The sequence below is a fragment of the Scyliorhinus torazame genome, chromosome 6, assembly GCF_047496885.1.
Source record: "Scyliorhinus torazame isolate Kashiwa2021f chromosome 6, sScyTor2.1, whole genome shotgun sequence".
Classification (NCBI taxonomy): Eukaryota; Metazoa; Chordata; class Chondrichthyes; order Carcharhiniformes; family Scyliorhinidae; genus Scyliorhinus; species Scyliorhinus torazame.
In genome coordinates, this window is record NC_092712.1 from 190602476 (window position 1) to 190746654 (window position 144179).

At 47.3% G+C, this 144179-nt stretch overlaps 1 protein-coding gene across 5 annotated transcripts; it reads right to left on the reverse strand.

Annotated features, from left to right (window-relative positions):
* Positions 1-11033: 11033 nt before the first annotated feature.
* Positions 11034-91576, reverse strand: macc1 (MET transcriptional regulator MACC1). 5 transcript variants are annotated; one of them, XM_072509198.1, is made up of 7 exons: positions 91420-91576; positions 74691-74792; positions 73774-73830; positions 52176-52290; positions 49550-51612; positions 13839-14027; positions 11034-13731 (listed from the first exon to the last, which is right to left on the reverse strand). In XM_072509198.1, the coding sequence occupies exons 4-7, from the start codon at positions 52276-52278 to the stop codon at positions 13519-13521; spliced, it is 2568 nt and encodes an 855-aa protein (XP_072365299.1). In that variant the 5' UTR covers positions 52279-52290; positions 73774-73830; positions 74691-74792; positions 91420-91576; the 3' UTR covers positions 11034-13518. The 5 variants fall into 5 exon arrangements, with proteins under 5 accessions (XP_072365299.1, XP_072365298.1, XP_072365301.1 ...); XM_072509197.1 differs by lacking the exon at positions 73774-73830; XM_072509200.1 differs by lacking the exons at positions 73774-73830; positions 74691-74792 and adding an exon at positions 82649-82752 and having other exon boundaries at positions 91420-91569.
* Positions 91577-144179: the final 52603 nt, after the last annotated feature.

Sequence of the window (144179 nt, forward strand, 5' to 3'; positions counted from 1 at the left end):
CTCATAATTTTGAAAACTTCGATCAAATCTGCTCTCAATCTTCCCTTCTCTAAAGTTATGATCCTGTTCGACTCCGGTGAAGTCTGAAGAAATCCAAACATCCAGCAATTAACCAAGAGAACTATGCTACAAGGTTTCACTTTTTGTTTTAACTAAAACAAAAATCATTAAAGAGAAATTAAACAAAGCGAGTGCTATTAACTTAACACAATAGCTTATAAAGACCTATGCTACAACTTGACTTCATTTTACTCACCCGCAAGAATTCTCTTACCATATAAAATCTTGAAGGTTCATGCATTCTAACGGGGACCAGCTGAAAGGTATGCCACCGTCCTTTAGAATTCATTTTAATTCTCCTCAGTGTTCGAGGTATCCTCTGAAGTAAGATTCTATGGGGGGCCGCTCAGTGGCTTTTTGATTACAATATCTTTTCTTTACATACCTCAAGGCTGTGGTGCCTCCGCTCCTCGATTGCGTTGCCAGCAAGTCTCCTGAGGCACGTACCCAGTGAGCAGAACCTACCAGAGGAGTTCAGATGAGTGCATTGTTCAGGGGACTGAGGGTTATGCACAGTGACTACCCCAGCAGTTGGATGGAGGGGTTCCATCAGAGCGTGTTCCGTGGGGAGGAGAGTATTCCAAATTGGGCGGATGATTATTTGGTGGGCGTGTAAAAATGGCGCCCCAATCTTTGAAAACCAAAGTTGTTGGCGGGCAGGCTCAATCAGAGCCCACTCTGCAAGCGTGACCTTGAAGGACCTGTCCATTCATTCTTTTCAGCTATGAGCCAAACAATATGGTGGGGAAGCCGCCTTTGGAGCAGACGGCTATTTGCCATTTTTCCTGCCCGCTATGCCACGCTGCCTATTGTTGGGAAAATCCCACCCCATGTCTCTATTTATAAAATCCAGCATCCCATATGACTTATTAACCACTTTCTCAATAATTAGTGCACATTTACCTCCAAAGGTCTGTGCTCCTGCACCCACTTTACAATTGTGTCCTTTATTTTGTATTGCATTTCCTCATTCTTCCAACATACAAAATGTAGGAAAATGTTCATGTCTCTGCGCTAAATTTCATCTTGCATGTATCCACCCATTCTACCAGCCTGAAAATGTCCTCTTCAAATCTATCACTATCCTCCTCACTGTTCACAATACTTCCAATTATGGTGAGCAGTGGCAACGTTTGAACAGCATTTACAGTTTTAATCTAGGAAATGTGAGAAACAATTTTGCGCAGCAGCATCTCACAAACAATACCATGATTATGGCCGGAGTATCTGTTTCAGTGAAGTTTATTATCAGCCAGAGCACTGATGAGAATTTGTTGCTTTCCAAAGAGCAGCATGGTATCGGTTACAACAATCCTGGTTTAACACCTCATCAGAATCAGCATTCTGGCTCCGCAACACTTCCTGAGCACTTCAATGAAGCTTACTTTTCTTTGTTCTTTTCTTTAGATTCTCTGTTCAATGCGATGGTTTTGGGATTGAGCTCAGCATCTTTGAGCTCAGAAGTGAGTTCTATCTCTGAGCCACAGCTGGCCAGTGTTAATGGGACATGCATACTTTCTCGAGAATTTCAGTTTGGAGGGTGGAAGGTGATTTCATACTGTTGATGTCTGTGAAATCTGTACTAAAATCTGTATTAAAAAGGTAATTATCCCGATTATCACTTTAAATTGTACAATAATTCAAGCATTTTATCTTCTGCCAGCTTCTTGCAGTTTTCAATTGAAAATCGTATCCAATTATTCAGGGGCTGGTTTAGCATAGGGCTAAATCGCTGGCTTTGAAAGCAGACCAAGGCAGGCCAGCAGCACGGTTTAATTCCCGTGCCAGCCTCCCCAAACAGGTGGCGGAATGTGGCTTTTCACAGTAACTCCATTTGAAGCCGACTTGTGACAATAAGCGATTTTCATGTTCATTTCATTTCATTTGACAGGTTTTAAACATTCAGGAAGTCTGGAATGTTAATTGTACACCTTACAGGTGACGTGCATCTTCTAACATGATGTTAAAATTTGATACAAAGAAATTTCATCAGATCCAATAATATTAATAGGGCAGCATGGTGGCAGAGTGGTTAGCACTGCTACCTCACAGCGCCATGGACCCAGGTTCAATTCTGGCCTTGGGTTGACTGTGTGGAGTTTGCACTTTCTCCCATGTCTGTGTGGGTTTCCTCAGTTTGCTCCGGTTTCCTCCCACAGTCCCAAAATGCGCAGGTTAGGTGTATTTGCTGTGCTCAATTGTCCCGTCGTGCCCAAAATGTTAGGTGGGGTTACAGGGGTAGGATGGGTGCTCTGACCCTAGGTAGGGTGCCCTTTCAGGGGGTCAGTGCAGACTCGATGCGCCAAATGGCCTCCTTCTGCAATGTAGTGATTGTATTCTAATGTATTTGCTGGTTAATTGAAGGGTTATTGAATAGGAACAATGATCAGTGTTCTAATTTTGGAATTCTTTGCTGCAGGAAAGTAAAAAAGCTTTATCTATAAGTAAGAATTAAGCTTCATATTGTAAAGGCATTTATACCCATGATCCTTGATTGAGGATCAGTTTCAACTTGTAGATTTTATACTTTAATAGACATGTTAATCTTGTTGGTTATGGCTCAGACTTAGTGTGGTGAATGTATTGCTGTAACAATTCACCATGTACATATCTGTATTACGCTGTTGCCCATGTGAGCTTCACCTATGGACCATTGTAAGGTATTACCTATGATGTAGCATGTTGGGGCCTGTGTAGGCTCTGCCCCTGGCCCCTCCCCTTGAGGGGAGGTATAAGAGCAGTCGCCCTGTCGGCGGGTCCCACTAACATCCAGTTGCAGGCAGGCACTGTTCTAGTTGATTAAAGCCACAGTTTACTTCTACTCCTGGTTTTGTGTGAATTAATGGTCGCATCAATTTAATCAACTACAACGCCACTATGGAATCAGCCCTCAAACCTGACCGACTGGAACTCGATCCGCAGGCCGCAGTGGCGAAAGAGATTTTTTTCGCACTGGCTCCGCTGTTTCAAGGTCTACCTCGCCGCCTCCTCCTCGCCTTACGTCACCGACGAACAGAAGCTGAGCCTCCTCCACGCACGGGTGAGCCATCGAATTTATGGTCAACTCGAGGAAGCCTCCACCTACGCAGATGTCCTCGCGATACTAGAGCGCCTCCACGTAAGGCCCATGAACGAGGTATACGCATGGCATCTCCTCACCACTCGCTGCCAGCGTCCCAGGGAAAACGCTGGAAGAGTACCTACGCAACCGCGAAGTCCTTGCATGAAGCTGCAATTACCAAGCCGTTACGGTCACTCAACATATAGACCGCGCCATCCTGGACACCTATGTGGCTGGAGTCAGGTCCAACTACGTGAGACAGCGCCTAATCTAAGAAGGTGCTCTAGACCTGGAAGAAACGGTAAAATTAGCCTCCTCTCTTGAAGTAGCGTTCCAAAGCCTTAACACATTCCCGTCCGATCACGCAATCCCCTCGTGAACACCCGACCAAAGAATACCCCAGGCCTGTGTCGCGCGGCTGCCCACCCACCATGGGGGGCTACCCTGTTATTTCTGCCTCAACACCCCCGGCAGCGCTGCCTGGCCCGGAACGCGAACTGCAGCGACTGCGGGAGAAAAGGACATTTCGCTAATGTTTGCCTGGCCAGGTCCAAAAACTCTAAATCGCAGGCCCGACCCTCAGACTCACAGGCCCGCAGTGTGGCAGCGTGTCTGCTGGCTCCGCCCCGCAGACTTGTCATCGGCCTCGTGTTGTCCGTGGGGGCAGCCATCTTCCAGCCCGCACAGCGCGTGCAACTCATGGGGCCCGCTATTTTGGCCAACCTCGCCCACGCGGCCCACCACGTGCGATTCATGGGGGCCGCCGTCTTCCTCACCGCCCGACACTTGCGACCGAAGGGGGCTGCCATCTTGGCCGCCATCTGCAACGCCGACCGACACGTGCGTCCAACAGTCATCTTGGGACCGCCACAGAACCTCCGACCACGCCGGCTACCCGCAACTGAGCACGGTCACCCTTGACCAGTTGCGACACAAACACCTCCGGAGCTCTATGATGACCGTCTGGGTAAACGGACACAAAACGCCCTGCCTCTTCGACTCCGGGAGCACGGAGAGCTTCATTCACACAGACATGGTAAGACGCTGCACACTCCCAATCTTCCCGGCGCATCAAACCATCTCCCTCGCTTCTGGGTCGCACTCGGTGCAGGTCCAGGGGTGCACTACTGCAACCCTCACAATACAGGGCGCCGGGTACGCCAACTTTAAATTATATGTGCTCCCCGACCTTTGCGCTCCTCTCCTTTTGGGACTGGATTTCCAATGTAACCTCAAGAGCCTAACCCTGAAGTTCGGCGGGCCCCTACCCCCACTCATCGCATGTAGCCTCACCACACTAAAGGGCGACCCTCCCCCGCTCTTCGCAAATCTCACGCTGACTGCAAACCAGTCGCCACCAGAAGCAGGCGGTACAGCATCCAGGATAGGACTTTTATCAGGTCCGAGGTCCAGCGATTCTTGCGGGAGCGAATCGTCGAGGCCAGCAATAGCCCCTCGACTGCCCAGGTGGTGGTCGTCAGGACCGGGGAAAAGAACCAGATGGTTGTAGATTACAGCCAAACCATAAACTGGCACACATGTACCTCGATGCGTATCCCCTTCCCCAGATCGCAGACACGATTAATCAGATCGCGCACTACCGGGTGTTCTCCACGGTGGATCTGAAGTCTGCGTACCACCAGCTCCCAATCCGCCCGGGGGACCGCCCTTACACGGCTTTTGAGGCAGACGGCCGCCTGTTCCACTTCCTCCGGGTCCCCTTTGGCATCACGAACGGGGTCTCGGTCTACCAAAGAACGATGGACCGAATGGTGGACCAGTACGGGCTGCGGGCCACATTTCCATACTTGGACAACATCACAATCTGCGGCCATGATCAGCAGGACCACGATGCCAATCTCCAGAGATTTCCCCAAACCGCCTGAACCCTTAACCTCACTTGCAACAAGGAGAAATGCGTTTTCCGCACAACCAGACAAGCCATCCTCGGCTACGTCGTGGAGAACGGGGTTACCCTCGTCACCGACCAACGATCGGTAGCCTTCATGTTCGATAATACGCTGCGGGGCAAGATCGAACTCTCCACCTATAATTACGATATAGTATATCGTCCTGAGAAGCTCAACGACCCCCCCCCCACCCCCGATGCCCTGTCCCGCGGCACATGCGCCAGCGCACAAGGTGACCGACTACGTACTATCCACGATGAGCTCTGCCACCCAGGGGTCACCCGGCTTCTCCACTACATCAAGGCCTGCAACCTGCCCTACTCCAGCGAGGAGGTCAGAGCTATAACCAGAGACTGCCAAACCTGTGCGGATTGTAAGCCGCACTTCTATCGACCGGATAAGGCCCACCTGGTAAAGCCATCCCCGCCCTTTGAGCGCCTCAGAATCGATTTCAAAGGGCCTCTCCCCTACAACAACCGCAACACATATTTCCTCAACATCATCGACGAGTTCTCCCGCTTCCCCTTTGCAATCCCTTGCCCCGACATGACCGCGTCCACTGTCATTAAAGCCCTACATAGTGTCTTCACCCTGTTTGGTTTCCCCACGTATGTTCAGTGACCGGGGCTCGTCGTTCATGAGCGACAAACTGCGTCAGTACCTGCTCAGTAAGGGCATTGCCTCGAGCAGGACTACCAGTTATAACCCATGGGGAAACGGACAGGTGGAGAGGGAGAACGCGACGGTCTGGAAGACCATCCACCTAGCCCTACGGTCTAGGAATCTCCCAGTTCCCCACTGGCAGGAGGTCCTCCCCGACGCACTCCACTCCATTAGGTCACTTCTTTGCACGGCCACAAACAAGACCCCTCATGACCGCCTATTTGTTTTCCACAGGAAACCCACCTCAGCGGCCTCGCTTCCATCCTGGCTGAAGACACCGGGGCCTGTCCTGCTCCGCAAACACGTCAGGAGCCATAAGTCCGACCCCCTGGTCGAGAGGGTCCGGCTCCTACACTCCAACGCCCAGTACGCATACATCGAACACCCCGACGGCCAACAGGATACGGTCTCCCTCCGGGAGCTGGCACCCGCAGGTTCCACTACCACCGCCACCCCATCTTACCCCGCCCAACCTATGCTGACCAGTGCCCCCGCCCCTAATGGCACCCGCACCCCCTCCCGCCCGCTAATCCCCCATCACTGACCCACAGGAATGAAGCCCCAGAAGACATGCTCCCGGAGTCCATGTCTGTGCCCGCACCGGCGATTTCACTACCAATGCCAGCACGGCTGAGTTCGACGCACGGGCCAACTGCGATACCAGAGCTTCGGCGATCACAGCCACAATCCGTGCGCCGGACAGGCTGAACTTATGAACCATTCACCCCTGCCAGACTTCATTTTTTTTTAAAACAGGGGGTGAATGTGGTGAATATATTGCTGTAACAATTCACCATGTACATATCTCTATTACGCTGTTGCCCATGTGGGCTCCACCTATGGACCATTGTAAGGTATTACCTATGATGTAGCATGTTGGGGCCTGTCTGGGCTCCGCCCCTGGCTCCTCCCCTTGAGGGGAGGTACAAGAGCAGTCGCCCTGTAGGCGGCTTCCACTAACAGATCAGTCGCAGGCAGGCACTGTTCTAGTTGATTAAAGCCAGTTTACTTCTACTCCTGGTTTCATGTGAATTGATGGTCGCATCACTTAGCAACCTAAAGATTGTGAAATAAGGAAATTGACCGACAATCTCATCCAATCCTTTACTAAAAATACATTTTTTCTTCCTTTCAGGTGTCAAGTTTCTGCAAATCATAGATCCGAATATGCTTCTTCCCCTTCAATTTCTTCTGACCCCATTCCTCCCTCAAATCTCACCCTTCTGCCTTTTAAAAAAAAATTATTCCGTTTGGCCTTCAGCTCTCGAAGCTCTAAATGACTCGTTCTCAGCAAAGGACAGAGCTTCATCCCTTATATTCCCACTTCAATGAATTTAGGGCTGGTCACAAAGCTGAGCTCTTGTCCTGGCACCCATATCTTTGATCAGAAGTCAGTGTTAAGGGCATCAATTTATTTCTTAGAGGCCTAACCAGTTCCCATCCACCAACACCCTCCTTCACCTTCTTGAACTTGTTCTGACATTTAACTACCTTTCTTTCCTTTGACTGCACTCACTTCCCACATATAAAATAGAGTTATATGGATTCTTCATTCCAGTACTACTTGGGCTTCTCCACCATCTCTTTCTCGTGTATTTAATGCTTGTAGTGGTCTCATTCCAAAATGTAGTGGAAAATTTCAGCAACTTTGCTCCCAATTTCTAAACATCCCTCACCTTCAAAGCATGTGTCTCTGGCACTTCTTTGACTACTGTCTGTTTTGGGGATAGGGAACAGGCTATCAACTAATATTGTTATGATCCCAGTTGATGTTATAACTGGACAAGAAGATCCCAGATAGAACCCTAGCTCAAAAGACCTGAAAACCTTTACTTATTTTTAATAAAACATGGAGGAACAGACTCACAGGACTGCTAATTAATTTTATCAAGAAAACAAACATTTATTAAACACAAAGTTGGATTATTACACAATACTCTTTTACTACCCCCCTCCCCACTCCGCAGCTTAACAAATACACAGATGTTAAGATTAACATGGATTACAAAGTTCATGTTAGGCCAAAATGGTCCCATTTACACAAAAAATGCCTTTTAAGCACACCAGATGGCTGTGGTCAAATTCACATTCCGCTCTGAACCTGAACTCAAGTTAGTGTCTGTAGATTTATCCTCAAGAACCCCCACGATTGTCACCCAATGATTGTTTCCAAACTCCACTCCCAAAAACATGCTTTAAAATGTTCTCTCATAATGCATTCCCTTAGTGGTTTGCATTCCAAAATCCACATCAGGTTTTCCAAATGATACTTTTAAACAAAGCTCCTGTTCCACTTTAACCAGCTATTCCAGTCCAGGATGTTACATCAACCCTTTCAGGATTTCTTTGCCTCGGCAGCTGTAATAACTGTTAACAATTGCTTTAACACTTGATTTCCCAGACTCTAGTAAAATGGCATCACATATTTTATTCACCTCCGAAGTCTGCAGTCCCACTTAAATCTAGTTCCTGCAATTGTCTCTTTAACTCAGAACACTTTGTTTACTCTTCCTGGAATTCTTCGGAACAATGCCTTGGTCTCTGTTCACTTAACTCCAGTTGTCTTAGATTTTCTTTCTGTCCCAATTCCCTGGTGCTGTAATTTATACTTTAGGAAGCCTACCTCATCTCCCGTCCTGTCTAGTTTTTCTTCTGGCAGAGTTGAGAGATGTTCACTTCCAGAGGTGCCGTGTCCAACTACAATATATCCAGCTAAAATAAACTTAAAAGCTTTTGTATCCTTACAAGGGCCTCCAGTTAACAAACAACCCCTGCTGGTTCTATTTATCCTTCACGCCGTAACCCTCTCTTAGCATAATCGGAGTAGTTGGAACTTATCCATTCTCCAAACATACGAACACCTTACCTAAATGAATTTAAATATAGGCTCACGTTCAGTGATGAGAATGTGCTGAGCAGTCGCAAATCAGGTGGCTGTTCTTCGAAGGACAAGGAAATAAGCACTTAGCCCAAATAAACGGGACTCAAACATCCCCTCACCCTCAACAGTGCAAGAATCAATAGAGATGCCAGCAAGCAGCAGATCCAGAGGCCGCAGAGACACCAGAAACGGTGGCAAAGGAGAGGAGCGGTGAGCGAGCGGGTCAGCAGACCCACGAGGCGGAGCGTTTCCGGCCACTCGTGACAGAGGGAGACCAGTGGCCTGTAAAACAACCCCCCCCCTCCCACCAGCAGAGGATGGGTGGAAATATTTCCTGGTGGAGGAACTTGAGAGAGATGAAGGAGGAGATAAAAGACAAGGCGGCAGTGATGAAAGCACTGGCCACAGTGTAGAAGGCATTCGACAAAGGAAATTAGATGTTTAAGGGAACACGATACGGGAACTGCAGAAAGCCTTGATGGACCAGAATGGCCAAATCATCGCCCAGGAGGCAGAAATAAAGAGTTTGGTGAAAACACAGGGATACCTATAGGGGAAATTGGAGAACCAGGAAAACTGGTCGAGTCGACAGAACATCAGGAGAGTGCACCTACCAGAGGGGACCCAGGGCAGGGACCTAACCGACTACATGGCCCAGATGCTGGGGAACCTAATGGGGACAGACAGCTTCCCTAAGCTGCCGGCGATCAACAGGGCGTATAGGTCGCTCTGACCAAAACCTAAGGTGGGGGAGCAGCCAAGAGCGATCATCGCCAAGTTACACTGGTACCAGAGAAAAAAATCCTTCGCTGGGCCAGGCAAATGAAAGCCTGCAGCTGGGAGAGACACAGGATCAGAGTATATCAGGACATTGGGACAGACCCAGCAAGGCACTGGGCAGAATTTAACAGGGCAAAGTCAGCCTTGTACAAGAAAAATATCAACTTTAGGGTGCTGTGTCCAGCCAGGTTCTGGGTAACGTACCAGAACAGAGAACATTACTTCATTGCCCCTGCAGATGCAGACGTTTTCATCTAAAGAACGGACTGGACAAGCAACAAGGGAGACAGCGATGAGGCAGACACAGAGGAGGCAGAGAAAACTAACAAAATTTGTGTGGCACTGTACCATCTCGTTCTGAATGGGGAACTACTTTGCAGAAAGGAGGAGGGTGAGGAGGAGAAAGAGGGGAAACTGAAACAGCGGGCGTAGGAGGGGGTCAGGCCGACCCCAGGGTGGGGCCATCACGCTAGTGGGGAAGTAAGTGCCCGGAGGTATGAGGGGTGGGGGGGGGGGGGGCCTTGGTGCATCGCCTATCAGGGTGAGAGTGCCTGGCTAGAGGGGTGGGCACACCATGGGGGGGGGAGGGGGGAGTTTGTTCCCGTTGGGTAGTTATAATTTCTGTCAGTTCCTCTAAGGTGGCTAGCCTGTCCCCTGTATAGAAGTCCCTAACTGTCAGTGTTCCCCATCCTGTCTCCACCTCCTAAAGGTGGTGTCAAACATGGCTGGCACGAACCTGTGGCTGCCACAGGTGGGAACCATCATGGACATTTTGGATAGGTCGATGTACTGTCTCCTTTGATTGCAGGTTCGGAGTGTGGCTACCACCACTGGGCTTGTTGAGTGTTTTGTTGGCAGAGATGGGAGTGCTGCTGTGGCGAGGGCTCAGAGGAGCTCTCCTTCATCCTCACCCATTCCATTTCTGGTTCTTTCACCCATCCCCTCACTCTTTCTGTTGTGGCTGTCCAGTGGTAGTACTGAGGTGGCTGCCAGAAGACAAGATGGATAGAAAAAGATAAAAGGGAGGTATAGGAAAGCTGCAAGAACTTAAAAGGAAATACGTCACCCAGTCTGGCTGGGATACATTCTAGGTTGCTGAGAGAAATACGAGAACAAGTATGAGCAAGATGAGGAAAAACAATTTTTAAATGAGTGGTTAGGATTTGGAATGCACTATTTTTACTACCCTAGAGTGATGGTTATATAGATTCAATCATCTCAAAGGAGAAAATGCTGGAAAATCTCAACAGGTCTGACAGCATCTGTAGGGAGAGAAAAGAGCTAATGTTTCAAGTCCAGATGGCCCTTTGTCAAAGATTCAATAATAACCTTCCAAAGGGAATTGGAAACTTCTTGAAGGAGAGATAGTTGCAGGGATATTAGGAAAGAGTAGGGGTGTGAAACAACTTGGATTTGTGCAGACCCCATGAACTGAATTATCTCCGTCTGTGCAGCGCTTTTCGATGGTCCTGTGTGTGGACACTGGAGTTGCTGTTACAGGAACTGCAACATAACAGTGAGTAGCCGTAATCTGAAGCAAGAGCTATCTACTGCACCAGGTTTACCACACATCAAATGTTTCTTACTGCCATATGAGCATTTGAATTCTTCAATATGCTTAGCCTCATCATTAGCTTGAATGCAAAATCTGGGCCATTGAAATAAACTTCAGATTAAATCCAATTTTAAATTTTTTATTGACAAACAGTACAAGTAAATAATGTTGTGAATGTCTGTATAAAATCCAGTGTTGCACAATACTTGCATGATAAACGTTACATCCAGATATACCATATGAGCCTTCCACAGTATATAAACAATTTGTAGTATTTTATGGCCCCAAAACAACTGAGATACATGAAATAAAATTGATTAGAAAAATAAGAGGAATACGTCAAATGGCTATTAGGGGTGCATTGTATTTATTAAACACAACCTACACTTAAAATGGTTAAACTGTCTTTCAATCCTATCCCAAAGTATCACCAAAGACTAAGTAAAAAAAGACTTACATTAATAATTATACAAATGGTAAAAGAAAACAAAGCAGCCAGTTAACTGCAAAACATCTCAACTGCAAGATATGTAGTGGACATAGATGTCAACGTTCAATTTGTTTGAAACATATGTGGCACATTACTGTAAAAAAACAAGCCATTCTCTAACACCTCATAATTACAAAAGACAAGAGGTCATGTAGCTGATTTCCTGGCAGCCCTAGGAATAGCGCAGGACGCAGTTAAGTCAAGAGGAAAGAAAAACATATATAATAGCCGTAACCTAAAACAAAAGAGCCACATACTTCACCAGGTTTACCACATCTCAAATGTTTCTTCCTGCCATATTAGTATTTATTTTCTACCCCCATACACACTATATTGAGACCATGGCAGTAGAGGTCAGAGCACAGAAACAACCCAAACCCAGAGAAAAATTGTTTTTGCATTATCATTGTAATCAGCATTGAACCCTCCATTTTAAGAGTTTTGGCAGTTTTCAACAAGGGGTGCAATAGTATTATCGATAATTGCCAACCTTTATGTTTGGTGGCAACATACCAACTTTTGGCAGCACATAATTGAGGATATATGGAATATAGCTACTTAACTATGAATCAGGATTAAACATTTTTACCCTCGTACCTAGACAACACATCACCCACAGAAAAGTCCTATTTTCATCATATTTAATCCTTATTATTGTATTATTGCTTTATCATCCTTCACACAATTTTGAAAACTTGCACTCCCAGAACAGAACTTTGCATACATGGCTCACTTATTGGAATACAGGCCCAAAGGATCAGTTCATTCATTTTTATGGATAGAAAATCTTGCAAAACCTCCTAATACGAGGGTGTTACTTCCTGAGAAGTACTTTAGACGTGTAAAAATTCCATGGTGGGAACATGCATTTAAAAAACTGATCCTCATTCTCAGGATGGAACACTGTCATATACAGAGCGCTGCTCAAATCGGATTATAAACCTACTTAAAATACTGAACAGCAACTTTGAAGGGCTGAGCCTCAATAAAAGGAGATTAATTGCTTAAAGAGGAGAGAAATGGAAAGTTTCTCATCAAGTTTGGAAGTTCCAAATTGCGAACCTGAACTGTCTCTTACCTCATGGGATTTATAGATGCATATCAAATCAAAAATCACAGATTAAGGTGACATTGGTCTAATGAAGATTGTAAATATAGTTCCAGCAAAGCAGAAACCTTTTTTCAAAAATTATAAATACAATGCATTTTACCAGTGGCTCATTTTGAAAATAAAGCCAATAGATTATCATTAGGTGCTTATCAAACAAGTGCTTAATGTGGTCATATTACATTACTTTACCATTATTTTAATAGCAGTAGCAAGACAATGTCTTAATGCCTGCACTGAAATAACAGACAAGAATAACCATTAGTCAAGTTTAGGCTCAAAAAACTCATGTTAATCAAAAAGAATCAGTGCACTCTCTTATGAAATACATGGCCCTGACGATTAATTATAAGTTTTGATTTGAGCTTGGTGAGGTATAGTTCTTTTATATAAAGCTACATGTAACAAAGCATTTACGTACATATATACTCAATCAAGAGCCAAAATCAAGAGGTGGGTGAGGCATTCCCCAGCTCTCAGAATAAATTCTGTATATGATGCATATTATACCCAATTCTACAATTCTCATTAAATTCCTGCTAAACATGAAGGTTAACAGGATCTTGTGTTTTCATTATTTAAAACAATCTGGGACAGGGATAGAATTTAATCTGAATGATATTATCATTTTCTGAAGTGAAATATAGATGGCAAGCAGCACATTTGAAAATGAGTAAAGTATTAAAAAATGAAAGTTTGTCACCTTCCCCAATATATTCCAAAATACACCAATCACTTCCTTAATCAGGGTTAGCTTAATAAATGCTTAGAGTGTTAAGTTGGAAACATTTGAGAAAAGTATAATCTTTAAAAGGTTGCTGACAATTTTACAGATCAGCACAACCCATTTTCAAGTCACCCGAGGCATACAAGAATCCGATAGCTCACCTGGTTTTGTTTCATAGTGTTTATCGCAAATGTAATTTTGTTCTTGGGGATTCTCCCCTTTCCCTTTACCAATGTAATTGTTTTGGTTTTTGGGTTTCCTGGTAAGTTTTTAATAAAAGAATTTACTCTTCATCATGCTTGGAGAATGCAGCAGCTCTTAGTATTTCCATACAAGTCACCAAAATAAGAATCCCTGTTAGATGTCTCCAATGTCTTGTAATTGGGTTTTTCATTTTATCCAGTGCACTTTGCAGTTCTTGCAGTACATCCCGGTACCCATCTCCAAACTTGATGCTCCATGTATAAAGAAAATCATATGCTGGCTTCCACATGGTCTGTAAAAGGACAATTAAAATAGGAATAAAAAGAATTCAAGAAACGCAAAGAAAATGTTGAAGAGCTTCAGAATATACACTGTTACACGATCAAAGCAATATCTCACCTCGTGATTGATTTCACCACTTTTAGTTCTGTGAGGTGCTTCATATGCTTCTACTTGCTGTTTTGAAAGTTTATATAGTTTTTCCCCCAACTCTTTCCAACGGGCACCAAGCTCCACAGCTGTTGAGAGCATAATAACATCTTGAACAAGACGAGCCACTGTTCCTTGGCAATCAAGCTTCAAAAGACCCTACAAAAAAATTAAAAGAGTATATGATTAAGAAAATGGTTTTACACGTTAGCGTGGCAAAGATTCAACCTACCATACGGAGGTCTCGTTAAGAGTTGATGAATATTGATGAGTACCACAACTAGCCATATTTGATTCACTATCTAGGAGTATCCAGAAAAAGAAAGCCTTTCGTGAGTTTCAAAAGTCATACAGCAATTAAGACTAGATTTTCACCAAAAACCATATCAGTTTACTGAACTATACAGTGGCACTGAAAGCATTTGAAGAAACAAAGGGGCACAGTCACTGGCACTTCTGCCTTACAACACCAGGGTCCCAGGTTCAATTCCAGCCTTGGGTGACTGTCTGTGTGGAGTTTGCACACTCGCCCAGTGACTGCATGGGTTTCCTCCGGGTGCTCCGGTTTCCTCCCACAGTCCAAAGATGTGCAGGTTAGGTTTATTGGCCATGTTAAATTGCCCTTTAGTGTCCAGGGACGTGCAGGTTACTGGGATAGGATGGGGTGGGCTGGGGAGTTGGCCTACGTAAAGTGTTATTTCGGAGAGTCTGTGTAGACCAGATGGGCCAAATGGCCTTCTTCTGCACTGTAGTGATTCACTGATTAATATTGTACTAGATACTACTCAGTTATGCGCACATGAATCTTACCCACTTGTAATTATGCAGTATGTTGGGAAAGGGCATGCTGTTGGAAGCTTTTTGCCTTCCACTCAAGAAAAATGCAAGAGACAGAGCAGCATGGTGGTGCAATGGTTGGCACTGCAGCCTCACAGCGCCAAGGTCCCCGGCTCTGGGTCACTGTCTGTGTGGAGTTTTCACATTCTCCCCGTGGCTGCATGGGTTTTGCCCCCACAACCCAAAGATGTGCAGGGTAGGTGGACTGGCCACGCTAAATTGCCCCTTAATTGGAATAAATGAATTGGGTACTCTTAAATTTATTTTTAAAAAAGAAAGATGCAAGAATGCCAAATTTCAAAGTGAACAGCAATTATACTGAATGAGAAAAGGGTTGCTGATTGATTAGCAGGCAATTGCACGGTGATTGGTCAAGGTTTTGCCATGGAGAACGTACCACGGAACTCTGTTCCCTATACTTTTGTTTCATTCAATAAAAGCAAAATGCCTGGTCAGAGTCCTATTCTGCGGAAGACCAGTCTCCACATATAAATATATGTTGCTTCTAGCTCATGTAGGTGAGCCACATTGATAAATTAGTTCATTAATTCTTAGCACACTAGGATTTATTCAACAAGTGCTGTCCAATTATGGAATCATATCTGACATTCAACATTCTTTTTATGCTTTATAAGCATGGGCTGGTTAACTATGGTCAGTATCTGCCTATTGTGAACAGCTGAAGGGATGTGCATTTGCTATGATCTACTAGTTGTTGGGACGTACAGCTTATGCCCCGCAGTAATCATAAATTAAATTTGAGTACCCAATTATTTTTTTCCCAATTAAGGGCCAATTTATCATGGCCATTCCACCTAAAATGCACATCTGTGGGTTGTGGGGGTGAAACGGCAAGAATGTGCAAACTCCACACAGACACTGACCCAGGGCCGGGATTCGAACCGGGTCCTCAGCGCCGTAATTCCAGTGTTAACCACTGCGCCACCGTGCTGCCCTCTCGGTCTTCATACCTGTACTGAAATTAACAGGAGATAGGCCGAACGTCATTTTGGCTTGATCACAGAATCCCTACACTGCAGAAGGAGGCTATTTGGCCCATCGAGCCTGCACTGACCCTCTGAAAGAGCACCCTACCTAGGCCCACTCCCCTTCCCTGTCCAAGTAACCCCACCAACCTAAGGGCAATTTAGCATGGCCAATCCACCTAACTTGTACATGTTTGGACTGTGGGAGGAAACCGGAGCACCCGGAGGACACCCACACAGACACGGGGAGAAAATGCAAACTCCACACAGACAGTCAAAGGGCAGAATTGACCTCGGGTCCCTGACGCTGTGAGGCAGCAGTGCTAATCATTGTGCACCGAACCGAATGGCAGCATCGTATTGGTAAGAAGCACCACTCATGTTACGATTGCATCGTAAAAACGTGAAAGGACTTGCTTTGTGTTGCTCAAATTTGAGATACTTTCCCATTCCAGGGTAACTTGAGGAAGGCTGAGTATTTATCATATCCAAAAGGACAGCAGTTGCTGAACAATCCCAAATGTGTTAAGAATTACAATATCAATTTAAGATTATCAGTTGGGCTTGCAATCCGGTCCCATGAGCCAGGTTGCTCAGTCAAATATTTTGAAAAGGATGTTTCTAAATTTTCTCTCTCTCCAGATTTAATGCCAATGAACCTGGTTTTCAGGGCCTCGTGGACCTGGTAGCGAAGAGAGGTGACAATGATTGCTTGGAAGAGCCAAGCTCCTTTATAGCATTGCTTGAGCGCGAAGTGGACCGGGACTGCTTCCCTCAGGCTTCGCAAACAACCAGGAGCATCCAGAATAAGGTGGGTGAACTTTCAGCATGGGTTGGTACCTGGGACTTCGGTGTTGTGGCCATTTCGGAGACATGGATAGAGCAGGGACAGGAATGGTTTTCGCAGGTGCCGGGGTTTAGATATTTCAGTAAGCTCAGGGAAGGTGGTAAAAGAGGGGGAGGGGTGGCATTGTTAGTCAAGGACAGTATTACGGTGGCAGAAAGGACGTTTGATGAGGACTCGTCGACTGAGGTAATATGGGCTGAGGTTAGAAACAGGAAAGGAGAGGTCACCCTGTTTGGGGTTTTCCATAGGTCTTCAAAAAGTTCCAGAGATGTAGAGGAAAGGATTGCAATGATTCTGGATAGGAGCGAAAGCAACAGGGTAGTTGTTATGGGGGACTTTAACTTTCCAAATATTGACTGGAAACGCTATAGTTAAGAGTACTTCAGATGGGTCCGTTTTTGTCCAGTGTGTGCAGGAGGGTTTCCTGACACAGTATGTAGATAGGCTAACGAGAGGCGAGACCGTATTGGATTTGGTACTGGGTAATGAACCAGGACAGGTGTTAGATTTGGAGGTAGGTGAGCATGTTGGTGATAGTGACCACAATTCGATTAAGTTTACTTTAGTGATGGAAAGGGATAGGTATATACCGCAGGGCAAGAGTTATATCTGGGGGAAAGGCAATTATGATGCGATGAGGCAAGACTTAGGATGTATCGGATGGAGAGGAAAACTGCAGGGGATGGGCACAATGGAAATGTGGAGCTTGTTCAAGGAACAGCTACTGCGTGTCCTTGATAACTATGTACCCGTCAGGCAGGGAGGAAGTGGTCGAGCAAGGGAACCGTGGTTTATTAAGGCAGTCGAAACACTGGTCAAGAGGAAGAAGGAGGCTTATGTAAAGATGAGACATGAAGGTTCAGTTAGGGCGCTCGAGAGTTACAAGTTAGCTAGGAAGGACCTAAAGAGAGAGCTAAGAAGAGCCAGGAGGGGACATGAGAAGTCTTTGGCAGGTAGGATCAAGGATAACCTTAAAGCTTTCTATAGATATGTCAGGAATAAAAGAATGACTAGGGTAAGAGTAGGGCCAGTCAAGGACAGTAGTGGGAAGTTGTGCTTGGAGTCCGAGGAGATAGGAGAGGTGCTAAATGAATAATTTTCGTCAGTATTCACACAGGAAAAAGACAACGTTGTCGAGGAGAATACTGAGATTCAGGCTACTAGACTAGAAGGGCTTGAGGTTCATAAAGAGGTGGTGTTAACAATTCTGGAAAGTGTGAAAATAGATAAGTCCCCTGGGCTGGATGGGATTTATCCTAGGATTCTCTGGGAAGCTAGGGAGGAGATTGCTGAGCCTTTGGCTTTGATCTTTAAGTCATCTTTGTCTACAGGAATAGTGCCAGAAGACTGGAGGATAGCAAATGTTGTCCCCTTGTACAAAAAGGGAAGTAGAGACAACCCCGGTAACTATAGACCAGTGAGCCTTACTTCTGTTGTGCGCAAAATCTTGGAAAGGTTTATAAGAGATAGGATGTATAATCATCTGGAAAGGAATAATCTGATTAGACATAGTCAACACGGTTTTGTGACGGGTAGGTCGTGCCTCACAAACCTTATTGAGTTCTTTGAGAAGGTGACCAAACAGGTGGATGAGGGTAAAGCAGTAGATGTGGTGTATATGGATTTCAGTAAAGCGTTTGATAATGTTCTCCACTGTAGGCTACTGCAGAAAATACGGAAGCATGGGATTCAGGGAGATTTAGCAGTTTGGATCAGAAATTGGCTAGCTGGAAGAAGACAAAGGGTGGTGGTTGATGGGAAGTGTTCAGACTGGAGTCCAGTTACTAGTGGTATACCACAAGGATCTGTTTTGGGGCCACTGCTGTTTGTCATTTTTATAAATGACCTGGAGGAGGGCGTAGAAGGATGGGTGAGTAAATTTGCAGATGACACTAAAGTCATAGAAAAAAACATAGTAACATAGAATTTACAGTGCAGAAGGAGGCCATTCGGCCCATCGAGACTGCACCGGCTCTTGGAAAGAGCACCCTACCCAGGTTCAACACCTCCATCCTATCCCCATAACCCAGTAACCCCACCCAACACTAAGGGCAATTTTGGACACCAAGGGCAATTTATCATGGCCAATCCACCTAACCTGCACATCTTTGGACTGTGGGAGGAAACCGGAGCACCCGGAGGAAACGCACGCACACACAGGGAGGATGTGCAGACTCCGCACAGCCAGTGATCCAAGCCAGAATCGAACTTGGGATCCTGGAGCTGTGAAGCAATTGTACTATCCACAATGCTACCGTGCTGTTGCACGATATACAAAGTCGGTGGAGTTGTGGGCAGTGCGGAAGGATGTTACAAGTTACAGAGGGACATAGATAAGCTGCAGCGCTGGGCTGAGAGGTGGCAAATGGAGTTTAATGCAGAAAAGTGTGAGGTGATTCATTTTGGAAGGAATAACAGGAAGACAAAGTACTGGGCTAATGGTAAGATTCTTGGCAGTGTGGATGAGCAGAGAGATCTCGGTGTCCATGTACATAGATCCCAGAAAGGTGCCACTCAGGTCGAGAGGGTTGTTAAGAAGGCGTATGGTGTGTTAGCTTTTATTGGTAGAGGGATTGAGTTTCAGAGCCATGAGGTCATATTGCAGCTGTACAAAACTCTGGTGCGGTCGCATTGGATTGGATTGGTTTATTGTCACGTGTACCGAGGTACAGTGAAAAGTATTTTTCTGCGAGCAGCTCAACAGATCATTAAGTACATGAGAAGAAAAGGGAATAAAAGAAAATACATAATAGGGCAACACAACACAAAAATACATTTGGAATATTGCGTGCAATTCTGGTCGCCACATTATAGGAAGGATGTGGAAGCATTGGAAAGGGCGCAGAGGAGATTTACCAGAATGTTGCCTGGTATGGAGGGAAGATCTTATGAGGAAAGGCTGAGGGGCTTGAGGCTGTTTTCGTTAGAGAGAAGAAGGTTAAGAGGTGACTTAATTGAGGCATACAAGATGATCAGAGGATTGGATAGGGTGGACAGTGAGAGCCTTTTCCCTCAGATAGTGATGTCTAGCACGAGGGGACATAGCTTTAAATTGAGGGGAGATAGATATAAGACCGATGTCAGAGGTAGGTTCTTTACTCAGAGAGTAGTAAGGGCGTGGAAAGCTCAAACCTATCTGGCTCAACAGCAAGCTGTAACGGTCAGCACTGAACAGCATCCTATGGAACATATTCTGTTTGTCCTCTACGAGTTAGAATTTCTGATACAGCTAGAGGGCAATGAAACACTGAGTGAAATGATGGAAAGAGAAGGCAGGCTGCTTACTCCATTATAAATGAATTCCTTTGGTCAATCACAAATATTCCAGAGCTTCCAAATTGACTACTTGGTTGTTAATTAAACAGCTTCAGTCAATAAAGACAAGAGAAAAAGTTGTTGAGAAAAAAGACAATAAAGAGTGTAATGATTCATTGATGCAAATAAGGGCAACGCTTTTCCTGTTCTCAAAATTTCAGGTGTTGGGAATTTTTAAAAATTGCAATTATAGACAACTAAAGGTATATTTCAAACACGCTCCTGAAAGAGTTTGGTGCCTTCTCGGGCTACAAACTCAACATGAGCAAAAGTGAGATTTTCCTGGTGAACCCACAAAGAAGCAGCACTGATGGGACTGCCGTTTAAACAAGCCCGACACAAATTCCGCTACCTCGGGTTCCAAATCGCTCATGACTGGAAGGGGATCCACAAATGGAACCTGACAGAGGAAGTCAAAAAGGACCTGCAGAGATGTAACACATTACCACTCTCCCTGGCGGGGGGAGTATAGACAATCAAACTGAACATACTGCCCAGATACCTCTTCCTACTAAGATCCCTCCCCATCTATATCCCCAAGCCCTATGTTTTTGAAACCCACTGGACAAGTTAATCATGTTGTTTGTATGGGTGTGGAAAGAATGCTAGAATCACAAAGAAGGTCCTACAGAAAGCAAAATCCAGGGGATGGCCAGCCCTCACAAATCTACAATTCTACCACTGGGCAGCGACAGCAGAATGATGGGATGGATAAAGGAGTCAAAAGCCGAGTGGGTACGCGCAGAAGAGGCCTCCTGCAAGGGGACCTCACTTCGGGCCCTCAACACGGTGGCAGTCCCATCACTACCCAAGAAATACTCCATCAATCCAGTGGTGATAGCCACTCTCCTGACTTGGAATCAACTAAGGCAGCAATTTGGGCTGACCAAAATGTCCGACAAAGCCCCCATCTGCAATAACCACAGGTTCACACTAGCACTCACCGATGCCACCTTCAAAAGGTGGAGACAGGACGGGGGGTGGGTGGGTGGGTGGGGGGATTGACAGTCACGGACCTATACACTGACTGTAGGGTCACAAACTGGACGAACTGACGCAGAGATTCCAACTAGCTAAAGGCATCAAACTCAGATACCTGCAGCTTAAAAACTTCCTACAGAAGGAGACAAGGACATACCCGCGACCACCACAACAGACACTATTAGAAGAGCTACTGGAGGCAGACATCCTAGGCAGAAGAAACTTAGTGACATGTACGAACGACTGCTAGAGAGGGCCAACACCGAACTGGACACGACAAGGAGGAAATCGGATGAAAACCTGGGGTTCGAAAGAGGGTGGGGATTCTGGAAGCGAAACACTGTACAGGGTCAATTCCACCTCTACATGTGGGAAAATAAGGGGAAGTAGATTTAGGACTGAGTTTAGGAGGAACTTCTTCACCCAAAGGGTTGTGAATCTATGGAATTCCTTGCCCAGTGAAGCAGTAGAGGCTCCTTCATTAAATGTTTTTAAGATAAAGATAGATAGTTTTTTGAAGAATAAAGGGATTAAGGGTTATGGTATTCGGGCCGGAAAGTGGAGCTGAGTCCACAAAAGATCAGCCATGATCTCAATGAATGGTGGAGCAGGCTCGAGGGGCCTGATGGCCTACTCCTGCTCCTAGTTCTTATGTGCGAGGCTCAACCTAACGTAGCTAAAAGTGGTACATAGAGCCCACTTGACCAGAACCCGAATGAGCAGGTTCTTCCCGGAGGTGGAGGAGAGATGTGAACTGTCCGAAGGAGGCCCGGCCAAACATGCCCACATGTTCTGGTCTTGCCCCAGACTTGCAGGGTACTGGACAGCTTTCCTCGAGTCAATGTCCAAAGTGATGGGGATGAGGGTGGGGCCATGCCCGAAAGTGGTGGTTTGCGGGGTATCAGACCAGCCAGATCTCTTCATGGGGAGGAGGGCGGACGCCCTTGCCTTTGCCTCCCTGATCGCCCGCCGTAGAATCCTGTTCGGCTGGCTGTCAGCAGCACCACCCAAAGCTGCAGACTGGCTGTCCAACCTCTCGGAGTCTCTCCAAATGGAGAAAATCAAATTCACCATCCGTGAACCGGAAGAGGGCTTCCACAAAACATGGGAGCCATTCACCTGACTGTTCAGAGACCTGTTTGTGGCCAAACACATAAATAAATAAATAGCCAGTAGCCAGGGAAATATGTGTTGGTAACATCAAAGGGAAGAAAATGATATATCCATAGCACAGTAACTGGGGAAAGGGACTTAGTAGAAGCAGTCACCATCACGGCCACCCCCAGCTAGAGAAAACAGTCTTCCCTGAAAAAGGTTCCCAAACGTGAATAAATAATCTGTGCGTGGCAATCATCCGCCGGATTTAGCTCAGAGTTATATAATATTGGATGCGGTTTGGGAATAAGGGGCATCCTCAGAGTTCAGGAAACATAGCTAATTGGGAATGAAGGGGTAACTTCATGTAATACTGCGTGTAGCAATTAGTGTAGTTAAGTGCACTGTTGTAACATATCATAGTCCTTCTTGTCATGTGTTCTTCCTCATGTCCCCTCTACACCCTCTGCATCTTATCTTGAAACTGTGTCCCCTGGTTCTAGAATTCTCCACCAAGGGAAACAATTTTATTCTGTCCACGCTATCTCTTCCACTCATAATTTTGTACACCTCAGCCTCCTTTGTTCCAAGGAAAATAACCCCAACCTATCCAATCTCTCATCATTGACACTTTTCTAGCCCTGGCAACATATTTTAACATTCTTGTAAACCTCCTCTGCACGCTCTCCAGAGCAATAACATCCATCCTGTAATGTGGCGACCAGAACTGCACGCAATATTCCAGTTGTGGCCTCACCAGTGTTTTATACAATTCCAACATTATATCCTTACTTTTAGATTCCATGCCTCTGCCAATGAAAGAGAGCATCCCATATGCTTTTTTAAGAACCTGGGGTACTTGAACTGCTGTATTTAGGGACCTGTGTACTTGTATGCCAAGATCTCTCATTTCATCTACCCCTCTTAATATATACTCACTTGTACTCCCTTGAACTCCCTAAATGCATGACCTCGCACTTCCCAATGTTAAATTCCATCGGCCATTTTATCACCTACACCACCAATCCATCTACATCATTCTGGAGATTGTAGCTGTCCTCTACACTGTCCACCGCTCTGCCAATCTGTGTCATCTGCAAATTTCCCAGTCATGCTCCCCACATGCACGTCCAAATCGTTAATACATAACACAAACAGTAAGGGTCCCAACACCAAGCCCGTGGAACACCACTTGAAACAACTTTCCAATTGCAAGGGCAGCCATCGACTGTTATCCTTTGTTTCCTGTTACGACCACCAACTTTTTAATCCAGTTTGCCACATTGCCCTGTATCCCATGGGCTTTCACATTCTTGACCAACCTGCCATGTGGAACTTTGTCAAATGCCTTACTAAAATCCATGTACAGAACATCCAGTGCACTACCTTCATTAACCCTTCTTGTCACTTCCTCAAATAATTGAATCAAATTTGTGAGACAAGACCTTCCTTTAACAAATCCATATTGACTATCCCTGACTAGTCCATGCCTTTCTATGTGACAGCTAATCCCATCTCTCAGCATTGGTTCTAATCATTTTCCCACTACTGACGCAAAACTAACTGGCCTATAATTGTTTGGCATTTCCTTTGATCCCTTTTTAAACAATGGGGCCACGTTTGCATTTCTCCAGTCCTCTGGTACCTCCCCCATATCTAGTGAGGATTGCAAAATCATCCTCAGAGCATCTGCTATCTCCTCCCTGACCTCCTTCAGTAGCCTCAGAATCAATCCATCGGACTTGGCGACTTATCAACTTTCAAGGATTCCAATCCTCTGAGTACTTCGTCTCCCATCCAATATCTCAGCGTTCCTCCTGGACTACTATATCTGCATCATCTATTTCCTTTGTAAATGCGGAGACAAAATATTCATTTAAAATCCTTCTCACAGCTTCTACACCTGCATACAAGTTCTTTTCTTCATCTCAGATCGTTTCCACTTTTTCCTTAACTAACCGTTTACTATTAATATAATGGTAAAACATCTCTAGATTTTGCTTTAACTTTACTTGCTAATATTTTTCATGCCCTCTCTTTGATTTCCTTACTGACTTACTACTTGCACTTTCTATACTCCTCTGCAGTGCTTAGTTCTTTATGCCTATCGTGCACTTTCCTTTTCTGTATTCCTCTAGAGCACCAGCGGGTCGCGATTTTGCAGTACCACTCTAATTTATAGAGGGGACATGTCGACTTTGTACATTTAGGATCTCTCCTTTTAGTGCTTCCACTGGTTTTCCACAGATTTGCCCTCTAGCAATGTCCCTTCTCATTTCTGCAAAATTTGCCTTCCCCCAGTTCAAACATTTCACCCTGCCTAAGACTAGGTCTAGAATTGAATCTGTGGTTTACTTTTGGGTGCATATATGTGCGTATCTGTGGTTCACCTTTCTCCGAATCAAAACTTAATTTTATCATGCTTACTTCCTGCACACATCAACATTTATTTTTTAAATCAGCTACATATGTTTCAGAGTCAACAAACTTGATTTAAAAAAAGAATGGATTGTGTCACTGAATTTCACAAATGAGTCATCCTTTCTGAAGAACAACATTTCTAAACTTTAGTGATAACCCTAAATTTATGTCCATCAACTGAAGTTGCTGTAGTCCCAGATGACCATTGGCTGTTTTTCCCATTTGAGGGAGAGTTGACTGGTGGTGATTTAATCCAAGGATCACCACACCTCAGGCGAGGGCCACGGTTGAGAAGGCGGGACCTTCATGAATAACATCAGCCGATACGGGAATTGAACCCACGATGTTCACCTTGTTCTGCATCACAAATTAGCTGACCAACCAATCAGCCTCCGGTATCAAAACCATTTTGCTGACCACTGAAAATAATCTGCTATTTTATCTCAATCTTGAAGACCAGAAAGATTCTCAACTCTAGTAAAGAAAATAGTTTAACTTCTCAAATCCCTCTTCACAGCAAATCATTCTCTGAATTCCAGATAACATCCTAGTGGATATATGCTGCACCAATTCCACTGCTTTGATGTTCTTCTTGGAACAGAGCACCCAAAACAATGTAATATCCAACTGCATCTCGTGGTCCTATTCAAGGTACTTCCTGACATTTATCGTCACTTGATCTACATTCAAATTCAGGGATGGTTTGCTTTTTGAAAGGGCATGGAATGAAGGTATGGGAGGAGGTGCAGAGGTTGTCAGGTTTTACAAGTCGACTGTTGGGCCAAAAGGGGCTTACTGTTTGGGGGGGGGGGGGGGGGGTACAGGGTGGGGCTACCTCCAATGCACAGAGAACCTGCAAAGGATGTACCACCCCATTACTCCCAATAAAAGCAGCTGAGCTGCCTATCTTGCCTTCATCTTCCTCTGACACAAAATAATAGCAGAGACTGAATAAGGCCCTTAAGCAGTCGTTCATTGCGGCAATTGAAGGGCCTCAAGAGGCCCATGAATGGGAAGGGCTGCATGACATCTTCCCTGCCTGTCATAATATTGGCAACAGATAAGGGTGAGCAGAAAGGCAGTGTGAAGGTCACCAGTTTTATTTTACTCAGCAAGGGTGTGGGTGGTGGTGTTAAATTCAGCTGTCGGGTTCCAAATATAAACAAAGCAAATGGTGTATCTGCAAGAGATGAGTTGGATAAGGTAGATGAGGAAATTACATGAAAACATTTGGTGACAGATGAGTAATGGCTAGCATTTCACAAATTACATAACTTGCAACAAGTACACATTCCTTTAAGTCGCAAAAACGGGACAAAAAAGTGGCCTGACCATGGCTAACAGGGACCAATACTGAAGCTGCAGGATGTGGGCGGCACTGGCGAGGCCAGCATTTACTGCCCTTCCCTAATTGACCTCAAGGTGTCTGAGAGCTTACGTCTTGAACCACTACAGTCCCTGAGGTGTAAGCCCACAATGCTTTTTGAGAGGAGTTCCAGGGTTTTGACCCAATGACAATGAAGGAACAGCAATATATTTCCAAATCAGGATGATGAATGACTTGGTTGGGAACCTCCAGGTGATGGTGTTCCCATGTATCTGCTGCCCTTGCCCTTCTAGATGGTAGTGGTCATGGCTTTGGAAGGTGCTGAGTAAGGAGCCTTGGTGAGTCACTGCAGTGCACCTCATAGATGGTACACACCGCTGCCACAGTTCGTTGGTGATGGAGGGAGGAAATGTATGTGGAAGGGTACCAATCAAGTGGGTTTGCACAACGTAATGTTTATGTTGAGGGGCAGGTAGTGTTGCAGAAGGAGGGAGCTGCCGAAGGACTTGGACAGGCTAGGAGAGTAGGCAAAGAAGTGGCAGATGGAATACAATGTGGAAAAGTGTGAGGTTATGCACTTGGTAACAAGAATAGAGGCAGAGACAATTTTTTAAATGGGGAAAGGCCTCAGAAATCTGAAGCACAAAGACTTAGGAGTCCTACTTCAGGATTCTCAAATTCAACATGCAGGTTCAGTTGGTGGCTATGGTGGCAAATGCAATGTTAGCATTCCTTTAGAGAGGGCTAGAATATAAGAGCAGTGATGTGCTGCTCAGGATGTATAAGGCTCTGCTCAGCCCCATTTGGAATATTGTGAGCAGTTTTGGGCCCCATATCTAAAGAAGCATGTGCTGGCCTTGGGAGGGTGTCCAGAGGACATTCACTAGAATAATTCTGGCAATGAAGGGCTTGTCATAGGAGGAGCGGTTGAGGACTTTGGGTCTGTACTCGATGGAGTTTAGAAGGAGGGGGTATCTCATTGAAACTTACAAGATACGGAGAGGCCTAGATAGAATGGACGTGGAGAGGATGTTTCCACTGGTAGTAGAGACTAGAACCTGAGGGCACAGCCTCAGACTGAAGGGACAATCCTTTAATACTGAGATAAGGAAGAATTTCTTCAGCCAGAGGGTGGTGAATCTGTGGAACTCTTTGCCACACAAGGCTATGGAGGCCAAGTCACTGAGTCTTTAAGACAGGGATAGATAGGTTCTTGATTATTAAAGGGATCGTGGCTTTCGGGGAGAAGGCAGGAGAATGGGGATGAGTAACATATCAGCCATGACTGAATGGCGGAGCAGACCCGATGGGCCGAATGGCCTAATTCAGCAGCTATGTCTTATGGTCTACGGGTTCCTTTGTCCAGGATGGTGTCAAGCTTGTGTTGTTGGAGCTGTATCCATCCAAGCAATTGAAGAGGATTCCATCACAGTCCTGACTCCTTTTTGTAGATTGTGGAAAGGCTTTGGGAGTCAGGTCAGTTACTCGATTCACAATTCCTAGCCTCTGACCCGTCTTTGTAGCCACAGTAATTGTATGGCTAGTCAAGTTGAGTGCCTGCCCAATGGCAACCCCCAGGATGTTGATGGAAGGGGTTTCAGGGATGGTAAAGTCATTGAATGTCAAGTTCTCTCTTGTTGGAGATGGTGCAAATTTTACTTGACACTTGTCAACCTAAGCCTGGATATTGTTTCGATCTTTCTGCATTTAGACGTGGACTGCTTCAGTATCTGACGATCATGAATGGTGCTGAACATTTGTGCAATGAACATCCCCACTTCTGACCTTAGGATGGAAGGAAGGTAATTGATGAAGCAGCAATGGTTAGGCCGAGGATACTACCCTGTGGACTTCCTGCAGAGACATCCTGTAACTGAGATGATTAACTTCCAACCACCATAACTATCTTCCGTTGTGCCAAGTATGGTTCCAACCAGTGAAGGGTTTTCCCTGATTCCCATTGACTCCAGTTTTGCCAGGGCTCCTTGACACCACACTCGGTCAAATGCTGCCTTGATGCCGCTCTTACTTCACCTCCAGAATTCAGCTATTTTGTTCATGTTTGAACCAAGGCTGTAATGATGTCAGGAGCCGAGTGACCCTGACGGAATCCAAACTGAGCATCAGTGAGCAGGTTATTGCTACTCAAGTTCCATTTAAATAAATAATCTTTTATTGTCACAAGTAGCCTTATATTAACACTGCAATGAAGTTACTGTCAAAAGCCCCTAATCGCCACATTCCGGCACCTGTTTGGGTACACAGAGGGAGAATTCAGAATTCTCAGCTGGTACGGGAATTGAACCTATGCTGCTGGCCTTGTTCTGCATCACAAACCAGATGCCTAGCCCACTGAGTTAAACCAGCCCTGCAGGACATAATTTGATCGCACTGTTGATGACCCCTTTACTGATCATGAAGTCAGCCTTGCGTCAGTGGTAGGGAAATTACTGGAGAGAATTCTTTGAGATAGGATCTACTCCCATTTGGAAGCAAATGGATGTATTAGCGAGATGCAGCACAGTTTTGTGAAGGGGCGGTTGTGTCTCACGAAGTTGAAAAGAGTTTTTTTGAGGAGGTCAAAGAGATGATTGATGCAGGTAGAGCAGTGGATGCTGTCTATATGGACTTCAGTAAGGCCTTTCACACGGTCCCTCATGGCAGACTGGTACAAAAGATGAAGTCACACGGGATCAGGGGTGAGCTGGCAAAATGGATACAGAACTGGCTAGGTCATAGAAGGCAGAGAGTAGCAATGGAAGGTGTTGTGTTGGGTGCTCTGCTACACAGACGAACCAACAGGGTTGCGGATGATACAACTCAGTTTTATTACTAACTATATTTACAATGTTAAACTGGTTACTGTGGTTCGTTCATTACCCTTGAATCTGTGGACCTATCCCTAACACTATCTTGTAGTGGCACTCAGCACATGGTGGATGTCTGAGTGGCTTGCTGTGAACTCTGTGCCCTGAGCTGTCTCCTGCTAGAATGAGCAGGAAGTGTCATGTTCCCCATTTTATAGTGTGTATGCTCTTGTCTGTGGTTGGCTGTGGTGTTGTGCATGTGTTGATTGGTCCATTGATCTGTCCATCAGTATGTATGTATGTTTGCACCATGATGTTTACCTGAATATCATGACATCCCCCTTTTTTACAAGAACATGTGCCTATGTGGTTATAAATAGATGTGTACTGAGTGCAGCTGAATGGGTGTGTGTGCAATATCTACAGCATGTACATGAGGCTAAACTATGTACATGGGGCGATGTCAGGTGCGACATAGCAACGAGGTTGTACCATAAACAAAACACATGGAAATGTTAAACGTCAAAACGAACTCCTGTAACGACAAGGAAAAAAGAGAAACATTAAACACAGTGGTATGATACATCAGTGAGTTCAAACAGGCTCATAAGTCCAGCCTAGTAGGTGGGCGACGAATTCGGGTTGACCGCTTCAAGGGTGGGTCAGGATTCACCGGCTGAGGAATGGGCCTGGCCACGGGCGACGACGGAATGGGCATGGTGGCAGGAAGCTCCACGAAGTCAACATCAGGAACAACAGGAGGGCGTGGCACCGGTGTAAGTTCCCGTAGCGAGCGTGGAAGCAGGCGAAGAGCCCAGCGATTGCGCCTGCGAATGGAGCCATCAGACATGCGAACCAGGAACAAGCGGGGAGCCACGCATCGGAGAACTTTGGCAGGTGCTGACCAGCCACCTTCTGGTAGGTGGATGCGGATGTCGTCCCCATGCGCCAGGGCTGGAAGATCAGTTGCCCGTGTGTCATGTGCCATCTTCTGGCAAACGCGCTGCTGTCGCATCCTGTGCAGTACTGGAGCATGGTTGGTTGTGGGGACCAGAATGGATGGCACAGTGGTCCTGAGGGCACGACCCATCAACAGCTGGGCTGGCGAGAGGCCAGTGGCTAGTGGGGCCAAGCAATAGGCTAGCAGGGCTAAGCAAAAATCCGATCCGACAGCAGCAGCCTTGCAGAGGAGTCGCTTGACGATGTGAACACCCTTCTCCGCCTTTCCATTGGACTGAGGATGCAGAAGGCTGGACGTCATGTGTGTGAAGCCATACGAAGCAGCAAAGGAAGACCATTCTTGGCTGGCAAAACAGGGCCCATTGTCTGACATGACAGTAATCGGAATGCCGTGGCGAGCGAAGGTGTCTTTGCAGGCCCTTATGACAGCGGACGATGTCAAATCGTGCAGGCGTATGACCTCTGGATAGTTTGAAAAGTAATCTATGACGATTATATAGTCCCTGTTGAGCGCGTGAAAAAGGTCCACAGCCACTTTCGCCCAGGGGGACGTCACCAGCTCATGGGGCTGAAGCGTCTCAGGAGGTTGCGCCGGCTGAAACCTTTGACAGGTGGGGCAGTAGAGCACCATATTGGCAATGTCATCACTGATGCCCGGCCAGTATACCGACTCTCGGGCCCTCCTTCTGCACTTCTCGACCCCCAGATGGCCTTCGTGTAGTTGGTCGAGGACTAGCTTGTGCATGCGGTGTGGAATCACAATCCGGTCCAGCTTTAGGAGGACACCATCAATGACGGCCAAGTCGTCCAGGACATTGTAGAACTGCGGGCACTGCCCTTTGAGCCACCCTCCAGTCATGCGGCGCATCACACGTTGTAGAAGGGGGTCAGCCGCAGTCTCCCGGCAAATAAGGGCCAGACTGGAGTCATCGGCTGGCAGATTTGCCGATGTGAAGGCCACCTGCGCTTCGACCTGACAGACGAATCCCTCCGAGTCGGGCGGTGTGCTCACGGTTCTAGATAGGGCATCCGCAATGATTGGTCCTTTCCCAGGGTGTAGACCAGTTGGAAGTCGTACCTCCTGAGTTTGAGTAGGATGCGCTGTAGGTGAGGGGTCATCTCGTTCAGGTCCTTGTGTATGATGCTGACCAGTGGGCGATGGTCAGTCTCAACGGTAAACTGGGGGAGACCATACACGTAGTCATGGAACTTGTCTATTCTGGTTAGCAAACCCAGGCACTCCTTTTCGATCTGCGCGTAGCGCTGTTCTGTGGGGGTCATGGCTCGCGAGGCACAGGCGACCGGGGCCCATGATGCAGTGTCATCCCGCTGTAGGAGTACCGCCCCAATGCCGGACTGGCTGGCATCAGTCGAAATTTTGGTGTCACGAGGTGTGTCGAAAAACGCCAATACAGGGGCTGTGGTGAGTTTAATTTTGAGCTCCTCCCATTCCTTCTGGTGTGCAGGCAGCCACTGGAACTCCATGGACTTCTTGACTAGGTGCCGAAGGGCCGTTGTGTGGGAGGCAAGGTTGGGAATGAACTTCCCCAGGAAGTTGACCATGCCTAGGAAGCGTAGCACTGCTTTCTTGTCTGCCGGCTGCGGCATGGCTGTAATGGCGCTCACCTTGTCTGCATCCGGACGGACCCCTGACCGGCGGGAAATGTGGTCCCCCAGAAACTTGGCTCGGTTGAGGCTCAGGACGTTTTCCCGTATCCGCGCAAAGACGTGCTGGAGACGATTGATGTGCTCCTGTGGTGTGGTGGACCAGATGAGGACGTTGTCCACGTAGACGCGCACACCTTCAATGCCCTCCATCATCTGTTCCATGATCCTGTGAAAGACCTCGGACGCCGAGATGATGCCAAACGGCATTCTGTTATAGCAGAACCTACCAAAAGGAGTGTTGAAGGTGCACAGCTTCCTGCTGGACTGGTCCAGTTGGATCTGCCAAAAACCCTTTGAGGCATCCAGCTTTGTAAAGATTTTAGCCCGGGCCATTTCGCTTGTGATCTCTTCCCGTTTGGGAATGGGGTAGTGTTCCCTCATTATGTTGTTGTTCAGGTCTTTCGGTTCAATGCAGATCCGGAGCTCGCCATCTTAACACACACCATGGAGCTGACCCATGGCGTGGGCTCCGTGACCCGGGATAGCACCCCTTGGTCCTGGAGATCCTGCAGCTGCTGCTTGAGGCGGTCTTTGAGTGGCGGTGGGACCCTGCGCGGTGCTTGAATGACTGGGGTGGCGTCTGGTTGGAGTCGTATTCTGTAGGTATAGGGCAGTGTGCCTATGCCCTCAAATGCCTCCTGTTGTGGGCGAGGAGCGATTGAAGCTGTGCCCTAAATTCTGCATCCGGGAAATCGGACGTGCCTTCTGGAGACAGAGCGTGGACCCGCTGCACGAGGTGGAGAACCTTGCAAGCCTGTGCGCCTAGCAGGGAGTCCTTTGATGATCCGACTATTTCGAAGGATCCGTGGCCATGTATGTGTTGTGCGTCACCTGGAGCTGGTAGGATCCCATGGCCGGGATAACGTTTCCATTGTAGTCGACCATCTTGCAACGGGATGGCCAAATTGGTGGTCTGACCTTCAAGGCGTGGAAGGCTGACCATGCTCTTAGGTTGGCGGAGGCACCAGTGTCCAGACGGAATGTTATCGGTGATCTGTTGACCGTTAGGGTGGCACACCATTCATCACCTGAATTGACGCTGTTCTCTGGCATCGGCTGGTGGGTCCTGCCTGGAGACATCCGGTTCCTTTCAATGACCACAACATGGAAGATGTCCCGGTCGTCTGTGTCACTGGTTTGGATGTCGTCTGGGCACGACTCGTAGTACGGAGGCTGAATGGTCCACACGTCCCTGCGAGGTTGTCGGAATTGGGGAGCATTGGCAGGTTGAGCTGCTCGACAGCAGGCAGCGTAGTGTCCCATCTTGCCACAGCGGAGGCAGTCGGTTTTTTGCCGGGCATTGCCGCTTTAAATGTACGGCTCCGCAGTTGAGCGCGCCTGAGCATCACGTCCCTCTGCGGTCTTGCGTTGAGCGCGCCCAAGCATCACGTCCCTCTGCGTCGACATCTATTTTGGCGCGCACAAATGCGGGAGGCCGCAGAAAGCGCGCGAAATGGCCGCCCTCGTCCGGGCCGCAGGCTGGGAGGAACACTATCGTCTGGACCCGTTCGACCTCGTAGGACGCCCGCCTTGCCGATTCGGGCGCGTAGGACCCCTGCCGCGTCAATTCGGCCGCTTGAAACTGGGAGTAGCGGCTGGTCGCGTTTTCATGAAGGACACAGGCTTCGATTGCAGAGGCTAGGGTGAGGCCTTTAATTTTGAGGAGCTGCTGGCGTAGGGCGCCAGAGGTGACCCCAAAAACAATCTGGTCCTGAATCATTGAATCGGAGGTGGTTTTGTAACCGCAGGACTGCGCGAGGATACAGAGGTGTGTAAGGAAAGATTGAAAGGGCTCATTCTTACACTGCAGGTGCTGCTGGAAGAGATACCTCTCAAAACTCTCATTTACCTCGACGCTGAAGTGTTGCTCGAGTTTGAGAAGAACCGTCTTGTACTTGGTCTTGTCCTCACCTTCCGCAAACACCAGGGAGTTGTAGACATGGATGGCGTGTTGCCCTGCCGTGGAGAAGAGGGCGGCGATTTTTCAGGTGTGCGAAGCGCTCTCACTTTCGGTGGCTTCCAGGAAGAACTGGAAGCGCTGTTTGAACAGCTTCCAATTGACGCCGAGGTTTCCAGCGATTTCTAATGGCTGCGGCGTGCTGACGGTGTCCATGGTGAAGGATGGCGGATTCGTAGGTAGGTCTCAGTTACCGGGTTCTAATCCTGGTACTATGTCGTGTTGGGTGCTCTGCTACACAGGCGAACCAACAGGGTTGCGGATGGTACAACTCAGTTTTATTACTAACTATATTTACAATGTTAAACTGGTTACTGTGGTTCGTTCATTACCCTTGAATCTGTGGACCTATCCCTAACACTATCTTGTAGTGGCACTCAGCACATGGTGGATGTCTGAGTGGCTTGCTGTGAACTCTGTGCCCTGAGCTGTCTCCTGCTAGAATGAGCAGGAAGTGTCATGTTCCCCATTTTATAGTGTGTATGCTCTTGTCTGTGGTTGGCTGTGGTGTTGTGCATGTGTTGATTGGTCCATTGATCTGTCCATCAGTATGTATGTATGTTTGCACCATGATGTTTACCTGAATATCATGACATCCCCCTTTTTTACAAGAACATGTGCCTATGTGGTTATAAATAGATGTGTACTGAGTGCAGCTGAATGGGTGTGTGTGCAATATCTACAGCATGTACATGAGGCTAAACTATGTACATGGGGCGATGTCAGGTGCGACATAGCAACGAGGTTGTACCATAAACAAAACACATGGAAATGTTAAACGTCAAAACGAACTCCTGTAACGACAAGGAAAAAAGAGAAACATTAAACACAGTGGTATGATACATCAGTGAGTTCAAACAGGCTCATAAGTCCAGCCTAGTAGGTGGGCGACGAATTCGGGTTGACCGCTTCAAGGGTGGGTCAGGATTCACCGGCTGAGGAATGGGCCTGGCCACGGGCGACGACGGAATGGGCATGGTGGCAGGAAGCTCCACGAAGTCAACATCAGGAACAACAGGAGGGCGTGGCACCGGTGTAAGTTCCCGTAGCGAGCGTGGAAGCAGGCGAAGAGCCCAGCGATTGCGCCTGCGAATGGAGCCATCAGACATGCGAACCAGGAACAAGCGGGGAGCCACGCATCGGAGAACTTTGGCAGGTGCTGACCAGCCACCTTCTGGTAGGTGGATGCGGATGTCGTCCCCATGCGCCAGGGCTGGAAGATCAGTTGCCCGTGTGTCATGTGCCATCTTCTGGCAAACGCGCTGCTGTCGCATCCTGTGCAGTACTGGAGCATGGTTGGTTGTGGGGACCAGAATGGATGGCACAGTGGTCCTGAGGGCACGACCCATCAACAGCTGGGCTGGCGAGAGGCCAGTGGCTAGTGGGGCCAAGCAATAGGCTAGCAGGGCTAAGCAAAAATCCGATCCGACAGCAGCAGCCTTGCAGAGGAGTCGCTTGACGATGTGAACACCCTTCTCCGCCTTTCCATTGGACTGAGGATGCAGAAGGCTGGACGTCATGTGTGTGAAGCCATACGAAGCAGCAAAGGAAGACCATTCTTGGCTGGCAAAACAGGGCCCATTGTCTGACATGACAGTAATCGGAATGCCGTGGCGAGCGAAGGTGTCTTTGCAGGCCCTTATGACAGCGGACGATGTCAAATCGTGCAGGCGTATGACCTCTGGATAGTTTGAAAAGTAATCTATGACGATTATATAGTCCCTGTTGAGCGCGTGAAAAAGGTCCACAGCCACTTTCGCCCAGGGGGACGTCACCAGCTCATGGGGCTGAAGCGTCTCAGGAGGTTGCGCCGGCTGAAACCTTTGACAGGTGGGGCAGTAGAGCACCATATTGGCAATGTCATCACTGATGCCCGGCCAGTATACCGACTCTCGGGCCCTCCTTCTGCACTTCTCGACCCCCAGATGGCCTTCGTGTAGTTGGTCGAGGACTAGCTTGTGCATGCGGTGTGGAATCACAATCCGGTCCAGCTTTAGGAGGACACCATCAATGACGGCCAAGTCGTCCAGGACATTGTAGAACTGCGGGCACTGCCCTTTGAGCCACCCTCCAGTCATGCGGCGCATCACACGTTGTAGAAGGGGGTCAGCCGCAGTCTCCCGGCAAATAAGGGCCAGACTGGAGTCATCGGCTGGCAGATTTGCCGATGTGAAGGCCACCTGCGCTTCGACCTGACAGACGAATCCCTCCGAGTCGGGCGGTGTGCTCACGGTTCTAGATAGGGCATCCGCAATGATTGGTCCTTTCCCAGGGTGTAGACCAGTTGGAAGTCGTACCTCCTGAGTTTGAGTAGGATGCGCTGTAGGTGAGGGGTCATCTCGTTCAGGTCCTTGTGTATGATGCTGACCAGTGGGCGATGGTCAGTCTCAACGGTAAACTGGGGGAGACCATACACGTAGTCATGGAACTTGTCTATTCTGGTTAGCAAACCCAGGCACTCCTTTTCGATCTGCGCGTAGCGCTGTTCTGTGGGGGTCATGGCTCGCGAGGCACAGGCGACCGGGGCCCATGATGCAGTGTCATCCCGCTGTAGGAGTACCGCCCCAATGCCGGACTGGCTGGCATCAGTCGAAATTTTGGTGTCACGAGGTGTGTCGAAAAACGCCAATACAGGGGCTGTGGTGAGTTTAATTTTGAGCTCCTCCCATTCCTTCTGGTGTGCAGGCAGCCACTGGAACTCCATGGACTTCTTGACTAGGTGCCGAAGGGCCGTTGTGTGGGAGGCAAGGTTGGGAATGAACTTCCCCAGGAAGTTGACCATGCCTAGGAAGCGTAGCACTGCTTTCTTGTCTGCCGGCTGCGGCATGGCTGTAATGGCGCTCACCTTGTCTGCATCCGGACGGACCCCTGACCGGCGGGAAATGTGGTCCCCCAGAAACTTGGCTCGGTTGAGGCTCAGGACGTTTTCCCGTATCCGCGCAAAGACGTGCTGGAGACGATTGATGTGCTCCTGTGGTGTGGTGGACCAGATGAGGACGTTGTCCACGTAGACGCGCACACCTTCAATGCCCTCCATCATCTGTTCCATGATCCTGTGAAAGACCTCGGACGCCGAGATGATGCCAAACGGCATTCTGTTATAGCAGAACCTACCAAAAGGAGTGTTGAAGGTGCACAGCTTCCTGCTGGACTGGTCCAGTTGGATCTGCCAAAAACCCTTTGAGGCATCCAGCTTTGTAAAGATTTTAGCCCGGGCCATTTCGCTTGTGATCTCTTCCCGTTTGGGAATGGGGTAGTGTTCCCTCATTATGTTGTTGTTCAGGTCTTTCGGTTCAATGCAGATCCGGAGCTCGCCATCTTAACACACACCATGGAGCTGACCCATGGCGTGGGCTCCGTGACCCGGGATAGCACCCCTTGGTCCTGGAGATCCTGCAGCTGCTGCTTGAGGCGGTCTTTGAGTGGCGGTGGGACCCTGCGCGGTGCTTGAATGACTGGGGTGGCGTCTGGTTGGAGTCGTATTCTGTAGGTATAGGGCAGTGTGCCTATGCCCTCAAATGCCTCCTGTTGTGGGCGAGGAGCGATTGAAGCTGTGCCCTAAATTCTGCATCCGGGAAATCGGACGTGCCTTCTGGAGACAGAGCGTGGACCCGCTGCACGAGGTGGAGAACCTTGCAAGCCTGTGCGCCTAGCAGGGAGTCCTTTGATGATCCGACTATTTCGAAGGATCCGTGGCCATGTATGTGTTGTGCGTCACCTGGAGCTGGTAGGATCCCATGGCCGGGATAACGTTTCCATTGTAGTCGACCATCTTGCAACGGGATGGCCAAATTGGTGGTCTGACCTTCAAGGCGTGGAAGGCTGACCATGCTCTTAGGTTGGCGGAGGCACCAGTGTCCAGACGGAATGTTATCGGTGATCTGTTGACCGTTAGGGTGGCACACCATTCATCACCTGAATTGACGCTGTTCTCTGGCATCGGCTGGTGGGTCCTGCCTGGAGACATCCGGTTCCTTTCAATGACCACAACATGGAAGATGTCCCGGTCGTCTGTGTCACTGGTTTGGATGTCGTCTGGGCACGACTCGTAGTATGGAGGCTGAATGGTCCACACGTCCCTGCGAGGTTGTCGGAATTGGGGAGCATTGGCAGGTTGAGCTGCTCGACAGCAGGCAGCGTAGTGTCCCATCTTGCCACAGCGGAGGCAGTCGGTTTTTTGCCGGGCATTGCCGCTTTAAATGTACGGCTCCGCAGTTGAGCGCGCCTGAGCATCACGTCCCTCTGCGGTCTTGCGTTGAGCGCGCCCAAGCATCACGTCCCTCTGCGTCGACATCTATTTTGGCGCGCACAAATGCGGGAGGCCGCAGAAAGCGCGCGAAATGGCCGCCCTCGTCCGGGCCGCAGGCTGGGAGGAACACTATCGTCTGGACCCGTTCGACCTCGTAGGACGCCCGCCTTGCCGATTCGGGCGCGTAGGACCCCTGCCGCGTCAATTCGGCCGCTTGAAACTGGGAGTAGCGGCTGGTCGCGTTTTCATGAAGGACACAGGCTTCGATTGCAGAGGCTAGGGTGAGGCCTTTAATTTTGAGGAGCTGCTGGCGTAGGGCGCCAGAGGTGACCCCAAAAACAATCTGGTCCTGAATCATTGAATCGGAGGTGGTTTTGTAACCGCAGGACTGCGCGAGGATACAGAGGTGTGTAAGGAAAGATTGAAAGGGCTCATTCTTACACTGCAGGTGCTGCTGGAAGAGATACCTCTCAAAACTCTCATTTACCTCGACGCTGAAGTGTTGCTCGAGTTTGAGAAGAACCGTCTTGTACTTGGTCTTGTCCTCACCTTCCGCAAACACCAGGGAGTTGTAGACATGGATGGCGTGTTGCCCTGCCGTGGAGAAGAGGGCGGCGATTTTTCAGGTGTGCGAAGCGCTCTCACTTTCGGTGGCTTCCAGGAAGAACTGGAAGCGCTGTTTGAACAGCTTCCAATTGACGCCGAGGTTTCCAGCGATTTCTAATGGCTGCGGCGTGCTGACGGTGTCCATGGTGAAGGATGGCGGATTCGTAGGTAGGTCTCAGTTACCGGGTTCTAATCCTGGTACTATGTCGTGTTGGGTGCTCTGCTACACAGGCGAACCAACAGGGTTGCGGATGGTACAACTCAGTTTTATTACTAACTATATTTACAATGTTAAACTGGTTACTGTGGTTCATTCATTACCCTTGAATCTGTGGACCTATCCCTAACACTATCTTGTAGTGGCACTCAGCACATGGTGGATGTCTGAGTGGCTTGCTGTGAGCTCTGTGCCCTGAGCTGTCTCCTGCTGGAATGAGCAGGAAGTGTCATGTTCCCCATTTTATAATGTGTATGCTCTTGCCTGTGGTGTTGTGCGTGTATTGATTGGTCCGTTGATCTGTCCATCAGTATGTATGTATGTTTGCACCATGATGTTTACTTGAATATCATGACAGAAGGGTGCTTTTCTGATTGGAGGGCTGTGACTAGTGGTGTTCCACAGGGATCATTGCCGGGACCTTTGTTGTTCGCAGTATATATAAAATGATTTGGAGGAAAATGTAACTGGTCTGATTAGTAAGTTTGCAGATGACACAAAGGTCGGTGGAATTGCTGATAGCGATGAGGACTGTCAGAGGATACAGCAGGATTTGTATGGTTTGGAGGCTTGGGTGGAGAGATGGCAGATGGAGTTTAATCTGGACAATTGTGAGGTCATGATTTTGGAAGGTCCAATGCAGGTAGGGAATATACAGTGAATGGTAGAACCCTCAAGAGTATTGACAGTCAGAGAGATCAAGGTGTACAGGTCCACAGGTCACTGAAAGGGGCAACACAGGTGGAGAAGGTAGTCAAGAAGGCATACAGCAGTCCGTGTGGAGTTTGCACATTCTCCCATGTTTGCGTGGGTTCCACCCCCACAACCCAAAGATGTGCAGGCTAGGTGGATTGGCCAAGCTAAATTACCCCTCAATTGGAAAAAATTAATTGGATACTCTAAATTTTTTTTTTTTTTTTTTTTTTAAAAAGGAGGCATACGGCATGCTTGCCTTCATTGGCCGGGGCATTGAGTATAAAAATTGGCAAGTCACGTTGCAGCTGTATAGAACTAAAGTTAGGCCACACTTGGAGTATACTGTTCAATTCTGGTCGCCACACTACCAGAAGGATGTGGAGGCTTTAGAGAGGGTGCAGAAGAGATTTACCAGGATGTTGCGTGATATGGAGGGCATTAGCCATGAGGAGAGGTTGAATAAACTCGGTTTGTTCTCACTGGAACGACGGAGGTTGAGGGGCGACCTGATAGAGGTATACAAAATTATGAGGGGCATAGACAGAGTGGATAGTCAGAGGCTTTTCCCCAGGGTAGAGGGGTCAATTACTAGGGGACACAGATTTAAAGGTGCAAGGGGCAAGGTTTAGAGGAGATGTACGAGGCAAGTTTTTTTTTTTTTTTTTTTTTTTTTTTTTACACAGAGGGTAGTGGGTGCCTGGAACTCACTGGCGGAGGTGGTGGTGGAAGCAGGGACGATAGTGACATTTAAGGGGCATCTTGACAAATACATGAATAGGATGGGAATTGAGGGATACGGACCCTGGAAGTGTAGAAGATTTTAGTTTAGACGGGCAGCATGGTCAGCGCAGGGTCTGTTCCTGTGCTGTACTTTTCTTTGTAGACTGATAGGGCAGTAATTTCAGGTTGAATTGGTCCTTTTTGTTTACAGGACACACCGGAGCAATTTTCCACATTGTCAGGTAGATGTCATTGTTGTAGTTGTACTAGAATGGCTTGGCTAGGGGTGTGGCAAGTTCCAGAACACAGGTCTTCAGTACAATTGCCAGAATATTGTCAGGCCCCATAACCTTTGCAGTATCCAGCTGTTTCTTGATATCATGTGAATTAAATTGGCTGAAGACTAACATTGGTGATGCTGGGGTCCTCTGGAGGAGGCCACGATAGACCACTGACTCCGCACATTTAGCTGAAGATTGCTGTAAATGCTTCAGTCTTTACTTTTGCACATACATGCTGGGCTCCTCCATCATTGATGATGCGGATATTTGTGGAGCCTCCTCCTCTAGAGAGTTGTTTAATTGTCCACCACCATTCACAACTGGATAAGCAGGTCTGTACAGCTTAAGATCTGTGGAATTGCTTAGCCCATTACTTGCTGCTTCTACTGTTTAGCATGCAAGTAGTCTTGTGTTGGAGCTTTACCAGGCTGACGGTCATTTTTAGGTATGTCTGGCGTTGCTCCTGGCATTCCCTCCTGTACTCTAGAGTTAATTCCCAGCTTTGACAAAGGGCCATCCAGACTCGAAACATTAGCTCCCTTCTCTCTTCAGATGCTGTAAGACCAGTTGAGATTGTCCAGTATTTTCTGTTTCAGAGTCCAGCATCCGCACTAATTTGCTTTTAATTCGCTGGGCTGGTATTAATGGTATATTGAGGAATTTGTCCAATCACAAGTTTACAGATTGCGGTCGAGTACAATTCTGCAGCTGCTGATGGCCCACAGTGCTTCATGGAAGCCCAGTCATGAATTTTCAGATCAGTTCTAAATCTACCCAATTTAGCATTGGCAGCAGGTAGTTTGCTGACAAGACAAAGCTAGGTGGGAAAGTAAGCCAAGAGGAGGATGTAAAGAGGCTGCAGAGGTATATGAACAGGTTGAGTGAGTCGGCTAGGACATATGGAATGTAGCGTGGTGAAGTTATCCATTTTGGTCGGACAAATTAAAAGCACAATATTTTTTGAATGGAGAGAGACTGGGAAATGCTTGCATTTGGGGGGAGTTGGGTATCATTGTACATGAATAAGAGTGTTAACCAGCAGATAACAGCAAATTAGGAAGGCAAATGGTAGGTTAGCTTTTGTTACAAAGTGATTGAAATGCAAGGATAAAGAAACCTTGCTACAAGTATGCACAAGGCGCTGAGGACCCGGATTCAATCCCAGCCCTGGGAAACTGCACATTCTCCCAGTGTCTGCATAGGTCTCGCCCCCACAACACAAAGATGTGCAGGGTAGGTGGATTGGCCACACTAAATTGTCCCAAATAGTTGGGTATTTTCCAATTATACTTGGGAGTGCTGGGTGTAATTTTGATTCCTTAACCCTCATGGGAGTGCAACAAAGATTGACGACCCTAGTTCCTGGGATGAGGGATAGGTTATTATGAATGGAAATTCAATAGACTCTGCCTATGCTTTGTGGAGTTGTATGAATGAGGTGTGAACTAAAATGTTTTAAGGGGATTGGGAGGGTACATGCTGAGAAAATGCTTCCCCGGTGTGTCACACGGTGTCACACTCTCCAAATAAGGGATCAGTGATGGGAACATTAGTAGCGACACCTTCAACTTACTCGATCCCAAAGCTCTGGAATTTCCTCCCCAATTTTCTACCTCTTACACCATTTAAGTCATTCCCTAATTTTCACTTCTGAACAATGTCTTGTCCCAATATCTGAATGAGTGTCTAATTTGTCAGATAAGGCTCCTTTAAACACCTTGGGACATTTTGTGATGTTAAAATGTGCGACATAAATTCCAGTTGTTGTAGAAAGTCATTTCAAGTGAGACGCCTGGAACAGCAATAAGACATTCAGAGTGCTTTATATCATTTACAGGGTGATGGACAAGAGGCTGATAAACATGGAGTGATCATTCTAAAATGAATACTTACTTCCCTGACAATTTATAATGCGCTAAGATCAAAAAGCAACCATATTACAGTAAAGTACACTGTAAAGGGAATGTCAGTTAACTGGCATCTCGGTGATTAAATGAGAAAGGGCAAATTGCCTCAACATGCTGTGCCTCTAAAGAGACTTGCAGTCAGGACAGTTTAAACTGAAATTATTTATATTAAGGATGGATTGTAATCTGCCCTATTTACAACAACATCACATGGGTGGCCCAGGAGCTTAGTGTTTGAATTTAGAACACCAATGTCACTAATAGGAATTTAAGTACTTATCACCTGATATATAATTCAAAGATTGAGTCCTTCATACAAACTGATTGAGATACACATTGATACAGCTGATCCGCCAACATCCTTTCAGGCCAGGACTCCGCTAATAGCACATGAACCAAAATAGCAACCAAGAGGGCACAGTATCACAGGATGCAAAGAAGGTCTCAGCTTTCAAGAAGGGGGGCTATAAACTACAGAGTAGACACATTTGGCACAGAATAAAGTTTAAAACGTTTCCAGTACCACCATCGTCACATTAAATTTTGACTGTTCCCTGTGTGCTTAGCCAAGTTCTAGTATATAAAAAAATAACTGTAGACAATAAATAAAGTTTTGACGGTGCAATATTAATATGACTGGTAGATATGTACTCATTACTCAGGCTTGACAAAGGAGAAACCACAATTGAAATAAGTTACACTCACATTTTCCTTAATTTCCCAATTATCCTGCTCTGCCGTCAAAATTATATCGATAGAAAACAGACAAAATATAATTTCTTCCCATATCACTGGGTGACTCAATTATTTTGTCTTGTTATACTATCTTTTAAGCTCGACTTGCAAATGGCTTTCCTTCCCACTCTGGCAGCATTGCATCTGCAGTTCTCCAAGGATCAATCCTTGGTCCCCTCTGATTTCTGACTTACATACTGCAACTCGTGACATCATGGGAAAAAGTGTCAGCTTCCATTTGTATACTGGAAACACCGAACTATCTTAACCACCACCACTCTTGATCCTTCTACTGTCTTTGTTTGAGGTGACATCATCGGAAAACAGTGATAGCTTCCACATGTATACTGGAAACACCGAACTATCTTAACCACCACCATTCTTGATCCTTCTACTGTCTTTGTGTGAGGAGTTAAAATTCACTCCAATTAATCACTGGGAAGACCGAAGGAATCGTCTTCTTCCCCTACCTGAACTACGTTTCCCTAGCCACTGATTTTATCCCACACCCTGGCCACATTCTTAAGTTAAGTATTTACGACGGCATCATTCTAGTCTTGATGACCATATGCTCTCCGCCACCTTGTTAAACCTCTATTCTTGCCCATTTCCACTCAACCCTCATGCATGCTTTTTTTTTACAACAATCCCAATTTCTTTTCAGTCTCAACTGTTCCATTGCTTATGTAGAATAAAAACAGAAAATGCTGGATAACTCAACAGGTCTGGCAGCATCTGTGGAGAGAAACAGAGTTAACGTTTCAGATCTAAATGATCTTTCTACAGAACACTGCTTTTCATTATTTCATTGCTTTCCTGGCTGGCCACTCATCATCCACTTGCATAAATTTAAACTCACCTGCAGTCCAAATAATAACGCACACCATGTTGCATTCACTCATCATTCCTGTGCTCAATGACCTACATTAGTTCACAGTCCACCAGTATCTACATTTTAAAATTCTCGGCTTTGTGTTCAGATCTCTCCATAGCTTTGTCCCTCCCTGTTGCTAACACTCTTCCAGTCCTCAGGCATCTCAGTGTTCCTCCACTTCTGGCCACTTGTGCATTCTCCACTTTGCCACAACGGATGGGCAATTGGGTTTCTGGGCCCAAAGATCTGGAATTTCCTCCTTAACCCTCTCCAAATCACTCTCCTCCTTAGAAACCTACCTTTTAGACTATTCTATTTGGTCACTAGACCTAATGTATCCATTGGTTTTGTATCAAGGCTTGTCTGATTCTGCTTCTGTTCATATTAATGCAACTTGCTGTTATCATAGCTGCCAGCGTACAAGTCAATTCTGTATTTGGAAACAGCAACAGGACTACAATTAGTCAGACTCTATCTATTAATTGCCTCCACTGCTGTATTTGAAATACCTCCGTTTCCATTGTTAATCAATGTTAAAAACTGAACTATTATCTATAAAACAGAAATAGGACATCATACTGCTGTTTACAGACACTGTTAGAATTCTCAATACTCGAGAACTCACTGCTCAAGAGCTAGGTTTGCAGATATGCAGTTTAGAATTTGGCTTCGACACTACAGTTTTTATATTTATACAAGAATCTATCAATTAGTTCTTCTGAAAGGAAATCCTGAAGGTATTGTGTTCTCAATTAATACATGTAAGAGTTAGAATATTGACCATCTGTAAATCCTTCTACCCTGCATAATACATTAAAGCAATTTGAGGATTGCACACAGTAAAATAAGTCTCATTATTCCCTGGGGCCTTAACTTTGATTGAGTCTAAATTTCTGAGATAGGATTGCCACTTGGGTTCAAGCCCTCAACACACAACTATCCCTAACTTATTAATTGACAATTTGATCTCAACAGTTACAAGATGGTGTTTGAAATGCAAAGGGTACACCAGTGCATCAGAAAGACCATCAGTTTGTGTCAAACGGCTTGCGGAGCTATAAAAGGCACCATTCCCTAAGGCTGTTCCTAACAGTGCATCAAAGTATAAAAGTGTCCCATTTCCCCAACTCTAATATCTCTCACCTTAAAATACAAAAACTGTACCATAAAGTTAACGAAAATTGTTTTTGTTCAAGCAAGCTAAAGTAATGATCACAGGCTCAGTATGCTGACAGAAGAGCAAAATCCATAATGCTGGAGAGGAGTAATTGGAGAAGCTTTGTTGTTCAAACATTGAACAACTAATGTCTAGTAAGATCCTGGAGGTTTGGCAAACATCTTTGATATTGCATTCTCAGAAGTAATTTTCTGCATAGTCAACCAAATTGAGAATGTGGAGTAGAAAGACAAAAGGTTAGAGTAAGAAGAATGATGAACACTGGAGAACTTTCTAAAATAATTGTTGTTGCGATTTGTCACATCCCAAAATCTTCTTGTTAGTGCTTTATCATGCTATAATGGTTAGTAAAACAAATTTGATTCCTCAGACTCCCTCCACTGTAGATGGAGGCCATTCGGCCCATCGAGTTTGCACCCATCCTCTGAAAGAGCACTCAAACTAGGGCCACTCCCCCACCCTATCCCCATAACTCTACCTATCCTGCACGCCTTTGGACTGTGGGAGGAAATTGGAGCACTCGGAAGAAACCCCACACAGTCACATTTATCCTGTCAAATTCCCTCAAGAGAATTACGTCTTTCTTCTAAATTGTAACGAGTACAGACCACATCTGCTCAACCTTTCCTCATACGTCAAGCTCTTCATCTCAGGAAATTAATCTAGTCAATCTTTTCTTAAATGCCTCCGTTGCAAGTATATCTAAACAAGCAGAAAACACCACACAGTCATTTGTCTGTCCTTCTAGCTTATAGGTCACCGATTTGGAAGGGGTTGTAGAAGGAACTCTGGCAGACGGCTGCAGTGCTTTTTGCAGATGGAACATTGTGCACCTGCGCTGGAGGAAGTGAAGGTTAAAGGTAGTTGAGCAGTAATCAAGCAGGCTGCTTTGTCCTGAATGGTGTTGCTCTCTTGTACTGTTGGAGTCACACTCATCAAGGCAAGTGGACGGTATTATCATAGAATTTACAGAGCAGAAGGAGGCCATTCGGCCCATCGAGTCCACACCGGCTCTTAGAAAGAGTACCCTACCCAAGGTCAACACCTCCACCCTATCCCCATAACCCAGCAACCCCACCCAACACGAAGGGCAATTTTGGATACCAAGGGCAATTTATCATGGCCAATCCACCTAACCTGCACATCTTTGGACTGTGGGAGGAAACCGGAGCACCCGGAGGAAACCCTTGCACACACGGGGAGGATGTGCAGACTCCGCACAGACAGTGACCCAAGCCGGAATCGAACCTGGGGCCCTGGAGCTGTGAAGCAATTGTGCTATCCACAATGCTACTGTGCTGCCCCTCACACTCCTCCCTTGTACATTGTAGGTGGTGGGCAGATTTGGGGGAGTCAGGCGAAATACCCAGGCTCTGACCTGGTAATTCCATTGGAAGTAAAGGGAGATGGTGGAATTCTCTCTTGTTGGAGATGGTCATTGCCAGGAACTTGTGTGGCATTACTATGACTTGCCACTTAGCAGCCCAAACCCGAATGCTGTCCAGGACTGTTGCATGCAGGGACTGACTGTTTCAGCATCTGAGGAGTTGCAAGTTGAACTGAACACAATGCAGTTTTAAGCAAACATTCCTCCTTCTCACCTTATGATGGAGGGAGATCATTGATGAAGCAGCTGATGATGGTTGAGTCCAGGACATTATCCGAAGGAACTCCTTCAGCAGAGTCCCGAGGTCAAGATGATTGATCTCCCAACAACCACATCCATCCTTCTCGGTCTGACCTAACCAGTGGAGAGTTTATCCTGATGCCCTTGACCAATTATCCTCTGTCTCCTTGATGGCATATTCAATCAACTGTTGCCTTGCCTTGATGTCATGGCAAGCCAAACTTGCTTCACCTCTGGGATTCAGCTCTCTTGTCCATGTTTGGACCAAGGCTGTAATGAGGTCTGGAGTAGCCCTGGTGTAACCTAGGTTCAGCATCGGTGAGCAGATTGCTGTGTGTAACTACCATTTCATAAATCTGTCAGTGACACCTACCATTACTTTGCTGAAGGCAAAGTAGACCGATAGGACAGTAATTGGCAAGATTGGATTTGTCCTTTTAGTAGACAACACAGATCTGGGAAATACTGCGCATTGTTGTGCAAATACCAATGTGGTAGATGTACTGGGACAGCCTGGCTAGGAGCGTGGCTAGTTTTGAGCATAATTCTTCAGTTCTCCAGCCGGTTGTCAGGATTCCTTAACCGCTGCCTTGTGATATTTTTGATATCACATGGAGTGAAGAGAATTGGTTGCAGACCGGAATCAGTGATACTGTTGACCTCAGATGAGACGGATATCATTCACTTTATACTCTGGCTGAAGATGGTTGCAAATGTTTCAGCCTGCGGCAGCAGGTGGCACGGTGGTTAGCATTGCTGCCTCACAGTGCAGAGGGCTCACGTTTGACTCCAGCCCAGGGTCACTGTCTGTGTAGAGTTTGCACATTCTCAGTGTCTGCGTGGGTCTCATCCCCACAAACCCAAAGATGTGTAGGTTAGGTGGATTGGCCATGCTAAATTGCCCCTTAATTGGAAAAAAAAATAATGAAAAAAAACAATGTTTCAGCCTTGATTTTTGCACCGACAGGCTGGACTCCCCCACCATCGAGGATGGAAATGGCTCGGGTTTCTCAGAAACATCACAATGCATTTAATTTTGCCATACCCAGTAACCGCATGTCATATGAATTTTAAATACCCTTTAAAATTTGTACACCAGCAAACTGTTAGGATGGCTGGCTGCAAGCATGTGACTTTTGGTCTACAGATGGTATCAAGTCTCTGGTAAGTACATAATTAAATATAGACATAATTGAAGTTATGTTACAGCCATTTGTGGAATTTAAACATCCTGGGTGGGATTCTCCCCTACCCGGCGGGACGGGCCGTACTGGCGCCGAGGAGTGGCGTGAACCACTCCAGCGTCGGGCCGTCCGGGAGGTGCGGAATCCTCCACACCTTCAGGGGCTAGGCCGGCACCGGCGGGGTTGGCGCCGCGCTAGCTAGCCGGCGCCGAAGGGCCTCCACGAGTTGTCGCATGCGCGGGAACGCCAGCGTGTGCTGGCGTCATCCCAGCCCATGCGCAGGGGGGGGGTTCTTCTCTGCGCCAGCCATGGCAGACTGTTATACCAGCCGGCGCGGAGGGAAAAAGTGCCCCCACGGCACAGGCTCGCCGGTGGGCCCCGATCGCGGGCCAGTCCACCGTGGGGGCACTCCCGGGGCCAGATTCGCCCGCCACCCGCACCCCCCCCCCTTCCCCAAGGGTCAGGTCAGCCAGTGCGGACCTGGTGTATTTTACGCTGGTGGCACTCGCCGAAAACGGGCGGCCCCTCGGCCCATCGCGGGCCGGAGAATCGCCGGGGGAGCCACTGCCAACAGAGAATCCCGCCCCCATTCCTAAGGATGGTCCAACATCTATTGCCTGTCTCCATCTCTCCTATTGGATAAAATGGAAGATCGAAACTAAATGGCAACATTCAATTTCCCATCTGCACTATCTAAACTAGACTGGGTAGGCCTCAAAATGGTAACCTAGCAGTTATGTGATTAAAGCTGTTAGGGGACTACATCGTTATTAGCCCAGGACCTGCAGATCCGTCAGAACCACCAGCTGTCAGCCAGTCTGAGAAACAGACTCTGAAACTATCTGCAAACCATCAGTCATTCAAAGTACTTATCCTATTCCAGTTCAAAATTCACTCGAGAACCAGCCTAGATATTCAATTACAAAAACTTCAAGCTGCTGAGAATCCTTCACTTCACTTTAAATTATCAAATGCATTCACAAAACCACATCCATTGGAGAGAACAGAAATTGTAAATCAGACACTGAATTAACTGTAATCTTTAAAAGTGCACTCTCTATCTGTAGCCAATGTTTAAGCATGCGTGACTGAGAACATGATTGGGAGTTATTTCAGGGTAAGTGTGCAAGAATAAATTTTAAACTCTCAAAGTTTGCTGCTGAATTATTTCATTTGAATAAACATTTCAAGGTAAGAAAAGGCACACCACTTTCCACACAAAACACAATAATTACAGGCAGTAAGAGCACATACATTTGGCACACGTTTAACAGGAAAAGAAAAGTGACCCATTGCGGGCGCGTTCAGCGGTGTGTTTCCCGGCACTGGCAGAGAGCGACCCCGTGATTAAACCAGAACCTTTTTCTTTTTCAGGCCTCGGTGAGGTTTGCCCTACAGAGGCGGAACCTGCCTCCATTTCCTGCACAGAGGAGCTCCGCTCACCGGCCGTAACATTTAAAAATGCGCCCCATCTCTCACCCTCCCCTCCGTGACCCCTGGACCCCTCAACGTACAGATTAGGGGGTTATCGAGTCCCCCTACTTCATAAGGATAGGGTGATCCCTGGCATGGGCAAGATGCCAGTTGGGCATTGTCATCCTGGCAGTACCCTGTAAGCCTGGCAATGCCACATGGGCACCCTGGGTGTCAGGGGCCTCCAATTGCCTGGGATACCCTCCCACCCCCCCAACCCAATTGTGGAGATCATTGCTAAATGACGCCCAGTCGGGGTCTCGGAGGTGAGGGGATTCAATTCCGGGGGTCGGATGGATCCAGCAGAGACACATTCAAATGATCCTAACTGCTCACTTGAATATGCAAATTTAGGTCCCACCCATTGTGGGTGGGAACCAGATCGCTACATCTCGCAGATCTCATTAGATCTCTGAAGGTGTGATTAGCCACGTAAACCTCTCATGGGTTTCTTGGGGGAACGCAACTGTCATGTTCCACTCTGAAGTCCCATAAACCGTAAAGAGATTAAATGGCCAAATAATACGATTTTTGGTGAATTTGCTTTGGGAAGAAAGGAAGAATAATGACATTCGGAAAACTGTCCTTCGTAGAATGTCCAATGTAATCTGAACCAATGGACAGACAGACGGATCTCAGTTTAACATTTCATCTAAAGAACGGCAATATTTGAATGAAGTATGCCCCCTATCACCATGCTGCACTAAAATGACAGCCTTATCAAGACTACTTACCAGAACAACTTCATATAGAAATTTTCTTTTCACCCTACTGTCACTAGTGTGGCAGTCTTCTTTCAGCTTCTCTAATGTACATGCAACTCGTTCCGATTCACACTCAACAGGTCTTCTGCATATTTCATCCAGTGAGAGATCAGTGTATCCAAGAACTTCAGCAAATTCCTTCCAACTGGAAATATTCTCAGTGATGAGTGTACGGATGGATGAATACATATAAGTCAATTTCCTAAGAGGAATCATAATTTGATTGAGCAGCATCTTGGTTGTAATCTTTACATCTGAAAAGTCCATGACCTGTTCCTTAGAAATGACCTTCACATTTTTGCAGTGTACAAGGCCAATCTTTCCTCGTAAGAAACCAACATACCATTCTTTAATCTTTGTTTGACCAATTGCTTTAACTTTGTCCATCCCAAGAAGTGCAATGGTGTCACCCTTAAAATATTCCAGTAAGTATTCAATCTTTGGTTGCCTCAGCAGAGGTTTCAATGCCACGCCATATTTAAGAATATTTACTGGCCTCTCTTGAAACATGGGATATTTAACTGGCGATGGTTCACCTGGAGGGGCAGCTGTTAGTGGTTCTTTCCATCTCTGGAAACGCCTTTTCACATTTGATTTAGGTGTTGGGTTGGGTGTCTGGACACTGAATGTTGTTAGTACATCCTGATTGGCTCCTATGATTTGAATCCCAAGTTGAAATGAATGGATTTCTCCAGATTTGCACATCGACAAAGAAAATTGCTGTCGAATTGTTCGACCTATTTTTAGCAAAGTTCTTTGAATTTTTTCATTCTGATCAGCTCCTTGTACTTCGTACCGTGAGTCATTGGGAAAAATTGAAATTTCGCAATCTTGTGGCCTATCTAACTCAAACTGATGCTTTCCCCAAAGTTGAAGAACAACTGGCGGCACATTTTTTGTGTTTTTCTTAACATCTGTAAGCTTTTGTGGAACTTGATTGTGGCCAAAGATTATGCAAACTGCTGTAAAAACTGGATGAATGTGTTTAGGCCCATAAATGCCAATGGTAATCATTTTGTTAAGATAGTCCCAGATTGTCAATGCAGGAGGCTGAATGGTTTTAGCTTGAATAGCTGCTACGATATACATACAAGGACCCAGATTTTCCAGATTTATTTGCATAACATCTTTATATACATATATGTTGTGCACCTTTTCAAAAGGGCCCTCTTTACTATCACTGCAAAGGCACACAATTTCAGTCATAACTTGACTCATAGGATCAGATTTCACACCAGCTGTCACCTTCATTTCCAAAGAAATAAAACCGTTAGTATTGAAATTGCTCAGTTTTAGCTCCAGTAATGGACCAATTGTTGTACAATGATCATTGTTCAATATCTGAGGTGGGTCAAGCAAGGATTTTATCGCAACATCCTGGATTTCCCCTGGTATAACATGACCTTCAGGTATATGGACACTTATGTCGGATTCAGGCAACTGAAGTGATCCCCCTTTATGGTCCATCTTACAAACAATGTGGGTTTCAATAGCCTGTGTTTGCCCCCAGCCGGGGTTTTGGCTTATCATATCCAAATCAAGACATGATCTGGTTAGTTGCCTATGGTTCAACCATGCCATTTTATAGGCTTCTCTGTTATTTTGAAATGATTCCAAATTTGGAACCATAAATTGGCTCACTGGGCGATTATTCTGAGGAACGTCTTCTTTGTTCGAAAAATCCAAAATATCCGAAGCACTTTTCCACCTTCCATGATGCTTGGCAAAAGGTTTTCCAATATAGATTAGGTGGTCAAGTTCCAAATCATCAGTTGAAGAGCTAACAGAATCTGCAATTGTTGGATTTTCAAACAGCAATAGTGAGTCGTCTGTTAACGCCGACACTGGGCATGATCGCTTGTCACCCATTTTGGTAATGTCATCTAGAAATGGGTTTGATTCTGATAAACCATTCCAAAATGGGTTTGTGTTCTGAGAAACTGGATGGCTAGGAGAATCAAATACGGATTCATTCCAGTCTTTTGGCAAATCTGTGTCTTGCCCATGTGAAATTTCATGAAAGTTGCTGTTATCTATCAGGGGATGAAAGAAATAAAAGTGGGTTAGAAAATTCTGAAAGAACAAATCAGAAAACACAAAGAAGTCACAAGCAAGTGAATCAAAATAGTGAAAGACACCTATCGATAATAATCAGTGCACATTTTGAATTTTGTACATTGAGAGATAGAAACTGCATAGTGCCAGTCTGCCAGTGTAATCCTGTCATAAAGAATAATCCCCGTGCCAGAACAGATAAGCAGGAGGCCTAATCAAAATTGGACTTTGAGCCTCATTTAAATTAGCCTTATAGACTACCACAAATTCCCATGTGGCTCACTAGCGAAGCAAACAAATTTTGGGCAACTGTGATGTTGGCACCTACACTCAGATAGATCACAGGTGTGCTGATTGGAGATGGAAGGCAATAAGATGTGAGTTGTCTCACTGCTAACACGGGCTGCCTTGTGGCGGCAACTCAAACACTAAATTTATTGCAAAATATTTTGTTAGCTAAAAATGAATCGACCTACAAAGAGCCTGAAATAAACCAGAACTGGAGCAAGAATTTTCTATACGGTATATGAATTTTCAATACCTTTTAAAAATACGTTATTTGTTGATGGGTTTTCATCCAGATCAATCAGTGTTCCTTCTGACCTGCTGCGGGTATGACGAGGAGAATGTGCCCTGACAGCCATTTTATTCTAGTTCTGTCAAAAAATAAAGACATATTGTAAACATTATGATTTTATTATCAAAAATTATAATTGATATTGTGGTGATGTGCATCAATGTAAATGCATGTAGGCTAGCTAGACACTAGAGGGAGCACCAGAAACATCACATACACACTCAACCAATAGATAAGTTAGATAGGACGCGACCAATGGACACTCACGATACACAAGGAGGTGACACGACCACTGGGGGGGGGGGGGGGGGGGGGGCATTGCACGATTTGTTATGTTGTAGGTGTAACATAAGCGGCTTCCTTGTGGTGCACTTGACAAAGGAAGATTCAGACGTGGAGATAACTTCAACACGTTTATTAAACTATTTACACTTCTATTACGTGGGTTTGACACTACTGCTAATCCTACTATAGCTACCCAGACTGACTAACCAGCTGCTGCAATCCACGTGGTGGGTGTAATACTGAATCAACCCAGTGTCTCTTCTCACTGACTGTCTGCACTGGAAATAGGCAGATCATGTGTGTGGTGTCCTTTATATATGGGTTGGTATAATGCCTCCCTGTGGTCATGTCACCTCCTTGTGTATCGTGAATGTCCATTGGTCGCGTCCTATCTAACCTATCTATTGGCTGAGTGTGTGTGTGTGATGTTTCTGGTGCTCCCTCTAGTGTCTAGCTCGTCTACATGCATTTACATTGATGCACATCACCACAGATATCAATTGCCCTGAAATCACTTGCAAGTATTTGTTTATTACAGAGAGCAGTTTGCTTTATTGTGCGCTAACATGTTTGCTATTTGGTTACATTCCAAGCAAGCAGCTGGACTCGACTAGTACTTACGCACTGGTTTCAAGAACTGTCAGCTTGAGATCATTCTTTTCATGTAGCAAATCACCCCAGTGCTCACTGTCAACCATGTGCTGAGGTGATATTGACGTATATATGCAAGGTTGACAATTGCAACCAGGAAGCATACGTACAGAATGTGAAGTCGACTCGATCCAGCTCAGATACTTTTATGCACAGGCAACAAGAGGCCAAGGTCCACCCCATGTAATTGTGTAATGAAATTGCAAGTGTGGTGAACAGCTTGAAAGAATGTGTGTGTAGTCATGGGGCAGCTGATGACCGTCCTGCTCCTCCACTCAGGAAAGTCATCGGCTGCATTCACAACTCGGGCACAAAACTCAGTTAGTGCATGGGTCCTGTAGCTTAATGCAAATGACCAGGTATATCGGTCATGTGGGAACCATTTTAAGAAAACATTCAAGTTCATATTCGTTTTATATATATATTATATATAATGATCATCCTCATGATTTGGGATTCCATAATACAGTTTCTGCTTCAGATTCAAATCATTCACTTGTAAACATCGCACAGGATTCTTACGTATTGAGTAAACAAACACAAATGATGAACCTCTGGATCAAAAGGTTATAATTCAGCCTTTTGTGTCTTGCTTACAAGTCACAGTCAGTGGGGGAAGCTGACAGTGCATCAGGAACATGAAAGTTTGAACAACTGATTTCCCAGTGGCTTTTTCATGGAGCTCTGACATTATCACCCCACATCTGCGTTTCCTGAAAGATTAGAGCAGCCAAGCATGATGACGAATCACATCCTACTGCTGAAGCTGCAAGAGTTAAAAAGAACCCTACCAAGGTTAGAATTGATCTATTATACAAGTGTAACGTGCTCGGATGGATTGTTAATGAAGGAAGGCTACCCCACAGTTCTCTGATGCATCTCTGGACAAAGGGTTACTGGGTTACGGGATAGGGTGTGTGCCTAGATAGGGTGCCCTTTCAGAGGGTCGGTGCAGACTTGATGGGCCGAATGGCCTCCTTCTGCACTGTAGGGATTCTATGAACTGTGGTTTGCAAGAGCAGAGAGGATTTTGAATGCAGCAGATGGGAGAAACCAAGCAGACATGGCTAGAAATGGTACAGGTGGAGAGCAGAATTATGGTCCCTCCCTCCCTGGATACAGTGGCGCCAGGGATTAAAATCCATCACCAGGGAACAAAAGTTAAGTTGTATGACAACATTCTATTGCGAAACCTCACATTGACTTTTTTTTAGCCCATTCCTCCACAAACACTCCTCAGACAATAAACAGCTTGCAGGTCTACCCACGTCCATCATTCCAGGAAGAACCTCACATGCCAATCTGCACAACGACCACTGACAAACCCTCTCTTTTTATTACCATTAGATATCCATTCCTCTGAGTGACCCTTCACAAATGTACCCTGCCAAACTCTCAGCATATTCCATTTCTCACACTCAACTCGCTCTCGCTCTTCCCCCCCCCCCCCCCCCCATGAAGTCAGCACAGAATACAGGGCAAGGGAGAGAATTGAGAGTAGCCACCAGTCATGATAATATTGACCATTACACTGGAGATATATATGCAGAATCTAGACATTCACGGTCATTGGTGTTGGAGAGATGGCAATCTTCCAACTATCTAGTGATAGTATTAGAGATCAAAAAGCCACATGGCATACAACACACTTATCGCTCTACCACAAAAATGTTATGGAAGGCACAAATGATGACTTGGGAGACTTATCGATTCTAATTCATATATTTCACTGCCCCTAGGCTCTGCAAGCGTTCCTCAGGTGTTGGTGTCAAAGGAAGATGACCTGTTCGAAGAGGTCACGATAGCCAAGGAATCACCAACACATGAGTAACATACATCTCACCAGCTCATATGCACACCTCAGCTAGGCCTCCAAGAGGGTAGGGGAGCAGGTACATGGGGAGGTACACATCGCAAAGAGCAGGGCCAGATGGTCGAGACAGCAATGGAGAGCCCCTGCAAGAGTATCTTCCACACGTTGTTCAGTGGCCATCATTTGGGGTGGTGGTGCAGTGTTATTGTCACTGAACTAGTAATCCAGAGGACCAGGGTAATGCTCTGGAGACCCAAGTTTGAATCCCACCATGGCAGGTGGCAAAATTTAAGTTCAACAAATAACCCTGGAAATAAAAGTCTAAAGAGACCATGAAACAATGATCTATTGTCGTAAAAAAAAATTTTTTTTTTTTTTTTTTATAAAATCAATCGCCATCTGGTTCACTAATGTCCTTTAAGGAAGGAAAATCTGCTATCCTTACCTGGTCTGGCCAGACTCACAGCAATGTGCTTGACTCTTGGTGAGCCATTTCTGAGGGACGTTAAGGGCAATAAACACCCACATCCCATGAAGATGCTGAGCTTCTGGGTTTGTTGATAAAGGGGACTATTGTGAAGTAGCAGCATGAGAGGGTTAAGTTCTGATAAAAAGGAGAGATATCTCTACTATAATGTCTCAGATCTTAGCACTGATGCTCACCTCCATCAAAAGAAGCATCAGATGCAGCAAGTAACCAAATGCATACTTATGGTCATCAATGGCCACAACAGGGGCAGCACGGTGGCGCAGCGGTTAACACTGCTGCCTCACGGCGCCGAGGTCCCAGGTTCGATCCCGGCTCTGGGTCACTGGCTGTGTGTAGTTTGCACATTCCCCCCGTGTTTGCGTGGGTTTCGCCCCCACAACCCAAAGATGTGCAGGCTAGGTGGATTGGCCACGTTAAGTTGCCCCTTAATTGGAAAAAATGAATTGGGTACTCCAAATTTTTTTTTTTTTTTTTTTTTTAAATCAATGGCCACAACATTTAGTCGACCAGCATAAGTCAGATGGAGGAAAGCCTCACTTTCGCTGTTCAGTAAAGTGCCCTCAGTTCTGATGAGTGAGCAAGTGTGGGAGGCCATGAGCAGGGAGATGGAGAAAGGAGACAGTGAGGTGGGGACTCTGCTCAGAACGTTTCACTCCTTCTTCTCAATCTTCCCTCAGTCAGAGACCCACATGCCGATTTCTGTTCACTAGCCAAGTGTGCCCCCAGACAGGCAGGATATTTTTGGCGGGGTTCTCCCAGACTCCAAAACACAAAAGGGTGTCAAGCCACAAGCAGCTGAGCAGGGAACAAGCAGCCTGCCTCTAGCTCTGTTGAAACCACAGGGGCAGTACCACAATCGGTGTAATAAGAAGAGAAAGGCCTTGTGGTTGTGCAAGGATAATCATTTGGGTACTTGACAATATGTTTAATGAACACTTTAAACATTCAAAGTTGATGCACGGTCTTCTCTTATGGAGTCCCTCGAGTAGAGGATGGTTTGATCCCAGATTAAAAATAAGCTCTCAGGACTACTGGTGGTGACCATGGTGCAAGTGGTCGCACACAGGGCAGCTCCTGCTTGAAGGCGCAGCAAAGAGCTCTTCTTACCCAAAACAGGGTGCAACTTCGACAGAAAAATGTAACTGAAGGTCGGAGAAGTTCCCCCCAGGAGTGGCAAGTCTTCTGGTTACCAAACCCAGCAGAAGGTGAAAGATCTGGCCAAGGAGTTGGAAGAGACCTGTGGCGCAGCAGTTAGTGGAAAGATGGCGGAGGGGGAAGGGACAGTGCAAGTTGGAAAGCACCAGATGGAACCGTTGATGACCTTCATCAAGGAAGCGGTCCATCAGCAGAGGATGGAGATGCAGGAAGATCGATCAAAATCCTTCGAAAGGGCTGTGGCACACCTGAAGGGCTCGATGGAACGGCTAGAAAAATGTCAGGATGCACAGGGATCGCAGATCTGAGAGATTGAGGGGGTGATCTCTGAACACAGCGACAGAGTGCTGGCACTGGAGGCGGAACTCTTAGGAGACCTTTGGAAGACGGTGAGAGCAAAGTGGGTGGAGCAGGAAAACAAGTCGAGGAGGCAGAATCTGCGAATAGTTGGACTGCCTGAAGGAGTGGAAGGTGCAAGTGCCATGAGGTAAGTTTCGGGGAAGCTGGCGAGGCTGATGGCGGAGGGGGGGGGCTGGACAAGGCCCCCCGAGGTGGACAGAGCGCACTGGTCTCCAAGGCAGAAGCCAAGAGCTGGGGAGCCACTGGGGCAGATATCCTGAGACTCCACATATTTGTGGAGAAAGAGAAGATCTTGCAGTGGGCCAGGGAGAAACGGAACTGTAAATGGGAGGGGAACAATGTCCAAATATATCAGGACATTGGAGCTGAACTGGCAAAATGGCGTGTCGGGTTCATCAGGGCCAAGGCAGTGTTATATCAATGGCAGATCAGGTTTGGGGTGATCTACCTGGCGAAAAGGCCAGGAATATTATTTTGAGACTCCAGAAGTGGCTAATGGCTTTATCAAGGATGACAAACTGGGAGAGAATGAACAATTTTGGGAGACAAAGTAATACAGTATATGGGTAGAATGGTGGTTGGAAGGAGGGTTTTTTTTTTCTTCACCTCCAATGTGGAGGGGTTTTCTTTTCTTTTTTTCTGTTGGGTTGACAAAGGGTAGTATGGGTGAGAAGTTTGTAATGGGCGGCTGTCTCTTTATTTACCCTACCCCCCCCCTCTTTTGCCTGTGGCTGTGTTTTTTCTTTTTGTTTATGTTTGGGGAAGGTGACCTGTGGTTCAAGATGAGTCTTTGCTTGGGTGGGAGAGGGTGAGGTCCAGAGAGAGCCTTCTTCACAGAACAAAGAGGTGAGGGTGGGGAGTCAGTAGGAGTCGCCGCCATGCTGGCAGGCAATGCTGGTGAACGGAAGTAATGTGGGGCAGAAGGCAGAGAGAGGTTGCCATGGGGGGGGGGGGTTGAGGGAGGGGGCTGCGACGTGGCGGGGTTGGAGATGAAACACGGTCAGTGCGGAGAAAGTGGCCATCTTGGATGGACCAGGTACATGATGACATTAATGGGGGGTAGAGCCAAAAGGAGAGGATGGCGGATGGTAGGGGTTTCCTATGGAGGCATAAGCTGATAACATGGAACATGCAAGGATTCAATGGACCGGTAAAAAGATCTCTTTGCGCACCTAAGGACTTTAAAAGCGGAGGTAGTTTTTCTTCAGGAGCTGCACCTCTGCGTGAAGGACCAGGTTAGGCTGAGAAAGGGATGGGTGGGACAGGTTTTCCACTAGGGGTTTGATTCAAAGTCATGGGGAGGGGGTGGTAATTTTGTTGAGCAAGAAAACAGTGTTTGTGAGCACGAAGGAAGTGAGGGACCCGGGTGGGCGATGTGATTGTGAGTGGGGTATTAGAGGGGGCGCCAATGGTACTGGTGAATGTATATGCACTGAATTGGGACAATGTAGGTTTAATAAGGGGGTTGCTGGCAGAAATCCTGGACTTGGCCACACATCAATTGATTATGAGAGGAGATTTTAAATTGTGTCCGAGAGCAGGGTCGAGCCCCAGGTCAATGGGTAGGATACGAATGGCAAAGGAGCTGGGCGGGTTTATGACAGGTGGGTATGGTAGACCTGTGGCGCTTCAAGAACCCAGGGGGAAACGAGTATTCCCTTTTTCTCACCTGTTTATAGGGTGTATTCAAGGATCTACTTTTTTGTGGTGAGCCGGGAGGTTTTGGTTGGGGTAGTGGGGGCAGAGTATGTGGGGATAGTAATCTTGGACCATGCGCCCCACTGGCTGGAGGTTCGGCTTAGATCGGGATGGGAGCAGAGGCCAGGGTGCAGGTTTGATTAGATGTTCTTGGTAGATTGAGGGTTTTGTGATAAAGTGTGGGCTGTGATTAAAGATTATGTAGAATTGAACCAAACCGGGAGGTGTCAGCGGCTACATTTTGGGAAGCACTAAAAGCGATGGTCCGGGTGGAGGTCATCTCGTTCAAGGCACATGCAGATAGGGAAAAGAGGGAGGAGTATGAGCGTTTAATGAACAAGACAATGGAGGTAGATAGGGAGTACTCGAGGGTGCCCACCGGGTTTGGTGAAGAGGAAACAATTGCAGGGGCAATTCGATAGGTTGACGACGGGGAGGGCGGTAGGACAGCTGCGTAGGGCAAGGAGGTTGAAGTAGGAATACGGAGAGAAGGCGAGTCGAATATTAGCACATCATCTACGAAGGCAGGCTGCGTCCAGGGAAATATTGAAGATACGGACTGGGGCAGGGGATGTGGTGCCGGAGCCGGGGAAGTAAAACGAGACATTTAGGAATTATTATAAGGAGCAGTACAGGGCGGACCGGGGGGGGGGGGGGGGGAAGAGGGGGACACACACTCCCAATGGACGGTATAAAGGGGTATGAAGTCGGGGAAGGCCCCGATGGGATTCTATAGGGGGTTCGCGACAGACCTGGCGTTTAATGAGACATTGGAGAAAGGAAAGCAGCCAGAGATGATGACACAGGCAACGATCACATACCAAAGAAGGGGAAACACCCGTTGGAAAGTGGGTCGTGTAGGTCCAGATCTCTGTTAAATAGGGATGTAAAGTGCTGGCTAAGTTGGCAGTGGGAAGGATGGAAGGTTGTGCCCCGGGATGGGGGGTTGCGGAGGGCCAAACAAACTTCGTAAAGGGCAGGCAGATTTTTAGTAATATAAAGGAGGCTGTTAAACGTGATCATGACCCAGTCGGGAGCCCAGGTACCGGAGGTAGTGATGTCCATGGATGCGTGGAAGGCATTTGACCGGGTGGAGTGGCAGTACTTGTTTGAGGTTCAGAGAAGGTTCAGTTTTGGGCCGTAGTTTGTGGCAAGTTACACGTGCACCTATGGCAAGTGTGCAGACCAACGACATGAGCTCACAAAACTTTGAACTCCCCAGGGGAACAAGGCTGGGGTACCCGCTGTCGCCATTGTTGTTTGCGCTAGTGATAGAGCCTCTGGCAATGGTTCTTAGGGGGTTGACAGAGTGGCGAGGGATTACGAGGGGACAAAGGGAGCATCGGGTGTCGTTATACACGGACGACGCATGTTTCGGATCCGCAGCATCATGGGCTTGTTGGGGACGTTCTCGGGATACAAGCTAAATGTTGGGAAAAGTGAAGTGCTCCCGGTGAACAAGTTGGGTTGGCGAACCAACCTTGAGCGGGTTGCCATTCAAGGTGACCAGAGACAGGTTTAGATGCCTGGGGATTCAGGTAGCGAAGGAATGGGTGATGCTACATAATTGGAATCTAACAAAGCTGGTGGAGGAGGTTAGGGAGGATCTGAAGAGATGTGACACGCAGCACTTGACTCTGGCAGGAAGGGTCCAAGTGGTGAAGATGAACATTCTGCTGAGGTTCCTGTTCATATTCCACACTCCCAATCTTTGCACCGAACGCCTTCTTTTGAAAACTGGATGTGATTGCCTCAACCCTTGTATGGGCAGGGAAGGTGCCAAGGGTTCAGAGGACCCTGTTACAGAGACAGAAGGGAGGGTTGGCATTGTCTAACCTGCTATATTATTGCTGGGCAGCTAACATGGAGGTGAGGTGGTGGTGGAAAGGGGAGAGAGCAGAATGGGTTAGGATGGAGGAAGAATCATGTAGGGTGTCCAGTTGGAGGGCTATGGTGACGGCGACATTGCCAAGGAAATACGCAGAGAGCCCGGTGGTGCAGTCCACAGTAAAGGTCTGCAGCCAGCTGAGGAGGCATTTCAGGATAGAAGGGATGTTGGTGCTGGTGCTGCTGTGTTAAAACTACAGTTTTGAGCTTTTGGGGGGGTGGAGGGGGGGGGGGGGGGGGGGGGGGGGAGTGCTAGATGGCACGTATAGGAAGGAGAGAAAAGTGGGGCTGGTTTAGGTGACAGATCTATGCCTAGAAGAGGGCTTTGTCAGTATGGGTGAACTGAAGGAGAGGGTAGAGCTCCTGAGAGGAAGTGAGTTTAGGTACCTGCAGGTAAGGGACTTTGCGGAAGCTTTGGAAGGAATTCCCCAAGTTACATCCTGCTGGAGCGACTGCTGCTTTCAGATGTGGAAGGGGAGGGCAGGTGGTGAAGATTAAGGGGAAGTGGGAGGGGAGATAAGCTGGGGAGTATGGGGAGTGAGGCACTACGAAGGGTCACTGCGACCTCCTCGTGCGCAAGGATGAGCCTGTACAGTTCAAGGTGGTACACAGGGTACATATGACCCGGGCAAGAATGAGTGGGTTCTTCCAGGGTATGGAAGACAAATACAAGAAGTGTGGGTGGGGACCAGCGAATCACGCACATATGTTTTCGGTGGTGTCTGTGAAAAGTTGGAGTGATTCTGGGTGGGAGTGTTTGCGGCGTTAACAAGGATAGTGGGGGAGGAGGTTGAGCCGGATCCTTTGGTGGCAATATTTGAGATATCGGAGAGGCCGGAGCTGATGGAGGGTAGGAAGGCTGATGTTGTGACCTTCGCCTCTCTGATTGCCCGGTGAAGATTCCTGTCGGGAGTGGTAGTCAGCAACGCCACCGGGGGTGGCGGCCTGACTGGGGAAATTATGAGACTTTTTTCAGCTGGAAAAGATCAAATCTGAATTAAGGGGTTCAGCGGAGCTTCGAGGCAAGGTGGGGATGTTTGTGGATGTGTTTGAGGAGCTGTTTGTTGTCCTGGGAAGGAGGAGGAGGGGGGTGAAAAAGAGAAAAATTTGTACAAACTGTATAGTTGTGTATTAGGGAGTTTGCTCCCCAAATTGTTTATATTTTGTAACCTTTAATATAAGTTTGGAATAATATACATTTAAAAAAAAACCCACAGTTACTGAAGAGTCCAGTGTATAATCTAGTGTCGCTGTTACAAGTGGGGCAGACGGTGTTTTGGAGGAGTGTGTGGCTGGGGTGCCCGGATTGTCACGTGCTGGCTTTCAGCTGGTTCTCAGCCACAAAACTAGAGGTCCTTCCCGGAAGCTTTTCTGCCACCTCTGACTTGGCAGAGACAAGAGGACCGAATTTCAGGAAGTGCTTTTTGGACAAAGTCCCATCGTCAGCTGTCCCTCGGTTCGAGGAAGACATCAGCTCAGGAATGCGAGTTTCAGCCACGTGCCTTCATCTGACTGAACAGGCTGATTCTCGACCCACACATCTTTGGGAACACAGAGTCGGGTATCCCATGAGATCATGGGGTCCATCATGCAGGATTGGCTTTTCTTTCCTTCCTTCTGTGCCGCTGCTCTTTCTCATCATTGAGGCATTGGGACTCAAAGCTCGATGCAGCTCAATGGGCAACTTGTCGGCACGTTGAATGATTGGTAGCAAACTCCACCTATTCATTAACGTCAATGCTGCTGCATTTCAAGGAGCGCTTCAGTATGTCTTTGAAGCATTTGCTCTTCCCTCCCCTGGAACACTGACCTGCCTCTAGCACTGCTGAAGCCACAGAGGAAGTCAAGAAAAGACAACCAGATTTTGTTTGGGAGAGAGTGGGGGGGGGGGGGGGGATCGTTTCCAGCCACCTTACAGAGTGTCCAGGCCATAGAGTTGATTTTGCAGTTGTGCCTTGATGCATAAAATAGTTGTGGGTGGGATTGAGGTGCACATGAGTACGGCCTCAACCAGGACCTTGGATTAATGTTGCATTACATCGCCCCCCACCATCTGGCCTGGGTTTACAAAATCCTACCAACTGTCCTGGCTTGAGACAACTCACACCTCTTTAACCTGGGATTACCCCTCTCTCTGGATCTGTAAAGTCTTAATTATCTGCAAATGCTCACATTCAAAGTATCGTCTTACATCTTTGACTTTGTTTATATATACACATGTTTCTGGTACATAGAATAAGGAGCGAGAGTCCTATTCTCTCCACTCCAGCCCCATGCCACCAGCTGCCTCCACCATTGTCTTCAACTTAATTGCTGCAATTCCCTGTCCTCCATTTATGTGGGCTGTGTTTCTGGCTCTCAATTCCCCCTCTTTAAGAAAAAAAATCTAGGTTCATCACTGCAAAAACAGCTGTGCACTTCATTTCTAGAGTACAACTGATGGAATAGCTGCCACATATGCTACTTCTGGCATTTCCATTAGGATGAATTTTCATATCTGATTCAAGTGACCAACTGAAATGTGCAATTAAATCACAAAAAGTAATAAAACTCCTAATGCCTCATGTGATTCAGGGGAATTTAACTTATTCAATCTTCTTGCAGAAGTTGTCTTAATACTGGACTTTTAATCAACGGCTATGGTGCAGTTGCATAATTTTTTTTAGAACGGTCAGATATTTAAAAATCTCGTGTCATTGATACATTTACATTCGCTGCAGAGTGCTACATTCACCAAGGATTAATCCTTAAAATTCACTGCTGAATAGTTACAATTTTAATTTCATCCTCTCCTTTGGCTTTTTATATTTTAATATAGGGGGCTGGATCCACCGCCCTCGGGATGCTCCGTTTTGCTGGCAGCCCAGGGGTTTCCCGACGGTGTGGGGCTGCCCCATAATGGGAAACCCCATTGACCAGCTGGCAAAACGCAGCATCCCGCCGACGTGCTGAACCAGAAATCTGGCCCAGCGGGACGGAGAATTCAGCCCAGTATGTTCATTTTCTGCCAATTACCCTTTGGTCCTTCTGTTGCAGCATCTGAACATAGAACAAGAACATAGAACATACAGTGCAGAAGGAGGCATGTCGGCCCATCGAGTCTGCACTGACCCCTGTAAGCCCTCACTTCCACCATATCCCCGTAACCCAATAACCCCTCCTAACCTTTTTGGACACAAAGGGCAAATTAGCATGGTCAATCCACCTAACCTGCACATCTTTGGACTGTGGGAGGAAACCGGAACACCTGGAGGAAACCCACGCAGATACAGGGAGAACGTGCAAACTCCGCTCACACAGGTGCTCACACTCTGGATTCTTGTAAAATATAACGGGAGGTTCATTAAGGGCGTTGCTCATATAATCAAGATGGTTGCTCAAAGCTCACACAAACACTCCGCTGATGTCACTACACATCACTTGACGAAGAACCAACAAGAATGTATTCCCAGGTAATTCAGAGAAAGTAGAGCGTCAAAGAGAAGGGGGGGGGGGTAAAGCTGGATGTTGCCAGAGTACATGGGGAAAGGGGTTGTGTTCTCAGATGATGTCACGTAGGAGCAGCATGAAGATGAGAACTAGGAGGGGTCCAAGAATAGAACCTTGTGCAGAGATAACAGATAAATCAGAGGACCTATTGACGGCGATTCTCTGGCTACATTCAGAGAGACAAGAATCTACAGCTGCACCTGATCAGAGTGGACAATCATCTTGCATGCCACTTTTGGCACATGCACCCTGGGTTGCTAACAATTAGGGGCTGTTTAGCACAGGGCTAAATTGCTGGCTTTGAAAGCAGACCAAGGCAGGCCAGCAGCACGGTTCAATTCCCGTAACAGCCTCCCCGAACAGGCGCCGGAATGTGGCGACTAGGGGCTTTTCACAGTAACTTCATTTGAAGCCTACATGTGACAATAAGCACATTTCATTTCATTTTTCATTAGGTGATCTACACTTATATTTCAAGCCATGATCGAATGGCGGAATCCAAGATCTCTCGCTTCATCCACCCCTCTTAGTATATTCCTATTTATTGTGTACTCCCTATAACTGTTTGACCTCCCTAAATGCATGACCTCACAGTTCTCGGTGTTAAATTCCATCTGCCATTTTATTGCCCACTCCACCAATCCATCTATATTGTTTTGAGTCCACCACTGGGCCAATCTTTGTGTCATCTGCAAATTCCCAATCATGCTCCCCATGTTCACGTCCAAATCGTTAAACAAACAGTAAGGGTCTCAACACCGAGCCCTGTGAAACACCACTTGAAACAACTCTAATTGCAAGAGCAGCCATTGACCATAACACTTTGTTTCCTTTTACGAAGTCTTCCTCTTACAAAGCCAACTTTTTATCCAGTTTGCCACATTGCCCTGTATCCCATGGGCTTTCATTTTCTTTTACCTTTTACCATTAATATATTGGTAAAATTTCTTTGGGTTTTCTTTCACTTGCTAATCGAGGCAGCACGATGGTGCAGTGGTTAGCACTGCTGCCCGAGGACCTATGTTCGATCCCAGCATCGGGTCATTGTCTGTCTGGAGTTTGCACTCTCTCCAAGTGTCTGCATGAGTCTCACCCCCACAACCCAAAGATGTGTAGGGTAGGTGGATTGGCCACCTAAATTGCCCCTTAATTGGAAACAATTATTGTGTACTCAATTTATATTCTTTACTTAATAGTCTTTTTTCATGGCCTCCCTTTGATTTCCTTATTGACTTTGACCCTGCACTTTCTATACTCCTCTAGGCTACCTGTAGTGCTTAGTTCTTTACGCCTATCGTGCGCTTTTTCTGTTTGATCTTCTGCTGTATTCCTCAAGACAACCAAGGGGGTCTCGATTTGGCAATACCACTCTATTTTTGGAGGGGACATGTCGACTTTGTACATTTAGGATCTCTCCTTTTAGTGCTTCCCACTGGTTTTCCACAGATTTATCCTCTAGCAATGTCCCTTCTCATTTCTACAACATTTGCCTTGCCCCAGTTCAAAATTTTTACTCCTGCTTTATCTCTGTCCTTTTGCATGGTAATAATGAATTTAACTGAATTGTGATCACTATCCCTGATATGGTCACCAACTGTCACTTCAGCCACTAGCCCTTGTTCGTTCCCCAAGGCAAGGTCTGGAATTACATCCCTTCTTGTTGGAATCATCACTAATTGGGTGAAAATATTTTCCTGGACACGGCATGAAATTTTCTCCCTCAGTTCCTCTTATATTGTTTGATTCCCAGTTGGTAGTGTCCTCTTGTTCTGACAGGCAGAAATTTGCCTACATATTTGCTCTTCATCTCCCTTTCACAATTTTGGGGGTCTACAGTATATTCCCAGTAGTGTGGCTGCCCCTTTTTTATTTCTAAGTTTAATCCATAAAGCCTCGTTTGTAGATCTGTTTAGTATATCATTCCCACTCACAACTGGAATAGATTCCTTAACCATTAGTGCTACTCCCCCTTCTTTTCATCTCCCCCTCTGCCCTGCCTGAAAACTCTGTACCAGCGATATTGAGCTGCCAATTTTGCCCATCCTTTAGCCAGGTTTCCATTATAGCAATGACATCCTGCTGTCATGTGTCCAGCTGTGCTCTTAACTCTACTACCTGGTTTGTAATACGCCTTGATTGAAGTATAAACAGTTTAACCCCACCATTTTCCCTTGCTGGACACTTAAAATTTTGCTTCGCCTGTAATTCCAAATATATCATTACATCTTCTACATCACTAGCTAAAGTTCTACATCCATTTTCCCGATCGGAGTTTGACCTATCTGATCCTACTCCTGGGATCCCAACCCCTGCCACACAGAACTAGCAAAATCCCCCACTTGTTTAGTGGTTCCAGCTCTGCCTGGGTGCAACCCATCTGGTTTGTACAGGTCCCACCTGCCCCAGAACCAGTCCCAGTGCATTGAGAATCTGAATCCCTTCTGGCTACACCATCTCTCCATTTTCCGGTTTCTTTTTCCAGGTACAACCATTGTTTCAATCTCTCTCTCTCACAATGCTTGCTGTATTCAAACACTTACATACTCCTCACTGACCATATTTTTCTCAACTTTTTTCACCTTTGCCTTAGCTGTCCACTTTTGTTTTCCCATCAGCCTGAAATGCACTGAGCTCAGTGAAAACCATATTAAATGCAATTTCTGTAAAGAATCAGCAACCTCAAGACAACACAATTTGCCTAGGACTGAGCTTGCTGTGGAGCAGACAGTAGTTTATTATTTAAACAGGACACAATGTGCAGCAGCACAATTCAGTAACTGCAAAATTAAAAGTTCACAGGGTTTTAAAAATTGTTAAAAATTCACAGGCAAAACAGGATCTGAACTATTAAAATACACTTGAATTGAGAACCTCTCAACCACTCTTGTGTTTTAAGCACAAGGATGCTCCTCTGGAAGTGAGTGTAGTCAGCTAAAAACAGAGCGTTGCCCTTTGTAACACTCCTCCTCGGTTTACTTGGCTGTTTTCCTGTCAGCCAGCTGCACAACAACAAAAAATGTTTTTCTTCACTAAGCCTCTCAGCTTGTGGTGCTGTGCCTCTCGCTCTGGGACTGTGAGCTAAAAAAAAACGTGACTGACAGGGTCGGGTTCAGAACTGATCCTCATAGTTCATGCAAGTTAGCACTAGTTACATCAATGGTAGAAGAAAAAATGCAACAGAATTATGGGCTCACACGTTCAACAAAACATCCTGCTACCATTTAACATCACACCACTTAATTATGTACGCAAGAATTTTTTCCCCTGAACACCAATGTACAAAATCAGGAATTGCTAGCTTTCTAAATAATCTAAAATAATTAAGAAACAGTGAGTTCTCACTTAAAGCTGTGGTTTGCATGCCTGAAAACAATTTTAAATGAATCATAGGTCCCCATAGGAATCAACCTTGAAGCCACAGTTAACCTTCTCACCCAGAAGAACCAATGTTGAAATTAAAATACTGAACCATACATGTGCAGTATTGTGCATTCCTACCTGAAATACAAAATAAAATACATCGCAAATCATAAAGGAAATACAAATCATAAACTAATACAATTAGTTTGTTTAAAAGAAGTACAGTACTCACCTCTGTACACAAGACTTTTCTACCGATCAGGCTCCATCGAGCAGCAGGGATTGGTTGGTGGCTGTAGCAGCTGAAGTCCCAGAATTACCTGCACCAATGAATCTCTGCCACCAGATGGAGCTCAGGATTTCAGCGCAAGCGTAAAACAAGAGCCAGCAGCGAAGCCAAAACAGCGTCAGAAGCCGCTGAAAAATAAACCTTTAATGTCGTATCCAAGAACAGAGACCAGGAGTGGGATAGGTTGGGACCAGGCAAGGCTGGGAAGGGGAGTAAAAGGCAGAGGGGGCAAGGGCGGATGCACTGCGAGGAAAAGTCACGTATGTTACAGAAGTGTAAGCCTGTAGCAAATGACATTAAAGTGACACTGGCAAAGTAAACTGATATACTGACAATATTTTCTTACTGACAATATTTTCTTAAGGACGTTAAGTGAAACATTAAGTGAGTCTACATTAACGAAGGACTTGCTGCATTTATCGTCACAAATCACTAAGGCACGAGTTACAACAAAAAACAAATCCAAGCATAAGACCAAAACTACCAGAACATGAACTATAAATACATTCAATGGGACTAAAACTAGGAGAGTTGGCAAACTCAAGTCTTAGGAAACCTAAAGGGAAGTGGTGGCATAGTGGTAATGTCACTGGACTAGTAATCCATACCAATTAATAACATTTAAATAATTAATCATTTGGAATTAAAAGCTCGTGCCAGTAATGGTAGTCACAAAGCCATTGTTGATTGTTGTAAAACACATCTGGTTCACCAATGTCCTTTTGGGAAGGAAGTCTGCTGCCATCTGCTCAGGCCTACTCATGACTCCAGACCCACAGCAGCATGGTTAACTCGGAGGGACGGCACGGTGGCACATTGGTTAGCACTGCTATCGCCCCGCGCCAAAGACCCGGGTTCAATTCTGACCTCGGGTGACTGTGTGTGGAGTTTGCACATTTTTCCTCGATCTGTGAGTTTCCTCCGGTGCTATGGTTTCCTCCCACAATCCAAAGATGTGCAGGTTAGGTGGATTAGCTATGCTAAATTGCCCTTGGGTAGGGTTACAGGGGTAGGGTGAAGGCTGGTCTTAGGTAGAATGCCCTTTCGGAGGGCTGGTACAGACTCGATGAGCCAAATGGCCTCCTTCTGCACTGTAGGATTCTATGGGGAAAAAAAGACTGTGAATTGGCCATTTTTAATCAAACCACTACGAAGTCCATAAGGTATGAAACCACATGGACCACCCACAGCGATCTAGGTGTCGGAATCAACAACAGCACACCCAGCCCTGTCAAACCTGCAAAGTCCTCCTGAAAAACATCTGTGGGCTTGTGTCAAAATTGTGCAAGCTATCCGACAGACTAGTCAAGCCTTACATAATAATATCACAAAAACATACCGTACAATGTCTAAAGCCCTAGCATCACCACCCCCAGTTATGTTGTCATCATAGAATCATAGAATTTACAGCGCAGAAGGAGGCCATTCAGCCCAGCGAGTCTGCACCGGCTCTTGGAAAGAGCACCCTACCCAAGCCCACACCTCCACCCTATCCCCATAACCCAGTACCCCACCCAACACCAAGAGCAATTTTGGACACTAAGGGCAATTTAGCATGGCCAATCCACATAACCTGCACATCTTTGGACTGTGGGAGGAAACCCACGCAGACACAGGGAGAACGTGCAGACTCAGCACAGACAGTGACCCAAGCCGGGAATCAAACCTGGGACCCTGGAGCTGTGAAGCAATTGTGCTAACCACCATGCTACCGTGCTGCCCTCATGGACAGGACAGACCCATCAGAGGTGGCGGTACAGTGGTACACAGTTGGAACGAGTTGTCTGGGAAAATCAACACGGTCTCTGGGCCGCATGAAATCTTATGGCATCAGGTTAAACATGGGCAAAGAAACCTCCTGCTGGTTATGAACCACCATCCCTACTCAACATGAATTAGTGCTCCTCCATATTGAATCCTATTTAGAGGAAGCACGGAGTATGGCTAGGGCACAGAATGTACTCTGGGTGGGGGACCTCAATGTCCTTCACCAAGCGTATCTCGGTAGCACCGCTATTGACAAAGCCCTAAAGGACACAGCTGCAAGACTGGGTCTGCAGCAGGTGGAGAGAGGACTAACAAGAGTGTTACAACACCCTGGGTAAGTATGCTTTCAATTCCATCCCCACCTGTCCCAGAGTCACAACACAAGCAAATTATTCAATAATTTTTATAAAAATACCCGAAGTCTTTGGCCGCCCAATAATTACAGTCACCAGGGTTGTAAGTTGAAACACTAGTATTGTTTCTTTCTAACAAGATTAATGATGAAATATGCAGTAAATACAACTGGATAAAAACAAGCTAACGTTTAACTCTCTCACCCTCTACCCCCCCCTCCCACACACACACACACAAAGACAGGCAAACACAGGAGGGGGGGGGGGGGGAAATAACAAGGATGAAGGTCAACAAATAAGAGTCATTGCTTCCAGAGGTGATTCTCTAGCACACTTTCCTCACAGCACACTCGCTGATTAAAGTCCTTGGTTCGTAGTGATCTTCTCTGTAGTTTAGAAATGTGTTGCACTCAGCTATTCCTGGAAAGGCCCCTTTGCTTCACATCAAACTCTGCTTTCAGTGCATGGTTTATTGCTAGGCCTCTGCCTATTCTGGAAACAGCGTTGGTTGATTTACATCAGACTTTTCTGCAGAGAGAGTTAGTTGGTTTTCCTCTTCTGCAACCTGTAATGGTTCTCCTGTTCACATATGGCAGCTTGGTGGAAAGTGGTTAGCACTGCTTTTTCAGCATCAGGGACCCAGGTTCACTTCCGGCCTTGGGTGACTGTCTTGTGTGGAGTTTACATTTCCCCCAGTGCCTGTGTGGGTTTCCTCCAGGGGCTCCAGTTTCCTTCCACAGTCAAAAGACTTAGGTGGATTGGCCAGGCTAAATTGCCCCTTAGTGTCCAAACATTAGGTGAGGTTACGTGGTAGTGGGCCTAGGTAGGATGCTGTTTGAGAGTCGGCGCAGTCCATGTCCAAATGTAGCAAGACCTGAATTAACCTTCTTAAAGAGAATATAACATAGGCTTTTTTTTAAATAGATGTTTCATGTGCCTGCCATGTAGACTTTTCTCCTAGACATCTGTGGTTTGTTCTTCCACCTCTTGATATTTGAAAAATTATGGTTCTTTTGGTTCCTTGCAGAGCTTGGGATCTCTCATTATTTATGAATAATTGTCAGGTTCCATTGAGTTTTTTTATTAGCAATATGTTAGATATTCCACGGATTTTAAATATGTTGACCATACAACTTAATACAACATTTCAGAATGGAAATTTCTGGTTCTCTTTTACACACATAGAAAATAGAATTTCTCAAGCATCAAGTATGTAGGTTCAGTTCAAATCGAACTTGTACACAAAGATGAATTTAAAGACTAGTCAAAAGTTACAACTGTAAATAAGGGTAAAACAATTGTTCAAAAATAAGCTGGATCGAATGTAAAAAAAATGAGTTTGATGAGAAGTATTTGATGTCTTACCGCAAAGCTAAATGTACCATGAGTAATACGGCTTCCATTTCTTTTGTTCCAATGGAATCTACCACAATGACACAATAACCAAGTCTGATGCAGACAATTACAAGAATTCGAAAAATGTTGATTCCAGAATAATGGACAACTAAATCAGTAAAGAGGTGTTCTAAGCTTGTTGTTTATCTTTCAGCTTTATTTCCCAGGCTAGGCTGTGTGGGACATGCAAAGCATTCCATTTTATTTAAATCATTGAACTATCTAGTTTAAGCCTCCTATGCAGAGTTAACTTGCAGTAGAATTCGCCTGAAAGGACATTTTATTTGTAAATTAGGATATCAACTACCATTGTTTCCAAATTTGAGTCACACCAAGAGAAAAGCTATTGAACGAAAATATAATTTCATAGAAAGGGTGGTCATTGTTACAAAATGCATTGCCAGCATAGAATTTAGCCATGCTGTATTAGAGACAGATTAGGGTTTGTTTTTTTTGGGTTGGGGGGGGGGGGGGGTTGGGACATTCAAAATGAGCAACCATATAGCAGAAATTAAATTTTAAAATGTCAATGACAAAAAAATTGGACTTTACAGACTGATCTTACCAGTCAGATTCCCAGAAATGAAGGTGAATCAGAGCTGCTGGAGAACCCTTGCATGATTTAGAGAAAGAAAACAAGTTGAAAGAATGGGCTGCTCTAAGGATGCTACCAAAGCTTAGCCCTCATTTTCTCTCCCATCACAATAATGCATGCTACTCAGTAGAAATCAACCTTGTACCCATTTAATACTGTAATACCAGTTCAGAGGTTCAAACATTGCTAGGTGTAGGACAAAGGTTTGACTAAAGAACTCACACTGCATGGACCCAAACCAAGTACCAAAGGATCAAGTGATTTATTTTCTACAAATTGCTATGACAAGTATTTACTTTAAGCCATATATTTGTTCTAAAAAAAATGGTTAATGTTAAAAATTTTTGCAAAACGGGATAGATGCTCTGTTGATAACATTAATCCTACTGTTTGAAGATTAGGCAATGGAGGTTCATTTCATAATTATTTCATAAACAGTCAAATAAAATGATACCAAGACATGCAGCGGCAAAAAGGAACAAAGGGAAAATATTCCTCGAGGCAAGGTGAAAATCCCAAAAATTGATAACTGGAAAGGTTGGGAGCCAATGCTTTTTAAAAATTAATTTAGAGTACCCAATTATTATTTTTTCCAATTAGGCGCAATTTAGCGTGGCCAATCCACCTAACTAGCACATCTTTGGGATGTGGGGGTGCAACCCACGCAGACACAGGGAGAATGTACAAACTCCACACAGACAGTGACCCAGGGCTGGGATTCGAACCCGGGTCCTCAGCGCCATAGTCCCAGTGCTATCCACTGCGCCACCATGCTGCCCTTTGGGAGCCAATGTTGATCAGTGGTGGTAGGAGAGCAGGGTTTTGTGCTAGAGAATTAAGTGGGTCCAAGGCTGGGCAAGGGAATTCATGGCTGGTGGACAAGGGAAAGAGTAGAGCAGAATGCAGCAGAAACAGCTGAGCAACAGGTTACAACCTTATTGCAAATAATCTATGGGCACCTCACACTTGTTGGAAAGGAGGGTGGGGAGGGTTCGAAGGGTATGTTTGATAATGGAGGAAAAATGCCAGGATTTGTATTTGTTCACCAGGATGATGCTGAAAAAAAAAATGTACACATTTAGCAGAGGATAGATAACAAGGTCTAATATAGTGCTTAATTTAGTCCAGCTGGATATGGTGCTGGATGTCTACTCCAGTTGTGCATCAGCCACATTTAATTTTATGCCTTTCAAACTTAAAAGGAGTCAAGATGGGGGGGCATTACTAGGGGAAATTGCCGCAGTTTAGCTTTGAAAGCAAAGGTGGAAATGTTGGAATGACTGAGCTGATTGACAACTGCAGACATATTGCAGCAAATGAAGGGTAAAGGCCAGGCGGTTTTAAAGTGCAGTTCAAAGTTACTTGGAGGAGTTTTTAAACTAAGGTGATTGTTGAAGGGAGCAAGTTGGAAGGCTTTGTCAGTTGTGAGTAACGTGGGAAAGCAATCAGAGATGGCCATATTTATGATGAAATTATATCCCAGACAGCTGATTGAATTGGGGAATGGCTCTAATTATTTGCTACTTCTACATTCTTCAATTGCAAAAGTGTCACTTAAAGAGTATCAAGTGCAATGCCTGTTTTGGTCAATTCAAGCAGCTGTTTGCCGAACTCAATTTAAATATACCCCTGACTGCATTTCGAGCTGCTTCCGGTAATTAAAATATGCACCAGCTACCCCGCCACCACCAGTCCCCTGGGCACCTCTAGAATTCCTGTGAGTCCTCGTTTCAGCTTGTTGTGCTCCTCGTTGGTGTGAGAACATGAGCCACAGTACTTTCTTTGTTCTAGTCCCCACCACATATACAAAGCAAATTGTGTTGCCACCATGCGGTGGGACTGAACGGAAAGCTCAACTCACACTGATGCTCGGCTTTTTCCTCAAAACTCCCACCTCCAGTTGAGCTGTGCTGGCGACAACCAACATGGTCATTTACCATACCAGAAACCTTTTGATTACACAAAGAATTGTCACCTGTACGGCACTTGAGGACACGAAACAGCTGGAGTTGGGATTCAGTGTCTAGCCCTCCTAAAATTGAAAACAGCAACCAACATTGAAATGAAAAACAATATTGAAAGCCTTGTGTCAAATTCAGTGATGAAATCAACAACAGCACTTTAAAAAATAATAAAAACTACAAATGGGAGCAAGTTTCCCATAAAAGATATGAAATGTATTGTGGTGATATACATCACTGTTAAGTACACAAAGGGTTAATGTACATACACTACATCTAGCTAGACACTAGAGGGAGCACCAGAGACATGAAACACAGACAGTCAACCAATAGGTCTGTAAGATAGATCACGACCAATGGGCATTCAAGATACACACAAGCGGTGACACTACCACAGGAGGGCATTACACCAACCCATATATAAGGACACAGCACACATGCTCAGTCTCTTTCCAGTGGAGACACTCATTGTGTACACAGGATTGATTTGAAACACATCACACCCACCACGTGGATTGTAGCAGACTGGTTCGTCAGTCTGAGTAGCTATAGAAGGATTAACAGGATAGTCGAATCCAAGTAGGAGAATTGTTAATAGTTTAATAAACGTGGTAAAGCTATCTCCAAGTCTGAACCTTCCTTTGTCAGAGTGCACATCAAGGAAGCAGCTTATGCTACGACAAGAGCATAACAAAACATGGTACCAGTGAGTAACTGTTTAAATCCATATAGTTAAAACTCAGCAAACAGTGACAACCAGCAACAGCAGCCAGGCAAGATGTTGTTCAAGATTCAGGTTCCACAGCAGCTCAGGTACCAAGGCAATCTCAGTGAAAACTGGAGTTAGTTCCAGCAGAGATTCGAGATCTACCTGGTAGCGTCTGACCTAGATGGCGTGGCGGATGCAGAAAAAAATAAAGCATCTACTTACCATCGCGGGTCCAGAAGCAGCTGACATCTTCCAGACCTTCAAATACTCAAAGGGGCAAAACAAGAGCGACTTCCAGACAGTCCTGGACAAATTCCAAGAATTCTGCGAGGAAAGTACAAGGAACAACGGTAAAAGAGGCACCAATCCTGACCACGAGGCGAAGGTAAGCTGTCCAGTGCAGAAAACGGCAGTTTTGATTTGCAGCCATTTGGAAAAGGTGCTGCACATGCGCAGTTGCGCGAAGAGTGCACAGAACAGGAATTGCATGCGCAATTGCGAAAAAGGCCCCAAGTAAAGGAACAGTGATATGCGAAAAAACTCCCAACAGAATTTAGTTTCTAAAACATGAGGCACTAACTTTTTTCTGAAAATAGAAAAGGTCATCTATGTGGATTTTTTAGGACCTTCCCTGGCTTTAAAAGCTACATTAATACAGGATTAAAATATCTCAAAAGAACTAGAAGTCAATCACTCCAATATTAACTAGGAGCTTGTGGAGGAGCACGGCAGTGCAGGGAAAACTCGCAAACTGGGAACATGGAGGCCCTGAAAACTTAACAGCCAGAATCTAATTTGAATAACTTTCCCCAGACTGCCACCCGTCAGCTGACTAAATCCTATCCGGCGAAACAAGAGGCAGGTGGTCGTGGGGATGGCCACAGCAGTCAGTGCATGTTGAATGTTACAGACACTCTGGAGATGGAGGGATGGGTTTGGGAGTGAGAATATCAGTTATGCTTTGCTGATTAATGTGGTGGAAGGGGGGGGGGTTTATTAGCAATGTCAGATAGGCTGGGGGAGGCTGAGCACTGACTAGGTGAGACTTGTGTGGAGCACCCCTGAACCTCCTGATCAAAGAGGAGCTGACCTTCAACATTTGATCATTGGAACCTCCTGCCTCAGATCCACTTCCACGAGTCCAAAACATGAACTTCCCTTTTATTCACCATTAAATTGAAGTAACAACACTGATGATGCCACTTGTGGTGCAGTGGGTAGCCTCCGTACCTCCGTGTCAAAAGCTCTGGGTTCGAGTCCCTTTTGATGGCCGAAGTTCATGCTACAGCCAACAGGTTAAGTATCAGACTATGGCCAACAGGTTAAGTATCAGCCTGTAAGGGTAGCATGGTGGCGCAGTGGTTAGCACTGCTGCCTCACTGCACCGAGGTCCCAGGTTCGATCTCGGCTCTGGGTCACTGTCAGTGTGGAGTTTGCACATTCTCCACGTGTTTGCATGGGTTTCACCCCCACAACCCAAAGATATGCAGGGTAGGTGGATTGGCCACGCTAAATTGCCCCTTAATTGGAAAAAATGAATTGGGTACTCCCAAATTTTTTTCTTAACTATCAGCCTGTAAAATCCTTCCAACATACCAATGGCGGGCAGTAAGAGCAGGAGAGACACCTGCTCAGCCATGCTTAGTGTGAAGTGGCATCCTTCAAGCTACAAGCTTCTGGCAACAGGCTAGTGACCTGTTCCAGGTAAAACTCACTATGGCAACAGGTGAAACTCTGCATCATGCAGCAGTAGATGTGGGAAGGGTAACAATAAACTGATGATACTATGGAGTCCGACTTTGGAATGTTTTTAGGCCTTTTAGCAGGAGCCTTGATGGACCAATCCCCATTTATGTGATAGACCGCTGGGAACATGGTGGGAACATGGTTAGGTTGTTCATTGCTGATATTTTACCTTTCCTCCAAACCCCTCCCTTCCTTCCAGGGGAGTAAAATTGGGTGTTATTAACCAAGCCTGGTTTAAGATTTAAAGATATAAACATAAAACATTGGAAATACTCAGCACGTCAGGCAGCATCTCTGGAGAACACTGCCTGACCAATTAGTATTTTAAGCAATATTTGCCAATGGCTGAACCAGCAAATGTATAGTGGTGATGGCAAAAGAACTAGAACATCCAGGAGCAACAACTGCTTGCAGGTGGAGGAGCATCCTTCAGGGAAGGGACTTGTGTTCCTGAAAGCAAACAAGGCAGGCAACGAGAAACTACCTCATGTACGATTTTCTCAGTCACAGGAGATTTTTTATAAGCCATCAGAGAATGGGAAATAAATGGCTGAAGGCTTTGCCACCAATGGTGCAAGGAGAAATGCAAGGGGAAATGAAAAGACCTGCCCTTTGGTAAATCACTACTACTATCATTAGTATATTAAAGACCAAGAAAGTTACCAATGCAGACAGAAAGCAACAATTGTGTAATTTACAAAGGGGTTTCGCTTATAATGTTTTGTTCATAGTGTTGTTAAACTGGTTATTGCAACAACCTACCCCAACTGAGAGGTCATGTATTGGAAAGTCTGTCAAATACCCAGAATGCATTTATCCATTGTCGTTGATCCAAATTTTTTTAAATTTTTTTAAAATTAATTTTAAAAGATTTGTTAAATTTTATTTATAAATTTAGAGTACAGAATTATTTTTTCCAATTAAGGGGTAGCTTAGTGCGGCCAATCCACCTAACCTGCACATCTTTGGGTTGTGGGGGTAAGACCCACACAGACATGGGGAGAATATACAAACTCCACAGAGACAGTGACCCAGGGCCATGATCAAACCAGAGTCCCGGGCGCCATGAAGCAGAATGCTAACCGGCCCAAATTTCTTTTACTGGAGAATTTATGTCAGCTTGTCAAAGCTGATTGTGATGGCAGCATGGTGGTGCAGTGGACAGCACTGCTGCCTCACGGCGCCGAGGTCCCAGATTCGATCCCGGCTCTGGGTCACTGTCCGTGTGGAGTTTCCACATTCTCCTCTTGTTTGGATGGGTTTCACCCCCACAACCCAAAAGATAACCACAGGTAATTGTGACAACCTAGCATAGTAGAGGGGTTATGACCATATACATATTAGAACAGACAGCATATAAAATAAATTCAGAAATCAAAAATGGGAAAAATATCTTATTTAAAACAAGTATCCTTCACCCTCTTGCCACTAATTAGTGATTTCAGGAAAAATCACTGCGTTTCCCACCCAGTAATGACTCGTGATCTCCATTTGACAATGACATTGGGGTCCCGATCTAAAGGGCAAAATCCTGACCTCTGTATATAAACTAAATTGTTTTTTGTCATCTAAATTAAGTCCGCAAGGAAAAGCCATATTGTACGAGTGGAACTTTACAACAACTACCAAGCTAAATGTGGATATAAATCCTTGCCCTAACCATCACATAGTAACTATTCCACAACTGATACTTACTAACACCCTTACCTCAGTCAGTAGATTGAAGATTTAAGTCCCTCTCCAGGAGGGAGCACAAAGATGAAGATTGTTACCCTAATGTAATACTGAGGAAGTTAAATCATAGAAACCTTCAGGTGCAGAAGGTAATTTGGCCCATCGAATCTACGCCAACCCTCAAAGAGCATCCTACCCAGGCCCATCACCCACAACCTTGTAATTCCACCTAACCTTTAGACGCTAAGCAAAATTTAACATGGCTAATCCATCTAACCTGCACATCCACCTGGACTGTGGGAGGAAATGGGAACACCCGGAGGAAACCAACGCAGACACGGAATGTGCAAAATCCATCCACACAGTCACCCAAGGTGGTAACTGAACCCGGATCCCTGGTAGTGCGAGGCAGCAGTGCTAACCACTTTGCCACCATGCCACTCCGGGGCCTAGTTTGTCTTCTCAGATGGGCATAGATCTTGTGGCGCATTTAGAAGAACAGCAGGGGAGTTCGCCTTAGTCACAGCCAATATTCATCACACAGTAGCATTGTGGATAGCACAATTGCTTCACAGCTCCAGGGTCCCAGGTTCGATTCCGGCTTGGGTCACTGTCTGTGCGGAGTCTGCACATCCTCCCCGTGTGTGCGTGGGTTTCCTCCGGGTGCTCCAGTTTCCTCCCACAGTCCAAAGATGTGCAGGTTAGGTGGATTGGCCATGATAAATTGCCCTTAGTGTCCAGGGTTGCCCTTAGTTTTACTGGGTCATTGGGATAGGGTGGAGGTATTGACCTTGGGTAGGGTGCTCTTTCCAAGAGCCGGTGCAGACATGATGGGCCGAATGGCCTCCTTCTGTACTGTAAATTCTATGAAACAACATTACAAAAATCAGATTATCTGGTCATTATCATATTGTTTGAGAGTTTGCTCTATGCAAATTGGCTGCTCTGTTTCTACATTGCAACTGTGATTACACTTACTTCACTGGCTGTAAAGTGCGTTGGGGGTGTCTTGTGGCTATGAAAGGTGGGATAAAAATGCAAGTCTTTCCTTCTATCATAGGTTTGACACAGCACATCCAATACCCATGTTTCTAAATTGCAACAACATTCATGCAGCATCACAAGCACAGAAAATATTCTCCAGAAATTTACGAGGAGTGGAGAAGAACAAAATAGTACATAAAAAGGAGATAAAGGAATGGGTACTAAACTCAGTCCAGAGAGTTGAGGACATGATAAGGTTGGTTAAAAGAGTAGGCTGCAGAAGGATTTTTCTTTTTAAAAGAGTGGATTTGAAAGTGGAAGGGGGCGCATTTATGCAGAAGATCCCAGATAGTAGGACTGAGCTGGCTGAAGGCTTTGCTACCAATGATGGAATTTAGAAAAGTCCAAGAGAAGGCGTACCAAAGGGTGCGTGTAGAAAAAGGCTGATGGGGAGCAGGCAGGCAACGATGTGAAGTAGGTCCAGGGAGGATGCTGAAGCCAATCACATGGATGTAGGTTTCAGTGCATGCAAGTAAATGGATGTCAATAAAGGAGAAGCAGAATTTGTTCAGAACAGGGTGCATGCAGCAAATTTGGACAAGATGCCACTTACGGAAGGAAGAGATTGGTGGTGGTAAAGTGGATACGAAAAAAATAAAACAAGTCAAAAGGAATTCAAACAAGCAGTTTTGGGAAAGAGGAGTATGAAACGGTGTGGCACCAACACAGGACCTTAAAAAAAAGTTAAAAGGTCGAAAATGAAAGAATATATGATGTCAATTTTGAATGGCAATCGCTATGTTTGACAAAATTTATTGCCAATGGATAAAATTAGTATTGCAAACTACTTGGTTTTGGATGAAGTAGAAAATGTCCCGCATGTCATCTTCAGGAGGGCAAGTTTCTCAAATGTGGCAATTTTCCTGGCAAAACGGCCAATGTCCTTCTTGCCAAAGTTCTCTCTGCTACAGGAATGCTATTGATTATAGTCAAAAATATTTGTAACCATAGGGTGACACAGAGGTTAGCACTGCTGCCTCACGGTGCCAAGGACCCTGTTTCGATCCTGTCCCCAGGACACTGTCCATATGGAGTTGCACATTCTCCCAGTGTCTGCATGGGTCTCATCCCCACAACCCAAAAGATGTACATGGTAGGGGAATTGGTCATGCGAAATTGCCCCTTAATTGGACAAAAGTAACTTGGTACTCTTATGTTCAAAAAATAAATAAAAATTGTGACCTTCTATTAAAAATAGACAAATGCAGGCTATGATTTACAGAATTGGAAAGAGAATGCGAAACAAAAAAGGGTAACGTTGGAAAATATCGTACATGTAATAAAAATAGAACTTGACCAATTCACCATAAAACTAGTGGAAACAATTATGTCATCACATTTGCAAGAACAATTTCTAACTAATTCCACTGTCTCACACTCACTCCACATAGCTGTATTCTTATCTTCAAATAATTATCAATTTTCCCTTCTAGGATGCAACAATCTCTGCCTCAACCATTCCCTGTGGAATGCTTGAGGCACTATCAGCCTAAACATAAACAGACAGGACCATGGACTGTTATTCCCAAAACATTAATTATAAACATATAGCTGTATTTATTCATTTACCATAAAACAGTAGCCCTGGTCATAGTTATGGAATTCGTAGGACTGGCCTAGACACTTCAAAGTTCTAATATTAATCTCAAAAGATTGGCAGACTTAAGATTTAGGTTCACACAATTGGTTTCCAAACACCATAGCCTTTCAACGATTTATTTTCCAAAGACTTGATGAGCAAATTAACTTTCGGAGTTTACGAGCTAGATTCTCAGAGTTGAGTAGACTCTGTAGACCTTTGAAATGGCAATGGCACCAAGATGTGAGAGTCCAACACCATTTCCAACCGATTCCATTTTTCTGATGGGGGAAAAGGGAGTTGGGTGATAAGCACAGACAGGAAACCAGAACTCACCAGGGCCATTTGAAATTATTGTCAAGTTCAACCAGATCCCATTTTGGCTGTCCTAAAAGTATTGATCCAAAGTGTGGGGACACAAATTGATGGGGTAGACATGAACACTCTTGGAGGGTAAGGTATTTTTCAGTGTTATGATCCGATTTTTTTTTTCAAACCCCTACTTTTTGAACTGGGGGGAGGGGGGGGAAGAAAACAGAAAGTATTAAAAGAAACATGGATTACTTGCTGGATTGTTTTGATTGGTGTGGAGTGAAAAAAAACACATGTAATTTCATTAAAGTTCTTTGCTGACGTGCCCCAATAGCTATTATGATGAATGTTTGGCTGAGTTTCAAAATTGACAATTAACTCAGCTGGGTGCTCCAAAGTTTGATTGATAGTTTAGAGAGGCTGTTAAAAGGATTAGCTGACTTTTATGTGGAGTCTGAATAGAAGTTTGTTTTGATAAGAGATTGAGATTTGAAAATTTTGAATGGGTTTCGAGAATGGGAGTTATTTTCCCCCCCACAATCCATGGTGCATAATGGGTGAATGTGATGGAGATGGCACGAGTATGAAGAGCTATGGGGTTGGGTGGGTAGGGTGTAAATGCCTTACGGCCTAACAGCTTCTAAAAGAACTGGGACAAACTCCAAGAGAGCGGAGGCAGGACTTTAAATACATACCAGCGGAAAAATTGGAGCTTGTACCAACGAATGATCTTACAATGGTTAAAAAGTAAATATGACCTTGGCAATCCAAATGTTTTTTGAAATAGATAAAGCACTTAATCAAAGTTAAGTTAAACAATCTTAAAAGGGTTCAATTATAATGCACATTTAAATTAGAAACCACCTTAAATTTCGCAAACCGTTGCAAAAATAAAAAAAAAGGCAAATATATGCAATCTTTACACCTTGTACAGTTTCTCCTTTTCTGACTGAAGTAATCACAAACGATGTACCTATAAGATGATGAGGGGGATAGAGTGGACGTTCAGAGACTATTTCCTCGGGTGGATGTAGCTGTTACAAGGGGGCATAACTATAAGATTCAGTGTGAGAGATATAGGAAGGATGTCCGAGGTAGGTTCTTTACTCAGAGTGGTTAGGTTGTGGAATGGACTGCCTGCTGTGATAGTGGAGTCAGACACTTTAGGAACTTTCAAGCGGTTATTGGATAGGCACATGGAGCACACCAGAATGACGGAGTGGGATAGCTTGATTTTGGTTTCGGACAAAGTTCGGCACAACATAGAGGGCCGAAGGGCCTGTTCTGTGCCGTACAGTTCTATGTTCTATATGTTCAATGTGTTTTCTGATAGAAAGTAAGAATTTCTTCCTCAAATGATGCAGAGATCTAAAAATTATTTCCCCCAGGCAGCAATGTCAACTTTCCTCAGTTAACAGTATTACAGATACATATTCTGCATTCTTCACAGCCTTTAAATTACAACAAAATATGATTGCAGAAACTATTTCATGATGTTACAAGATTCCTGCCTTATATGGCGCTGAAGTCAGCAGATTAATGACCAACTTTAGTATCAAACATCAATGAAGTCATTCCATGATTTGTCTGAAATTCCATTTCATTCCTTCTCTCAATTAATCACTTCAGATTTTTCTCAAAGCTGATCCCAAAAGAGAAGCAATACTATTGGGAAACTGGGTGGCGGGGAGGTGGCAGGGGGAGAACAGTTTCTGCTTTGGGCACAATCCTGAAATTGCAGCCAAAATGCACTTGAAATTGCACTGTCAGGAGTGACAATTCCAGTTTTCATTAGAGGATATTTGTATATTAACAAACATAGTACCTTCAATGACCCATCAGTCACAGGAAGCAATTGTTGTCTTTCCATTACAAAGTATGATTTGGTATGTTCAAGACAAGTAACCCAATGTAGTTCCATGGATATCACTGAAAATAGTTATCAAAAAGCATTTTTAGTGAATGTATCCTATTCTCCCACGGGTAACCAGATTCAAAATGGTTGAAAATGACCTTAAACAACATAATGAACTATTAAATACTTCATTATTGCACATTGGTCAGGGTGGCACGGTGGTGGTGCAGTGGTTAGCACTGCTGACTCAAGGTGCTGAGGTCCCGGGTTCAATCCCAGCCCCAGGTCACTCTCCCTGTGGAGTCTGCACAGTCTCCTGTGCCTGCGTGGGTGTCACTCCCACAACATGTGCAGGATAGGTTTGCCACACTAAATTGGCAAAAAAGGAATTGGGCACTTTAAATTTATATTAAAAAAATTATTGCACAAGAAATTGAATATTCTGTTATGTTTTATACATACCTACTGGTATCCTAGAAAATCAGTGCAAATTAATGAGATTTCCCTAACCAGCATAATCTTGCAATTTCAGCTCAGGCTTGGATCAGTTTTATGAGTGGACCCTGATTTGAGCAAATTGAATCTTGAAGCAACATAACACAAGTGCAAGTACAAAGACCTACGCATAAATAACCTACGCATTTTCAAACATTGATAATATATTATACAATAAATACCCCAGGTCACAGATCAAGTAGTGCTGTTTTAAAACACATTTCTTCACACCTCTTGGAGTTGTGACACAATGTTTGTTTATGGAGTTCAATCAAATGTTAAATTTTTGCAAAGGAAAAGGCAAAACATTTTTGGGCCAATTCTGCAACCTGAGATATGTATCTAGGATACCAGTTAGGAGTATTGCTCATGCAAAAGGTCCCCTTAAGTGTCCAAAGTTGTGGTTAGGTGGGGTTACGGGGATGTGGGCCAAGGTATGGCGCTCTTTCGGAGGGTCAGTGCAGACTCAATGTGCCGAATAGCTTCCTTCTGCACTCTAGGGATTCTACGTACTGCTATATTTTTTTAATGAACTACAAAATGCAAGTGTCATGAGGCTGATTTTTTTTCTTTGATGTTTGGAAATAAGGTTTCTGCATTTAAATTTTTTGGGCAAAATAACAGAACTCACTTGTTCTTCAATTATGGAAAAATGGTACAAACCATATGTAACAGTGAGATTTTATACCAAGCTAAATTTTGCCCCAAGCTTAAAAGGTTTTACCACCTTTTAAAAGATGGTAATTCCTAATGTGGTAGGCACCTCCAGTATCTCATTCAAATGTGATACTGAGCAGTGACTATTGGCAGACAACATGATTTTTAAAAAAAACATTACAACTTTGCTCACTCTAATTCAGTTGGTATCACTGGATGATGAGCAGAAACAAGAACACAAACATTGGCTATTTATTCCCAGTTAGCCATCAGAAACAATATGGTCAAATCCTGGGAAACATGAGTCCCCCACATCCTGGATCAATTTTGAGACACTTCTTTGCAAGAAGTTAGCCATGCCTCACCAATCTTCTTCTAACAATGATCTGGGTTCAACTGGCAAAGGGAAGATGATACTTCACTGTAATACTGTGGGAGCACTGCATGGTCAGTGATGCCTTTTTTCAGGGAAGATCTTAAAATGAGGACTCATCTGTCCTCATTTGATAGGTGCAAAGATCCTAAGCCAATATTTCAACGAAGAGAGAATTCCCCAATGCCCTGGGTCAATAATTATCCCTCCACCTACATCACCAGAACACTGCTGCCTGTGGGATCTTGCTATGCACCAATTGCCTGCCATGTTTTCTACATTACAACTCTTATCAGTTATCAAAATTACTTTGTTGGCTGTAAAGGACTTTGGGATATCCTGAGGATGTAAAAGGTGAATGCAAAATCCAAGTTATTTCTTTTGCCGCACCTTGTAAAAATCTATTCTTTCATTGGATTCTGCCATCACTGGCACAGTCAGCATTTGTCACCCATCCTAAATTTCCCTTGAACGGAGTGGTTTGCTAGGCTATTTCCGAGGGCAGTTAAAAGTGAACCACATTATTATTGTGGGTCTAGAATCACATGTAGGTCAGATCCGTAAGATTTCCTTCCTTAAAAGGACATACAGTGAACCAGATAGGTTTTTACAACAATCAATGATAGGTTCATGATCATCACCAATGCTAGCTTTCAATTCCAGATTTTATTAATTGGACTTAAATTCCACTGTTAAGAACTCTGCCGATGTTGAATGCGAGGGTGTCACAAAACCCAAGGTAACTTGGAACACCCAGTTCTTCGTGGTGTATACTTTCAGTTTGATATACTGTGAGAAGCAATATGCAAATGAGGGAGGAATAGTCGAGTCATTTTGTGATCAATTAATAAAGTTTATTAACTTAAAATAAAAACACACAGACTATAATATATTACAGTACACTTAACTACACTGATGGCTATACACAAAGTATTACATGAAGTTTCCTCTTTATTCCCAAGACCTACGTTTCCCAAACAACATATAACCCTGAGCTAAATCCAGCAGATAATTACCATGCACAGGTTCACATTTGGGAAAACCATTTTCGGTTTCAGTGAGGGCATAATCTTCTTGGTTTGAGTTTTCGATTTTAACCAGCTGCCCTCTTAGCAATAACTTGTTTTCTGGGAGACTGTTTTCTGCAGCTGGGTGTCGCTGTGATGTTAACTGCCTCCACTGTGTCCCTTTCTCCAGTTATTGTGCTGTTGCTTTATCATTCTTTCCCTTTGATGTAACCTACCCCGAGGACCCAGCTTTTTAGCATATTAATACCCATTCCCTTCACTCCCTGCTTTTGAAGTTCTCTTCTACACCCCATTGTTTTCCACTAATCACATAGGTAAACACTTGCTTTTCTCACTGGTATGGTAATTTGCATATCAAACTCCCCCGTCAGACAGCTGACCTTATCAATTCCCCTTTTAATTTAATTTTACCCCAATTTCATTTTTTAATTTTAATTCTCCACAGTTCTTAACATGAACCTATGTTCCTAAAGGAGTGTTTTCCAAACTTTTTTCCCCTCGGGACCCACCTTTTACCAACTGGTGGACCTTCGGGAATCACGATGGCCGACATTCGTGACCCATGCCGGTCGACCTTTGCAACAGACCATTATTGCTTCCATTTAGTGTGGCAGGTGAGCCGGCTTGGTCCTCACGATCTCACTTGCTTCGTCATTCAATGTTACATTTCTGCTAAGGACTTCAGCTGACGATTTAAGTTCTCGCTGCATCCTTTGAAAAAAAAATCAAGAGGTTTGACTTGCAACTTGCCATGCTTAGTCTTCAAATGCCTTTGAAAATTTGAGGCCCTTAAACTTTCATTTGCCAGTACTTCCTGGCATATAATACACATGGGCTTTGCACCCTGATTTGCATTGGCACAATTAAAGCCATACCTCAAGAAATCATCTTTCTACTGCTTTGTCCCAGATTTCAGTTTCTTCTCAATTGTTTGTTCACCAGAGGTCCTGGGGCTGTGGATGCAGCTCACACCAGCACTGCTTTGTCCTATCGTGGGCTCTCCTGCGAAACGCTCTCCAGCAGATTCAATTGTGAGATCCTGGCCTGTTTGGGTCTCTGGCCCTCTCTTCTTTATTACAAAATATTCCATCTTCAGTTCTTCACACAGTTCTGTTACTGGCAGCTACAAAATGGAGGAATCTCTCCTCCATGATTTTGCGCCCAAAGCACGGACGAGGCACGTGGCATAAGCGTACGTGCTGGGCACATGACCGTCTCGCTGTCACTGCCACTGTCGGAAAGACTCGGTCGTTCATATTTAAAGGTTGGTAGCGGCCGGCATTCTTTTTTTTTAAACTTTGAAACTTTATTTCCAATTCCTGATTTTTCCAAGTTTATTACTGAAAATTAAAACAATTTCAGTTGAACATGCAGTTTTTTTCAAAGATTATGGGGAGAAAGCAGGTTTAGGCTATTGAGTTGGATGATCAGCCATGATCGTGGTGAATGGCGGAGCAGGCTCGAAGGGCCAAAAGGCCTCCTCCTGCTCCTATCTTCTATGTATCCTTAATTTACACAGAAACTTTGTTTTAAATATATTCCCATTTCTTTAGAAATTTAAACAAGTATAGAAAAAAAGACATTGTTTTTACTTTACAAACTATGACTTTAGATGAGATGAAGTAACTGGTCATAAAATGTCACAATATTTCTTATTGGTTCCACTACATTGCACTATCCAAACATCCAAGCCATCTCCTTCTCCATTCTCAGCAAAAGTACTTACTTCCTGGTTTCCAGAGAGTGGAGACACAAAGTGATGATTGTATAGTTTTCTTCCAGTGTGACAGCCGTACTGAAGGCCTGATTTGATCAGTATGCCTCGCAGGCAAACCTGGCCTGGCTTCCCACTTCACTGTCCAGGAGCTGCATGCGCCACAGCCACAGACTCAGACCGCTGGCCACTTCCTGACCAGTACTTCACATCGTGGGAGTGCAAGCGGACGTTGAAAGCTTGACATGGAGTCGCAGGTCGCATGCTGATCGGTGGCGGGGGTCAAGCTAAGCAGCGCGCAGAGGAGCACCAGAGCAGAGATCCAAGCTGGGGCCACCACTGTTAGTATCATACACCCACATGGACACCAGTCAGCCCCGGTCCTCACACCCAGCACATAACCCAGCTTAGTGCCGCCCCGCCCACTCAAACACAGCAACCAATCAGGGACTGCCCGCGGCCAGCATTCTTAAATGCCGGTCGCAGCTGTTGAGTCTTTTCCTGTGATTGGGAATGCCACAACCAATCACTCCGTGGCCCAGAGTTTGAAAAACTCTGCCCTAGAGCATTAGCCTGGGCCTTCGGTTTACTAGCCCAGTCAGATCACCACTACTCAACCATCTCCTCTCTTGGCAGCATAGTTGAAATCCTAGTTTACTAGCAATTATTTCTCACTGAAAGTTTTCTCTACTGCTAAGACAACTATCAGGCACTACCAAAATACCAATAATCAGTGTGCATCCTGAGTGATCATATAGGAGGTATTGTCCATCATGGAATGTTGTGTGCACAAACGTTGTGAAGATGTTAAGAGATCAGGAACAATGAGAGCATTGTAACAGAAACCAGAGGAATACATATTAATTGTTCATATGAATTATGGTACACAACAAATTGTGTCTGACATACTTCTTTTCATTATATTAAAAGTGTTAACATTGACAATGTGCCCAGAGCTATGACTAGAGCTCCAAATGGTTAGAGCATATTAGCAATACAATGGCTTTTTGTATATCCTTAAGAATGGCCAAAGGCAGCACATAACGCAGGGGCCCTGCTTTTGTAACCCTCAAATAAACCAACAATTTTTTACAAACATAAAATAGGGGCAGCAAGGCTCAAAGGTCACAATTCTTATTATTAGCACTATGGTCTTAGCACTGCACTGATCATATAAAACACAAAGTTTCTTAGCACTCTGCTGTTCTCCTTAATTCAAGGGTTTCCACACAAAAAAAAATGTCTGTTTATACAATTTCCCTTTGTGTCTTCTTTCTCTCTACCACTCCCACAACGACCCCCCCCCCCCCCCATTTTCTGGTTGAGGTTTAATAGCCTGTATTAACTTTTCTATCTTAATAATCTTAAGCGGGTTTTGTAAAAAAAAAATCTTTCAATTGCGTCCTGTTGTGTTGTAAAGCCTGATTTCCCGCGTCTTTCTCATAACCGAGACTCCATACTCTTGTGGTTTTTCACCACAGTTTCCATGGTGTGAATAAGTGGTTCAACAGCTGACCGGTTGCTGCTTTGCTTTGCATTTTAGTCCCAAATCCACTTGGGAGTTGCAACGCCATTCATGGAATTCATGCAAATCTATTTTCCTATTTATGTGCAACGCTTGTATTGTCTGCCATTGCTTTGTCCTGCTCATTCTCCAATTTCGCAGTTACCTTTTTAAATTCTGCCATGTTTCCTAATTAATTATCTGCAAATCGGACTACATTTGATATTCTGAATCCAGATCATTTATTTAAATTACAAATGGCCATGGTACCACTTTGAAACACTAAAATCAGCACTTCGCTGCCACATCATCATCAGTGCTCTGATGAACACTTGTTGTTTCTGACCCTTATTAATTTTCATGTCTATCCAGAATCCCCATAGCTCCAAATTTAATTAATAGCCTTCGGGATGGAACTTTATCCTTTTGGGAAGTGACACAGCAGCAAATCCCCTGGCGTCTTATTTCATGAAATTGTTATGACATGCAAATATGTTGTGGCACATTCTTCAGAGACTATTGCTCTAAAGAATTTTCCATGAGCATACAGATTAGAAGATAATAGCAATAAACAAAGGAAAGTAATGTAAATAACTTTGACTTCATACCCCAATGCTTCATTTAACTTCGTTCTGAAAATAAATTCATAATTTTTGCATTTTCACATCAGAAACACCAACATTGGGGAGAGGATGAAGCACAGAGGTGAAGCACATTTATCCATCCCACCATCAACATTGTACATATCACTAATGTAAAGTCACCATAGTCCCAGATGACCATAGGCTGCTTTTCCCTTTGAGGGGAAGAGCTGACTGGTGGTGATTTAACCTGAGGATCACGACACCTCAGGCAAGGGGCAAGGTTAAGAAGGCACGGCCTTCATGAATAACCTCAGCCAGTACTGGAATTTAACCCGCGCGCTGTTGGCATCGCTCATAAACCAGCCATTCAGCCAACTGATTTAAACTGGCCATTTATACAAATCATTACCCTTCCTACAAATCACTGAAGATTCACAAGAACAGAAGAAATTGGAGAGTGAAGATTTGCCCCCCGCCAAAAAAAACTGCTCCAGTATTTAAGATCATAATTGATCTGATTGTGACCTTAACTCCTTTCCTGCCTGCTCCCCATAACTCAACTCCCTCACATATCAAAATCCTATCGAATCCAGCCTCAAATATATTCAGTGGCTCCACCTATACTGTTGTCTGGAAGATAATTCTAAAGTCTAATGACCCTTGGAGAAGAAATTATTTTAATATAAAAAAGGGAAACAGCTTTAAGCTGTGCCCTTTAACTCTAGATTTCCTCCTAGCATCTACAGTATCTAGTGCCCTTAGAAGATTATATGTTTAAATAAGATCACCTCTCATTCTTCTCAGCACCAATAGCACAAGTCTCGCTCAGCAATAGTTCAACCTTTCATGATAAGGCAACCCCTTCATGCCAGGAGCAAGTCTAGTCAACAGTCTCTAAACTGCTTTCAATGCAAGCATGTCCATAATCGACCAAAACAGTATACAGCACTCCAGGTGTGATCTTATCAATGCCCCGCACAGTTATAACAATTTGTACTTTTTTCACGGTCACCCTTACAATAAAGGCTATAACTCCCATTTGCCTTAATTACTTGCTGTACCTGCATGCTAATTTTGAGAATCATGTAGGAGGACACCATTTTCCCATATTATACTCCATCTGCCATTTTGTATCCACTCACTTAACCTAGCTACATTTCTTTGCAAACTATTTGTATCCCCCTCACAACCTGCTTTCCTACCTTTGGCTGGTCAGCAAATTTGGCTACAATACATGTTGTCCCTTCATCCAAGTCATTAGTATAGAATGTAAATAGTTGAGGCTCCAGGACAGATCCCTTTGGCACCCCACTACTGTTTGCCTCCTGTTAGTCAATTCTCTAACCATGCTAATATATTACCACCAACACTATGAACTATTGTCTGGTAACTTTTATCCACCTTATTAAGTGTGATTTGGAAATCTTAATATGCAACTATTGGTTCCCCTTTATCCACCCTGCTGGTTACATTCCCAAGTTACCTCTCTCCTGCGATGGTCATTTAACCACTAGGTCTTGGTTTGAACGTTTCCTGCACTACTAACCTTTCTCTATCAATCAGCAAAGAAACAAAACAGGACTTCAAAAGAGAAGTGAATCAATCTGGCTGGGAAATCTCTGTTCCACAAAATTAAAGAACCCAGAAAATCAAGAATAAGTAGGCTTCTTTTCGAAATCGGGTGGCATTTAAAAAAAAGCATTTCACATTGTTAAAAACCACATTGCATTTTAAAAGGAGTCTGTAGTGCAGACAGGTAGAATATATGGAGAAGTGTGGGAAGGTAGCTAAAAGTATGGTCTGAACTAAGAAACAGAGGGCAGCACAGTGGTTAGCAATCCTGCCTCGGGCACGGAGGACCCAGGTTCAATCCCAACCCTGGGTCACTGTCTGTGTGGAGTTTGCACATTGTGCAATTGTGGGGAGTCTCACCAACCTGAGCCTCACTACCCAAAGATATGCAGTGTAGGCGGATTGGCTACACTAAATTGCCCCTTGATTGGAAAAAATTAACTAAGAAACAGCACAGGACTAAAGTTTCAAAGCTCTGAAATGTTTGTACTTATAACAGACCGCCTCAATTATTTCAGTATTTATTAAAGTGAAATTTACTCAATTTGAATACAGGTCTATCAATGAAATTTACGTCCACAAACTAATTACTCAACAATCAAAGTGCGTGCAGCTCCTCCTCATAAACAGTTAACTGCATCAAAATTGGTGGCGATATTAAGACCAAACGTCATTCCTAGAGTTACGACATGTCAGTTTTTGATACGATTTAAAACTCGTTTCTCCAGTAAACGAAATGCACCCAATGCTTGGACGCAATGGAGTGCGGAGGTTTCCCCACCCCTTCAGAAAGACTAACATCGACCCCACTTACCATGTTATTATCTTCAAACAGAGACAATTCCTTTGAGTGGGAGGTATCCACATCAATAATGTTTATGAAGGTCGGAAAGTTTAGTCTTGCTCACACTCCTGCTGTAAGCAATCCGAGCTCCAGGTAAACGTTCAAGTCGCTCCTCCCTGGTGGCGCCTCCCTACCTGCAGCACCGCCCCCCCCCCCCCCCCCCGCTGCAGTGTGGGATTTGAAGTTCTTACTCCCCACACTCCCTGCGGTTAAAGGGCTGTTGTGAACTACAATTCCCATAGCGCCCAGCGCGCCGAACTGCTACACCTGGAAATGCTGAATCCTGGGATGGTCATCAGGGAAGTTTCGTTACGTGATCGACAGAGATTCCACCCATGTGTAGTGTGGTGCAAACAATGGGAATGAGGGAGGTAAAATGCTGGGGGAAAAGAGAGAGGAAAAAGTACACCACCTTTTACTTCAGTTTCACCTGAGGAAGGAGCTGCGCTCCGAAAGCTAGTGATCCGAAACCTGTTGGACTTTAACCTGGTGTTGTCAGACTTCTTACTGTGCCCACCCCAGTCCAACGCTGGCATCTCCACATTTTAGTTTGAAACACCACTTGGGATATTGGCCACACTTCAAACCTCTTTCAAACACTAGATAGATAGGCAATAGGGCGAGGTATCAGAGTGCTCACAAACGCCTGGGGAGTCATACCACAGCGTGAGTCACCACTTTGAGGATAGGAGGAAGAGAATCAAGTAGGAGTGACAGCAGATTTGCAAATTATCGGTTTTGGCTGATCTTAGTTCAGTCTTGGAGGGAAATCATAATCCCCGGCACCTCAGAGCAGTGTTTTTTAAATTTATTTTCCCGGGACCCACTTTTGCCAACCGGCCAACCTTTGAGACCACGCAAACTTAACTCTGCGACACACACCACGTTCACTTTTTTTTAAAAATCCAATTAAGGGGCATTTAGAGTGACCAATCCACCTACCCTGAAGATCCTTGGATTGTGGGGAAAAAACCCATGCAGACATAGGGAAAATGTACAAACTCCACACGGACAGTGACCCGGGGTTGGGATCGAACCCAGGTCCTCAGTGCCGTGAAGCAGCAGTGCTAACCACTGCGCCATTGTGCTGCCCCGCTCGTTTACCTTTAATGCAAAAGGGGAGCCTGCTTGGTCCTAGTGATCTCAATTGAATCAGGTTCATAAGAGAAGAGGGCAATGCGCCTATCAGGTGCCGACTTCAGCCAGTTCCTTTGTGCCATCTTCACCTTTATGGAAATGGAAAATCAACCTTGCACATGTAGGTCGTCATGAAGGGCAATGGCAACAAAATGTTTCCTTTATTCAGCACGGGATACTAATAGGTGATACTACACCAGAATGCTGATAGCCTTATGGCTTTTTGGTGTGTTTTTAATGTGGTATTTAACGTCAGCTGCAGCAGTGTAATCTTTTAATTTAGAATCAGCTGTAAGTTAATAACAGACTCTGGGGTCTCAACCTCAAAAGGAATTTTTCACCCATCACTTCCCTTTCAAAATCTGAAACGTCACTCATTTGCCAGTACTTCCTTGCATATAACACACATGGGCTTTGCATCCTTATTTGCAATGACACAATTGACAAAACCTTAATTCAAGAAATCTTTGCTATACTGCTTTGTTCCTGAGTTAAGTTTCTTCTTTGTAGGCTATTAACCAGAAGCTCTGGAGCTCTGTACAGAGCTAACACTAGCATTGCTCTGTCCTGCCCTGGACTCTTCTGAGCATCTCTTTCCAGCAAATTCTGTTGTGAGATCCTGTCCAATAGGTAAACTGCCTATTTGAGTTTCTGGCTATCTCTTACTTTTAGCAAAACCATTCGTCTTCACAGTTCGCATCCTTTGCTTGCCAGCAGCTGGAAAATGGAAGTAATACTGCTCTGTGATTTGGCAGCAAAAGCACATACCTGGAAGGCGCTTGATGTCACATGTGCATGCAGGCTGAGTGACCTGCTCTCTGCTGCCACTTCTGGCCATAAGCCTCCACGCAGCCTCAGTTATTTCCATTTAAAAGGCGGTAGCTGCCACCATTCACAATGTAAAAGCCGGTAGCAGCTGTTGGACGCTTCTCCCATGATCTGGAATGGCACGACTGATCATCTGTAACCCTTCTGACACCCCCCTGCCACCCACCCGTGGGTTGTAACAGCTTGGAAAACCCTGCCTCAGACAGTACCATCCAAGCACAGGACCACTGCCATGTAGGTCGCCACCACCTGGAAGTTCCCCTCCAAGTCACTCATAATCCTGACGTGGAAATATATCACTGTTTCTTCATTGTCATAGGGTCAAAATCCAGAACTTCCTCCCTAACAGCACTTTGGGTGCACCTGCACAACACGGATTGCTGCAATTGAAGAAGGCAGCTCACCACCACCTTCTCAAGGACAACTAAGGATGGGCAACAAATGTTGGCTTAACCAGTGATGCCCACATCCTGTGAACAAATAAAACAAAATGTTCCCAGGCTTGCTCATGTCTTCGCTATATCTGGAGGTTTCTTCCACATGTTTATCATTTTTGCGTGGAGAAGGACTTCCTGATATAAATCCAAAACTTATCTTTTGATTCAATTTCCGAGCTATACTTGAGGTTTACATCTGAAGTATTGTTGTAGATTAACCTTTTTTCTAAACATTAGACAATCGCGCTATAGGAAAGATGTAAAGGCATGAGAGAGGGAAAAAAAAGATTAATCGGAATGGTTCCAGGAAATTCAGTTACATAGATAGATTGGAGAAGTTGGGACTGTTGGACATGGACATGGAACAGACAGTGCAGAAGGAGGCCATTCGGCCCATCGAGTCTGCACCAACCCACTTAAGCCCTCACTTACACCCTATCCCCGTAACCCAATAACCCCTCCTAACATTTTTGGTCCCTAAGGGCAATTTAGCAATGGCAAATCCACCTAACCTGCACGTCTTTGGACTGTGGGAGGAAACCGGAGCACCCGGAGGAATCCCACGCAGACATGGGGAGAACGTGCAGACTCCGCACAGAGAGTGTCCCAGCAGGGAATCGAACCTGGCGCTGTGAAGCACAGTGCTATCCACTTGTGCTACCGTGCTTCCCAAATCTACTAAGTACTGCTTCCCAATGTTCTACTAAGGGAAGAGAAGACTGAGAGGACATTTGATCAAGTCATTCAAAGTCATGAGGAATCTGGACAGAGTAGCTAGAGAAACTGTACCCATTGGGGGAAGAATCGAAAACCAGAGGGCACAGATTTAAGGTAATTGGCAAAAGAAGTGATGGTGACATGAGGGGAAACCTTTTCACAGAATGAGTGGTTAGGATCAGGAAAGCATGGACTTCCCGTGACGGGTACGTGCTGAGTAGTCGCACACCAAGCGGCTCTCCTCCAACGAACCCCAAAATAGGTTCTTTTACTCAAAATAGCCCACTAATGCAGGGAAAAAAGTATCCCCTCACCCTAATGAACCACAATACGAACGAAGGTGCCGAACAACAGCAACTCCAGAGGCTGCTGAAAGATGAGAAATGGGAAAAGCCAGGAGAAGCCAGCACCAGACGGTGCTTGGAGGATATTGCTCTCCAGGGAACTAAAAGAACATAGAGAGGAGACGAAGACCGAGATCCAGGTTGCGGTCAGGGTGGCAGTCGCGGAGGCTCTGGCGACTATGCAGGTGGCTCTGGACAAGGCAGAGAGGCGATGGGAGGCCCAGGAGAACACTGTAAAAGAACAGAAAGGCCTCAACAGACCAGAGCAACCAGATCGCTGCCCTGGAGAAGCAAATAGCGAGGTTAGTCGCAATGCAGGGGAATCTGGAAGGGAAAATAGACGATCAGGAGAACCGGTCACGGAGCCAGAATATGAGGATTGTGGGCCTGCCAGAAGGGATCAAAGGCAGGGACCCCATGGATTATGTAGCTCATGATGCGCCATCAATTAACACAAGACGAGTATTGAATGAAACTGTGGCTTTAATAAGCTAAACAGAAAGCCTCCTGGCCACTGATCCCGAACTGGGGCAGGGCCGGAGGTTAGCCACATTTATACCGAACCCGAGGGGAGGCGGAGCCATCAGGCAGTGGTTTACCACAATGCATGTAATACAGTAACAGTTTACCATAATACATATAATACACTAACAGTGGTTTACCACATTCACCCCCTGTTTAAAAAAAGAGTCCAGCAGGGGTGAAGTGGACTTAAAGGTTGAGTCTGTCGGGGGCTTCGACCTTCCTCCGTGATCGCCTCAGTCCCGGCTGTGGTGTGTGTACTGGTGTCGAGACCTGCGCGTCCGGTAGCATGTTGTCTTCTTCTTCGCCCAGTGGTTGCGTCAGTGCAGAGGGGGGCGGTGTAGGAGCTGGGGTGGTGGTGATGGTCGCCAGTGGGCCTGCGGGTGCCAAATCTCGAAGTAGCCGGGTAGTGGTGGAGGGAGACGGTGTAGGGTTGGGGGTGGTGGTGATGGTCGCTGGGGAACCTGCAGGTGCCTAATCCCGGAGGGAGACTGTGTCCTGCCGCCCATCATGATGTGCCACGTAGGCATATTGTGGGTTGGCAGGAGGAGCAGGACCTTCTCAACGAGGGGATCCGATTTATGACTCCTCGCATGCTTCCGGAGGAGGACGGGCCCTGGGACTGTCAGCCAGGATGGGAGCGAGACCCCTGAGGTGGACTTCCTAGGGAAGGCAAACATACGTTCGTGAGGGGTCTCATTGGTGGCAGTGCACAGGAGCGACCGGATGGAGTGGAGCGCATCGGGAAGGACTCCTGCCAGCGGGAGACTGGGAGACCTCCAGACTGTAGGGCCAGAAGGACGGCCTTCCAGAGAGGGCGTTCTCCCTCTCCACCTGTCCATTTCCCCGGGGGTTGTAGCTGGTCGTCCTGCTTGAGGCGATGCCCTTGCTAAGCAGGAACTGACGCAACTCGTCGATCATGAAGGAGGAACCCCGATCGCTGTGGCTGTAGGTGGGGAAACTGAACAACGTGAAGATACTGTGCAGGTCCTTGATGACGGTGGCAGAGGTCATGTCAGGGCATGGGATGGCAAAGGGGAATCGTGAGTACTCGCCAACAACGTTGAGGAAGTACATGTTACGGTCAGTGGAGGGGAGGGGCTCTTTGAAGTCAATGCTGAGGCGCTCAAAGGGGCAGAAGGCCTTTAGCAGGTGCGCTCTGTCTGGCCGATAGAAGTGCGGTTTGCACTCTGCGCAGACCTGGCAGTCCCTGGTCACGGTCTTGATCTCCTCGATGGAGTAAGGCAGGTTGCGAGCCTTGATAAAATGAAAAAAACTGGTGACCCCCGGGTGACAGAGGTCATTGTGGAGGGCCCGAAGTTGGACTACTTGTGCGCTGGCACATGTACCGCGGGACAGGGCATCTGGGGGCTCATTGAGCTTCCCAGATCGATACAAGATATCGTAGTTGTAGGTGGGCAGTTCGATCCTCCACCTCAGAATCATGTCGTTCTTGATTTTGCCCCGCTGTGTATTATTAAACATGAAGGCAACCGACCATTGGTCAGTGAGGCGAGTGAATCGCCTGCCGGCCAGGTAATGCCTCCAATGCCGCACAGCGTCTACAATGACTTGGGCTTCATTTTCGATGGAGAAGTGTCGAATTTCAGAGGCATGGAGGGTACGGGAGAAGAAAGCCACGGGCCTGCCAGCCTGGTTGAGGGTAGCGGCCAGAGCAAAGTCCGACGCATCGCTCTCCACCTGGAACGGAATGGACTCGTCCACAGCGTGCATCGCGGCTTTGGCAATATCTGCCTTGATGCGGTTGAAGGCCAGGCAGGCCTCAGCCGTCAGGGGAAAAATGGTGGATTTAATGAGTGGACGGGCCTTGTCCGCATAATTGGGGACCCACTGCGTCATGATATTCAGGTGAACATCATAGCACATACATACATACATAATGATGGACAGATCAACGGACCAATCAACACACACAACACGACAGCCAATCACAGACAAGAGCATACACAGTACAAAACAAGGAACACAACACTTCCTGGGCACTTGAGCAGGAGATGGCTCAGGGCACAGACCTCATTGCCAGCCACTCAGACATTCACCATGTGCTGAGTACCAGAGTTTACTATGTTAATCGTTGATTGAAATAAAACTGCGTTGTACCATTCGCAACCGTGTTGGTTCGTCTGTGTATCAGAGCACCCAACACTTCATGATACCAGGAGTGAATTGACACCTACCCACAAATCTGCCATCCTGCGCCATGGACACCGGCAACACACCGCAGCCGTTGCAAGTCGCTGGGAACCTCGGCAACAATTGGAAGCTGTTCAAACAGCGCTTACAGCTCTTTCTGGAAGCCAACAAAAAAGAGAGCGCCTCGGACACCAGAAAGATCGCCGTCCTCCTCACCACCGCAGGGCAGCACGCCATCCATGTCTACAACTCCCTCGTGTTCGCGGAAGGCGAGGACAAATCCAAATACAAGACGGTCCTTCTCAAGCTCAACCAACACTTCAACGTCAAGGTCAACGAGAGCTTCGAGAGGTATGTCTTCCAGCAGCGCCTGCAAGGTATGGATGAGCTCTTTCAGTCATTCCTTACGCATCTCCGCATCATTGCGCAGTCTGCGGTTACGACACCACCTCAGACTCCATGATTCGGGACCAGATCGTTTTTGGAGTCGCCTCGGGCACCCTACGCCAGCAGCTTTTAAAAATAAAAGGCCTCACCTTAGCCTCCGCAATCGAAGGCTGTGTCCTGCACGAAAACGTGACTAGTCACTATGCCCAATTTCAGGCGACCGAATCGGCGCGGCCGGATTGGCGAGCCAGGTGCCCCACGAGGCCGAACGAGTCCAGGCGATCGAGTTCCTCCCGGCTCGCGGCCCAGACGAGGGCGGCCATTTTGCGCACTTTTCGAGGCCTCCCGCGCTTGTGTGCACCAAAACCTACGGCAACACTGAGGGACGTGATGCGCAGGCGCACTCGACGCAAAACCGAACTGCGCATGCGCAGTGGCGCAACGAACGCCATGACGTCACGACGTGCGGCAACCGTGGAGCTGCACATTTAAAGCGGCAATGTCCCGCAAGAACCAGACAATGCCTACGCTGTGGCAAGGTGGGCCACTACGCTGCTTACTGTCGAGCAGCTCAACCTGTCAATCTTCCACAACTCCGACAACCTCGCAGGGTGGACCATTCAGCCTCCCCATTACGAATCGTGCCCAGACGACATCCAGACTGGTGACACAGATGACCGAGACGCCTTCCGTGTTGCGATCATTGATGGGAACCGAGTCAACACGATCAATCCAGGTGATGAATGGTGTGCCACCCTGACGGTCAACCGATCGCCGATAACTTTCCGCCTGGACACTGGCGCCTCCGCCAACCTCATAGCATGGTCAGCCTTCTTCGCCATGAAGGTCAGACCACCAATTCGGCCGTCCCGGTGCAGGACGGTCGTCTACAACGGAAACATTATCCCGGCTATGGGATCCTGCCAGCTCCAGGTGACACACAACACACACACGGCCACACTCTCGTTCGAGATAGTCGGCTCATCGAAGGACTCCCTGCTTGGCGCACAGGCATGCAAGGCTCTCTACCTCATGCAATGAGTCCACTCTTTCTCTCCAGACGGAACGTCTGACTTCCCGGATGCAAAGTTCAACACACAGCCCCAATCGCTCCTCGCCCACAACCAGGAGGCATTCGAGGGCATGGGAACACTGCCATACACCTACAGAATTCGTCTCATACCAGACGCCACCCCGGTCATTCACGCACCTCGCAGCGTCCCTGCGCCACTCAAAGACCCCCTCAAGCAGGATCTCCAGGACCAAGAGGTCCTATCCAGGGTCACGGAGCCCACGCCGTGGGTCAGCTCCATGGTGTGTGTCAAGATGCCCTCCGGCGAGCTCCGGATCTGTATTGACCCAAAAGACCTCAATAACAATATTATCCCATACCCAAACGGGAAGAGATGACGAGCGAAATGTCCCAGGCGAAAATATTTACGAAACTGGATGCCTCTAAGAGTTTTTGGCAGATCCAACTCGATCCGTCCAGCCGAAAGCTGTGCACCTTCAACACCCCTTTCGGCAGGTTCTGCTACAACCGGATGCCATTTGGCATCATCTCGGCATCCGAGGTCTTTCAGAGGATCATGGACCAGATGATGGAAGGCATCGAAGGGGTGCGCGTATACGTGGACGACGTCATCATCTGGTCCACCACACCACAGGAGCACATCTATCGTCTCCAACGCGTCTTTGCACGCATACGTGAAAACGGCCTGCGCCTCAACCGAGCCAAGTGTTCTTTCGGCCAAACCGAGCTGAAGTTCCTGGGGACCACATTTCCCGGTCAGGGGTCCGTCCGGATGCGGACAAGGTGAGCGTCATCACAGCCATGCCGCAGCCGGCAGTCAAGAAAGCAGTGCTACGCTTCCTAGGCATGGTCAACTTCCTGGGGAAGTTCATTCCCAACCTTGCCTCCCACACGACAGCTCTGCGCCATCTCGTCAAAAAGTCCACGGAGTTCCAGTGGCAGCACACACACCAGCAGGAATGGGAGGAGCTCAAACTCAAGCTCACCACTGCACCGGTATTGGCGTTTTTCGACACGTCTCGTGCCACTAAAATCTCGACTGATGCCAGTCAGTCCGGCATTGGGGCAGTGCTCCTGCAGCGGAATGACACTGCATCATGGGCCCCGGTCGTCTATGCATCGCGGGCCATGACCTCCACAGAACAGAGCTACGCGCAGATCGCAAAGGAGTGCCTGGGCTTGCTAACCAGTTTAGACAAGTTCCATGACTATGTGTATGGTCTTCCCCGGTTCACTGTTGAAACTGACCACCGCCCCCTGGTCAGCATCATAAACAAGGACCTGAACGAGATGACCCCTCGCCTCCACCGCATCCTACTTAAACTTAGGCGGTACGACTTCCAACTGGTCTACACCCCAGGGAAGGACCTTATCATTGCAGATGCCCTATCTAGAGCAGTGAGCACGCCGCCAGATACGGAGGGGTTCGTATGTCAGGTCGAGGTGCAGGTGGCCTTCACATCGGCAAATCTGCCAGCTGATGACTCCAGCCTGGCCCGTATTCACCGAGAGACTGCGGCCGACCCCCTTCTGCAACGTGTGATGCGCCACATGATGGGAGGGTGGCTCAAAGGGCAGTGCCCGCAGTTCTACAATGTCCGAGACAACCTGGCCGTCATTGATGGTGTCCTTCTGAAGCTGGACCGGATTGTGATTCCACACAGCATGCACAAGCTGGTCCTCGACCAACTACACGAAGGCCACCTGGGGGTCGAGAAGTGCAGACGGAGGACCCGAGAGGTGGTATACTGGCCGGGCATCAGTGATGACATTGCCAATATGGTGCTCAACTGCCCCACCTGCCAAAGGTTTCAGCCGGCGCAACCTCCTGAAACGCTTCTGCCCCATGAGCTGGTGACGTCCCCCTGGGCGAAGGTGGGTGTGGACCTCTTTCACGCGCTCGGCAGGGACTATGTCATCGTCGTTGACTACTTCTCCAACTACCCAGAGGTCATACGACTGCACAATTTGACGTCGTCCGCTGTCATAAGGGGCCTGCAAAGACACCTTCGCTCGCCACGGCATTCCGATGACTGTCATGTCGGACAATGGGCCCTGTTTCGCCAGCCAGGAATGGTCATCCTTTGCTGCCTCGTATGGCTTCACACACGTGACATCTAGCCCTCTGCACCCCCAGTCCAATAGAAAGACGGAGAAGGGCGTTTACATTGTCAAGCGGCTCCTCTGCAAGGCTGCTGCTGCTGGGTCGGATTTCTGCCTCGCCCTGCTGGCCTATCGCTCGGCCCCACTAGCCACTGGTCTTTTACCAGTCCAGCTGTTGATGGGTCGCGCCCTCAGGACCACTGTGCCTTCCATTCTGGCACCCACAATTGACCATGCTCCGGTACTGCACAGGATGCAACTGCAGCGTGGTCGCCAGAAGAGGTCATATGACACACGGGCAAATGATCTTCCCGCCCTGGCCCCTGGAGACGAAGTCTGCATCCACCTACCAGAAGGTGGCTGGTCAGCACCTGCCGAAGTTCTCCGATGCGTGGCTCCCCGCTCGTTCCTGGTTCACATGCCTGATGGATCAGTTCGTAGGCGCAATCGCCGGGCTCTTCGCCTACTTCCACGCTCGCTACGAGACCTTACACTGACACCGTTCCCTCCTGTTGTTCCTGATATCGACTTCGTGGAGCTGCCTGCTACCATGCCCCTTCCGTCGTCGCCCGTGGCCAGGCCCGCACCTCAGCCGGTGGTTCCAGACCTACCCTTGAGGCGGTCAACCCGAATTCTTCGCCCACCTACGAGACTGGGCTTATGAGACTGTTTATACATTGAACTCATGCAACCACTGGATTAACATGTTTATGTTCTTATCGTTACAGGAATTCGTTATATCGTTCAACATTTCCACGTTCATTGTTATGGTACAACCTGGTTATTATGTCACACCCGACATCGCCCCTTGTATATAGTTAAGCCCCATGTACATGCTGTAAATATTACACACACACATATTTAGCTGCACTCAGTACACATCTCTATTGATAACCACGTAGGCACATAATCTTGTAAAAAAGGGGGATGTCATGATATTCAGGTGAACATCATAGCACATACATACATACATAATGATGGACAGATCAACGGACCAATCAACACACACAACACGACAGCCAATCACAGACAAGAGCATACACAGTACAAAACAGGGAACACGACACTTCCTGGGCACTCGAGCAGGAGACGGCTCAGGGCACAGACCTCATTGCCAGCCACTCAAATATTCACCATGTGCTGAGTACCAGAGTTTACTATGTTAATAGTTGATTGAAATAAAACTGCGTTGTACCATTCGCAACCGTGTTGGTTCGTCTGTGTATCAGAGCACCCAACACTTCACACTGGGCATAATAAGAGAAGCAACCCAGGCATCTCTTCAGGGCTTTGGGGCAGTGGGGGAGGGAAAATTGCAGGAGGGGCGCATGCGGTCGGGGTCGGGCCCTAGGACTCCGTTTTCCACAACGTAGCCAAGGATGGCTGGGCAGGTTGTGCGGAAAATGTCTTTCTCCTTATTGTATGTGAGCTTAGCAGTGTGGAGGAAATGCCGGAGGTTTGCGTCATGGTCCTGCTATCATGGCCGCAGATGGTGACATTATCTAGGTGCGGGAACATGGCCCGCAGCCCTTACTGGTCAACCATTCGGTCCATTTCGCTGGAAGACCGAAATCCCATTGGTGACGCCGAAGGGGACCCTGAGGAAGTGGTAGAGGCGGCCATCTGCCTCGAAGGCAGTGTATTGGCGGTCATCCAGGTGGATAGGGAGCTGGTGGTACGCGGACTTCAAGTCAACTGTGGAGAAGACTCAATACTGCACAATCTGGTTGACCATGTCAGATATGCGGGGCAGGGGGTACGCATCGAGCTGCGTGTACTGGTTGATTGTCTGACTGTAGTCGATGACCATCCGGTGTTTCTCCCCAGTCTTGACGACGACCACTTGGGCTCTCCAGGGGCTGGTACTCGCCTCAATGATCCCCTCTCGTAAGAGTCGCTGGACCTCCAACCTGATAAAGGCCCTGCCCTGGGCACTGTATTGTCTGCTCCTAGTGGCGACGGGCTTACAGTATGGGGTGAGTTTAGCGAAGAGCGAGGGTGGGGCGACCTTAAGGGTCGCGAGGCTACAGACGGTGAGGGGCACAGGGGTCCACCAAACGTTAATGTAAGGCTTTGGAGGTGGCACTGAAAGTCGAGCCCCAGTAATAGGGCAGCACAGAGATGGGGAAGGACGTAGAGCTTCAAGTTAGTGTACTCTACGCCTTGTACCGAAAGGGTCGTGACACTGTACCCCCGGATTTCTACGGAATGTGATCCGGAAGCCAGGGAGACTTTCTGGGTCGCGGGTAAAATTGTGAGGGAGCAGCGCCTTACCGTATCTGGGTGGATAAAGCTGTCTGTGCTCCCGGAGTCGGAGAGGCAGGCCGCCTCATTCCGTTGATCCGAACGGTCATCGTGGATTTTGTGAGATGATAAGGTCGAGACTGGTTGAGTGTGATGGAGGCGAGCTTCGGAAGGTGGTGGGTGGGCCGGTCGGAGGTAGCAGTGGCCAACGTATGACTGGGTGAGCAGGAGTCCCGGGAGGCGGCAGAGTGGTTCCAAGATGGCGGCCCCCATGGGTCGCATGTGGTGGGTGGCATCGAAGGTGGCATCAAAGATGGCACCCCCCTTGGGTCACGCGTGGCGGGTGGAATCAAAGATGGCGGGAAAGATGGCGGCCCCCACGGGTCGCACATGGCGGGTAGCAGTGAAGATGGCGGCGCCCACGAGTCGCACATGGCTGGTGGCGCGGCAGATGGGGGCGGTCCCGACAGACAACAGGCAGCGCTGCTGGGCCTAGGAGCTTTAGGGACAGGTCGGGCCTGGCAGACTTTGGCGAAGTGGCCCTTCCTCCCTCACCCGTTGCAAATTGCGTTTCGTGCAGGGCAGCATTGTCTGGGGTGCTTACCCTGGTCGCAAAAGTAGCATTTCGGGCTTCCGGGGTTGGCGGGCTGCTGCGCGGCACAGGCTTGCGCCTCACTCGAGTCGGGTGATGGTGGCGCCCACGACGTCCACGAGGGTGCCGCGTGGTGGGAGGTGTAGGCCTCCATGTTCTGGAAAGCCACTTCCAGCGAGTTTGAGAGATGCATTGTGTCTGGGAGGCTGAGTGTACCCCCTTCTAGCAAGCGCTGGCGGATGTAATTAGATTTAATGCCCGCAACATAGGCGTCCCTGATCAGCAGCTCCATGTGTTGGACAGCCGATACCGCCTGGCAAGCACAGTTCCGGCCGAGTACCCACAAGGCACGCAGGAATTCGGCTTGTGATTCTCCGGGGCGTTGTCGCCTCGTGGCAAGGAGGTGCCTGGCGTACACCTCGTTTACTGCCTTTACGTACTGTCCCTTCAGCAGCATTATCGCCTCCGTATACGAGGGGGCGTCTCTGATAAGAAGGAAAACTGGCGGGCTCACCCGTCCGTTGAGTATTTGAAGCTTTTGGAGGTCAGTGACGTCGTCGGTGGAGGATCCGAGGTAAGCTTCGAAGCAGCTTAGCCAGTGCTCGAATGTCGCAGTGGCATTGGCTGCTTGTGAGTCCAGCTCCAGGCGATCAGGCTTGAGTGATGAATTCATCTTAAAAGTTTCGCTTATTAAATTGATGTGCCATCAATTAACACAAGACGAGTAATGAACAAAACTGTGGCTTTAATAAGCTAAACAGAAAGCCTCCTGGCCACTGATCCCGAACTGGGGTAGGGCCGGAGGTCAGCCACCTTTATACCGAGTCCGATGTGAGGCGGAGCCATCAGGCAGTGGTTTACCACAATACATGTAATACAGTAACAGTTTACTGCAATACATATAATACACTAACAGTGATTTACCACAGCCCAGATGCTGGGCAATCTAGTGGAAAGGGACAGCTTCCCCAACCCGCCTGAAAAAGACCAAGGTCACTTCACGCAAAACCCAGGGTTGGCGAGCAGCCGAAGGGTGATAATCGCCAAAATGCGCTAGTACCAGGACTGGGAAGGAGTTCTGTGCTGAGCAAGACAGACAAGAAACTGTAACTGGGAAAGTCACCGGATCAGGATTTACCATTACATTGGGGCTGACCTGGCCAAGCTCCGGGCAGACTTCAAAAGGACAAAGACAGCCCTTTTCCAAAAACAGTGTAAAATTTGGGATGCTGTACCCGGCCAAACTCTGGGTCACATTTCAGGGCAGGGAGCACTTCTTTATGACCCCTTGCGGACAAATGTGTCCTGGAGAACTGGCTGGAAAAACAGCAGCAGCGATAGAGATAAAATGAGCGAGAGAGGGGCCATGGCGCGTGTCCCACAAGGAATAGAGTACCTGGCAATTGGGGTGGGAGGGTACACATCACTAACAGGGGGACAACTTGGGGAAGAAACCGGCGAAGGGAATATGGGGGGAGGATGGTGGAAAGCAACAGGAAGGGGGGGGGGGAATAAACTATTGGGAAATTAGGAACAAGGGTAGTAAGGGCATTAGGCTGTCTACAACAGGCCACACGTGGTGACTTGGAGCACAAAGGTACCGCAAGTAACCACTTTGGAGGGCCCCTGAACAAAGAGAAACCCTGGAGTTCGGGGTCTCACCTACATGGTGTACACACAGTTGGGGATGAAACAGTTCTTCGATGGACTGGACATGCCAGTCGTGGGGGAAGATAGGAAAACGGAGGCTAGAAGCACTATTAGAACTGGGAGAAGTCATGGAGAGCATTAACTCCATGCAGGCGGGGAAGGCTCCGGGACAAAATGGGTTCCCAGCAGACTTCTACAAAAAATTTGTGACAGCACAGGCCCCACACCTGTGGGAGATGTTCACAGGTTCACTGGTGAGGGGCACCCGGCCACCTTTGCTGGCACAAGCCTTAATCTCGCTGATACCCAAGAAAGACAAAGACCAACAGATCCATTTTGCTGCTAAACGTAGACACACAAAAATACTGGCCAAGATCCTAGCTAGGAGACTGGAGGACTGCGGAGGTGGTAGCAGAGGACCAAATGAGTTTTGTCAAAGGGAGACAGCTAACATCGAACATCAGGCGCCTGCTGAACCAGAGGTGATCATCTCCCTGGGGGCAGAAAAAGCCTTTGACAGAATTGAATGAAATTACCCCACAGAGGTACCAGAGTGGTTTTGGCTTGGAACAGGGTTCACCTCCTGGGTGAAACTCCTGTACAACGCTCCTATGGTGTGTGTACGGACGAAGACCACCAGCTGTAAGTACTTCTAGCTGCACAGAGGGCACTAGGCAGGGACGCTGACAGTTAGAGACTTTTATGCAGACAAAAGACTGCAACACTAGAGGAACTAGCAGAGAAGTTCCAGCTGATAGGGGGAAACAAGCTAAGACACATGCAGATCAGAAACCTCTTACGTAGGGAAACAAGGCCATACCCACGACCACCACAACAATCACTGTTAGAGGACACCTTAGGGAGGGGGAACTGTGGCGACCTGTATGGGCAACTACTGAGAAGGGCACACACACCACTGAAAGTGGGAGGAAGACCGAGAGTGGGAAATAGTGTGGGGACTCTGGTGTGAAGCACTGCACTGGGTCACCTCCACCTCCACATGTACAAGGCAGGTCAAGTCCATTTCATGTAATGCAGCTGAAAGTGAGACATAGAGCTCACTTACCCAAAACCCAAATGAGCAGGTTCTTCCAAGAGGTGGAGAACAAATGTGAACACGCCCACATGTTCTGTCTAGTCACCCCAGACTAGTCGGGTACTGGACAGCCTTCTTTGAGGCAATGTCCAAGTTGGTGGGATGAGGGTGAAGCCTTGCCCGTGAGTGGCAGTCTTCGGTGTATCAGAACAGCCAGATCTCTTCAGGGGGAGGAGGGCCGACGCCCTTGCCTTTGCCTCCCTAATTGCCCGCCAGAGACTCCTGCTCAGTCAGCCATCAGCTGCACCACCCAAAGCTGCAGACTGGTTGCCCGACCTGTCGGAATTTCTCTAGGTGGAGAAAATTAAATTTTCCATCTCGGGGTCGGAAGAGTGCTTCTACAAGACATGGGAGCCATTCACCCAGATGCTCCAAGACCTGTTTGTAACCAACAGCCAGTAAACCAGAGGGAGGGGGAAGCCACAGTAAAACAACAGACAAAAAGAAAGGGGGCGGGACGGGCGGGTGGAATAAAGAGGCATGGAACCCAACCATGCCCAACACATAACAAGATACACGGTGTCACGCCAACCCATCAGGAACAGGATAAAAGACCCGATGAGGGAAGAGGGAACGCCAGAGATGAGAAGGAGAGGGGGTCAAGAAGAAATAGGGGAGAGAAATGAAATGAAAATCGCATATTGTCACAAGTAGGCTTCAAATGAAGTTACTGTGAAAAGCCCCTAGTCACCACATTCCGGAGCCTGTTCGGGAATTGAACCGTGCTGCTGGCCTGCCTTGGTCTGCTTTAAAAGCCAGCTATTTAGCCCAGTGTGCTAAATCAGCCCCTGATTTAGCCCCTGTTCAGCCCAGAGAGAAGCAGGGGATTCAACAAAACCTAAGCGGTGAATGCAAAATGAAAAACAAGAAATGGTAACCGATATAAATAACAAAAAACAACCGATGTACATAATGCCCTTGAGGTCTACAAAATTATGAAGGGCATAGATAGAGTGGATAGTCAGAGGCTTTTTTCTCGGGTCGAGGGGTCAATTACTAGGGGGCATAGGTTTAAGGTGCGAGGGGCAAGGTTTAGAGGAGATGTACGAGGCATGTTTTTTACACAGAGGGTAGTGGGTGCCTGGAACTCGCTGCCGGAGGAGGTGGTGGAAGCAGGGCCGATAGTGACATTTAAGGGGCATCTTGACAAAGACATGAGTAGGATAGGAATAGAGGGATACGGTCCTAGGAAGTGTAGAAGATTTTAATTTTGACGGGCAGCATGGTCGGCACGGGCTTGGAAGGGAAAAGGGCCTGTTCCTGTGCTGTACTTTTCTTTGTTCTTTGTTGGAAGACATCCAATATATATATATTTTTTCAGTGGACATTCATGCTGATCTTTACTCTGTATAATTTGAAAAACCCCTGATAAAAACATTTTTTTAAAAAAGGATCGGGAAAGCATTACCTGACAACAAGTGGAGGCAGGTTAATTTGAGGCATTCACAAGGGAATTGTCTGGAAAGGAAGAATGTTCATGGCTCTGAGAAGAGGGCGAGGGAGTAACATGAGATGAATTGCCCCTACAGAGTGCCAGCACAGACACGATTGGCTGAATGGGATTCTGTACTGTAATAATTCATGGATTCTATGAACTTAAAAGTCACCTTTCAGATAAGTTCCTGTTTTCTATTTTCAAAAGCCCCAATTTCCTCAATCTTTTCTCAATCCGGAACCCTGAAATAAGAGGTGAGTTTCAAATTTCTGCACATTGTCTCCAGTGTCTGAATGTCTCTCATTTGTTGCTAACGAGACTCCAATTGCTGGGATTTGGACGTTTGAACCCTAATGTTTTATTTTATTTCTAAGACTGTGAGGAAACGATACTTCACTCCAGGAGTGGTTCCATGCACAAATAGGGAAATGATATATTAAAGCAAACTTTATTATTCACAATCTTAAAAGTAACTTTAACATCACAAAGAAAAAACTTATAATTACCAGTTAAACAATGCTTAACAATTAAAATGAATCACTAACTCCTAACTATTCCCTTTTATCTCCACTCAAGCAAAACCCATCTCAGGTCAAAATCCACTTTTAAATACAGTTAGAAAACCCAGGAATATGGGTGGAATTCTCTGACCTTCCGCCGGGTCGGAGAATCGGTACAGCGGGGCGTGAATGGCGCCAAGCCGCCCCGACGCCGGGACGCAAGAGTGGAGAATCAGCGCCATTGGCGCCAGCGTGGTTGGCGCAGCGCCAGATGGGGTACGCGCCGACTCTCCGGCCCAGATGGGCCGAGCGGCCGTCACAAAAAATCCGAGTCCCGCCGGCACCGTTCTAACATCCTCTGAGCCGGCAGGACCTCGTCGTTGAAGGGTCTGTGGCGGGGGGGGCACCGACCCTGGGGGGGGGGGGGGGGGCCCTCAGTAGTAGCCTGGCCCGCGATCGGTGCCCACCGACCGGCGGGCTGGCCTCTCTGGCTGGGGGCCTCCTTTCCTCTGCGCCTGCTCCTGTAGCCCTGCGCCATTTGGCGTCGGGACCGGCATGGGGAAGAAGGCCACTGCACATGCGTTAGTTGGCGCCGGCCCAACTGCGCATGCATGGACCCTGCGGCACCGGGTTCATGTCGGGATTGGCAGCTGGAGCAGCGCGGGCCACTCCAGCGCCGTGCTAGCCCCCTGTGGGCTGGAGAATGGGGTCCTGGAACGGGTGCCGACGCCAGAGTAAAACACTCCCGTTTTTACAGGACACTTAGCCGCCCGATGGGAGAATCCCGCCCACTTGCTCTAAAGAGATGTCTTGGATAAACCGCTTTGAGAAAGGAGAGCCTGTGTCAACTATTTTTTGTTTGTTTTTTAAATTTAGAGTATACAATTCTTTTTTTCCAATTAAGGGGCAATTTAGCGTGGCCAATCCACTTCGCCTGCATGGCTTTTGGGTTGTGGGGGCGAAACCCACGCAAACACGGGGAGAATGTGCAAACTCCACACGGACAGTGACCCAGAGTCGGGATCGAACCTGCGACCTCGGCACCCTGAGGCAGCAGGGCTAACCCACCGCGCCACCGTGTTGCGCCAAACTACTGTTTAACCTGCTAGCATTTTCAGAAACTGCTGTTCTGTTCACAGACAAAATCTTTTTAACTAAGCTGCTTTGAGAGAAACTGCTAGTCTGTTTAAAACTGAACGCCAAAGCTCAATACCTGACTGCTTCAGCACTTAGCTTCTCCCATTAACTACATCACCTTACTAAATCACAACCAGCTACTCAAGATGACACCAGAGTGTGGCGACTCTCTGCCACCTCTCCCCCACAGATCCTCTTCCTACATCTACTATAATCGTACTAACCTTTTAAAACTTAATTCTAACAATGACATTATCTCTAACCATGCTCTTTTATGTCTATGAATTTACATTGTGTATTTATCGTATGTCCAATGTTTTTCATGTATGGAACGATCTGCTTGGACTGTATGCAGAATAATACATTTCACTGTACCTCAGTAAACTTGACAATCAATCTAAATCTAAATGTTTCTAGTTATCTACTCCCCAGGGTACCTTCTTCATATAAACAAAATTCCATTTGCCTAACTTTTACAATGCATTAATTGTACCTTTCCATCCAAAATGTCCACTGGTCTTGTAAGCCAGGATTTTAAAAAATATTACTGCAGCAGTCATACACACACTAACCCAGGCTTTTAATCTAACTGGATCAAATACATATAATACAACATATATCTGACATTCTTACATTCATCACAACCATAACTAGATGCAATCTTGATGAGTGATGTGACCGAAGCACCATAAAGTTTGATGATTATCTCCTCTAACTTTGCAGTTTAACATCCTATTGTCTTTGTTGATTGTTTCTCAGCATTTGTTGGACATGTTTAGTGCTGAGTCTACTTAAACACCAAGGATGGATTCTCTGTCAGCGGGATCCTCTATTTCACCTGCAGCGCACTCACACCCACGGTTTTTCCAATGGCATGGGGATGGCCACAATAGGAAGCCCCATTGGCCGGCTGCCGGGGCGGAAAATCCTGCAGCCGGCGGGAGCACGCTACACCAGAAAATGGGTGAAGAGGGACGGAGAATCCGGCCCCAAGTCTTTTTCAGCTAGCATTCCTAGATGAGTTGGCAGCCTGTTTTATATCTTGCCTGATTTTTGTACTCCAAGATTCATCTTGACACCTTATTTTTCCTTACTTACATGCTGCCCCTGGAGAAATTAGCCACAGTCATGGTCAATTTTAATATGTATGTTTTTAACACCCAATTTATCTCCCGCATTGCCTCAATTTCACAGCAACCCCATCTCGCATAAAACAATGAATAAACCATAACTACCTCCAGTTCATCGCTGAGGAAATCTAACTCGTGACTTTTCTCCCTTGAAATATTTAGCACCATTGTTTCTGATTCTATATCTTCTCCCCTGAGTTGCTTCAGGTTGAATCAGATGGTGTGTAACCTTGATTCTCTGTTAATCCTGACTTTCAAACCCCATGTTCAATCCCTCACTGAAACCTTTCCAACAGCATAGAGACAGAAGTAGGCCATTTAGCCCCTACAGCCTGATGAGACATTCATTATGATCATGGTTCATCAGCATCCTAATTCATCCTGAAGATTGCAAAAGGACAGGAGGAGGCTGAATTTGAACTGCCAAACTTCTCCTCTAACTACCCTTCTGAACACAGAAATGCGCTTTTTAATGTTGATTTCCCCATTATGAATGATGGAGTATTTTCCCCAGCCATTAAATTTGGAGTGTTCTAATCTATGAATACCTTGCACAGCAAACGCAAGGTAAGGTAAAATAAAGGGGTTTGTTTATTTTTACACACACACACATATGAGAGGGGTTTCATAATGTCTTCCCTTTTTGCACTCACACAATAAATGGGGGGACAAGGAAAAAGGAAGAGGGTGCAGGGCACCACCACAATAAATTACAAGTTTTGGTTTTAAGTGAGTCCGGAATCTGGAATCAAAAGGCCAATGGAATGTCCCTTCAGAGGGGATGTTGGTTGATTGCTGCAGGTTGATCAGTCTTTCCAGAAGCAAGTCTTTTCACAAAGGAAGAACGCACATAGAGTGAATTAGTCATGGAGGCACAAGTTCCAATCTTCCATTAGTTTACAGTTTTGATGAAAGCCAGAGTTCGTTCTGCTGTCACTGGAGTGATGGTAAGATGGTAGGCAGTGCAGGCTACTTGCCTGGAGCTGCTGCTTCCTTCAAAGGTCCAAAAGCAACCAACTATAATAATAATAATCGCTTATTGTCCCAAGTAGACTTCAATAAGATCCAAAGATTATATAATTAAAGGGTGTAGGACAGTACAAGTCTTGATCATGCAATATTGGTTTCAAGTTGTTAACCGAGGCCTCCTTGTTGAAACCATTGTGTTAAAAAAGTTAATTCTTCAGCCATTTGCATCATTGTTGGAGGTTAGGACTTGCAACCAACTGTCTTTGTGTGGTAAACCACTGTATTGTATTGTATTGTTACATGCCTGGGCTTGTCCCTACTGGCTCCGCCTGTGGTTCCTCCCCTCGGGCTCATGTATAAAGGTGGCTGGTCTCCGCCTCTGATCCAGTTCGGGATCAGAGGCCAGGAGGCTTTCTGTTTAGTGCATTAAAGCCTCAGTTACGTTCACCACTTGTCGTGTGTTCATTGATGGCAAATCACTTTGTTTGTAGATAGCTGGGACAGACATACCGTCTGTTAGGCCATTGTTAGCTTGGTTTGAATGTTTATGCGATGCAAGGAATGTTACATTCCAGGATGTTTGAGGTGTTAGCCTTTGTTCATTTTGAAACTGCTCAGAAACATCCAGAAGCCAGCATGGGACCATCTGGAGCTATCCTGTCAACTTGGCAATTGTCCATTTTGGAAAAAAACATGACTTTATAAAGTAGTCCAGCTGATGAAGATTATACGTTATTTTTTTTGCATCTTGATCATGACAGGGCACAGCCCTGATTGGAGAAAGCAGCACAGAGTACAAAAGAGAGGGAAACAGCAATAGAAGACTGCAGACCTGATTGGAGACTGCAGCTTAAGATGATGGCGAAAGAAAGAGAGGGGAAAAATTGAGGATCTGATTGTAGACAGCAGCAGGAGATGAAAGAAAGAGAGGAGGGGAAAAGTCAAGATCCGATTGGAGGACAAGGGACCAGGGCCACACTGGAGTTTGAAAAGTTAAAAGAAGAAAAAGCAAACTGATATCACAGGAAGGCTGAGAGTTGACTGGCTAGAGAGTATAGTAACTTTGATTCCTTTTAGAACTGTATTAAATTTGTAGTGTAATTAGTTAAACTCCACAAAATCACTACAGATAATTGCCAAGTATTTCCAAAATTAAGACCTAATTAATTAAGTAAAACAAAACAAAGATGGCAGCGCAGGTGATGTGTTGCAGCTGTGGCATATTGGTCTGGTGGACACCTGCATTATCCACAGCAACTCACCTGCTGCAAGTGTCTGCAGCTCAAGGAAATTTAGGTTTGAGTTGATTGATGTGTTGCATACTCTGCCACACAGACGAACCAACACGGTTGCGAATGGCACAACTCAGTTTTATTACTAACATTTATTTACAGTGGTAAACTGGTTACTGAGGTTCGATCATAACCCTAGAATCTGTGGACCTATTCCTAATACTGTCTTGTAGTGGCACTCAGCACATGGTGGATGTCTGAGTGGCTTGCTATGAGCTCTGTGCCCAGAGCTGTCTCCTGCTGGAATGCCCGGGAAGTGTCGTGTTCCCTGTTTTGTACTGTGTATGCTCTTGCCTGTGATTGGCTGTGGTGTTGTGTGTGTGTTGATTGGTCCGTTGGTCTGTCCATCAGTATGTATGTATGTTTGTACCATGATGTTTACCTGAATATCAGGACAACCCCCTTTTTTTACAAGAACATGTGCCTACGTGGTTATAAATAGAGATGTGTACTGAGTGCAGCTGAATGTGTGTGTGTGCAATATCTACAGCATGTGCATGGGGTAGATTATATACAAGGGGCGATGTCGGGTGCGACATAACAACGAGGTTGTACCATGAAAAAAGAATGGGGAAATGTTGAACGACAAAACAAATTCCTGTAACGACAAGGAAGAACAGAAACATATTATCACAGTGGTATTATGAGTTCAATGTACAAACAGACTCATAAGTCCAGTCTAGTAGGTGGGTGACGAATTTGGGTTGACCGTTAGGGTGGCACACCATTCATTACCCGGATTAACAGTGTTCACTTGCAACGGCTGGTGGGTCCTGGCTGGAGACATCCGGTTCCCATCAATGTCCGCAACACGGAAGGCATCCCGGCCGTCTGAGTCACTGGTCTGGATATCATCTGGGCACGACTTGTATTAAGGAAGCTGAATGGTCCACTCGACAGCAGGCAGCATAGTGGCCCATCTTGCCACAGCGGAGGCATTGTCGGTTTCTTGCCGGACATTGCCGCTTTAAAGGTGCAGCTCCGCAGTTGCCGCACGTCGTGACATCATGGCGTTCATTGCGCCACCACGCATGCGCAGTTCGGTCTTGCGTCGTGCGCGCCTGCGCCCACGTCCCTCTGTGTCGACGTCGGTTTTGGCACGCACAAATGCGGGAGGCCTCGAAAAGCACGCAAACTGGCCGCCCTCGTCCGGGCCGCGGGCTGGGAGAAACTCGATCGCCTAGACCCATTCGGCCTCGTAGGACGCCTGCCTCGCCGATCAAGGACCCCTGCCGCGCCGATTCAGCCGCTTGAAATTGGGAGTAGCGGCTAGTTGCGTTTTCATGCAGGACACAGGCTTCGATTGCGGAGGCTAGGGTGAGGCCTTTAATTTTTAATAGCTGCTGGCGTAGGGTGCCCGAGGTGACCCCAAAAACAATCTGGTCCCGAATCATTGAATCGGAGGTGGTGTCGTATCCGCAGGACTGCGCGAGGATACGGAGATGCGTAAGGAAGGATTGAAAGGGCTCATCCTTACCCTGCAGGCGCTGCTGGAAGAGGTACCTCTCGAAACTCTCGTTGACCTCGACGCTGAAGTGTTGCTCGAGTTTGAGAAGGACCGTCTTGTACTTGGTCTTGTCCTCACTTTCCGCGAACACCAGGGAGTTGTAGACATGGATGGCGTGTTGACCTGCTGTGGAGAGGAGGATGGCGATCTTTCTGGTGTCTGAAGCGCTCTCCTTTTCATTGGCTTCCAGAAAGAGCTGGAAGCGCTGTTTGAACAGCTTCCAATTGACGCTGAGGTTTCCAGCGACTTGTAGCGGCTGCGGTGTGCTGACGGTGTCCATGGCGCAGGATGGCAGATTCCGGAGGATTCGTAGGTAGGTCCCACAGTTACTCCTGTTACTATGATGTGTTGCGAACTCTGCCGCACATACGAACCAACATGGTTGCGAATGGTACAACACAGTTTTATTACTAACATTTATTTACAGTGGTAAACTGGTTACTGAGGTTCGATCATAACCCTAGAATCTGTGGACCTATTCCTCATACTGTCTTGTAGTGGCACTCAGCACATGGTGGATGTCTGAGTGGCTTGCTGTGAGATCTGTGCCCTGAGTTGTCTCCTGCTGGAATGCCCGGGAAGTGTCGTGTTCCCTGTTTTGTACTGTGTATGCTCTTGCCTGTGATTGGCTGTGGTGTTGTGTGTGTGTTGATTGGTCCGTTGATCTGTCCATCAGTATGTATGTATGTTTGTACCATGATGTTTACCTGAATATCATGACATTGATGAGGTGGGATCCAATCTTTGGACACTGTGTCACTTCACAAAGTGAACAGCTGGGCTTTTGCTGAGTAAGGGATTCTTAAGGGTTATTCTCTTTCTAAAAATCTAGTATTGTTGCATTTAGTATTTAACTTAAATTACTGGTAAAGTTTAAATTTCTCCCAGGCTTAAGCAGGATAAACAACGGCAGTTAATTAGATAGCTAGCTTAATCTGGTTTCTGCAGCTGGAGCAAAGCTGACTCATTTGAGTCTCAGCTAGGAGATGTACAGGGATCTCAATGCAACTTCACAGAGTGAGACACTGTGAATTTGGTGAATGATGGAGATCAATAAAAGTAGAAGATGATTGTCCCTTCTTTCTCTACCTTTCGTCTCCAGTATTTGGTTTTTATTTTGCTATGAAGAGAAACCTAATTAGTAAATAACTGGTAAGTTATTCTCCTTACTCTACTTGTAATAAATAATTTGTGAAGTTAAGGTGTGACAGGACAGCCCACCCAAATGGAATGTGAATCCTTTAACATGTGGGAAGTCATGGATGTCATGACAAACATATCCGCGGGGAATGTCATCGGCTGCAGAAGCTTGAGCTCCGGACTTTGGAACTGAAAAGCAACTGGAGTCATGCAGTGCATCCATGAGACAGAGAACTATGTGGATAGCACATTTACAGAGGTGGTTGAACCACTGGTTAGGAGCTTGCAGGCTCAGAGGGAGAGGTGACGCCAGGCAGCCTAAGAGAATCAGGCAGGTAGTGCATGGATCCACCGAGTCGATCGTGTTTACTAACCGATTTTCCATTTTGGATACTGGGCATAACGATGGTTCTCAGAGGAGTGCAGCAAGCACTATGAGTGGCTTAGTCGCACAGGAGAGGGAAAGAAAAATGGAAAAGCAATAATGCTACGGGATTCATTAACTAGGGGAACAGTGTGGAATTTATGTCTTTGAAAATGAAAATATGAAAATTGTTTATTGTCACAAGTAGGCTTCAAATGAAGTTACTGTGAAAAGCCCCGAGTCGCCACAATCCGGTGCCTGTTCGGGGAGACTGGTACGGGAATTGAACCGTGCTGCTGGCTTGCCTCGGTCTGCAATTCTTTGTGTACCCAAATATCCGGTACCGGAGACTTCGGCAACCGGCGGGGGCGGGATTCACGGCAGCCCCCGGCGATTCTCCAACCCGGCGGGGGGTCGGAGAATGACGCCCCACGTCTTTCATGACTTGTGGTAGGAAACCGGATCACCCGGAGGAAACCCACGCCGACACGGGGAGAACGTGCAGACTCCGCACAGACAGTGACCCAAGCCGGGAATCGAACCTGGGACCTGCCGCTGTGAAGCAACAGTGCTAACCACTGTGCTATCCTGCTGTTCTGAGCACATTTAGCTAAGTGAACCACACCATCTGTTCCAATTCGGTGCCTCGGGGGGAATGCTCCGCCAACTTTCACTGCACTGAGGAGCTCCTGACGCTGAAACTCCTCAGTGCAGGAATAGATTGGGTCACCATATTTAAATGGTGTCCCGCTCTCTCAAACCCCCCACCCCCGATGTGATCCCCGAACCTGCCCAAAGCCCTAACTCACCTCTAAGGGGGTCCTCACATGCGCACGGCACCCCCATGCTCGATCCCCACTGGGGGGGTAAAAGTCAGCCTGGTACCTTGGCACTGACAGCCTGGCACCACCCCTGCCAGCTGGTAGTTCCACCTGGGCACTTTGGCAGTGCCAGACTGTCAGTGCCAAGATTCCTGGGTGCCACCACCAGTGCCAGGGTGCCACCCTACCCAGAGGCAAGCATTTTGGCAGTTCCGGTTCGTCTGGTCACCGTTTGTGGGGACCAACACTTGACAGCGCTCGCCTGAGGTCTCTGAGGTGAAGGGATTTAGACTTAGATTTATTGTCACGTGTACTGATGTACAATGAAAAATATTGTTCTGCGTACAGTCCAGGCAGATCATTCCACACATGAAAAACATAGGACAAACTATTAATACGCAATGTAAATACATAAACATAGATATTGGGTGAAACATACGGAGCATAGTGCTACAACAGTAGAAAACATGCACAGAAAGATCAGTTCAGTCCATAAGAGGGCCAATCAGAAGTCTGGTAACAGCAGGGAAGAAGCTGTTTTAGTACCTGTCAGTGCGTGTTCTCAAACTTTTATATCTTCTGCCCAATGGAAGAGAGACTAACCCAGGTGGGAGGGGTCTTTGATTATGCTGCCCGCTTTCCCAAGCCAGCGGGAGCTGTAGATGGAGTAAATGGATGGGAGGCGGGTTCAAGCGATGGACTGGGCTGTGTTCACAACTCTCTGTAGTTTTCTATGGTCTTGGGCCAAGTAGTTGCCGTACCAGTCTGTGATGCAGCCAGATAGGATGCTTTCTATTGTGATTCTGTAAAAATTGGTAAGAGTCAATGTGGACATGACAAATTTCCTTAGTTTCCTGAGAAAGTATAGGTGCTATTGTGCTTTTGAAAATATTTTTTCTATTAAGGGGCAATTTAACATGGCCAATCCACCTACTCTGCACATCATTGGGTTGTGGGGGTGAGACCCACGCAGATACAGGGAGACTGTCAAACTCCACACAGACAGTGACCCGGGGCCGGGATTGAACCTTGGTCCTCGGTGCCATGTGGCAGCAGTGTGAACCATTGTGCCACCGTGCCACTCTCTGTTGTGCTTTCTTGGTTGTAGCATCAACATGGGTGATCCAGGACAGATTGTTGATGACGTGTACATCTAGGAATTTGAAGTTGTCAACCACCTCCACCTCGGCACCACTGATGCAGGCAGAGGCATGTTCGGCACTTTGCTTCCTGAAGTCAATGACCAGCTCCTTAGTTTTGCTGACATTGAGGGAGAGATTGTTGTCGTTGCACCATGCCACTAAGTTCTGTATCTCCCTCCTGTATTCTGACTCATCATTGTTTGAGATCCAATTCCACAACGGTCGTGTCATCAGCAAACCTGTGGATGAAGTTGGAGCCAAACTTTGCCACACAGTCGTGTGTGTGTAAGGAATATAGTAGGGGGCTAAGTATGCAGTCTTGCGGGGCCCTGGTATTGAGGACTATCGTGGAGGAGTTGTTGTTGTTTATCCTTATTGATTGTGGTCTATGGGTCAGGAAGTCGACGATATAGTTGCAGAGGGAGGAGCTAAATCCTAGGTTTTTGAGTTTGGATATGACCTTGACTGGGATTATGGTGTTGAAGGCAGAGCTGTAGTCAATGAATATTGACTACAATATTCGACTCAGGTGTCCTTGTTGTCAAGATACTCCGGGGATGAGTGTAGGGCCAGGGAGATGGCGTCTTCTGTGGGCAAGTTGTGACTGTATGCGAATGGTAGTGGATCAAGGCAATCTGAAAGGTTGGGGTTGATGTGTCTCATGACCAACCTCTGAAGCACTTCATATTGACAGATGTTAAGGCCACCGGTCGGTAGTTGTTGAGATATATTGCCTGGTTCTTCTTTGGCATCGGTATGATGGCGGTCTTCTGGAAGCAGGTGGGAACCTCAAAATGGAGAAGGAAGAGGCTGAAGATGTCTGCGAACACACTCGCCAGTTGGTCCTTACAGGATTTGCGTGCACAACCAGGGACTCCGTCAGGACCTGTGGCTTTCCAAGGGTTCATTTTCAAGAAGGCCGATCAGTATTCTAAGACTGTGAAGGTCGGTATAGGTGTGTCCGAGGCTGTTGGTACCATTGACAACGGTTTGTTGACTTTGTTGCTCACTTTTGGTTGGTTCAATTGGCTCTGCTTTATAACCTTTGCTCTAGAGTCGCCCGGTATCTTTATGATACCGCCACGAGGTTCAAGTTCAAGTAATGATCAATAACTCAACACACCAATTAGTAAGATTCAAATCAAAGCACATTTATTATACACAGTAAATCGCTACTCATGCATAAACTCTACTTTCTAGGCTATTTCTATCACTAACGGGCCTATACTTAGCTTCGGACTGGCCCACCAGGTCAGGGGAACAAATGGCCTTTTGTTCGGGTTCTGAGTCTGCGGGTTTCAAAAGCTGTACGGACTGGTAGCTAGGAGCGCCTATCTTGTAGCGAGCGTTGACTTGAGACTTACTTTCTTGGAGACCGCTGGACAGTTCACTCTCAGGGGTAGCTTCGCATTGCTGAGTGACCCTGTCAAGAAGGACGATTTGAACATGGGGGCTTTACTTTATAGTCCCCAGGGGCTTCCCGCCCTTCGGGTCGGACCCCGTACCTGGTTCCAAGTGATTGGACTTCGTTCCAATCACTTGGTTCGATTTCTCCAATGCTGGAGCGGTTCCCTGATCGTTGGGCGGTCTTTAAGTGTCCGTTAACTTCTTTTGTGTTGGCTCCTGCTGGCGCCGAGGAGTCTGGCTTGGCTTTGTTATCCTTAAAATGTTTTGATTGTTCCCGGGGATCGCTCATTACTATGTAGATGGCTGCTACATTACTATGCAGATGGCTGCTTGTATCAAGGCTGTCTAGGTTTCTGCAGAGTCTAATACACAGTAAACTTGCACCTGCTATTTTTTGCCTGTGTTGGCTGAATTTCCCTTCAGCCTTTGCGGTTCTCCATTTTAAGTCAGGAAGTGGCCATCTCAGGTGGCTACAGCTTCCTGCTCAAAACGAGCATAGAATGCATTAAGTTCATCGGGGAGGAGTGCTCTGTTGCCAGAGATTCTACTTGTGGTGATCCACTGTAATAGGAGATGTAAGGTAGGACCTGCACTACAGGTTCGCCGGTAGCTCCTGCCGGCTGGCTCTGCCCACCGAGAACTGTATAAATATGCATGACCTCCAGTGCCCTGCCATTTCACCAGCTGCAGCAGGAGGCCACACATCTGACTGTAATAAAGCCACAGTTGTACCCAACTTTAGTCTTTGTGCAATTGAACGTGCATCAATTTATTACAGTCAGGTTTTCCACAGAATGGATATCCGAATTAAGCCCGATCGCCTGCAGCTGGATCCGCACTCGCCCAACGCCAGAAAAGACTTTACTCACTGGCTAGCATGTTTCGAGGCTTACATCAACGCGGCAGACCCCGCGCCAACGGAGGCTCAGAAGATAAACGTCCTGTACTCCAGACTGAGCTCCAGCGTGTTCCCGTTGATCCAAGATGCCACGAATTACACAAAAGCAATGGAACTCCTCAAAGAACACTACGCGCAGAAGACGAACGCGCTCTTCGCCAGGCATGTACTCGCCACCCGCTCGCAACTACCTGGTGAGTCCATCGAAGACTTCTGGCAGGCCCTAATCCCACTCATCCGGGACTGTGACTGTCAGGCCGTCACGGCTGCTGAACACTCGAATCTCTTCATGCGCGATGCCTTCGTGACGGGGATTGCATTGGACCGCATCCGAGAACCATTGCTGGAAGGGGCCACGCTCGAACTGGCGGAGACGAAAACCTTGGCGCTCTCCATGATGGTCGCATCCCGTAACGTACAATCGTACCTCTCCCGCCGCGCTGCCCACCCTTCTACTCCTTCCTACCCCTCCTGGACCCCGCCGCCGACCTCCTCAGCCGGGGCCCTGCCTTCGCAATATGCCTGCGCCGCACACCGATCCGCGCACCCCGGGAGTCCCCGCTGCTACTTCTGCGGTCAGCACAAGCACCCACGCCAACACTGCCCGGCCTGCACTGCCGTTTGGAAAGCCTGCAGTAAAAAGAGTCACTTCGCGGCTGTGCCAGTCCCGTGCAGTCGCTGCGATCGCGCCCGCTATCGCCCCCTCCCCCACGCCAGACGCACAATGGGAGCCGCCATCTTCTCCTCCCGGGTCCATATGCGACCAATGGGTGCCGCCATCGTGTCCTGAGCCCGCAATGTGCGCACCATGGGCACCGCCATCTTGGCCCGACCCCGCAATGCGCGCACCATGGGCGCGGCCATCGTGTCCTCCACAGGGTCACCGGACATCCCGACATCGGAACCGCACACGCTCGCCACCCGAAGCATCAGATGGCTACCCGCAGCTCGCTTCGATGACGCTGGACCAATCTCGCCCGCGCAACCTGGCCACCGCGTCGACGACGGTTAAAATCAACGGCCATGCGATCTCGTGCCTGCTGGACTCCGGGAGCACCGAAAGCTTTGTTCACCCAGATATGGTAAGGCGCTGCTCCCTCGCGGTCCACCCTGCCAATCAAAGGATCTCCCTAGCCTCCGGATCCCTCTCCGTCCCGATCAGAGGCTTTTGTACAGTCACCCTCACAGTCCAGGGTGTAGAATTTAGTAACTTCCGCCTCTATTTTCTTCCTAATCTCTGCGCTGCACTCCTGTTGGGCCTGGACTTCCAGTGCAACCTCCAGAGCCTCACCCTCAAATTCGGCAGGCCCTTACCCTCCCCCCCTTACCATTTGCAGCCTCGCGACCCTCAAGGTCGACCCCCCTCCCTTTTTGCCAATCTAACTGCGGATTGCAAGCCCGTTGCTGCTAGGAGCAGACGGTACAGCAGCCAGGACAAGACCTTCATCAGGTCTGAAGTCCAGCGGCTGCTTAAGGAGGATATTATCGAGGCCAGCAACAGACCCTGGAGAGCCCAAGTGTTTGTGGTTAAAACTGGGGAGAAACACAGGATGGTCGTGGACTACAGCCAGACCATCAATCGGTTCACGCAGCTCGACGCGTACCCCCTCCCATGCATATCTGATATGATCAAGCAGATTGCGCAGTACCGGGTCTTCTCAACAATTGACCTGAAATCCGCCTACCACCAGCTCCCCATCCGGAAGTCGGACCGGCCATACACTGCCTTCGAGGCGGACGGTCACCTCTACCACTTCCTTAGGGTCCCTTTCGGTGTCACAAATGGGGTCTCGGTCTTCCAGAGAGAGATGGACCGAATGGTCGGCCAGTATGGCTGGCGGGCCACCTTTCCGTACTTAGATAATGTCACCATCTGCGGCCATGACCAGCAGGACCACGATTCCAACCTCGATAAATTCCTCCGCACTGCCACTCTTCTCAACCTGACCTACAACAAAGAGAAGTGTGTGTTCAGCACAACCCGGTTAGCCATTCTCGACATAAAGTCCAAAACAGATTTTTCGGGCCCGACCCCGAGCGCATGCGCCCCTCATGGAACTTCCCCTCCCCCACTGCCCCAAGGCCCTCAAACGCTGCCTGGGGTTCTCTTCCTACTACGCTCAGTGGGTCCCAAACTATGCGGACAAGGCCCGCTCACTCATTCAGTCCACCCAATTCCCCCTCGCGGCCGAGGCACAACACGCTTTCGCCCGCATCAGAGCAGACATCGCCAAGGCCGGGATGCGCGCAGTGGACAAGTCACTGCCTTTCCAAGTAGAAAGCGACACTTCAGACGTCGCCCTTGCCGCCACTCTAAACCAGGCAGGCAGACCCGTGGCATTCTTTTCCCGCACCCTTCATGCCTCGGAAATTCGACACTCATTCGTCGAGAAGGAGGCCCAAGCTATTGTTGAAGCGGTGCAGCATTGGAGGCATTACCTGGCCGGTAAGAGATTCACTCTCCTTACGGACCAACGGTCGGTAGCCTTCATGTTCAATAACACACAGCGGGGCAAGATCAAAAATGATAAAATCTTGCGGTGGAGAATCGAGCTCTCCACCTATAATTACGCGATCTTGTTTCGCCCCAGTAAACTCAACGAGCCCCCAGACGCCCTCTCCTGAGGTACATGTGCCAGCGTACAAGTGGACTAAGTCCGGGCCCTACACGGCAGCCTTTGTCACCCGGGGGTCACTCGATTGTACCATCTGGTCAAAGCTCACAATCTGCCCTGCTCTGTCGAGGAAGTAAGGACAGTCACCAGGGACTGCCAGGTCTGTGCGGAGTGCAAGCCACACTTCTACCGGCCGGACCGTGCACCCCTGGTGAAGGCTTCCCGCCCCTTTGAACGCCTCAGCGTGGATTTCAAAGAGCCCCTCCCCGCCACCGACCATAACACGTACATTCTCAGTGTGGTCGATGAGTACTCCAGATTCCCCTTCGCCATCCCATGCCCCAATATGACGTCTGCCACCATCATCAAGACCCTCAGCACCATCTTTGCTCTGTTCGGTTTCCCCGCCTACATCCACAATGACGGGGATCCTCATTCATGAGCTGCATCAGTTCCTGCTCAGCAGGGGTATAGCCTCCAGCAGGACGACCAGCTACAACCCCCGGGGAAACGAGCAAGTAGAACGGGAGAATGGGATGGTTTGGAGGGCCGTTCAGCTGGCCCTATGGTCCAGGAACCTCCCAGCCTCTCGCTGGCAGGATGTCCTCCCTGCCGCTCTGCACTCCATCCGGTCACTATTGTGCACCGCCACTAATAACACACCCCATGAGCATGTTTTTACCTTCCCCAGGAAGTCCACATCTGGGGTGTCGCTGCCGACTTGGCTCGCTGCTCCAGGACCGGTCCTTCTCCGTAGGCACATTCGACTCCACAAGGCGGACCCCTTGGTGGACAGGGTTCACCTGCTCCACGCCAACCCTCAATATGCCTACGTTGTGTTCCCCGACGGCCGCCAAGATGCTGTCTCACTCAGGGACCTGGCACCGTCAGGTTCCACCCCAACCCCCCCCACCCCCCACCAATGGCCCCACCTCCCACCGCGCCGCCAATATTGACCCCACCAGACCACCCACCCACCCACCCTCCTTTTCTGCACAAGTGGACGAAGAGGACTTCGGCACACTCCCAGTGTTCCCCGATGACTGGCCAGCATCAGCACCACCACCACCGCCATCGGTGCCACCTCCACCACCGCCAGCACCGACTTCGCCACCACCGTTACGCCGCTCCCACCGAAGCACCGGAGCACCGGACCGGCTGAACCTTTGACGGACTCTGGACCGTCAACATGGACTTTTCTTTCCCTACCACTGTACATAATTGCACTAATTGTATATAGTTTCACGTCACCCCCGCCGGACTCATTTTTAACAGGGGATGAATATGGTGAACCACTGTAATAGGAGATGTAAGGTAGGACCTGCACTACAGGTTCGCCGGTAGCTCCTGCCGGCTGGCTCCGCCCACCGAGAACTGTATAAATATGGATGACCTCCAGTGCCCTGTCATTTCGCCAGCTGCAGCAGGAGGACACACATCTGACTGTAATAAAGCCACAGTTGTACCCAACTTTAGTCTTTGTGCAATTGATTGTGCATCACTACTCTGCTTTGCTTAAGCCTTGTCACAACCAATGAGAGTACGCTTTGTTAGTCTGTGACTCTAGCTTAGTCTGGTATTGTCTCTTGGCGTCCCTGATGGCTTTGCAGGGACTTTAACCAGGCCAGCTCAAGTGTGTACTGCCAAAATTCCACCAAGACATCTCCTGTCCACTAGGGATACCAGCATCCTTGACCACAAACATCGACGGCACCTACTGATCCATCCCCCGACTGTACTTTGGAAATCGGACCGCAAGACGGTACTCCTTCTACCGGCATATAAGTAGAAACCTAAGCAGGAGAATCCGGTTAAGAAGGTTGTGCAATGCTGATCTGAGACAACAGAAGAGCTCCTACGCAACTGCTTGGAGTCAGTGGACTGGTCCATATTCAAGAACTCAGCGGCCAACCTAGATGAGTATGCCACTGCAACCGCAGACTTCATTCGTAAGTGGGTTGAGGTTGCGTGCCAAAGAAGGTAGTAAGTGAGTTCCCAACCGGAAAACATGATTTAACAGGGAGATCCACTCCCTACTGAAGTCCAGGTCTGAGGTGTTCAAGCCAGGTGACCCTGACCTATACAGAAGTGCAGGTATGACCTAGACAAAGCCACCAGGGCTGCAAGTCTAAGCTAGAGTCACAGACTAACGACATAGGCACTCGTCGGATGTGGCAAGGCTTAAACAATGTAACGGGATACAAAGCAAAGCTTTGGCAACAGAGCATCGCTCCCCAATGAACTCAATGCATTATATGCTCATTTCGAGCAGGAAGCCAACAAACTGTTGTCATCGACCCCAACTACCATGGACATACCCATTGCGACCATCAGAGATTCCGAAGTCAGGGCAGCACGGTGGTGCAGTGGTTAACATTGCTGCCTCACGGCGCCGAGGTCCCAGGTTCGATCCCGGCTCTGGATTATTGTTCATGTGGAGTTTGCACATTCTCTCCGTGTTTGCGTGGGTTTTGTCCCCACAACCCAAAAGGTGTGCAGGTTAGGTGGATTGGCCTCGTTAAATTGCCCCTTAATTGGAAAAAATTTATTGAGTACTCTAAATTTATTAAAAATGTAAAAGAATTTTTAAAAAGAGACTCAGAAGTCAGATCGGCGTCTTCAAAGATCCTAGGGCCTTGCTGGACCAGGGGAGCCCTCAATGGGCTGCGTTCAGATTGTGACATCTCGCGAGGTCACATTAGATCTCCTGAGGCGTGGTGAGTCGGGTAGATCCTGGAAGAGGAATCTCCCGGCATCTACTGGCGGGCCACGGTGTCTTTCGAGTGCAACCCGGCTGGTAGATCGTGTCAAGATATATGTTTCTCAAAAACAAACGGTTAAATATTTTGCAGCTCCTAAAGGAACGCATTAGACCTTTAAAAAAAATATATATATAGCACAAAAAACAACTGACCGATGAATTCATCACAGACTGATGTTTATTTTTTAATATTTTTTTTTAAGAGTACCTAATTCATTTTTTCCAATTTAAGGGACAATTTAGTGTGGTCAATCCACCTAGCCTGCACATCTTTTGGGTTGTGGGGGCGAAACACACGCAAACACGGGGAGAATGTGCAAACTCCACACAGACAGTGACCCAGAGGCGGGATTGAACCTGGGATCTCGGCGCTGTGAGGCAGCAGTGCTACTCACTGCATCACCGTGCTGCCCCTCAGACTGATGTATAAGCATCATTTCTGTCCCAGTACTTTCTGATTAATCCATCCCAAGTGCACCCCAAAACGTATGTCCAATTTTAGTTTGTATTGAAGGTTTTCTTGCTTGACCTGTGCATTACTAACTGCTTCTCAATCTCCTCGTGTGGACAACTGCTCTCCGGATCCCTGTTATTCGCCTTCTCAGCCCATGCAGTTCCTGATGCTGGTTTATCAAAATTCTTGCCAATCCACATTTTCACATTCCTTGAGGCCTACCTATTCTCTCACCAAGCCTATTTTCCTGCTTAAGTTCCAAAACTTCCTTGTGCCCGAGTGATTTGTATCTTGCCCAAATGCCTCCTGGTCAATTGAAACATGAAAATAAACAGAGGGCTGAATTTAATGACTGGGTAAGTGACCTCATCCATCGACTGGAAGGCTAGTGGCAACTCTGCTGCAGCCATTACTGTGAGTCTCAATGGGACTGAGTGTCACTCATGCAGCTAAGTGTCTGCCGCCAATGTTCCTGTGCCTTTAAATGCCAAGATCCCACTTCCAAGAGCTGCTGGGCAGTCACAGTCCCAACAGTGTCAGTGGGAGTGGTGGCCACTGCTGGGACTGAAGCACCAATGCAGGCCATAAATGAGAAGTGGGTCAGTGGGTGTGGTATTGTCCCCTTTAAGGGACATTTTGCTGAAAGGGTCATGTGGTTTGGTAACTAATCAGGGACCACAGTGGGGGATCATCCTTGCAAACGTAGGTTTCTGTACCAGTCCGATGATGAAAACTGACTTGCAGCCGTGAGCAAGACTGCAAGCTTCTGCATTGTAGTTGTATGTAAATAAATAGTGCAGATGTTATTTGTCTATGTGGTGAATGGGCTATATTACAGTGGGTTTGCCTCCATCAGTCTAGAAGGCCCTGCTCAGGATGATGGTGGGGGTTGTTGTAGAGAACATGAGGGGTTCTTCCAATAGGGGTGTTCAATCAAGAGGCAACACAACCCCTACCAAAGCTCACAGGGAGCCACCAGGGTATACCTGGTGACCTCCCCATGTGGCATATAAACCCCTTTGCCTCCGTACCCTAGCCCCCCCCCCCCCCATGTGCTGGAATTACCTGGCCATCATTGGACACTTAAGAGCCTAAGTTGGCCTCCAGGTGGGAAAGCCATCTCCGACCTACCTGCTCGTGACTTAATTGCGAGATGTCAGGAAAGCGACAGGCTCTCCAACTTGTTAGTTCCAATCCTATTATACACTTCCACTCACATCTCACAGCCCACTCCTGGGTTGATGTGAGTTAAATTACACACCGAGAGTGCAGGAGATACAGGAGTGAATGAAAAAGAATGAGAAGTGAAGGAGGGGAACAAAAGAGAGTTTGCAGTGAAGGAGTAAAAGAAAGCAACAACTGAAGAGGAAAGCAACAAAGTGAAACATGTAAGTGGGAACTATAGTAAAAGAGTGCGGGCAAGTAACAAGTGCCACTATACAGAAACAGAATGGAGGGGATATATGCAAGGACAAAAAGAAAAATCAGTCTGAAAGAAAGAGATTTATCGAAGAGTTGGCAGTACTAGTATCCTGAGGTAGAGGGCACAAGAGGCCTAAAGCTCAGGCCAGAAAACATTGAAGTACACTGGATAATCTCATTTCTCTGGCTTGGCATACAATTGTGTTCTTTATGCCTGGGGAGTATTTCTTGGCATCAAAACAATATATAAATGCATTTTGTTTTTGTTGCTCCCAACCTAAAAACATCTTCAATCTTTACAAGTTGTTATTTCTATTATACCTTCTGCTTTTTGTCACATGTCGATTGTGGTAAATCTCTCTTAGCCAAAACAGTGCTCTATTCTGATTGCTCTCACATTTAGGCCAGCACTAAAATGGGTGTGATTTACAGCTGAATGATCTGTGCTGGTTAAATCGTGGGAGTGGCCAAAATCCGGATCCGCGCCGGGCGTGCATCAGTTCACAATCTAACTGGCCCGCTCACGTTGGCGGGTTCTGGATCCGCCCAGTCGTGGCAATATACCGTTTGACACCAATTCAGACCAATCTCCATCTCATTAATGAGCTGGAAGCCCAATCTAATAGCCTCCCGGGAATTAACTGGCTCCCCAGCAAGAGGTCACGCAGGCGCTGTTTAGCGCCTCCTATTTAAAAACGGAAAGCTGGCACAATGGCTGCTGAGGGGATCGGAGGAGGTGAGTAACCATTTTCATTTTCGGGCACGCTTCCCCAGTGTTTGGGGGGGTGGGGGTAGATGGTGAGTCTCCAGGGAGGACGGAGGGGGCGCCATTGGTCAGAGGTCACCCTGGGCTGGGGTGCTCAGGGCCTTTGGGTCTTAAAGGCCATCCTCCAAAACTGTGTATACCTATAACAGGGGCAACTTCAGCTGCACCTGTCTGACCCACAAAATGCTTCCAGGACAGAGAGCGCTGTTTGTGGTTAGATGGTAAAGGTCTCTTTAACTCCATTTGACTGTGAGCAGCCTCTGGCTGTTGCTAATAAGGAACTGGCATTGTTATTTATTTGAGCACATCCCAACTCCCAAGTGCATTCACGTGGATATACGAGTTATGTCTCACACAAGTGTTATTGCATAGCATTCCAATCAAACCATGTGACCTGGACACTTTGCATGAAGCCTGTGGGTGTCAGCATCCCAGAGGCAGCAGCCAACAATCAAACACCCAAGAGCTGGGCTGCAGCACTGGGGTATCCCCGCAACAGAGGGTGAGTGTGTGGATCGGGGAAGGCACCGGAACACGGCCTCCCGGGTGTCTGGGATCTAGGGGCCCCTGCTGTGGCCGGGGTGAGTGTGACGAATGGAGTCCTCCAGCAGAATTGGCTCAGTGGATGGTACTCGGAGAGAAGACAGGACATGTAAGTGTGGGGGAGGCTCTGGGAATGTGAGCATCTCGGGTGGAAACCCAAACTGATTGTCGGTGTTTCTCGTTCTCCAATTCCGTGCAGATACCAACATGGAGGGTGTTGTTGACGACGCAGTGGCAACCCTTGCAGTGCGTAGCAGCCCAGGTGACCAGATACTGGAGAAGGTGGGAGCAGCATCGATGCAGGCTGGAGGCAGCATCCCATGTGTGCATTGTTGCTAACTTTTGGTTGGCTCTTAAATCGTAATTTGCTCTGTTTGTTTAACCTTTGCTCTAGAGTCACCAGGTATCTTTATGATACCGCCACGAGGTTCAAGTTCAAGTAATGATCAATAGCTCAACACATCGATTAGTAAGATTCAAATCAAAACACATTTATTATACACAGTAAATCACTACTCATGCATAACTCGACTTTCTAGGCTATTTCTATAACTAACAGGCCTATACTTAGCTTCGGACTGGCCCACCAGGTCAGGGGAACAAATGGCCTTTCATTCAGGTCCTGAGTCTTCAGGATTCAAAAGCTGGTATGGACTGGTAGCTAGGAGCGCCTATCTCGTAGCGAGCGTTGACTTGAAACTTACTTGGTTGATGAGGCAGCTTGGCAGTTCACTCTCAAGGGTTGATTCGCTGCTGAGTGACCCTGCCAAGAAGGATGATTTGAACTTGGGGGCTTTACTTTACAGTCCCCAGGGGCTTCCCGCCCTTCGGGGCGGACCCCGTACCTGGGTCCAAGTGATTGGACTACTTTCCGATCACTTGGATCGATTTCTCCAATGCTGGAGCGGTTCCCTGATCGCTGGGCGGTCCCTAAGTGTCCGTTGGCCTTCCTTAGTCTTGGCTCCTGCTGGCGCCGAGGGGTCTGGCTTGGCTTTGTTTACCTTAACTATTGCCATTGTGCCTTGTAATCGCACATTACTATTTAGATGGCTGCTGCAATACTATGCAGATGGCTGCTGGTTTCAGTGCTGTCTGGTTGTTTTGCAGGTTCCAATATACATGATCTCTGTATTTGCTAGTCTTTGCCTGTGTTGGCTGAATTTCCCTTCAGCCTTTGCGGTTCTCCATTTTAAGTCGGGAAGTGGCCAACTCGGGTGGCTGCAGCATGAAGATTGAGGCTCGCGCATACAAAAACTTCCTCCTGTCTCCAACATCTGATATTAAGAGAGCAGGAATTACAGACAGAAATGTTAAACGTCATGTCTAGATCGTCACTCGAGCCATTGTGACCTGAATATCAACAGCCTTTCAATCTTGAAGGAGAAAAGTTTAACTATTCTGTCTGTTTCAAAGGATTTTAATATCAGTATGACTGGAAAAGCACTGAGACTCGCACACACAGCGGAAAGAGAACATTCCAGCGCACAGACTATTGAAAGAGCTTTAACCAGTTACAGCTTGAATTAAAATGTGGCAGGGGGCCGCCATGTACCCTGCAGATATGGCCACCCAAATGGGCCGGAGAGAGACCCAGAGGGGGACACCGGCGACGGCCCATGGGGTACATGCTCCTCACTTCCTGGAGGGAGATCTGAACAATCTTCTGGATGCCATGGAGGAGAGATTCGTACCTCTGAGTCGGCAGAAGACCCAGAAGGAGCAATGCCAATCCAGCTTGGGATGTGATGTCTGTGGCAGTCAGTGCCAGCAGCCTGACATAGAGGGCTGGCATCCAATCCAGGTATTCACAGACATCTTTAACCTGTCCCTACTCCACTCCGAGGTCCCCACCTGCTTCAGGAAGACCACCATCATACCGGTACCAAAGAAGAACCAGGCAATGTGCCTCAATGACTACCGTCCGGCCCTGACTTCAGTCGTAATGAAATGCTTCGAGAGGTTGATCATGAAGCGCATCACCTCCGTACTCCCAGAACGCCTTGATCCACTGCAATTCGCATACCGTCGCAACTGGTCCACATCAGACGCCATTTCCCTGGCCCTACACTCATCCCTAGAGCAAACCGAAAACAAGGACTCCTACATCAGACTCCTATTTATTGACTACAGCTCAGCCTTCAACACCATATTCCCAGCCAAGTTCATATCAAAGCTCCAAAACCTAGGACTTGGCTCCCCACTCTGCAACTGGATCCTCGATTTTCTGACCAACAGACCACAATCAGTAAGAATGAACAACAACACCTCCTCCACAATAGTCCGCAACACCGGGGTCCCGCAAGGCTGCGTACTTAGCCCCCTACATTACTCCCTGTACACACACGACTGCGTGGCAAAACTTGGTTCCAACTCCATCTACAAGTTTGCTGACGATACGACCATAGTGGGCGGGATCTCGAATAACGATGAGTCAGAATACAGGCGGGAGATAGAGAATCTAGTGGAGTGGTGTAGCGACAACAATCTCTCCCTCAATGCCAGCAAAACTAAAGAGCTGGTCATTGACTTCAGGAAGCAAAGTACTGTACACACCCCTGTCAGCATCAACGGGGCCGAGGTGGAGATGGTTAGCAGTTTCAAATTCCTAGGGGTGCACAACTCCAAAAATCTGTCCTGGTGCACCCATGTCGACGCTACCACCAAGAAAGCACACCAGCGCCTATACTTCCTCAGGAAACTAAGGAAATTCGGCATGTCCACATTAACCTTTACCAACTTTTACAGATGCACCATAGAAAGCATCCTATTGGGCTGCATCACAGCCTGATATGGCAACTGCTCGGCCCAGGACCGCAAGAAACTTCAGAGAGTTGTGAACACCGCCCAGTCCATCACACAAACCTGCCTCCCATCCATTGATTCCATCTACATCTCCTGCTGCCTGGGGAAAGCGGGCAGCATAATCAAAGATCCCTCCCACCCGGCTTACTCACTCTTCCAACTTCTTCCATCAGGCAGGAGATACAGAAGTCTGAGAACACGCACGAACAGACTCAAAAACAGCTTCTTCCCCACTGCCACCAGACTCCTAAATGACCCTCTTATGGACTGACCTCATTAAAACTACACCCTGTATGCTTCATCCAATGCCAGTGCTTATGTAGTTACATTGTATACCATGTGTTGCCCTATTATGTATTTTCTTTTATTCCCTTTTCTTCCCATATACTTAATGATCTGTTGAGGTGCTCACAGAAAAATACTTTTCACTGTACCTCGGTACACGTGATAATAAACAAATCCAATCCAATCCAATCCAATCCTGCAAGAAAATGAATTACTTAATTTAAGCTGCAAGAGTGAGTGATCACCTGTCTCCTCCTGACATCAGTCCCATTGGTATGAGTCTCCCGGCAACGCTAATAATGAACTACGAATAGTATGGAGGAGAAAGAGATTATAGACAATTGGGAATGTCCCTGAGATATACACATATTAATGTATAGTCAAGGAAGTTGATGGGGCAGACAGCTGAACACATAGAAGACATAATCAAAGACCAACAGACCTTAAAAAGCCAGGAGAGGTTGTTACCATCTAGCCGTCTCAGATAGTGGACACGCTAATTTCAGCCACAAAGCCTGAAGGCCAAGTTTACTGCAAACAAGCTTCTAAGTCTTAGAGCCAAGGCGGTGCAGTAAACCTTCATAGCAACAGTTTTAAAAATCTTCACTGATCCAGGAAAGAAAGTTCCCAAATTTGAGCATCATCCTGTATTGTGTGGTAACTAGCTGGCTATTCAATTTGGATGTTGTTTGGGGAAGTCTTACAGAGTTCAGGTATCATAGATATATTGTGTAACATGGGGTACTTTCTATAGAAACTGTGTGTGTTTAATAATTCATACACCTAATTGCGTGGGCGTGGGGTTGTCCGGTTTGAGTGTATTTGTCTTTTCTTTGCTTCGATAAATAATCTTTAATAATTGTTACCCGACAACTGAGCTATTTATTCTCACTGGAGTTTCACTTGTGTCCTCAAACTAAAACAAAACAAAACTACACCCCCCCGCCTAACAAACCAGTGTTCCGCATCAGGATACATTTGCACTTAACATCAGTGTGCTTTGTGGCAGACAATTGAGGGCTCGTATCCAGAATCTTAACAAGCTTAATTCCTTGGGTGTGGGACATTTTTGACTTTTGAACATAACGAGAATGATAAACTAATGAAACCAAGTAAGAACGTATCATATTAAGTAAGAAGGCTGCAGAAAATGGCTCTTGATCTCGCTCAATCTTATCCGGATGTAGACAATGTAACCGTAGTAAGTTTTAAAAGTGTGCCTAACCAAATTGATGGAATTGGCAGATAAATTGGAAGTAGTCTTATCTACAAAAACCAAGAAGGCTGAAATAATTGAAAGCCAAATATATGAGAGGGGCTAGCCGCACCCAAAATTTTGAGAAGTGAGGATTTTGAATGAATGAAGCTTCAATTACAAAGAGATGTAGAACTTAAAAGGTTAGAAATGCAGGAAAAAAAGAGGGAGAGAGCATTTCAACATGAACAAGAAGAGAGAGAGTTTCAAAGGGAAATGGAGAAAACCACATGGGGGGCGGGGGTGGGGGGGGGGGGGGGGAGATGGGAGAGAGAGAGAGAGAGACTTCCAACTTCCCACACAGGCAACAGCAACCGAAAGGTTAGAATAGATGGCGGAGGAAGGTAGCTCTAGACAGGCACCTAGAGGGGAGATGTTCAGATATGTACAAGCACTTCAAAAATTCCACGAGAAAGATGCCAAAATCTTTTTTGTGCTGTTGAGAAAATAGCTGAACAAATGAGATTACCACAGGATTGTTGAGCCCTAGTCTTACAGATTATACTTTTAAAAAAATGTTTTTATCCCATCCTTAAAGTTACAAAACCAATGTGCAGACTGGACAGGGCAAAACCCTTAATCCATCTCATATCTTGCTCCAAAAACCAATTCAAATTCAAATTGAAGCCAATTCGCTGAAATCCCGGCCAAGTGTTAACGTCGATGTCAAAACCGGCCCGAGCGACGGTGGCATCAACGGGCCTCCAGGCCCAGTCATTCTCCCATCCTCGGGGGGGTGCGCTGCTCCGGTGGCAAAAGCCGGCCCGCCACGGCCGGCGTGGGTCCACGCATGCGTGCCTCGGCTGGCGTAGGTCCACGCATGCACACCACGGCTGGCTCCACGCCAGCCCTCGGGCAACATGGCAGAGACCTAAAGGGGCCCGGCGTGGAGGAACATAGGCCCCCCACACTCTCCCCCCCCCCCCGCCCCCCGGGATTAGCGTGCCTGCCGATCGGTTGCCCCCCCGATCACTGGCCTGGAAAAGCTTTTTTACCCAGAGGGTGGTGACGGTCTGGAATGCACTGCCTGGGAGTGTGGTAGAGTGGGTTACCTCACTTCCTTCAAAAAGTACCTGGATGACTACTTGGCAACGTCATAACATTCAAGGCTATGGGCTAAGTGCTGGCAAATGCGATTAGGTCAAGTGTTTTTGAAGTATCGGTGTAGACTTGAATGGGCCGAAGGGCCTCTTTTGCGCTGTATTATTCTGTGATTCTGTGATTGAATTACAGTGCAGTAAACCTTCGTAACAGCGGTTTTAAAATTACTTCACTGGTCCAGGAAAAACGCAGTTCCCAGGTTTGAGCATCATCCCTGCATTGTGTGGTAACTACAGCAGGTTATTCAATTTTAATGTTATTTGGTGAAGTCTTACAGAGTTCAGGTATCAGATATATTTTGTAACAAGGGGTATGTTCTGTAGAAATTGTGTGTGTTTAATAATTCAGACATTTTAAATAGCGGGGGTACCGGAAATTACTGCCACGCTGCTCCGACGTCGGGCTGCCGATTCTCCGGCGAATCGGCGGCAATCGTGCCCACGCGGTCACCGTGACGCCAGTCGGGGGGTCGCTGACATAAGTCCCTGCGGCGATTCTCCGCTGGCGACCGGCCGAAATCCCACCGAGTTCCACCGGCATGGTTAAACCTGGTGTCACCCAGAGGGAGGTCAGACCCGCAGCCGCGGTGGACGTCCTGATTGCGGGGGGGGGGGGTCGTTCTGAGTCGGGGAGTTGGCCTCCACGGGGTTCAGGCCCGCGATCTGGGGCTTCCGATCGGCGGGCAGCCGTAATCTGGAGGGGGCCGACCTCCTTCCGAATGTCCCGCTCTTAGGTCCCTGACATGTTGCTCCTCGCCGGCGTGGAGATGGCAACCACGCGCATGTGCCGGCGCGGAGACGGCCGTCGTGCTCATGCGCGGACCCGTGCCGCCCATGCCAGCCGCCTTTCGGTGCCGGAGCAGCGCGCAGCACTCAGCGGCGTGCTAGCCCCCTGAACACTGGTGAATTGCTGGTCCAGGAGGCCCGTTGACGCTGGCGTGCACCACTCCGGTGTTTATGCCGGCGTCAACACTTGGCCGGGATTTCGGAGAATTCCGGCCCATGTTTCCTGCCTTACAAGATTACCACCGGATGAAGCCGAGTCACCTGGATCACTGCCCCTCCTGCGAACCCCGGCAGCACCTCGGTGGAAAGCAAGGATCAACCGTTACAGGTATCACCCGCACCACCCACCAGCACGGAGACACACAATTTGGTGGGTGAAATTAGCAGGCAGGCTTTTGGGTCACTATCTGGTCAGCACCGCATAGCTGCTGATGCGCATTAGGCGGAGGCAGAACTTCAAAGGAGTTGGGCCATTGACGGTCTGCTGGATCCCAGGACACAGCTGGCCCTCAGCCAGATGCCGAGCCTCTGGAAAAGGTTCTCCCTGAGCCGCTGGAGATGCAAAATTAGAGCTGGGAAATCCAGGAGAGGGTGTCAACAACATTCCAGCAACTGCAAGATCGATTAGAGGAATCCCAAAGCCTTCAGGTGCAGGAGATGGTGCGTGGCACCCAGACCAACACTGCAAGGATAGCGACTGAGTGGAAAGTCTGTGGTAGGACTTCGGAGTTAAGAGTGGCAGAGTCCAAGGCATGGCTCTGTCTCTGAGGACAATGCCTGAGGGTCTCAAGAGCATGATCCAGACATTGAGGGTCATTGCTGAGGACTCTCACACCCTAGTGCCAATAATGATGGGCCTCCAGGACTGGCAGTCCCAGGTGACACAGAGGCCTCTGGAGCTCACTCCAACTGTCCCTCTGTCCCATGGAGTAGCCCATTGCCCCACAAGAACCCGAGGGAGGAGGAAGCACTGAAGCACATCCTGGAGTCTCCAGCCTTTGTGAATACCCCATTCCTGACACCGGTGCATCTCAGGGGCAGCGGACAGAATAAGGTGGCACGGTAACACCACTGACACCAGAAATTCCAGACTCCTCCAGAGGATGCTCGCCAAGGGCATTGCACGCTAAAGGACATGGAGACTCCTAGATGTAGCTATAAGCCACGCAAAATTAAGAGTTTTTGGGAGCTTAGAGTGGGCACCGTTGAAAGTTGACACCATTGTTAGGCAGTGGAGAATTTTAATTGCAAATAATCACCATCAAAGATTAGAGGCCTCTGTTAAATAGGATAGATATTGAACACATTTAGCAATTCAAAACTGGGCATCCAGGAGGTGCTGTGAGCCAACAGCAGTGAGAGAATTGTATTCAACCACAGTCTGTAGCCTCATGGCCCAGCATATTCCTCTCCACTATTGTTGTCAGCCCAGGGATAAACTCTGATTCAATGCCGCATGCAAGGACTCATGCCAGGATCAGCATCAGGCATACATAAAAATGATGTGCCAACCTGGTGAAGCTGCAACACCGGACTTACATGCATGCTAAACAACAGAAGCAGCATGCGATAGATAGGGTAAAGTAATCCCGCACTTGACTCTGTATGGCATCAAGGAGCCCAAGCAATACCGGAGTCAATGGGAATCAGGGGAAAATTTTTCGCTGGTTGGAGTCAAAGCTAGCACAAAGGAAGTTGGTTGATACGCCATATATTGGAAAGAATTATAGATCTTAATGGCATGTGGACCAGCCATAGTGAGTAGAAGAACAATTTTATGTGCATTGGTAGCATTATTAAAATCGGAAGCCTCTAAATAAATTTGGAATTGCTGCTTGAACACCCGCAAGTTTACGTTTGGGTTACCGGTGATCCTTAGATGTCGTGGAGCTTGAGCTTTGTCCTTTGATCCTGGATTTGTCGAAGTTCTGCAGTCTTAGGTCGGTGCTTCACAAGTCAAATAGCTTCCTTTTACTCGAATCTTACTAAATTATACTAGTTAGTTTCTGTAGCCAATCCCTGGTACCATGTTATATTACTCTTTGGTAATATATCGTTGCTTCGTAATCCAGAATTACAATTTGAAGGAATTCTTGCAAAATTTGATAATCATTGCAAAATCCAAACTAATGAAACGTTTGAGGGTATTATTTTTAAAAAGAGATTGTGAAACAAGGGTGAATCAATTGACTGCTTTGTTACTGATCTTAAACTACTAACACAATCGTGTAACTTCTTAGCATTGAATGATTCCATGATCAGAGACCAAATAATCTTTGGCGTAACTGATGAAAAGCTGAGAGAAAGATTGTTCGGGCAAAAGGATCTAATGCTTGAAAATGCGATTGAAATGTGTCATCAGCAATCGAAAAATCAGTACCAAGAATTTTTCCTCCGTGAAAAGAGAGCGAAAACCAACCACGAGGTAGAGTGTGTTGAGGCAGTGTCGCAGATGAAGAAGATGCACGCTTCAGATGGCAGCCATTTTGCGCACACACATTTTAACCCTACACATGCGCACTTGTCAAAGATGCGAGACGGACAAAAGCCGGACATGCGCGAAGAAGTGTCGTGCATGATGGCGCCTACGTCATGACGTGTGGAAGATGTGGAACCTCCCACTTTCAAAACAAATACCCTACCAGAAGAAAACAATGCTCACAATGTAGCAAGCAAAACCATTTTGCTGCTCAATGCAAATCCGCACTCGCATTTAAATCTGCAAAGTCCAATACAAGGCAGATTAATGTAAGAAGTGTAGAATCGAAGGAAGAGGATTTTGAACAGAATTTTTCAAGGGATACAGATGTTTACTCTTTGGAAAACACTCCTGCTAAGCTCATTCTTAAATCTACTACCCCTTATTTTGAGGCTATGTCCCCTAGTTCTGCTTTCAAAAGAGGAAATCACGAACGATATGGTTAATGCACACACCTTTTTCAAAATGTATGCATCGTGAGATTTCTGGCAAATGCAACTGGTTGAATCTAGAAGAAGGTTATGCGCTTTCAACACACCTTTTGGCAGGTTCTGTTTTAACAGGATGCCATTTGGGGTCATCTCTGCGTCTGCGATCTTCCATCGCATAATGGGACAGATGACTGAGGACATCGAAGGTGTTCATCCCTCCATCGACGACATTATCATCTGGTCATCAACGATGGAAGAACATATCTCAAGACGACAAAACATTTTTCATCGAATATAGAAGTATGGTCTAAAGCTGAATCGATTCAAGAATAGTTTTGGCATTTCCACGCTTGAGTTCCTTGGAGACCAGATTTCTGAACATGATGTGCGACCTGACACTGACAAGATTGCTGCCATTCAATGAATGAAAGTTTCAGAGGACAAAAAGGCAGTTCTTCGTTTCTTAGGTGTTGTAATTTTTTAGGCAAATTTATTCCTAACCTATCAACTAGAATGACAGCTCTTAGAAATGTTGATAAAAAAGTCAACCACATTCGAATGGACAACCGACCATTGAAAGGAATGGCTTGATATAAAATGTCAATTAACAACTGCGCCTCTTCTTTCGTTTTTCGATCCGAGCAGAGAGACGAAAATTTCGACTGATGTGAGTCAGGACGGAACAGGAGCAGTTACTGTTGCAAAAGGACAACAACTCATCTTGGTTACCTGTTTATATTACATAGAACATACAGTGCAGAAGGAGGCCATTCGGCCCATCGAGTCTGCACCGACCCACATTAATCCCTCACTTCCACCTTATCCCCGCAACCCAATAACCCCTCCCAACCTTTATGGACACTACGGGTAATTTAGCATGGCCAATCCACCTAACCTGCACGTCTTTGGACTGTGGGAGGAAACCGGAGCACCCGGAGGAAACCCACGCGGACACGGGGAGAACGTGCAAACTCCGCACAGACAGTGACCCAGCGGGGAATCGAACCTGGGACCCTGGCACTGTGAAGCCACAGTGATAATCACTTGTGCTACCGTGCTGCCCTAAATGACCTGTTGCATACACATCCAGAGCGATGACACCAACAGAACGTCGATATGCACAGATTGAAAAAGAGTGTCTTGGTTTACGGACAGGCACATTAAAGTTCCATGACTATGTCTATGGACTTCCTACCTTCACTGTAGAAACGGACCACAGACCGCTGGTGCATATAATTCAGAAGTACCTCAACGACATGACTCCGAGTCTCCAGAGAATATTGATATGACTTCAACCTCATCTACACACCAACAAAAGGCTTGATAATTGCAGATGCACTATCACGCTCAATAACTTCAGAAAGTGAACCTTTTGAATTCCTACAGCATGTAGAATCTCAAGTACAGCTGTGTGCTGTAAATCTTCCTGCCTTGGATGTAAAAATCAACCTCATCCGTGAAGATACAAAGAAGGATGCAATGCTTCAGCACGTCATACACCATTTCATTTTAAGTGTCAGAAGTTTCAACCTGCGCAATGCAAGGAGAACTATGGCAACATGCGTTGGAAACATCTCCATGGGCCAAAATTGGTATGGATCTATTTCACTGCAATGGTCAGGATTATGTTCTGATAATCGACTACTACTCGAATTATCCGGAAGTCATGAAGTCATCTGATCTTGCATCCAGATCTGTCATCAAAGCAAGTAAGGAAACTTACACCAGATATGGAATACCTACTAATGTCATATCAGACAATGGACCGTGTTTCAACAGCAATGACTGGGCTGAGTTTTCACGACTGTGCAACTTTGCTCCTATCACGTCGAGTCCACATTACCCACAGTCGAACGGGAAAGTAGAAAAAGGAGTACAAATCATCAAACAACTTCTAAACAAAGCTTTGGATTCTTCATCAGACATCAGTCTAGCGCTACTATCATACAGAGTGACTCCTCTTACAACTGGACTATCACCCGCGCAGGTGTTAATGATCAGAGACTTGAGAACAACTCTACCATCTATGCCTCTTCCAAATCCAGATCATCTGACAGTGATACAGAAAATGAAACAGCAGCGTGAATGACAGAGAAAGTACTATGATCAACATACAACCTTTCTGGACTCATTGCTTCCATATGATACCGTCAGGATCAAGGTACCAGGTGGAGGTTGGTCTGTTCCTGCAAGAGTAATCAGACAAGCAGCACCACGTTCTTACATAGTTCAGACAGCTGACAGAAACATACTTTGACGAAATCGTCATGCACTTCAAATCATTAAGCTACACTAAAGTCTTTCCAGACTTACAACTTCATGAAAGTATTTTGCATGATACTTTAACAAATACTCAAGTTTGTGATGGCACACAAAGAACTGTTAAAACTTCCCCGTCACCTCCTCATGCATTGAGAAGATCTACGAGAAGAAGAAAACCTAACAGACTGAATTTGTAAATAATTTACAGTGAACTTCCACTGCCCCCAAATTTTGAGGGTCGCCGCCACCACTGGATTCTTGGTGTACCTTGTCGGCGGGAGCGACAGCGGCGCCGTCACCGGCGCTCTCAGGCTCGTGCCCACACAGGACGCCATCTCCAGCCTCTTCCACGCCGCCCCTTCCCCCTCCATTACCCACTTGCGTATCATCGCCACATTGGCAGCTCAATAGTACCCACACAGATTAGGCAGCGCTAGCCCTCCTCTGTCCCTGCTCCGTTCCAGAAACACCCTTCTCACCCTTGGGGTCTTTTTCGCCCATACAAACCCCATGATGCTCCTGCTGACCCGCTTAAAAAAGGCCTTAGGGGTCAGGATGGGGAGGCACTGGAATATAAAAAGGAACCTCGGGAGCACCTTCATCTTCACCGACTGTACCCTACCCGCCAGGGAGAGCGCCAGCATATCCCACCTTTTAAACTCCTCCTCCATCTGCTCCACCAGCCTCGTCGAGTTGAGCTTGTGTAGGGCCCCCCAGCTCCTGGCCACCTGGATCCCTAGGTACCGAAAACTCCCTTCCGCCCTCTTCAGTGAAAGCTCGTCTATCCCCCTTCCCTGGTCCCCTGGGTGTATCACGAATAGCTCACTCTTCCCCATGTTGAGCTAATACCCGGAAAAGTCCCCAAACTCCCTGAGGATCCGCATCACCTCCATAATCCCCCCCACCAGGTCTGCCACATACAGTAACAGGTCATCGGCATACAGCGATACCCGGTGTGTGCCCCCCCCCTCCCCCACCCCGCACCAGCCCCCTCCAGTTCCCGGACTCCCTCAAAGCCATCGCCAAAGGCTCAATTGCCAACGCAAATAGCAGGGGGGATAGGGGGCACCCCTGCCTCGCCCCGGTACAGCCGAAAGTATTCCGAACTTCTCCGTTTTGTGGCCACACTCGCCACCAGGGCTTCGTACAGTAACCTAACCCAACTAATGAACCCCGAATCCGAACCCGACCCTCCTCAACACTTTCCACAGGTACCCCCACTCCACCCTATCGAAGGCCTTCTCCACATCCATAGCCGCCACTATCTCCGCTTCCCCCTCCACTGCAGGCATCATGATTACATTTAGGAGCCTCTGCACATTGGTGTTCAGCTGCTTTCCCTTCACGAAACCCGTCGGTCCTCGTGGATCACCCCCGAGACACAATCCTCAATTCTGGTAGCCAACCCCTTCGCTAACAGCTTCGCATCCACATTGAGGAGCGAGATTGGCCTATACGACCCACACTGTAAACGGTCCTTGCCCCGCTTCAAGATCAGTGGGATCAGCGCCCTGGACATCGTCGGGGTTAGGACCCCCCTCCCTCGCCTCATTGAAAGTCCTCACTAGTAGTGGGCCAAACAGGTCCATATACTTCCTGTAAAATTCCACCGGGAACCCATCTGGCCCCGGTGCCTTCCCCGCCTGCATACTTCCCAGCCCCTTAGTCAGCTCCTCCAGCCCTACCAGTGCCCCAAGCCCCGCCACCTGCACCTCCTCTACCCTCGGGAACCTCAGCCGGTCCAGAAAACGATGCATCCCCCCTCCTCCGCCGGGGGCTCAGATCTATACAGCCCCTCATAGAAGTCTCTAAATACCTCATTTATTCCCATCGCACTCCGCACCATGTTCCCCCTTTATCCCTAACTCCCCCAATCTCCCTCGCTGCCTCCCGCTTCCGAAACTGGTGTGCCAGCATCTGGCTAGCCTTCTCCCCGTATTCATACACCGTCTCTTGCACCTTCCTCCACTGCACCTCCGCCTTCTTGGTAGTCAACAGGTCGAACTCGGCCTGGAGGCTTTGTTGCTCCTTGAGTAGTCCCTCCTCGGGGACCTCTGCATACCGCCTATCTACCCTTAATAACTCCCCCACCAACCTCTCCCTCTCCCTCCTCTCCTTCCCCTCCTTGTGGGCCCTAGTGGAGATTAGCTCTCCCCTAATCACCGCCTTCTGCACCTCCCAGACCACCCCTACCTGCACCTCCCCATTATCGTTAACCTCTAGGTATCCTTCAATGCACCCCCGGATCCGCCCACTCACCTCCTCATCTGCCAGCAAACCCACCTCCAGGCACAACAGCGGGCGCTGGTCCCTCTCCTCCCCTAGCTCGAGGTCCACCCAGTGAGGGGCATGGTCTGAGATGGCTATGGCCGAATACTCTGTGTCCTCCACCCTCGGGATCAGCGCCCTGCTCAAAACGAAGAAGTCAATCCAGGAGTAGGCTTTATGGACGTGGGAAAAGAAAGAGATTTCCCTGGCCCTCGGCCTAACATACCTCCATGGGTCCACTCCTCCTATCTGGTCCATAAACCCCATCAACACCTTGGCCGCCGCCGGCCTCTTACCTGTCCTCGACCTAGAGCGGTCCAATGCTGGATCCAATACCGTATTAAAGTCCCCCCTATTATCAAACTTCCTGCCTCGAGGTCCGGAATCCGGCCTAGCATGCGCCGCATAAATCCGGCATCGCCCCAATTCGGGGCATACACATTCACCAAGACCACCCGCAGCCCCTGCAGCTTACCACTCACCATCACGTACCTACCTCCATTGTCTGCCACGATGCTCAGCGCCTCAAACGACACAGCGCCTCAAACGACAAAATCGCCACCCCTCGATTCTTTGCGTCCAACCCTGAATGGAAAACCTGCCCTTTCTCAGCCTAACTTGGTCTGCCACCCTCAAATGCGTCTCCCGGAGTATGACCACATCTGCCTTCAGTCCCTTCAGGTGCGCGAACACACGGGCCCTCTTGACCGGCCCGTTCATGCCTCTCACATTCCAAGTTATCAGCCAGATCAGGGGGCTGCCCCCCCCTCCTCCCCCCCCCCCCCCCCTGCCGATTAGCCATCTCCCTTTCTAGGCCAGCCACATGCCCGCGCCTCCCCCACTCTCCATTCCCACCAGCGGCAGACCCCCCGCCCGACTCTCTCTTCAGGTTCCAGCTCCCCTTTGGCCAATGCAGCAGCAACCCAGTCGTGTCCCCCCCCCCCCCCCCCCCCCCCCCCGCCCCCCCCCCAGCTAGGTCCCCCCCGAGCTGCGTTGCTCCCCCCATAGCACTCCCGGAAGTCAGCTGACTCCTGCTGACCCCGGCCGCTCCCGCCACTTCATCGACCCCCCCCCCAGTGTGAGAATCTCCCCCCCCCTCCTGTCCATCAGCAGGCGCTCCTCTCCAGCACCACCCCGACCCCCTGACCCGCCCCCTTCCTTCCCTAGCATGGGAAAAAGCCCACACTTTCCACCAAGCTGGCCCCGCCCCCTCTGGCGTAGCTCCCTTTCGCAGCCTGACCCGAGCTCTCCCACCTCGGGCCTCCCCTCTCCCCCCCCCCCAATGGGGCCCCCTCTTCCAACCACCGACACCCACACTCTCACCAAACCCCCACTACGAACCATTTCACCCGACCCCACCCAGCACCCAAAAAAAACCCCAGTACCAAACAGAACAGAACATCCCCCCAAAACACAACAATCACATCACTCCCCTCTCGACATCCCCTCGCAACTGACCCTCAATCCGAGTCCAACCTTTCGGCCTGGATAAAGCTCCATGCCTCCTCCGGCGTC

What these genes read in the sequence shown, in the direction of transcription:
- macc1 (XM_072509197.1), bottom strand. Translation starts at nt 52,278, where the DNA reads ATGGCTGTCAGGGCACATTCTCCTCGTCATACCCGCAGCAGGTCAGAA. An exon ending in AAATAACGTATTTTTAAAAG is followed by an intron (nt 51,613 to 52,175) that starts GTATTGAAAATT and finishes ATCCCCTGATAG; the next exon opens with ATAACAGCAACTTTCATGAA. An exon ending in TTCTATATGAAGTTGTTCTG is followed by an intron (nt 14,028 to 49,549) that starts GTAAGTAGTCTT and finishes ATTTTTTTGTAG; the next exon opens with GGTCTTTTGAAGCTTGATTG.